Here is a 144,179-nt window from a genome sequence, read left to right on the forward strand (position 1 = left end):
TCCCATGTTCCCACCCCCCACTACCCCCACAACCCCCAGAACTGCCGGTCCCATGGTTTTCTCCTTGGGATTGTTCGTCCTGCCTATCTTATATAGATATAGGGAAAAATAAAAAGAAACTAACAAAAAACAACCCCAGGAAAATAAATAAATAGTTTCCGGTCTGTCTGCTGACCCTTATGTATATTTTCCAATCAAGTCTGAAGAGGTGCTAAGCCCTGTCCCCCGAGTCAGACATCTATTTTCAGTATTCCTTGGAGACTTGGTTACTTTGCTCACCTTGTTGTCCCGTTGCACTCCCTTCATGCTTCACCCCGCTGTGCGTGGGGTAGACTTTCTGCACAGTGTGTCCAGTGCTGTCCCCCGTAGCGCTATGGGTCACCAAGGGAATGTCATATCTCATGGTGGGGTTGGCCCTAAGGTCCTCTCTATGCATTGGATGCTCTGAGCAGGGATGTCATCCCGGGTTTGGTGGACCATGATAAGATTCTCTCTCCCCACCTCACCCCCCCCACATACCCCTTCTCTTAGTTCACTCCCATATGTCTGGACAGACCCGTCTCTATATCTTCAGTTCTGTCCTCGGCATTACCTTCTTCTTCTGACGGGTCAACATAGTTCAACTTGGGCCCAGCTCTTTCATCCTCTCTTTTACTTCACGGCCCCACCCCAGTATGTTGCCCACAAGGCTTGGCGCTCTGACTACATTTTTTGTTCTCTTGAGTGCTGCTTCCATGAGATTTGATTGTGGATCCAAGCAAGACAAAATCCTTGCCAACTTCAATCTTTTCTCCATTTATCGTGATGTTACCTATGGGTCTAGTTGTGAGGATTTGTGTCTTCTTGATGTTGCATTGAAATCCATACTGCATCCTGGATCTTCCTCAGCAAGTGCTTCACGTCCTCCTCACTTTCGGAAAGCTGATATATAGTAGGAGCTTAGAAATATTTTGGGAATAAGTGGATAAATAAATAAGTGAAAGACTGTTGAGCTTGAAAATAAAACTGAAGACAGTGGGTTTAGTTCCATGTTCCAAACAGATAGGCAGTTAGTTCTTGAAAATTCAATTGGCTTATGAGTTGGGCTGATAACTGCAAGACTAGCAGTTCAAAACCACCAGCCATTCTGTAGGCTAAATATGGGGCTTTAAACTCCTGTAAAGTTTTATAATCTCGGAAATCCACAGTGGCCATTCTTTTTCTATAGGGTCTCTATGAGTTGGCATTGACTTAATGGCAGTGAGTTTGGTTTTCTGGAGCTTAAGACTATAAAAACTCATTAGCCAAGGGATCAGGGTTTAGTGGTTTTGAGTAGTCTAACTTTGACCTTGGGTTGGGAGTGAACCGAAGCCTAGGGCTAATTAGAGATGGAAGGGGTAGTGGAGAGCTGGGTCACACGTCACCAGAGACCTGGAATGCTGGAAGCCAGTTCTTTCTGCATTTTAGAATGGAGTGTAAGATATGCTAATTGAGAAAAGTCAGCCCCAGGGTAAGACCAGAGATGGTACCCATAAATGGAATGGCAATAACACAAAGATTTGGGAGATGTGACAAGCAATTGTTTCACATTTGTTGAACGACCTGTCTGTGCAGTTGACTACACAGTGTAGTCACACATACATATGAACACACACACACAAGGGTGAAGTAAAATTATTTGGTGTAGCTCTTTTATCCATGCCTTTGTAACTTCAACTAAATGATTCGGTGGAACCATGCAATGAAGGATTGAACAGTTTTGTCATTCTGCTGGGTGTGTGAGAGAATACTGTGATCATAAAGAAAGAAGATCTACCAGTGAAGCGCATGTGAGATTCCTGCCCAAAGTGGCAGAGGCAGCAGAGGTACCAGAAGCTGCAGCACCAAGACTGTGAGACAGAACAGAGGAGACTATTAGGCAGCATGCTGGACTTCCAAGCCCATGGAACAAGACGGCAGCCAAGGGACCACATGGCTGAAAAAGACATGCATGTCCACATAGAGGCTTTGCAGGCAAAAGAACCATATCCTTCACATTTTGTAACCTGTTAGCTTCCCTAGAAAGCCCCATAATCCTGAGTATTGTCTGTGAGTTCTGTAAGATCATTGCAAAGAATTAATGAACCCCAAGGAAGAGAGGTAGCGTTCCAACAAAGGGATGGTTGACGTCAGAATATAGCAAAGAAGGATGGATGGTGGTAGCATGTCTGACCTCTGCCTGTGGCAATTGACTCTGGGCTGGTCTCACGCACTCACTCACTCCCTCATCCACTCACCACCAGAACAGTGGTGGCTCAGTGGTACTATGGACAACCAAATATGTCTTGGAAGAAATATTTCCAGAATGCTCCTTAGAGGCAAGGATGGAGAGATGTATCTCGGGTGTTTTGGACATGTTGTCAGAAGGGACCAGTTCCTGGAGAAGAACATCATGCTTGGTGACGTGGCGGGGCATCAAAAAGGAGGAGGAAAGCCTTCAATGAGATGGGACACAGTGGCTGCAACAATGGCTCAAACAAAGGAGCAACTGTGAGGATGGCAAAGGACCAGGTGGCCTTTGTGCCTATAGGGCCACTATGAGTCGAAACTAATGGGGTGACACCTAACAGCATCAGAGAAGGGGCGAGGGGAGACGTCGGGCAGTGTAAGATATGACAAAATAATACTAATTTTTGAATTATGAAGGGTTCATGAGGGAGGGGAGAGTGGGGAGGAAGGGGGAAATGAGGAACTGATATTAGGGGCTCAAGTAGAAGGCAAATGTTTTGAGAATGATGATGGCAACAGGTGTACAAATGTGCTTGACACAATGGATGTATGTATGGATTGTGATAAGGATTGTACAAGCCCCTAATAAAATGATTTTTTAAAAACCCACTAGTTTTCTTTATTTTTTCTTGCAAATATGGTTTCTTTCTTTACCTACTTATTTTAAATAATTCACTTTTTAAATTGTCATAAACTGTCATAAAAGTTAAACATACCTTGTCAAAGAAAACTTCTTCTCACCTGAACAATTTTAGAATAAGTTGCTGACCTGGTTTCCTATCTTCTCCAAGGAGGTGCTCTTACATACTCACAACACAGTCACCCAAATTAGGAAATTAAATGTGATGCATTCGTAACCTTCAGACTCCATTCACGTTTTGCCCATTGTCCCTGAGAGCCCCAAAGATCCCGTGTTCAAAGTCCTGCAACGGAGCCGATCCCTGAGACCGGAACAACACCTCCATGACTTGGACTTTCTTAACTTGGGCAGTTTTTTTTTTAATTAAAAGATCATTTTATTGGGGGCTCTTACAACAATCCACACGTCCATTGTCTCAAGCACATTTGCACCTATGTTTCCATCACCATTTTCTAAACATTTACTTTCTTTTTGAGCCCTTGATATCAGCTCTTCTTTTTTCCCTTCCTCCCTCACTCCCTCTCTTACAACTCCTTGATAAATTATAAATTATTATTATTTTCATATCGTACACCAACTGTTGTCTCCCTTCACCCAAGTTTCTGTTGTTCATTCCCCTGGAGTGGGGGTTAAATGTCAATCATTGTGATTGGTTCTCCCCTTCTCCCCCTACCCTCATGGTATTGCTACTCTCATTATTGTTCCTGAGGGATTTATCTGTCCCGGATTCCATGCATTGAGAGCTCTTATCTCTACTACTGTACACACTCTGGTCTAGCCCAGTTTGTAAGGTAGAACTGGGGTCATGATTGTGACGGGGAGGAAGCATTAAAGAACTAGAGGATTGTTGTGTGCTTTGCCAGTGCTATGCTGTAGCCTGGTTGGTTTGTCGCTTCCTGTGACCATATGGGGATCTAGAGAACAGCTCAAACCCTCTCTGGGACATCCAAAGTTAAGCTGCCATCCTGAATCTAGGGTCCGTCCATCTTGTCACATGTATACCCCCAACCCTTCCTCTTCCTATTGCGTGTATGTCCCTAGATTGCCCCCCTCTCATTGCTATGTAACCGATAGGGCAACCCCTTCCTGTGATGTATGTCTTCACCTGTAATAGGTTAACAATAGAGGCCTCTCTCTGCTCCTCCCTTGATCTCTGGTCGGCTCCCTCTCCTCCCCTGTTCCCTTTCCCCTTGCCCTCCTTCCCTTCCCCTTCTCCCCACGTGGACCACCAAGCAGGGCTGAGGTGAGCATGCTACCTTTGAATGTGTCTGACTCCATTATTGCAAGATCTCTTTTATCTCTCATGCTCTCGATGAGTTTAATATAATATTTATATATCTCAACCGTACAATTATGCCTATTGAACCCGTGATTAGTGGTAATTGGGGCTGACATCCCCCCCTCATACCACACATACACAGTGCACAGCACATATGTTTTTAAAATGACTTATCTTTTGACAACTATGATTTCCTACAGATAAAGCAGGTCCAAGTAAGCATCAGAGGTTCCTTCTAATTGTCTCCCTTTCCCAATGTTATCTCCCTTCTCTAACAGTGAGAAACCAAGCCTGGGTCTTGTGAAGTTCATTGGCCCTGTCCACGCTTATCCTATGTGCTTATCCAATCAACCTTTCCATCCTTGCCATCACTTCAGCCCACTGAAGAACCTATAACACCTGCCAGGCTGACCTTGTGAACACCCTCTTCACTCTTGCTGGCTCCTGACATCCCACCTGGAGCACCTGCTCTCCTTCCTGTAATCTGGCCCTCACAGCCAGATGGGACACCAATTTGATTTGCTTCACCTAACAGTATTTGGAATTGTTCAAGAGGTGAAGTAGAAGACATGTTTCTGGTTCTACTTTCACCTGAACCGTGTAGTGTCACTTCTCTTACTCCCTTAACGAGAAAGTACTGGAAGTCTTCATAGCCTGTAGCACATGGTGAGGAAACCATGACTTAGCTTTTAAGTCAGCGGTTTTCAACCTGTAGGTCATGACCCCTTTGGGGGTTGAACAACCCTTTCACAGGGGTTGCCCAATTCATAACAGCAAAATTAATTATGAAGTAGCAACAAAAATAATTTTTGATTGGGGTCACCACAACACGAGGAACTGTATTAAAGGGTCAGGACATTAGGAAGGTGGGAACCACTGTTTTAGATGCATTGCCCTGAATATAGGGAATCAAATGTTTGCTGGATTTTGGTACTGGGGAAAGTATGACATAGACTTTCTTCTTAATTGAATGAGAACTACTCAATTTTTAAAAGACCTTAACAATACTAACATTGTAGTTATGTTTTAGTATACTTTTTATTTGCTTACCTTGCTTCCTTGTATATTTGAATAACTATATTTAGGTGTTTAAAGAACCAGTAGCATTAATTTGGTTCCCTTCTATGTGCCAAAAGAGGGGTTTTAAGTTGCTATTAAGACCTAATTACTTGAATCCCATTTTCATCCTTGAACCCCAGACCTGAATACAGATCATGGAAGGAAAACTTTACTGAATGTTGAATTGGTGGCTCATTTCCATGGAAACAATCCTAAAATTAATTTTGATATTTGAACTCATAGGATCACATTTTAGTATGCTAGGCTGTTTAGCTACCACTTCATTAACCTTCAACCTCCATTTACATACCTATAATAGTCGGTCTATTATTTCCATACTACCTACTATGCTCAAATGGATTTTGACCATTTTCTCTAAAGCAGCATTAAAGTGCAGCTTCCCTTTATTTATTGGTTTTGATTTACTGAGTGTGTATGGGTTGGTGGCATGGATTGAGCTGTTTTCACGAGGCCAGTAGTTCTAAGAAACCATATATTCCTCAGAAGAAAGATGAAGTTTTCTACTCCCCAAATTATATTCCGATTTGAAAACCCACAGAGGCAGTTCTAGTCTGTCCTGCAGGGTCGTTATGAGTCAAAATTGACTCGAAGGCAGTGAGTTTGGGGTTTTTGGTTTTGTTGTGTTTATATTCACTCAGTTCTAACCACGTTGTTTCCTCTCTGTTTGTAGCACACTCCGTATTCGTTGGTACCCCAAAGCCTTGGCATTCTCTTTGCTCCTTGAATTGTACATCTTTGCTGACTCTTCTTTTATCATTAAATTTGCACTTATGCAGAGGACCTAACTACAGAAAATTTTCCACATCCCGGGTGAAGTGCACCAGGTATTTTCAACTTGAGGATGGGCTGCATCGCATTAAATGCCGCCTCCTCAAGAGGAACGCAAGTTCCTAGCACTGGAAAGAAGGGTGTCGATTTGTTTACCACAACCCTACTTGACCACAATAATTGGCCTAGAAAGTGCTCTTGAAACGAACCAATGAATGAGCAGTCACATCCCCGTAGAGGCCTGAGGAGCAGTTGTGACTTGAGGATTATGAGGGGTGAGAAATAGAATTAGAAAACAAGGATCCAAACATGGACTCTTTACTGATCTTTTTCAGAGAACTGCGTTCTCATCGAAGGTACATTTCATACATGAATTTATAAGCTAACTCCCACCTTCCAGAGCAGTTCCCTTCATAAGATCACTGCGTGTCATAACATTAGTTTACAATTAAGTCCATTTAAAATTAGCTAACTGTTCTAATTTTAAAGATTTACATTCAACAAATTACAAATCAATTTTATAGAAAGAAAGGGGCTCTGGTGCGTTGCCCCACTGCCTGCTCTTCCAGCATGTTTACAGCTCACATCCAGTTTTAAGAACATATCAAGCATATATTAAGTGAAGTATAAAAAGGGAAATCCAAACTTAATTTTCAAAGCTGGTGGGTCAGCAGTTTGAAATGACCAGCCTCTCTATGGGGGAAACATGGGGCTTCCTACTCCCATAAAGAGTTTTGAAAACCCACGAGTCAGTTCAACCCTGTCCTGTAGGGCCGATATGAGCCAGAATTGACTTAATGGTAGCAAGTTTGTTTGGTTATTTTGTTTTGTTTTTTTTAGAGAACTTGGATTTTTCCATCTGTTTTTATTAGCTACTGCATGGTAACAATGCCATGCAGTGGTTGTATGTGCACATTGCACTTCTTCGGGAACAACGTTACTGTCAGATCAAAGACTTCTATAGCAAAAGCAGGCCTGGGAGAAGCATCAGCTCATTGCCTCGGACCTATAAGAAAGCAACACAAACTCAGCAGTCTTTGTTTCAGTTATCTACTGAAGACATGCCCCAACTACCAGGCAAAGCTGAGTGCTCCAAATGACGCCTTTGCGGGACTGGAGCCATTTTGAGGTCAAGAAGCCATCCAGAAGGTGCTAGACAATCTATCCTGTTTAACTCTAGAGATAGACCAGTTCATGTATCTAGAATCTACGGGAGCAAAACTACCTTAATGCAGACCACCTGAGGACGACCACCTGAGGACAAACTGACCTCCTGAGGACGACCACCTGAGGACGAACTGACCACCTGAGGACGACCACCTGAGGATGAACTGACCACCTTAGGACGACCACCTGAGGACGAACTGACCACCTGAGGATGACCACCTGAGGACGAACTGACCTCCTGAGGACAAACACCTGAGGACGAACTGGGGTCCCTGTCAGCTGGAATTCCGAACAACCAGGGAAGAAGGAAGGGCGACCCAGGGCTAATTAAGGGAAAGTCTTAACTAAAGAATAAAAGCAAAACAAAACCCACGGCCCCAGGGTCATTGGAGCAGCTTGTGGGTCTAACCATTGACCTTGCAGTTGGCGGTTCAGTGCTTACACAACAGCGCCACCATGGCTAACTTAGGAGTACTTTATGGAACCAAAATATTATTGTACTTAAGCACACTGAATAACTTAATCTAATATGGGGAAGGGCCTTCTACTACAAGAAGGAGGCGTGGTGGCGTAGTGGGTAAAAATAAAAAATTTTACCTTTAACCTTTCAAAGAAGTGTGACCAATGCATCCTCAAGTTTCTTGCCTGCTGCTTTCATGAGTACGGATAGAGGATGACAACTTTCATCTTTCCTGTTTGCCCTGATGCTGTCTACTAGTCCTTTTGTGAGGCTTTCTGTTTTCTTTACACGGAGTTGTAATCCATCTCGGAGGACTTGATCTTCATCAGTAAGTGCTTCAAGTTGTCCTCACTTGTAGCAAGACTGCATCATCTGTATATTACAGGCTGATAATGAGCCTTTTTCCAGTCCTGATGCTGCATTCGCCTTGATGTCATCCAGTTTCCTATAGGCCAGCTTCACACATACAGACTGGGTATCATGAAAGGATATGACTCTGACACACACACACCTTTACTGAGTTTAAACCACGAGGACCCATTTCCACCAGGACGCTCTTTAGAGGTAAGGATGGCGAGACTCCCCCTCGTGTACTTTGAACACGTTCTTAGGCGAGATCATTCCTGGAGGAGGACGTTGTGAGGTACCATAAAGTTGGTTCCGACCCACAGTGACCCTACACACAGCAGCACCAACCATTGCTGGGTCCTGCGCCGTCCTCACCACCATCCCCCTGGTTGAGCCCATTATAGCAGTCGCTGCGTCCGCCCATCTTGCTGAGGGCCGTCCTCTTTCTCACGGCCCCTCGCCTTTACCAAGCACGAGGTCCTTCTCCCGGGGTTAGTCTCTTCTGACCACATGAGACCCAGGCTCGCCATTCTTGCTTCCAAGGAGCACTCTGGCCATACTTCTTCCAAGACAGGTGGGTTGTCCTTTCTGCAGTCCATGTACTTTCCTTCTTCTTCTCCAACACCACAGTTCGAATTCATCGATCCGCCTTCAGTCTTCCCTATTGAATGTCTGACTTCCACATGCCTGTGGCTTGGCTCAGGTGTGCATTCGTCTTCCAAGTCACATCCTTGCTCTTCAATATTCTAAAGAGGTCTTGCGCTTCAGGTTTTCCTAATGAAGCTTGTCTGTTGGTCTTTTGACTGCTGCTTGCATGAGCCTTGACGGTGGCTCCAAGCAAGGCAAACTCCTAGACAACGTCTGGCGTTTCTTCCTTTAGCCTCATTCTGCCCACTGATGCAGGCGCGAGGCTTTTGTTCTTCTTTATATTGAGTTGCAGTCCGTACGGGAAGCTGCAATCCCTGATCTTCATCCACAAGGGCCTCACACCCTCCTCGCTTTCAGCAAGCAAGGTTACGTCATCTGCATATTGCAGATCGCTCAACCTTTCTCCCATCCTGAGGTCACATGCTTCTTCATATAAACCAGCTTCTCTGATTATATTATGCTCATCTTACCGATTGAATAAGTATGGTAAGAGACTACAACCCTGATACATACCTTTCCTTATTTTAAAGCATGCAGTGTTCCCTTGTTCTGTTCACACAACTGCCTCTTTGCTCATGTAGGGCTTTCTGATGAGCACAATGGGATATTCTAGAATTCTCCTTCTAAAGACTGGACAAAGAGTGATATGGCCCCCCCACACAGTCGATTGCTTTTTTCATAGTCAATGAAACACAAGTAAACATCTTTTTGGTGTGTTCTGCTTTCAGCCAAGATCCATCTGACATCAGCAATGATATCCCTTGTTCCACATCCTCTTCTGAATCCAGCCTGAATCTCTGGTAGTTCCCTGTCAGTGTACTTTGGCAACCCTTGTTGGATGTTGTAAAGGAAAGTTTTACTTGCATGTGATGCTAATGATACTGTTCTATACGGCCGTGAGTCTATCCCACCTGGATTAAGATAACATCCCAAGAACGGATTTGATGTATTGAACACTATGGACAGAAGACATGACGAGCCGTGGGATGACATCCAGAACATCATCCATGAAGAAAGCATTCAAAGCCTTAGCCCTGAGGAGAAGGCAACTCCGCTTCCAGCCGGCAGGTGGCGGTGTGTAGCTCTCAGGCGCCCTGGGCTGGAGTTTCCGCTAGAGGGCGCGATGCTCCGTCTGGCGGGCCTCCCTTGCCCACAAGCGGAACTCGTTAGCTGGCCTGGTTTCCGTGGGGCCTATATTCGGAGGGCACCCGGCCTTCCGGCGCTTCCGTGCGGGCAAGGAGCCGGGTCTTGTAAGAAAGGTGCCGGCTGGGCGCAGGCGGAGGACAGCTACCTGGGTGGGCTGTCGTTTCCTCCGTGCGTCTCCGCCCCGCTGGCCCTCCATCCGGGAACTGGGACCGAACTCGGCCGCGCCGGGACCCCCAGCGAGGTGGGGGCGGCGGTGCCGATGGAGACCCAACTGCAGAGCATTTTTGAGGAAGTCGTGGTGAGTGGCGCTGCGCGGGGTGCGCTCGGCCCGGGCACCTCCTGCCCCTGGGCTGGCATCTAGGGGGGCGCCGGGGGGCGCCAAGCCCGCGACTCCCGGGGGATCCACGGCCGGCCGGGCAGGCGTTGACCGTTTCTGCGAGTTGCTAAGTAAAGACGACTGGTAAGCTAGCGACAGAGGTACGGCCCCCCCACCCTGCTTCTTTGTTTGTTTACGTGTTTTGTGTTTTCCTTTTACAGAAAACAGAAATTATAGAAGAAGCGTTTCCTGGGTGAGTATCCTGCACAGCAGACTTGCGTGTATTTGTCACGTTGAGGGGAAAGGCTTTACTACCTGAGCGTTTCTTGGGGCGCAGGCTTCTGAAATCGATTGTTCTGTTTATGTCACTTGGCCTTTTGAAAGCTAGTGGCAAATAATTTAATTATGGTTTTGTTTTGTTTGCCAGCATGTTTATGGATACCCCTGAAGATGAAAAAACAAAACTTATCAGCTGTTTGGGGGCCTTCAGGCAGTTTTGGGTCGGCCTTTCGCAGGTGAGCACAACGTTTTTGAATTACATTCACCTAAGAGTTTGGGGCCTTATTAAAGCCAACATGGTCAGCATGTCATTTTTTAAAAAAACTCATTCGCCTATTCTAATACAGTCTCGGGAACCTCCTCTGCCCTACAGGGTGATATGGCTCAGAACTGACTTGATGGCAGTGTGTTTGGTCAGTTCTGGTTTCCATTTGTTGTCATTTGCATACTTAATAACTCGGCTTGGAATGTCTTTATTTTTTTTAAAGAAGTCCCCATGCTGCTTATCTAAGACATTTTATCCAATTTTTTGAATTCATTTGGATTGTAAAAGATAAGTTTTCATTCACTTACTCAACAGGTAAGGAAACTGGCACAGTGTTAAGCCAAAGATTCTAGAATAATGCTTAATGCTAGGTTTGTATTGATATGCAGTTATATTAAATGCAGTTATGTTAGATGCAGTAGTAAAGATACAAAAATATTACAACATGTCTACAAAGAAATTATAATCAGCATACAAACCTACTTATTACAAAATGAGGAAAAGAACATAAAAACCTATTCACAGTCTGACCCTACCTAACCGGGGTGAATCGCTGAGGGCATACAGTGGAGCAACAAGGGGAGTAAAGCAGTGAAGTCCCCAAGGAATGCCCAAGGGAGACTTTAGGGTCAAAGTGTCGCATGCACTAAAGTCAACGGACAGATCTGGAACTATGTGGGGGCTTTTCAGTTTTTGCTGTTGGTTATTTATTTATTGGGTTTGGTGTATTCGCTATTGTTGATTTTTTGTGTGCGTCTTATTTTTTGTTATGTTTTGCTTTGTTTTGCTTCGATTTTTGTAAGTATTAAATTGACTATGCAGGTCTGTCTGGACATGCTAGGCAGGATAAACAATCCGCAAGAGAAAACAGTGAGCCCAATGGTTCTGGGGGGGACACAGGAGAGAGGGGGGTGGGGGAAAAGGAGGGGAGGGCCAACAAATCCAGAGATAAGGGAAGAATAAGTGACCTAAAAGTGATGGTGAAGAGGGTGTAAGATGCTTGTGGGGGCTCGATCAAGGGCATTGTAGCCAAGAGAAACGACCCAAACCCAAAAGAAGACCCAACATGATAGTGAGACAGGAGGAAAGTAAAAGGAAATTGAGGAAATGACTGAGAGGCAAAGGACATTTATAGAGGTCTAAATACAAGCATGTATGTAAGTAAATACATTTATATATAATGATAGGGGAATATATCTATGTACATATATATATTTATAAATTATTACAGCAGCAGAGGGACCTTGGGCCTCCACTCATGTACTCCCTCAATGCAAGAACAATTTGTTCTACTAACAAAGCATTCTGTGATGTTCACCTTCCCTGACACGATTGCTGAAGACAAATGGGTGCATACGCAAATGTGGTGAAGAAAGCTGATGGTGCCCGCCTATCAAAAGATAGGCTCTTAAAGGCTTGAAGGTGAACAAACAGCCATCTAGCTGAGAAGCAACAAAGCCCACATGGAACAAGCACACCAGCCTGTGTGATCATAAGATGTCGAGGGCATCAGGTATCAGGCATCAAAGATCCAAAACAAAACAAACAAACAAACAAAAATCATATCAATGGAAATGGGGGGGGGGGGCAGAGTGGAGACCCAAAGCCCATCAGTTGTCAGTTGGACACCCCCTATCAGAAGGGCCACATGGAAGAGACAAGCTTGTCAGGGTGCAGTATAACACCAACTAAACAGACAACCTTCCTCTAGTTCAGCGGGTCTCAACCTAAGGGTTGAAACCCCTTGGGAGGGGGGTGTCAAACGACCCTTTCATAGGGTCACCCAATTCATAACAGTAGCAAAATTAGTTATGAAGTAGCAACAAAAATAATTTTGTGGATGGGTCATCACAACCTGAGGAACTGTATTAAAGGGTCTCGTGGCATTTGGAAGGTCGAGAGCCACTGCTCTAGTTCTTTAAGGCTTCTTTCCCCTCGCTACCTTGACCCCAAGTCCATTCTTACAAATCAGGCTAGACCAGAACATTTATACTGGTACAGATACGAACTCGCAACACTGGAAATCCAGACAGATAACCCTCCCACTCCCAGGACCAATAAGGGAAGCAGTGAAACTAGGAGGGGAAGGGAAGGGGGGGAGCAAGGGGGAACGGATCACAATAATCGACATATGTCCCTCCCCCCTCCCAGGAGGACGGACAGCAGAAAAGTGGGTGAAAGGAGGTCGGTATAAGACGTGGAAATAATGATTTATAAATTATCAAGGAGACAAGGGGGAGGGAGGAAAACATTTAAAATGAGCTGATGCCAGGGTTTCTCAAGTAGAAGATGTTTTGTGCTTCAGATTCCTTATCCCTCAAACCTAATTAGTGGTCTGAAATGGACTTGGAGTCTTTAGTTATTAGTAAACAAGTTCATCTCCAACAAACAAAAGACAAACCCACTGCTCTGTAGTTGATTCAGACTCAGAGCCCCTACATGACAGGGCAGAACTTCATCTGTGAGATTCGTGCACTGTAACTCTGTATCGGAGGTTAAGACTCAGTAACTTATACTTCTCTTTAGCTCACTTTTAATTTGTTCTAGTTGTTATTTTCTGCTTCCTTTTGGACTGAGGGTTCGTTTTGCCATTGTTGGGTTTCTCTTTGTGTGTGTGATTTTTACAGGGAATCCAGGCTAGGTAAAGCTGTCAAGATAGTAACTAGAGAGCCGCTACATCTTGGGTGATGGCAGTGGAGGTTGGGGGACATGGGGGGCGAATAACAGTGAATACAAAAAAGAGTACACGCAAAAACAAATGCTCTCACAGCAAGTGGTGATGATCGCAAAATCCTTTATTTAAACCATTCAGGTGTAAGGGTTTGTGAATTATATGTCAATAAAACTATTAAAATAAATGTTAAAACTTAAACAAAACATTTTGAAAAAGATGATGGCAGCATATTACAGATGTGTTTGACACAATGGATATATGTATGGATTGTGATAAGAGCTTGTAAGAGCCCCAATAAAATAAAAATATTTTTTAAAAAACTGGTCATAAAAGAGCACTGGTGGCCAGAGAGTTAAGCGTTGGGCTGAAGTTCAAAAGCACCAGCTGCTCTGCAGGAGAGAGGTGAGAGGTCTCTACTGTCTAGGGAACCCACAGGGGCAGTTCTTCCCTGTCCGATGGGGTCATTATGAGTCAGAATTGATTTGATGCCAATGAGTGAGTGAGTGAGGCAGTGAGTGAGTGAGTGAGGCAGTGAGTGAGTGAGTGAGGCAGTGAGTGAGTGAGTGAGGCAGTGAGTGAGTGAGTGAGGCAGTGAGTGAGTGAGGCAGTGAGTGAGTGAAAAGTGTCCCCAGAAAAGGTACTCGTTATTAAGGCAAAGTGTGTGCTGCTTTAAGAGCTGGTGTTGAAGTAGTTCGTGATAGGGAGGGGCAGGGATGCGGTTGAGCTGTGGTGGGTGGTAAAACAGTGTAGCCGACAAAGCTGTACGTGATGCAGACAAAGATCATATTGTGACAGTGCAGTTATTTAAAATATTTCTGGATTTAATTATCTTTCAAAAAGAAGCATTTGTGTGGTAAAAAATACAAAAGCATGGACTGGTTTCTTCCCGTCAGTCTTAGTGAAATGAAAATATGACCTCAGCTCCAGGGAAGTTTCCCTATTAGTCTCTCCAGGGGAGATTCTTGTCTCCTTTCAACATCTGTGGGCGGGGCATTCCTTAGTGATCCACATGTCTTGGCATTTGTTTTTCTCTGGGCTGTCAGAGGGACCCCAGGTCCAGAGGACATGCTCTCCTCCTGACTCTTTTTTCCTGGCAATACTGAGATGTTTCCTTCCCTTGTGAGATAAAAAACCGCCAGTTAAAGCACTCAGCTTTAACCAGTTAGTCAGGTCAATGATTCAGACCTGCTAGCTGCTCCACCTGAGAGTGATGTGGCCGTTAGCTTCTGTAATGGTGTATGGCTTTTTGGAAACTCTGTAAGGTAGTTCTCGTCTCCCCTGTAGTGTTGCTCACTGGAATCAACCTGATGGCAGGAGGTTTAAGGTAACAGGTGATGTAGGCCATACCATATTGGACCACAGCCTTGACCTAGGTAAATGGGTTTCATCCCACCCTGATCCTCTTACACCTACCTGCCTGGGTGATTGTATCAGATCACATTGTGGGGAATGATTACATGACAAGCAAATTACTGACAATCAAGACCTGGTCAAGTTGACATGTACTTTGGGTGAGGGGGTGGGGGGATACATTCCAAACCATGTCTTTTAGATGAATCTGTTCTTTTTCCTATTGGATCAGTTTATAGCACAGGCACACACTGCACCCACCCACTTGCTGTTGAACCAATTCCAACTTTTCGTGACCCTGTAGGATGTAGTAGAATGGCCCCATAAGGTTTGCAGGGCTACAAATGTTGATGGAAGCTGGCCACTTCCTCTTTCCTGTACAGAATAACTGTGGGGTTCAACTCGCCCACCTTTCACTTAGCTGCCAAGTGCCATCCTGTTACATACCGTAGACACTGATAATTGCCATCTGGCTTCTTCCCTTCTTTATGATAATTAATATTTATTAGTATTTGATAAGTAATAACTTAGCAAACAATGCCATAGACGGGAACAACTGGGGAATTAAAAACAACAACAAGGGGGACGTAGAGATCCCAGTGCTGTTGGAGCAACAGCAATCTAGCTGAGAGGAATTACGAAGAGGCAGAAGAAGGGAGAGTGTGATGGTAGGGCAGGAGGAAGGGAAAAGGAAACAGGAAAGATCTAGGAAGTGCTCTTATGTAGATATATTGTTCATAGAAGTAGAGGTGTTTGCCTATGTACATATATGGCAGTGCATTGAGGAAGTGGACAGACTTTGGGCCTCTGCTCAAGCCCTCCCTCAATGCAAGGACACTTTGTTCTAACAACCTGGTGTTTCTGAGACGCTCACCCTTTTGACACATCGCTGAAGACAAACGGGAGCATAAGCAAATGTGGTGAAGACGGCTGATGGTGCCCGGCTATCAAAAAGTATAACAACTGGGGTCTTAAAGGCTTGACGTTAAACAAGTGGCCATCTAGCAGAGAAACAACAAGCCCACATGGAAAAAGCACACCAGCCTATGTGATAGTGAGGTGTCAACAGAATCAGGTAACAGGCACCAGAAAACCCAAAACAAACAAAAACATTGGATTGGAACAGAGACCCCCAAGTCCATCTGTATACAATAGGACATCCCCTCACAAGGAAGGGGTGAGTCAACCCAGGCACAGTAGAGCACCGCTGAAATATAGGATATTCCTCTGGTTCTTTGAGGCTTCCTCATCCCCCGCTATCATGGCCCCAAGTCCTGTCTTTCAGTTGTAGCTATATCGGAGCATGTACACTGCCACAGATAATTGCTCACGACACAGGGCTTCCAGGTCAGATAAACCTCTTGGGAACAGAAATGGGAGTAAGGATACCAGGAGGTAGGAGGAAGATGGGGTAAAGCGGGGAGGAAAGGGGAACCGATCCCAGTTATCAATACATACCCCTCCCCAAGGGGGATGAACAACAGAAACATGGGTGAAGGGAGACAGCGGACCGTGTAAGAGGTGAGATTTATAATTTTTCAAGGGGTCATGAGGGTGGGAGTGGGGGAAGGAGGGAAAGAAGAGGAGCTAATACAAAGGGCTCAAATAGAAAGTAAATTTTTAGAAAACGATGAAGACAACATATATATACAAATATGCTTGATACAATTTATGTACGGAATGTTGTAAGAGCCCCAATAAAATGATTTAAAATAAATAATAAATTTTAAAGTAATAATTTAACACTAGTAATAGTGAATTCTGTTCTAAGAGCAGTATAATGTTCTCTTGTATGCCTGCATATTCCTTTAATTCAGTGGTTGTCAGCCTTCCTAATGCCACGACCCTTTAATACAGTTCCTCATGTTGTGGTGACCCCCAACCAAACATAATCATGTTCTCATTTTCAGGAGTCGCATGAACAGTGCATCCAGTGGATAGTTAAATTCATTCATGGCCAGCATAGTCCTAAAAGGATTTCTTTTCTTTATGATTGCTTAGCAATGGCAGTTGAGACGGGACTTCTCCCACCCAGGTAGGTGTCATGGTGGATAGCAACAACTTGGGGAATTTTCCTTGATGCTGTTATTTAACAATTGGCAATAAGGGGTTGTTGTGAAAGGGTAATGTTGAAGCTAAAAGAAAGCTAGGCTCATCAGGAAATTCTTCAGAACAGTTCAGGTCTTAGTTTCTTAGAATTGTATACAAACATGTGTCGCTTAACGTCCATGATATGATCTGTGAAATGGTACAGTCCGTGGCTTGAATGTTATACAAATACCATATCTAAACCTATGGGAGCCCACTTCCTGTTGCCTGTGTCGCTGCGGCTGGAGCCAGAGGAGAGACCAGGGAGGGAACAGTGCGCACCCTGTCCCTGCTGTTGTGTCTGCCTGAGTGACAGGAGTGGCCTGGCCTGCCCGGCAGCCACTACTCTCACTGCCAGCCTGCCAGATACAGCCCCGAGAGCCCACACCTAGAGCCTTATCTTCTGCCTCACCTGTATGCATCCTGTTTGTGGTCTGGTGCTGCTGGCTTTAGGGTCTTTAAAACTATTAGGGTTTGAATATGCTAAAAATTGCTGTTTTGTCTTTAAAGGAAAAAAAAATTGTATAGGTCCATGTATGCAGATGTAGCCTAAAGGGATGTTGAGTGGTTGGGATGGTTGACTGAACTTAGTAGCTAGCTTCTTGTGAGGCAGGTTCTCTTAATGATTCAGTCAGCTAGTGCTACTGGAGTCATGACGACTAACACATCTGGTGCTTGATGCCTAGTTGTCATCTGGGATGGTAAACGAGCTTCTCCCTGTGGACTGGGAGATCTCAAGAGCCAGTGTGCAGTAGAGGCCTCTGGAGAAGTTGTGTCAATGTTCAGTAACTTGCCTGGAAGTCTTAGCATCATTGTTTCCAAAGTCTTGGGCCTACCCAGGTTTAAGAGGAAAGAACACACATTCCTGATTAACCTTGTGTGAGCAGGGCTTGTATCCGATTTCAGAAAAGCCAGTGGGAAAATCTTAGAAATATCTAATCTGCCCCAGTCTGATACCTGGTAAACATTTGTTCAAGTGTTCAGCCTGTGGTGGGTTTCACTCTAGTACAAGTAAAACCTAATGAATATTACATAAAGTAGAAGAAAGGTATTATGAATATTAACATAGTTCTTTGTGTTTCACCTTTCATATAGGTAAAGAATGTAAAAGGCTGTGCATATGATTTATAAGTTATTTTTGCACAATATACTTTCATGGAAAGTACTTGCTATGAGAAGTATAGTACCCAGAGTATTCAAATACTCCTCTGGTTCCTTGGGGCTTCCTCACCCCCCACTATCATGACCCCAGTGCTGCCTCTCACTGCAGGCTAGACCAGAGCATGTGGACTGCTACAGATAAGAGATAAGCGCTCACAAGGAACAGAAATGGGAGTAGCGATACAAGGAACAGGAATGGGAGTAGCAATACAAGGAACAGGAATGGGAGTAGCGATACCAGGAGAAGGAAGGTGGAGAGAGGAGGGGAGGAAGGGGGAACCAACCGCAGTAATTGACACATAACCACCCATCACCAGTCCCCCAGGGGGACAAACAACAGAAACCATGGGGGAAGGCATACAGGGGTCAATGTAAGATAAGAAAATAATAATAATTTATAATTTATCAAGGAGTCCCAAGGGGGGGAGGGAGGGGAGATAAACAAGGAGCTGATACTAAAGGTTCAAATACAAAGTAAATGTTTAGAAAATAATGATGGCAACAGATGTACAAATGTGCTTGATATAATTGATGTATGGATTGTTGTAAGAATTGTAAGAGCTCCCCATAAAATCTTTTAATTAAAAAGAAGGAGGGAAATCTGTTTGTAATTAGATTGGGTGTTCCTTTCTTACAGGCTGGTTTGTGAATCCCTGATAAACTCCGATACTCTTGAATGGGAAAGAACACAGCTTTGGGCACTAACATTTAAACTGGTTCGGAAAATCATTGGGGGAGTGGATTACAAGGTAATTTTCTCTAATTATTTCCGTATATGTGCCTTATTTTCAGACAAGAAATGAAGTGGAAGCATTTTAAAAATGTTTTTCGTTGTGTATTTCTGCCTCTGAAAAATGCAGGTGATTAATAGATTTTTCTGAGTAGGGAAAAGGCCCGAGCACAGTCTGTCCCTTCGTGCACTGGCATGGGTCCCATCACACGAGAGGGAGGGCACAGAGCAGGGCTTTGTGGGAATAGAAAGGATGAAGGCATCGTCCCGCCCTGAAGGAACAGGTCCTGCTTCACACCGACCTTGGTCTTCGCTAACTGCCCTCAGCACTCACCCCCAGAAGCAGCCGCCTCCACCCTCCCCCGTGCAGCAGAGCCTCCCTGCTGCGCTCCAGCCGCTCTCCCGAGCCGTCCCCTCCCCTCTGATGGGCTCACCACCCGACTGCTCCATGTCTTTCGCAGTGTCTCTCATCTGAAATAACTGAGCAATCATGGCTTGACACAAAGTGAACTCGCTTCCTCTAATATCTTAGCAATTTTGCTGTCTCATTTGCTTGTATAGTGGTTTGTAATAGATTCTGCGTATGTGCTTTTTCTTTTTTTTACAAAACTTGTCATAATTTATAGTCAGTAATTGCATGTTGAGTGAAATATGTCTTTTTATATCAGATTTCTGAAGTACTGCAACTAGCAGTTAATATGTGGAGATAGAATCAATAGCTTTGTTGGGGTCACTTGAGGGGTTAAGGTATGTGATGGATAAAAAGGGGGAATAAAGTTGGGATGCCAGAGAGAGAGAGCATAAAAAATCATCTGCCAGGAAGTTGTTAGATGCACGTTTTCAAGCCCTGCTCTGGTGTAAGGGGTCTTCAATGGTTCCTGGAGAAATCCAGGAGCTTTTCAGTCCATTCTTTCCAGTTTTTTTAGTCATCTTCTTATTTCTGTCCATCATGAGTTCAGCTTTTTGACCTTTGTAACATTAGAAAAGTAGAGAAAGTTGGATTTTCATTTTTAAGTGACGGTGCTCGTTCATATTACGTAACCTTTATAGCACTCTCTTTGGAGCACCGCTCTTTCTTGAATTAGTGCTAGAGACCTACGTGTTCACTGATTCAGAAAAGTGAAAGGTGAGATCTTGAAGTTTTTCCGTGAGCACATTATCCTGCAACCTTGGAATGAGGCCTAATTTACAAGTGAGTGGCATTGGTGACTCAGTCAGTGGTAGGAGTCTCACCTCTCCTGTTGCATTGGGTTCACGGCCAGTCACCATCTCTGCCCTTGGCAAAGTGCACGCTGCTGCATACACAACAAGGTGCAGCACGGCTGCTAGACTAGGACGGAGTAGGAAGGAAAACCCAGCAATCACTTCCTAAAACCAACCAGTGAAAACCCGATGGATCCCCAAAATCCGATCTGCAACTGACCGTGGGAATGGTTCCATGCATTGGGTCTCCCGGATTCTTTGCCAACTTGACAGCCGCTAACAGCCAGAGGAAACGTCATATTTCAGAATTGGGGCATGTTTTAATGTTAGCTAGCCCAGGGAATGCTACTTACTTTTAACCTTTGTCTGCCTGTCTTATTCCAGGGGGTTCGAGATCTTTTAAAAGTGATTTTGGAGAAAATCTTGACAATTCCTAACACAGTGAGCTCAGCTGTTGTGCAGCAGCTCCTGGCAGCCAGAGAGGTAATCTAAACACAGCTGATGTTCATTGAGTGTCACCTCCCAAAGCCCAGCTTTATTGAGTTCTGTTATTAAACTTTCGATTGTTTGTAAAATGTCCTATTTGTTTATTTCTACAAGAGTCTCATATATGCTCAAAGATTCGATTTCACACCGATCGGGAATGTTTGACTTATTTGTGACTTTCCTGATGAAACCGTGATGCAGATATTTGAAACCTTCAAAGGAGAGCATCTCGTGGGCCCATGAACGATCTGCGTGCTTTGTAGCACGTGGCGCAGGACAGTTAACTCTGGTCTGTTCTTGTCCTCGCAAGTGTACCCACTTTTAAAGCATAAATATATTGACAGTGTTTGAATAACCATCAACAATCCATTCCATTGTTTATTATTCTTTGTTTTTAGGGGTTCTTTACTTCTATTGCAATTTAAGACCAGTGCATCCATATAGTTTTTGCTAGTCTTTTTGCTGTTGTTGCTACTGTTGTATTTAAAAGGCTAACAGACAGCTAATAAAAGTGGTAACATTCCATATGTGAAAGCCAAGATAGATAACCCTTCAGAAACAGTCACAGGAGTAATGTTCCTTGAGGGTACAGGAAGGGGTTGGGGAGGGAGCTGATAGCTTTGATGTCTGTATTACCCCACTTGATGGGATGAACAGAAGAATTGTATATGAATGGATAAATTGGATTGTGTAAAATATGACACACATGCCCCAAAATAGCTATTATAGGGGTAGAAATAAATATGGGTTCCTGAGGGATAGGGCGGGGGAAGGGAGGGGAGAAAGGGGAGCTCATATCAACGAGCTCAAGAAGAAAGAAAATATTTTGAAATTGATTGTGATAGCAATGTTATGATACCTGTAAGAGCGCCCATTAGATTCATTGGAACTTAAAATTAACATTGCCCTTTTATTTCCTCCTAGGTTATAGCATATATCTTGGAAAGAAATGCCTGTTTACTGCCAGCCTATTTTGCAGTTACTGAGATCAGAAAACTGTATCCTGAGGGAAAACTTCCACACTGGGTACATTTGGTATTTTCTAAAATTTTAAGTTGAAGTTCAACTTTTAAAATTTGTAATAATTTTATTTTTTTTTAAAGATTTTAAAGAAGTGGTCACTACTTTCCTTAAATCATGTACATATATTTTAATCCTTATGATGTATTGCTTTGATTTCCCTGCTGTCTCATTGAGGCAGTTCATCTAAGTGATAAAAATGCACACAGCTTCATTGCATAGCTAAGAATATAGTGATGTGACCTGGCTTACTGAGGGAAAGCTAAGCTGGTAGATAATTGTTTGAAAGCAAAAGGGAATGATCTCCGAGTAATTTAGGAAGTGCCAGGCAACACTAAATATACGATCTCATTTTATATAGTAATTGTTACGTTCAGGGAAAGCTTACCTTTATTTTTATATTTATTTGTGTGCTATCTTTTTTTTTTTTAGTTACTTGGAAACCTGGTGTCAGATTTTGTGGATACCTTCAGGCCCACAGCAAGAATAAACTCCATTTGTGGTAGGAAAATTTAAACTATATTAAATGGCACGTGATTTTTAGAATCTAACTATTAAACAAAGGAACAGAATGATATCTCAGTTATGTCTCAGTGGCTTATCATTGTAGTAACTTTCTAGGAGAATAGAGAGAAAAACAGATAAAAAGACTGGGTCTGAGCTTCAGGCACAAAGTTCTAGTAGGTGCTGTTCTGTTTAATACAGCTAGTAAAGCACCATAGAGTCTAGATAACTAAAATTCTAACAAACCACACAGTGGTCATGTTCAGGAGAATATTAGGCTCCTTTACTTTGTTTTCATTCTTAACCTTTGTTCTTTATTTCATTTATTTTGTTTTCCATTTGTCATGATTTGTTAGTCTGAAATTTCTTGACAAAAATGAACATATAATTTGGCAGTTTTTGTAGGGCCCACATAGCCCCATGAATTATTTCTAAAAGTCTCGATGGCCTCAGAGCCATCTGGGAATTAGACCATTATTTATTCATTAATCATATAGTAAGAACTGTCTGAAGTAGCTACTGTTCTAGATACTGGAAGTATAAAATAGACATTAGAGCACCTGGGGGATATTTCTAAAATCCTCAGACTGTTAGCTCTATTAACTGGGCTAGTCATGCCATTTGAAGGGCTGTGGAAGTGGTCCACGTTTGAAAAGAAAGATGATTTCCGTTTGAGACATCATGAATTTCAGATGCGTATGGGACATAGAGGAGTCGTGGTAGCCCTGTTGCATAAATGTTGCACTGCTACCTGCAAATTTGGCAGTTTAAGCCCACCACATGCTCTTCAGGAGAACAACGAGGCTCTCTGCTCCCATAAAGATTCTCAGCCTTGGAAACTATTGGCATTTACTACGAGTTGCACTTCACTTGGTGGCAGTGAGTGGACAGGACATCCAAGAAGCAGTTACTTGTTAGACAGTTGAATATATAAGCTGAACCTCATCTGCTGTATCTGAGTCCTCAGGCATCCTGCCTGACCCTGGACCAGGGCTCTACACACTCTTTCTGTCAAGGGACATGAATTTTTTTTGACTTTGTGGTTACACAGCCTGTTGCAACTACTCAGCTCTGATAGTGCAAACACACCTGTGTTCCCCTACAACTGGGGCAACCCGGTGTTTGTCTGGATTTGACTCGTGGGTTGTAGTTCACTAACCCCTGGCGTAAACAATTGGACCTGATGGATACATTTTTGAGTTTGAAAGGCCTGTATTAATTGGGTCCTAACCACGTAGAGTAAATATAATTAAATAGAATTCCCAAATTTCTGTCTTGTGTTTACTTAATCCTTTATTCACTTAAATATTTAAAGACTTGCTACAAATACCTAAAGTTAGGATCCAGCTTCACATTTACTTGAAAACACTTTTTCTTTTTTTTTTTTGCATACGCAGGTCGCTGCAGTCTCCTGCCAGTTGTAAACAACTCCGGCGCCATTTGTAATTCCTGGAAATTGGATCCTGCCACTCTTCGTTTTCCCCTGAAGGGCCTTTTGCCATATGATAAGGTATGTTGTTAAACATTATGGGACCTTCAGTTTATCTGACTGTTTCAGCCCAAAATATAAGCTATGTGATGCTTAGTTAAATCCTCGTAGTCTCAGGGAGTAGTTTTCTGGGTCGTTAGTCCAGTTTGAATTTGTTTTTCAGATTAATGTTGTTATTGTTGGTATATAGCAAAACATGTTCTAATTGAGTGATCTCTGCAAGTACAATTCAGTGACACTGAGCACAGCTTGGAGTTGTGCAGCCATTCTGTCCCTTCCACCAGTAACGGACGCAGTGCCCCCTAAGGCCTCTGTTTACCCTTTCAAATTACTGCTGTCACGTAGATTGTTCTTAAAAGAGCATCGCGTTCAAAGTAGACTTTCTTTTAACTAGACTAACAAAAGTACTGCTTAGTTTTAAGATGACTTCAGGGAGTATTTTTGGTGTCAGTTTTCCAGATTTTTCTCAGGGCAGTAGATTCAGGGGTTCTATCCATTCCCCAATGCCTCCAGAAAGTTTGAGTTCATCAGAATTTGAAATTCTGTTCTGCATTCCCTCTCTCTTTATCAAAATTCTTTTCTAGAATCTTTGCTCAAAATGATCAGTAACAGTCGCTGGACACCACCCAGTTCCTCTGACCTCCTGGCAAAGGAGGCAGTTGTCCACGGAGAGAATTAGCCACACGTTCCACATGCTCCTCCTAGGCTTTGCTCTCCTCTCTTCCTTTGTTGCCCCATCGAATAGATACCAATTGGATGGTCACTTGCAATAAAGTAGGAGGTAGGATAGAAACATTAAACATTTATTAGGCTAATGAATTCCCTGAAACCATCCATGATCCTGAGCCTCCAAACCAAGGAACAAATCCCATGAAGTTTTTGGTTGTACATCAATAGTCTCGGCAGTTTTTTCTCTTTTTCTTTCTTTTTTTGGCCATTGTTGTAAATACCTCCTTCACACATATTTTGCCAATTCTTTTTTTCACGGTATGCAATTTGTTGACAGCATTTACAGTGTTTGGCTGCAGATATTTACTATGTATACATATAGCCTGTTAAGTGGTTTTTCGTGTTATTCCAGTATTCAGCTATTCCTAGTGGTTTGTGATAGTGCCGATGTTTATGCTTTATTGCTCCAGATTTGGCAAAGTACTTGGAGATAGAAAACTGAATTTTTAAATTGACTCCTGACAATACATATGCAGTGTCCTTATAATTGAAGAAAGAAGGGGTCTCCTATGTTTTAGTTTGACAAAAGGGGGAGAGAATGTAATACTGAAATAGAAAAGTCTCAAAGAAAAAGCCCTCAGATATCAGGAAAATATGTGAGAATTAACCATATCTATGAGAAAATTTGATAGACTTATTATATTCTCTTGGAGATGGGCTGGTAAGCAAAATAAGATGTGGGATGCGGAGGTGGGTGGTGGTCATAAATGTTTTTTAAAAAGTAAAAAAAGGATAGTAATTTTGTAACTCACTGAAAATGAGAAAGTGACAGGTCTAGACTTTTAGAGTCCAAAGGGGCAAGACTTTAGGATGGGAAAAAGTGGTAAACTGAGTAGAATTTGCTATTATTGTCATGGAATTGACAGGAGTCCTGGTGGGATAGCGGTTGCTCATTGGCGCGGCGATTCACTGGTCAGCAGGTCAACATCACCAGCCCTTTGCACTGGGCTCTCTACTTCGAGGCAGTGAGAGTGAGCCATCGTATTAACACTGAAAAGGGCTAACTCACTACGTGTCAAGCACGAGTCTAAGCACTTTGTCTTTTAAATTAAGTGTTCTTAGTCTTACTGTCTCTGTGACAAGATGGCGGTTCTGACACGCGGGGTAGTAGCTATGGTCCCACATTTAGGAAGCAGTAGGTAGAGCCAGGGTTTGAATCTAGAATGTGGAAATTGTGTTTATGTTTACAATGATTAAGAGATTGGAAAGTACCTCCACTCCTCTTGAATTAGAATTCTGAGTAGAAAAATGTTCTTTACTTAGTGTGATGCTTAAGACTTTAATGTGATGATAGCGTTGATAGTCATTTCTAATCAATTGTAAAGGAAAGAGAGCTTACTTTATCAGATAACTGAAATTCTGATATGCCTTTGAAGGCGCACCACTCAAACTTATAGTAGGCTTGCAGATTTAACTGATCCTTTTTTTAGGTGGTTCTTGTTGCAACTGCAACTATGTTAAGTCCGCTCTCTACAATTTTCTGCATAAAACCAGGCATTTGGTTACTGTTTTCACATGTTCCCAAGGAGTCCTTTCAAACTATACCTTGACATGGATGCTTGTATAACCACATTTATGTTACAGGGGCAATGCATAGAGACTTGGTGACTGGGATGAATTGAGAGATGGTGGCACAGCTGTTAAAGATTCCGGTGCTGTAACAGAAGGTGGCAGTTTGAGCCTAGCAGCCAGTACTCTGTGGAGAAAAGATGTACAGTCTGCTCCCATAAGGATTTTGGCCTCAGAAACCCTCTGGAGGCAATTCTTATCCTATCGTGTCACCAAGAGCTATAATAGACCCAAGGGCAAGGGAGTCTAAATGGAGCCAGTTAGGAATCAAGTATTCTGTTGTGTTCTTTATAAAACTAAGAACAATATAACACAATTAGTATTTATTTTTAAGTCCTTTACCTTTCAGTTGGACAGTCTTATAGATTATTTTGAGAGTTGTGATTATGTGCATATTTTTGTTTCATATATAATGTATGCATATATGTGCATATGAAATATGTGCATAGGTATGCATGCATAAGTATGAGAGATCTGCAAAAAGTTCTTGGAAAAATGCCATTATCTTTTATGTCTGTTTTTCCAAGAACTTCCTGAAGCCCCTCATGGACGTGTGAAGGACAGTGGAGAAATGGGGTCGGAGGTCTGGGTTTGAGTTCATCTTCACTATCACTCTCTGGCTTTGGGCACGTCCCTTCCTTTCACCTTCATCTCTGTCCATTGAGGTGTGTGAAAAGGTTAACTGAGCACGGAAATTCCGTTATTTTTCCCACTACCTAACAGATCATTCCACACACACACACACACACACACACATCTAATATTACTCAAATGCAATTTGAGATAAACTTTGCGGTGACAACTTCAAAATGCTATGATTAGCAGTATAAATGGAAGTGGAGTGACATGTCTTGGAAAATTTCAGATGACTTAAAAGCTATCGAGTGTGCGTAGAAGAGTTAGAGTGAACTAAAAGCAATTATTTCTAAGTTAACATGTTTTTGTATTGATCTGTATTGAGTGAATTAGCAAGCATAAACACACATGACTCATTAACATCTCTAAAAGTGTATGAAAGTGTATGTATTTGAGAGCAAAAAACAACTTTTGAGACTCTTACCAAGAAAATATGAGCTCTTTTCAATCTTGGATTGGAGATACTTGATAGCTTTTCAAGTTGTCATTTGGAAAAAGGCTACACATTCTAAAAGATTTTGGTTTTCAATATAGCTTTCTACTCCGATGTTCATTATAAACTTAGTTTTGTGATGTGAAATTGTCCTCTTCTAGAAAAATTGCTATTAAGCTTCAACAGAATGAAAGCAAGGGTCTTCTTGAGGAGACTTCTGAGCCATATCACATGGGATAAATCTGTATGAACTGACGTTGTGAGGTTCTGCAATTCGAGCGTTAAACTTTGCATTTCCAGCATCGTAGAATGGAAGGAGCACTGGAGATGGAGGAGGGGCTGGAAGATGGCTAGTTTCATCTTCCCTGGTACAGCCTGTGTGTGTCTGTCACCGCACTGTAGCCACTCGTCAATTGAGGGGTTTTAACCAGTTAACTGTAAGCACTAAAACCCTGTGATTTTTCTTTGTCCTGCTAGATACTGCCCACTGTGTGACAGTAACAAGTGCCTTTAGAAGGGTTCTAAATCCCATTTTCAAATGCGTTGAATTCACAATTAACCTTGATCTTGAAGCAATAATTGTCTTTATTCTCTTTAAAGGATCTGTTTGAGCCACAGACTGCTTTGTTGAGATATGTGTTGGAGCAACCTTATTCCAGGGATATGGTCTGCAATATGCTAGGTTTAAACAAGCAGGTACTGTACTGTGCTGGACACCCAGTCAATTCTCCATAGAATCTGCACTTCGCTTTTCTCCTTTCTGTGCTATAGCTAACTGAGCAAAACAGTTCAGAACTAGTTGGTGATGATTTTTTTTAATATATGATTTATAAACACTATTGTTCCTATCATATATGTATTGCTTTAAAAACTGTTTAAATTAAAAATGAGATATTTAAAAAGTTGGTTTATTTTGCATTGCTTTTTTTTCTATAAGGCCAGTTTCAAGTATACCTTTTGCCAGAGAAACCTACACATGACATAACCATAATTTTTTTGGACTTTTTAATTTTTATTTTTGCTTGTTTGTTTGGGTGTCTATTTTTGTAACCCCTGGTATCTTCAGCGTGGCCTCACTGCTGGTTGCTGTTTGGTGTTTGGTCTTCAGGGTTTAACATGTGGGTGGGTTTGTGCTGACTCTGGGTTCCTTGAGGCTGGCCTCATAGTCACTGTTTTGTCTTTTCTTTTTTTCTTCCTTTATTTTTGTTCTGTCCTGTCTTGTCCTGCCCATCCTCCAATGCTCTAGACCTTGAACATTGCTCAGGTATGTTCACAACCTTACTGTTGTATTGTGACTAACGATACGCTGGCCGCTTTGTAGCCACTGATTCCATTTAGAGAATACGTGTATGGTCGGGGCTTGAAATTGGCAGGACCATGCTGAGACCAAGGCCACTAAAACAAATTTCTTCTTGGGATATGAGAGTTATTTTTGCTGGATTGTTTTTGTTTTTATTTTTTTGGTGTTTGTTTTTTTAATTTTTTTTTTTTTAATCAGAGACAACACCTGGCACTCACAAAAAGCCTGTCACTTTTTGATGGGGTTTTTTTTTTTTCTTCCCACTCCATTTTATTGTTTTTCATTCTTTAGGGCTAAAGTTAGCCTGGTGAAATTTTCAGACATGGAAAGATTGGTGGTGGCCTCTATCTTTCCAGACTATTAAAACAAATCAATCAACCAGAATGACAACCACAAAAAAAAAACTTACGTTGCTTTGCCTTAAAATAAAACAAATAAGAAATAAAACCATAACAAAACCAAAAAGAAAGAAAAACCCACTTACTAGAGATATGCTGCTTTTAAAAGTTGGAGTGGTAAACTTTATACAAGGAAATGCTTTTTTGTATACCTGGGGATTGACTAAAAAATGTCACACTCTTAGGTGGCCCCACACCTGTTGGACAAACACCCTTCTTTGTCTGTCTTTGCCAGCAGCGTCTTCCTGGAGTGGGCTCCTCGCAGTGGAAACTCGCTCAGGGTGGGAGCGAAGCACTGTGGCCACACTTTGTAAGCCGAATTCTTGTGCAGCCCCAAGTCTCTCTCCAAGACTGCCCCTGTGAGCAAAATAGTGGTCCCAATTCTTTTTGTTAAAAATTTTTTGAGCCCAACATATTGAAACCCACCAGCTTTTCTTCTTAAAAAGCCGCTCCTGTGTAGGTGCTCTAAAGTAGCGTTGCTGTTTGCAATACTATAGTGAAGGTTGTGCCAGCGCTTCCATTTATAAAGCCCTATTTTTAAGGACATACAGCTTGGCCATAAAACTTGCTCAGTGTTGAAACTTTGCATGCCAAACCTCACCCGAGTAGCAGTATCTCTTATTATTTTTAAGTTTTTTTTCTTCTGAAAAATTGACCAAGTTTCCTTGTTTGGACAAGCTTTTGTACATGTGAAATCAAACCGCTTCATGCTGCGGTATGACAGTGACCTCCGATGGTCTGTCAGTTTAACGTCTTAAAACACCAGCTCATTTCATTCCGATCAACTTTTCACTTGAATTAGAGGTAAGTATTCCGTTTGCGGGGGGGGGGAAATCCTTCCTGCTGTCTTAAAAGTCATTTATGCAGTAGCTTTGAACTTTGGATTATTTCGGTTGAAAAATGTCCTAGTTCCTCGAGCAGCAGCCCCTTTCCCCCACAGAACTTTAGTTTCTTTCTTTGCGCAGCAGCTTGATTCAGAGTAGAGACTGATAATTCAGAGAAAAGTGTTTCTGATTTGATCACTTCAATACAAGTTTCAACCTAAAAAAAGTTTATGACTAAGACATAATTCCATAAAAAAATAAAGTTTATAATGGAAATGCTGACAGAACATTATTAGTATTGGTCCCACTGTAGTGTAAACATTGTCAAAAAATTCACAATCCATCAGTAATTGTTTGATAGAAGACTCTGTAGTGAGAGAATTTGTAAATGGAAGGTAGTGTGCTGAACTGACTTGATATGGTTTTTAGTTGTTAATTTTTTCTCCTGGAAAGTAAGTGTACAAAATGTACACCCAGTACAAGATGCATGTGATTAAAATTAACTAAGTTATCTTCTTGCAACTTTGATCATTACAGAGCTATGCCTGCACCCATCCTTTGTTGTCCTTTCTCCAGCAGTGCGATACTTTACTTGAAGTCTGACACTTTCTAAGATCTGTGCATATGGCATTTTCCAGCAGGAATTGGGCTGTATTTTGTCCTAAAATCGGTTTCATTCAGAATGTCGTAATAGCCCAGTTTTGTGACCAGCAAGGTGGAGTGTTGGACTTAGATGCACAGTAGAAACACTTTATTATATTTGGTTACACAAGACTTTGCGTTCTTGGTCCTGAATAAATGTATTACAAAACAGATACATCCTGTAGCTCTTGCGATGTATGAACTCTGGTTACCCCTGGACAGGCAAGTACTGGGCTAATTATTCAATTTATTATGGACAGGTTATCTTTGAAAGTGGTGTTAAGTGGCTTAGCATTTCAGATCTCACCGCAGCCTTCTTGATTAAAGAGAAACTAGAATAACTGACAGAGCCTTTTTCTGCCCCACGTGTCTTGAGTTTTAAAATTAACATTGCTTTAAAATTGATTTCTAGCATTAAAATAAAAATGTTAAATTAATGTAAACCCACCTAAGTGCAGTATAAGGAGCCCTTGTGGCACAGGGGTTAAGTGCTTAACCACTAAGCCAAAAGGTCAGCAGTTCAAATCCACCACCATGCCATGGGAGAGAGATGTGGCGGTCCCTTCCATGAAAGAGTACAGCCTTGGAAACCCCGTGGGGCGGCTCTACTCTGCCCCACAGGGCCACTGCGTTGGGAACTGACTTGACTGCAGTGAGTTTAGGTCCAGTAGGCTAAAATGCCGCTGCAGATGTCAGACCAGAACTAGTAGATGAAAAGTTGCCGCTTAACGTAGGGTATTAGGAATGAAAAGATTATCATTTGCCTTTTGAAATGCGGGTGCGAAGAAGCTAAGCACGCACCGGGTTAGTGCTGATGTTTCTCGCAATGACTTGCAACTGCTTTTTAACTTGTATCAAAGTGGAAACACTGAGGTAGGATTCCAGTGCCATTGTGTAGAAATTGAATTATTAAAATGTCAAATTTAGATATTATCAAAGTGCATTTTAACTAATGACACATCTACACGTGATGTAACAAATTCAACTATATTTGCCTAACTAAAGATGCATTTACATATGATACAAACTAGCAGATTTCACAATCGGTGCCTGTATTTTGTAGCCTTAACTTTACTAAATCTCTCAAAACACACAATGAGAAGAGCCATAGACATAAATCCCACTGGCTATGGATGTCCTTGGTCTAGTGATTTCTCATTAACCTTTATTCATTGATCATTAAACTGCTTTGCAAATTTTCATTTCTTCCCATTTGTAAAATAGCCTTTTATGTGTAGGAGAATGTTAATTTTAATGTTCCTGTCTGTGAGTAATTGAAAACTGAGTCAGAACTACTTCTAAAATAGCATCAAAGGTCACTTCTTACAAGAAGATGTTTCTTTCTCTCTTGGTATGTGGATGATTGGCAAACAGCAACACATTGAGGCTCTCTCTAAAGATGGCTAAGACTTGGTCGTTGACTTTAGCCAGAAGCACCTGGGGAATGTGGAGCTGCTCCTGATAGATGTTCTGTCATGTCACCCTCAGCCATGAAGGCATGAGGCACCACAGAGATCTCTGGCAGAGTTCAGACTTTACAGACTATTTGGAAGTAATTTGAAGCACTACATACGTTGAAAGTCTTATCAGTTTGAACTGAACTTCCTAGTACTTGCTTTGTAAATCTCGCCATGTTTTGACTTCCCTCTTCAAATTACTTGCTGTGTGATTGTCACTACACCCCTGAATATATGTAGGTGAAAATCGATGCAAATAAATAAATAACTAAATAAATATTAAAAAAGAAAACTCCACAGTAACTGAGGTGCTAAAGACCCACTTTATTAGCTTTGCTCCTTTTGTTCCTGTTTCCCTGAAGCAGATTGAAGACCATCATGGACGGAGGAAGAGATGTCAAATCAGTTAGTTTTCCAAACTAGAGGCAACTACCCAGCATTAGTGGAAAATTCCTACTGGAAATCCTGGCTTTACTTCTTTTCACCAATTTTTCTGGCTATTGTATACTTTGAATGATCTCCCTCTAAATTTGTGTTGTCTGACACATTCCTTAGGTTGTTGGTGGTTGGCAGAACAGTGAATTTCAAGCCCTGTACACAGTAGTTTTGCATGCTGGTTTAAGAAATAGTCTGTAGTGTTGTCTGTTGCACTTTGCTCTGCTTCATAATGATAATTACATTTGGAGGGAAAGTACTGTAGTCTCTACTGGTGGTGTTAATATTGCTCTCTGTAAACCTGTAATGTGGTTGAACTGTGATCATGGCATTGTGTTTTGGGGGAAAATCTGTGGAACCAACCGTTGATGCTTCCTGTTTGGGTCAGATGTTTGTTTGATCTGCATGCTTTTAAGAGAGTGCAGCTGAGTAGAGCTTTACAGGTTTGAAGCTGGCAAAGAGCATGCAAAAAAGGGGATACTGTTCATTATGTTTTATTTTTCCCAAATCCGTCCCCATCTTGCATTTTCCCCCCAAATTTGGAGAAATCATATCCCTTTTTATGGCAAAAGATTAAATAATCACATCCAAAGTTGAGGAGGAAAGCATCTATATTAGTAATTATATTCACTAGAAAGACCTCCAACTGCCTGACTACTAAGTCATACAGCATATTTATAAAGCAAATATGAAGGTGGCTTAAATATGGCTTGACATACTTCTTTTGGCAAAATATTATTTTTTAAAAACGACTTTATAAAGCACAGATCTTTTTGCCTCTAGAAAGGGACGTTGCATTTTCATGTCTTAGTGTTTAAACTCAATTCTTTTTCTTATTTTAGATTTGAAAATAGTCTAATTTTAATTAAAGCTGCATTGTGTTTGGCTTCTAAGAGGGGAAAGTCAGAGGTTAACTGTGACATCAGTGTTTTAAGTTTTTATTTGCCGAGCAAGTGTCCATTTCAGGACTGGGGGATTGTGGTCATTTCCACAGATGGAACAAGAGAGTTTGAATAATCTCATGGCCTTCTAAGGAATACGTTTGCACACGAAGTTAGTATAAATTCGGGCTTACTTTGAAATGAACACACTTACATACTGCTTTATTTGCTCTCCCATCACAGAACTTGCTCCCTGGGAACCCAGGGTTTTTGTATATTTTAGTTAGATTGCAAAGTGAATGCTGCTGTACTTGTTCCATGTCTCTTCCAATGTTTCTCTTTTTCAAGGACAGAGCAAAGAATGTTCTGTCTACTGCCCTTTGTTGAATTGAAACAATAATATGTTGGTGGGAGTCAAAAGTTAATGGAACTGATGTATTGTGGGAGCCCTGAAAGTAAAAGCTTGTGTTGAAACCCATCCTCTGTGACCATGTAACATGATGCAGCTTTGATTGACTAGCCTAACTCTAACTTCTGCAATTCAACTTCATCCCATGCTTCCCAGCCTCTTGTTACAATTAATGCGCATTAACTGGTAACTTGCGAAACTAACCGGGAGGCTTTTGGAATACTGTATGTGATCTCTGCCCTGCAGCACAAGCAGCGCTGCCCTGTGCTGGAGGACCAGCTGGTGGATCTGGTGGTGTATGCGATGGAGCGTTCGGAGACGGAAGAGAAGTTTGACGACGGGGGGACAAGCCAGCTCCTGTGGCAGCATCTCTCAAGTCAGCTCATTTTCTTTGTGCTTTTCCAGTTTGCAAGTTTTCCACATATGGTTCTTTCTCTTCACCAGAAGGTACGTACTAAAGCTTGCTCTTGAACCTTCTGTTAGTATGTTTTAGACGGTGTGGGCATTGCCTAGTGGTTTTATCTGGGTAGTACTAAAGGTTCGGAGCCAGTATTTCTGTTTTGGTAAGTGTTTTTATGGTTTCTTAACTTTCACTCTCTTGTCACTGTGAGAGCAAGATTCGTTCGTTCATCCTGGGTGATCCTAGTGCAAGGACCAGCGGATACCAGATGAAAAGGCACTTGCTACGTGGACCTTCACGGCGTCTCCCCTAAGGGGCAGATACATATGTCAGTCAAGGCTTCAAGCCAGTTCATTCACAACCCATAAACACCACTGGACAAGCCCACATTTTCCACTTTCAGGTGATGTGGGACATTAACTGAAATGGGAGAAATTGTGGGTCCAAACCCTCAGACGGGAGACGTGGAAGAGGTGTGAAGCCCGTTCAGGAGCCTGATGTGGCATTGGATTATCACCAGCTCTCTGGGTAGCAGCACACATTCAAAGCAATGAAATTGGCCACACTGCCTTTGAGCCTCTGATTGCTGTATGTCGTGTATGTTGCTCTTGTTTTCTACGAGGGAGATTCTGGCAGGCCTTCTACCAGTCAGTTTTCCTGTTCCAGGAAGCATTTTAGTTCACCCATAATTTAAAATTTTGGTTCCATCAGAGGAGTCCTTGGTTAAGTACTTGGAAACTAGGCAGAAGTTGGCAATGTGAACCTCCCTGGAGGTACCTCGAAAGCAGCTCTAGTTCTCTGCCCTCAAAAGCCTTGCAGACTAAGTGGCTCTGTGTGTGCGCCTCTGCCACTAGAAATGGAAATCAACTCGATGGCAGCTGCCAACAGCAGCAGCAACAAAGAAATTGGAAGTGAGTTTAACTTGAAGATCTTTAGCGACAAGGGGAAACAGTAGTCATGTGTTTACCTAGCAGCAGGACCATTGGGAAAGGGATAGAGCCCTGAGAACTAGGATGAAAATGTGAAGGGAAAAGTCTTTGAGAGTCAGGGAAGGTAAGGAAGTGTGAAGATAGTCATAGAGAACCTGCAGGTGTGTGTTCTAAAGAGTTTAGCTTTTCCTCCAGAGCCAATGAGGAAAGTGAGGGCATCATTATGTGCAGTTGAAAATTTCACTGTAAGTGGTCATATGTAGGAAGACGATGTGACAGGGATGGAGACAAAACCACAGACAAGGATATTAGTAAGGGAGATAGATACTCCAAGGATCCAGGTCAAAGATGCTGAAGACCTAAGTGAGGGTCAAGAAGAGAAACCAGGTACCAAGTGTGCCAAAGATGTAAATGGGCCTTGGTAACTGACAAATAACAGAAGAAACGACAAATCTAAGATCACTCACAGTGTTCTGCTTGGGCAGCGGGTGTATCCAGTCGGTTCCAACTCAGATTGACCCTCAAGGACAAAGTAGACCTGCCACTGTGGGTTCCAAAGCTATAAATGTTCACAGCAGTAGAAAGCCTCGTCTTTCTCCAGCATAGTGGTGGCTCCAAATTGCTGACCTTGCAGTTCAAAGATCATACTGGAATTCAGACAAAGGAAATAAAAATGGAAGCTACAATAAGCAATTGTTCATTTGTTTTAATTTTCAAATTAAAACAAAAATTCCTTTTGGTATCATGCAATATTCTGCGTTTTGATCTATTTTAAGAAGAATTAATCTTAATTCTCATGTACATACATGATCAATTATGTTCTAAAACATTTAATTACATATATGTAGTTGTGTAGGGCTACAAGGAACAAATCTATGTACATGTGATATGAAAAATAATGAAGAAACTGGCTGGTCTGTCTTGCAATGAAATGCCAAAATTAGATGTTGACATTGTAAGAGCTTCAATGTGTGCGTGTGTACGTGTGTGCGTGTCTTCATTCGTATATATTTAAACATCCTCTACAGTTAGCAGGGCGAGGACTTATTAAAGGCAGAGATCATCTGATGTGGGTTCTCCTGCAATTCATATCCGGAAGTATTCAGAAAAATGCACTTGCTGATTTTCTTCCTGTTATGAAGCTCTTTGACCTTCTGTACCCAGAGAAAGAAGTAAGTTTCACTGAATAGTTAGATAAAATAATGGTAGAACTGTGTCTGATTTGTGTGTAAGGGTTTTAGTGTGGTTTTGTGAGAAGAGCATTAACAACAGTGTCTTTTCTTACCTTTGTTTGTTATTTGTCATTTGGGTCTCAGCATATACTCCGCAGGCACAGGCATGCGCAGCCATGGAGGTCCCTCTAGGAGTCTCATAGGTTTTGTCTAATGTACTGTGATGACGGCTATTATTTTATTTTTTTGGAAAAATTTTACAGTAATATGAAAAATTGACAAGAATAGCAAACTCCATTTACCCATCACCAAGAAATATTCTTGATCTTTCCTTCCTTGCTACTTACTTTATTAATGATGGACTATGCCAATTCTGTGTTCTATTTCATTTTACCCATCAGTATTCCGTATGCATAATGGTATACTTATTTAGAGTGTATATTTCTTTACTGTTTATATATTGTAGAAAAGCATATGAGTCTTAGAAATCCCATGTATTTTCACTTTTCACGTGGAGAAAGATTTCTCAGACTGTTTAAGTTTAAACCAATAGCAAATAAATATGAAGGAAGCTGAACATTTTTCTTTTTTAACTGAAGAGTTAAAGCCATAATTTATATATTAGAAAGTTTTATTGTGTTGGCTTTTTTTCCCCCTAAACTCAATCTAGGTTGCTTTAGATTCTTAATCAGTAGAAAAGAGATAAGTGAGTTTTGTTTTTTTACATCGGAAGAGTCTTTTGAAGGTGTTGAATTAAGGAATTTAAAATGTTACTAATTTTTTTCTAAGAGATTTAAAAGAAAAAACATCTAGTATAAATATTTCATAGAGTTCAATGAAGTATTTCCCTTCAAAATAAGTCACGTATCCTTTAATATGATGGATATTTGTATTGCCTTACTGTGTTTTTATAAAAGGTAATGTGTTTTTCAAAATCTATTGCTGATTTTGGAAAGACTTAGCCATTTAAAAATTATTTTTGTTAGAAAATAATCTGATATTCATCAGGAAAAGCTTAACTCAGCATTTGTGTATTTCTTGTAGTCTCTTTGCATATTAAAAACATAGCCTTGTAATCTTATCAATATTTTATGGTGTAAGTCTTCATACATAGTCTGTTAAATATTCAAAGAACCACTCAAAGAAATTAATATAGGGTATTTTTGAAGTTAAACATATCAATTGGATTAGTTTCTTTCTTCTATATCTTATCATATGTACCTTGTTATTTTTCAGTGTATCCCAGTTCCTGACATTAACAAACCTCAGTCAACTCACGCCTTTGCGATGACTTGTATTTGGATCCATCTCAATAGAAAAGCTCAAAATGACAACTCCAAGCTGCATATTCCAATACCTCATTCCCTAAATCTTCACCATGAGTGAGTTATTTGTAGCTTGGCAGTCAATTTCTTCATTCATGAAATAGTAGAACTGCAATGTAATATTGATCATATTGTTCATGTGAAGATGAGGGCGAATATTTACACACTGTAGCAATGTAAATTTGACTAATCCCTGCATCAGAAAACACCTGTGACTAAGGAATGATGTATCTGAATTAGCTCCCCAAAAAAAGGTTTTGAGAAAGAAGAAAAAAAGAAACCACCTGGAAGATGAATCGTGTGTGTATTTAATTTTCAAGGCTGATCTTGATTTTTACAGGTTGTACTTTAAAGTTATTAATTACCATGAGTATGTGAAATGTTTGGAAGGATCTTGAGTGCCAGGGACTTGACTGTGGTTTTACTGGGATAGGTTTCACTCTGTGGGCCGCCAGGATCTGACCTGGCTGCCTTATTTCCTCTCATCTCTTCTGAAGTTGTGACTCCTCAAAGCAGGTGCCCTTCTCAGACTTGGGCCACAGGCAAAGGTGTGGGAACTAGCTGAACCTCTCGCCTAGACTTTTACGAAGGATGACTAACTCTAGTCACAGCAGACTGTAGTACATATTTCATGCCTACATGCGTTTTTAAATAATCTCGTATATATTATTATAAGAGTAAGCATTGCTTATTGTATGATTGCTAGAATATACAGATAAACCCAAAGGAAATGATGACTTCACGTGTCATTTGACCTGCATTGTATGAGGCGCTGACGATATCTTTTCACAGTGACTCCTATAAAGGTGTATTGTTGTGCACAAGTAATTAGAAACCTAGTTCATGGATTTGTGAAAAGTGTCTTCGTTCTCTGAGCAGCAGCCTGATGCATACTGCATATGTAGCATTACCAGCAGCTACTGTTCATTTGAAATTATGTTCCTCTGAAATGTTACCCAGTCTTAATTTTCACTCGACATTTTGGGAAAAAACAACAATCACTATAGGACTAAAGATAGTATCAGCATAATTATATCATGTTTTGGGGTTTTTAAGACAAGTTGACTTTATGGAAATAACTTATATTTTTCTGTTTAATGGAACTGGAATTTTAGGTTCTTACAGCAGAGTCTGAGAAATAAGAGTTTGCAGATGACTGATTATAAGATCGCCCTGTTATGTAACGCGTACTCTACAAATTCAGAATGCTTTACGCTACCCATGGGGGCTCTGGTAGAAACGATTTATGGAAATGGAATTATGAAGATCTCTCTCCCTGGAACAAGCTGCTTGGCTTCAGGATCGATTACTCCCTTACCAATGAACCTCCTAGATTCACTCACAGTTCATGCCAAAATGAGGTAATTTTATTAAACATTGATTGTGATTTCATGACTTTGTGGTGTTTTATGGTAGGCACATATTGTTAATAGTTACATTTGTTTTGTTACAAAAATGAGTTTGGTTTATGTAGGAATTCTAGAATTTACAAATAAAACTAAAGAAAGATGAAAATTGCCATCATCACACCGCTTGCACAGACTATAAAGTTTGTCCGTATTTAGCTTAGATATCTTTTCCTTGGAATAAATATATGCTTTTTTGCTTTGTTTGGTTTGGTTAATTTTACAAGAATGTGCTTATATGTGATGCTGTACTGCTTAAGCATGGAGGCATCTTTAAATGTAAGCAGTGTGGCTTTTTAAAAAGACCAAAAAGGCTTACTGGAGTATGAGTCTACGTGAGGCTTTCTGCTCGAGGCCAGAGGTGAAGAGCGCCTGGGACACGGACAAGGGCTGTCCACCCCGTCCTGCAGGGTTGCTGTCAATCAGAGTCCACCTGATGGCAGTGGGAAGGCTCGTGCTAATTAAAGTTTTGGGAAGTCAAGATTATATATGGGTTTTTAAAGCACTAATCCTTACACTGGATTTGTTTTTCTTGAGATGGCAGACAACCGCAGCTGCACATTTCAGTCTGGGGTACATAGCAAGCAATTCAATTTTTTATAGGAACTCCATAACTTTCTTTGCTTCTCAAGAGCACTGTCAGCATCGCTAATGGTAATTTGTTCAGGTTCCATGATGTTATTCCAGGTTTGCCGTATTGCATTGAACATGATGAGCAGATGTGAGAACCACGACCTATCCCATTCTTTACTGCAATGCACCATTTACTTGAGAATTGACGTGCTCACACAAAAATAATTAGCATCCTATAGTTCTTTTTTGGGGTTTTGTTAATCCCCAAAAATATATAAATGGGCCTGCAGAGTTCAAACCCAGTTGTTCTGGGGTCAACGGAACCATGAAAACCAGATTTAGTCCCAGGTCGAGTAGTGCATTGTGAGCAAGTTTCCTACACTCCTTAAACATACCAAGTGCCTCAATTTAATTTTTCCTATTTAAGTGTAGATATATACCGAATAAGTTCCTCATTAAGTAGAGGAGCCCATGCACTTATGCTAAAATTATATGTGTTTACTTTCTTCTCTTTTGTTTCCCTTCAGCCTTATTCACAGTATTGCTACCCGGGTGATAAAACTTGCTCACGCAAAGTCCAGTGTGGCCTTAGCTCCAGCCCTCGTAGAAACTTACAGTCGTTTGTTGGTCTACATGGAAATAGAGTCTTTGGGCATCAAAGGATTTATCAGTAAGACCAATTTTATGGTGTTTATAACCATTTACCCATTCTCTCATTACAGGCTAACGAGAACAGGCAATAAATAAAGTAAACTATGTAGCATATCTTTCATAAGGGTCTAAATGTTATCGTAAAAAATAAGGCAAAAAAGAAACTAAGAAATGGGAGAACTTACCCAGAAGAGTGAGTTCTTTAAGTAGACTGGGCCCAGGATCTGGGAAATGCAGTGAGCAGGGCACAGACAGACATAGTTACAGCCCCCACTCCCATGTTCTTTGTGTGCGTGTGTCTGCTGTTGGCTCACCCCAGGACAGCAGTGCCCGGCTCTGAGGGCCAGTGGCCTGGCTGGCAGCAGGGAATCTGTACTTCTTCACTGCAGAAGACACATAATAATGTCTTCTGGGCTCTGTGTGGCTTTAAACAATGAATTTATATATATAAGCGTTTTGATTTATAATAAGTTTTCACCAGTGCAGGATAATTTTCATTTTAACCGCCATTATCCTCTTCCTCCCAGATAACTGGGGAGGCAAGTCAAGTCGACTTTCTTGGAAGGGAGAAGAGAACAAGGGCAGGTGTTATGCAGGTTCTATATTTTTTATTTAAAAAGGAATTTTCTTGTTTCAAACACTTGGGCGCATTCACACTGTCACAGTAATTTAAAGAGAGAGCTGAAGGAGTGAAGAAAGAGAATTTTCTTCTTTTTTTTTTCTCGCCCTTTTTGTTTTTCCAGATGAACTTGTGGTTCATTTTGTCAAATTTCAGGAAAACCAAAAACAAACTTGGTATTCCAATTAAGATCTGTATCCCCCCCCCCCCCCAATGTAAACTAAAATCATCACATACATTTTACTCATTGTGACTTTTCTTCAAAAACCTTTCAGTGCATGTTTTTTGTTTGTTTTTGTTTTTTACTAATTTGAGCTTTCAAATGACCTTGTTCCTCAAGGTCAGCTTTTGCCGACTGTCTTCAAGTCTCATGCTTGGGGGATCTTGCACACACTTCTGGAGATGTTCAGCTACCGGATGCACCACATCCAGCCTCATTATAGAGTACAGCTCCTGAGTCATCTGCATACGTTGGCTGCGGTTGCACAAACGAACCAGAACCAGCTTCATCTCTGGTAAGCTCCTTGGCAACCGTCTGTCCTTAAGGGTCATTTGGAAGTTTGCTGGCATGATGGGACTTAACCTTTGACCTCCTAGTCGTCTGTACTTACTTGTCAAAGCCCTGGTTCTGGCATTTGTCTTTTCCTCGTTTCCTGGGTAGAAGAAACTGAATCCAAGATTTTGAAGTAGAAACCGCTTAAGATACCTGGGTCCTTCCTTCAAGATATTTAGACTGAGAACGAGAACTCCCAAGCCTTTGTCATTAATTAGCCTTTAGAATTCTGCTAGCTTTCAATATAGTTCAGATTATGAATAGAGCATCCTCACATTTTAATTTTACTCAAATGAAAATGTAGTTCTGACATAAAAAGATGTAATTTTTGAGATGCTTTATTTCCAGGTAAAAGTTTTGAGTCCTGCAGACTACATATATAGAAAAGTCGGATCTCGATGAAATTCAGCATCTCGGGTTTTAAAAGCAAGTTTCCAAGTCTCATTCTCACACAAAAGAACAATTTTAAAATGTTTTTAATTAAAGAAGGTAGAATTTGTTGTTTACATTTTTTTATTGTAGTGAACTTGGGATTGAATTTTTTTCCGTGCTTCTGGCATTTTATATGCAGCTGTACTTTCCCACGTTTCTTTGTTCTTCCACTTTGCAGTGTGGAGAGCACCGCTCTGAGGCTTATCACGGCGCTCGGCAGCTCTGAGGTGCAGCCACAATTCACACGCTTTCTTAGCGATCCCAAAACGGTGCTGTCTGCTGAATCTGAAGAACTGAACCGAGCTTTGATACTGACCTTAGCTAGAGCAACTCATGTAACAGGTGAGTGAGTATGGACAGAACCTAAGACGGAGGATTGAAGCTTGCTGTAATACTCCTGAGAAACTTGAGTGAGAAATCACTGAAAAGATACTTTGTACTTGTTAAAAACAAACAAACAAACAAACAAAAACCAGCAGTTTTGATCTCCTCACTACTTCCATCTTTAATGTAAGTTCTAGTTAGCTCAGCATTCCATTTTCAGCTTTCTTCTATAATTTTAAAACTGGTTTTCTTTCTACCTTTGGTCTTAAGTGCTGCTTAAAGGAAGTAAATTTGAGATTTGCAGAAAATTTCTGTTTTGGTTATACCTATCAGTATTTATTGTACCAGCAGTTATAAAGAGATGCTTTATGAAAATGTACTAATCAGTTTAAGAGTAAGACTGCAGCCATTGCATGTTCAACATCAATTTTAGGGGGTGTGGAGAAGAAACCTTTACTTTCCAGAACACAGCATCAGTGAGAAGATGTGCCATTGCTTTTGTGTTTGCATCTGGCTTTGTAGATGATGATTGACTTCTCATCTCTGTCTCTGCACTTAGTCTGTTTGCAATGTATTGTTCTAGTTGAAGGAAATAAAGCAAACATAGCTTTACACAGATAGGATGTTGGAAAGAGACTGTGTTAGTCGTCTTTTCATATAATTGTAGTTTTGATATTGTACCCAAATTAGAAAAGTCATAGTTTCTTAAAGATTATTGACAATGTGGAATCTGAAACCCTCACAATGAACTGTTTGGGCTGTTACATTAAATCCCACCAGGCTGTCTTACGTTCAGTGGGTTTGTTTATATCTGTGTGCGATGACTCCACATCACAGGTGGGACGACTGGGGCATATGTCTTCTGTGAGTTAGATAACTTGGCAAATGTTTACATATTTCATTGTGTAAGAAACTTGGATTTTTAAATATCGCTACAAATTTCAGTTAGAAAGCCTCTTAAGTTTTGAAAACTGTTAATCTCATGGGTACCAATTTTCCAGACTTCTAATTTTCACATGAAAGTTCAAATTTGATCATTGGTAACAGATGCCGTCCTTTGTTTTCTTTGAAGTAACAGACTGACTTGGTTAATTTTCACAAACGCTTTCCCTATTCCCTAACTAAGCAAGTCTATGCAAAAACTACTTTTCTGTCAGGTGTCTTTTCAAGTACAATTGTATTCCGTGAGAAAAGTAGTCAGTTCACTGTACAACTTAAAGAAGTACACACGTGCATAGGTACACTGGAATGTTCTATGCCTGCTTCTCATTGGATCGCACCAATAATGCAAAGACTTGTGCTCAAGGGTTGAGAATTGATCGTTTTTACTACCTCAGCAAAGACATTCTTTAAGTGAAACTTCCTCTCAGCCCCCGCAACATACAGTGACTCTGCATGTAGTACAGTGCTGGGGCCAGCAGCTTAACCCACCAATGCTTCTGTGCACTCACGGCACATCAGTGCAGTGAAAATTCTGATAATACCTGAGTATTATTATTTAAATAGCTTTGATCTGATTGTCATCTTTCTTAGAGGAATCCTGGGGACACCCGCAAGTTCTTAGACCATCCATTGAGAGCTCTTTTTAAAATCGATTGTTGAATTTAGTAACTTCCGATACATTTGTGTTAACTATTTGGTTGCACCTCCATAAATTTACAGAGCTACCTGCATGCACGAATTCCGAATCACATTTTTGCTGGAGTCTATTGTTGTGTGATGACTGTGGTACTTTTGAACACCAGAAAAGACATTGCCTCTCTTAATTCTATTCCCTTGACTCAGTCAAGTCTTAGTAAATGATGTAAATGAGCAATCCTGGTAGGCCTATATCAGCCACACACACACACACACACACACACACACACACACACACACACACACACAAAAGAGTAAGACTCGAAATGTCTTTTATCACCTTTTCATTAATTGTGTACGTGTTTACACCTATGATCATTCAAATCACTCATAAACCTAGAAAAGTTAGGGGTCTCAAGGGGTACTGAACTATGAAGCACACACCAGCCAGATTCCTTTGAGTGTATAATTTGTTTTGTGATTTTTGCTCCAATAGCTTTTACAAATTGTAGGTACCATCACTTACATCTAAAGTTTTTCTGTTTGTCTGTTTTTATAGATTTTTTTACAGGCTCTGATTCAATTCAGGGGACTTGGTGTAAAGACATACTTCAGACCATCATGAGTTTTACTCCCCATAATTGGGCTTCACATACCCTTAGCTGTTTTCCAGCCCCACTACAGGTAATTTGATCTTGAATGGTTTCTAGAATGCAGATGAATTCTTCCTTCCATTCTACAGAATTCGTTTTAGTGATATCTAAAACAAAAGTAGCATTGGTTTCCTTTGTTTTAAATATATAGGTACTTTATCTTTTGAGTTATTTCTTGCCCAACCTTGTTTCTGAATATTTAATTATTACAGTTCCATCTAGTGGAAAATAACTTTCTGATATTGAGAGCCTTACACGTTGCCTGAAAAGCTTTGTTCTGTGAGAACTGAGATGGGAAGAAAACCAATTCATCATATTATCCATAAATTATGTGCCTCTGCAAATAATGTGTCCTTACATATAACAGGTGTAAATAACGAAGGAGATCATTTCTGGCATAATCTGTGTTAAATTGCTTAGAGATAAAGACCATATAAATTTGGTTATTTGTAACATGGGTAAAGAATAATATTTCTTACTGCCTAAGGAAGAATATCAAACAAAGTACAGAAAGACTAGACAACTCCAATCCCTAATAAAATCTTTATCACAGTCACCTACACTGCATGTGCAGCTTTTAAATCAATGACAAGTCTTTAGCCATTTCTTGCACTAAAGTAGGCTAAGTAAGAACTGAACACACCTGTTCCGATTACCTACAAATTCAGCTTACAGAAACACTTGGGAGCAGGTCTGTTCATAAGCTGAGGACTCTGTATGTAATCCACAAATCCAATAGTTTACCAAGAAAAGAACAAGTAGCCCAGTCACAAAGTGACCAGAGGACTTGAACAGACATTTCAACAAAGAGAACGTTCAGGCTACCAAACATGAAGAAATTCTTACTGCCATCAGCCAGACACATCAAAGCAGTATAGGATTCCATTTCTTCCCACAAGGGTGGAGAAAGAAACTCTCATGCTGTGTAGTAGGCTGTGCATTCATTTGCTACTGCAAGGTCTGCTGTTAGAAACAATTAGCTTCTCCACAGGAGAAAGATGAGGCTTTCCGCTCTTACAAAGGTTTATGATCTCAACCCTACAGGGAGGAGGGGCACTTTTACCCTGCCCTGGGGAGTAGCTCTGCACCAGGCTGACTTCGTGACTGAGTTGAGGACGGCTAAGATCAAAAGGTTACAAACAAGAAATGTTGGCAAGGATGTGGAAAAATTGGAGCACTTTTCATTGTTGGTGGGAATGGCACGGCCATTGTGATGAGCATTGTGACCCTGAGAATGGCTGGTGGGTCAGGTGTTCACTTGTGGTTCAACCCCATCTGTAGCTCTGCGGGAGAAAGGTGATACTTTCTGCTCCTGTGAAGATTTCCAGTTCAAAGCCCGGTTAGTCGGAATCCACTCAGTGGCAGTGAGTTTGAGTTTGGGTTTGCTGTTGTTCAACCGTATGACCCAGCAGCTCCACATATAAGTATGTACTCCCAAATACTTGAAGGCAGAGATTTGTACTCTAATGTTGATTGCAGCTCTTTTGGATTCGCAAAAGCCAAGGGTGGAAGCCACCGCAATTCACAGCAGATGAGTAGGTAGACAAAATTTGTTACATATGAGGGATTTCCAAAAGTTTGTGGGAAAATGAAATTAAACAGTAGTGGATTTTTTCTTGCTAAGCCCCCTCATGCACAATGAAATACTCGGCTCATAGGAGAAATGAAGTATTGATACATGCTTCAATAAGGATGAGTTTGCAGACATCGTGCTGAGCTAATTCAATCCCCGAAGGACCAATATTGCCCAAAGAACAAAGACTGCATGGCCTCACTTACAAAGACAAGAAAGGGCAAATGTGAGATATCTAAGCTCAGTAATGGTTAGGGGGAGGCAGGGCGGAGATTTGAAGGGATTATCCCTGATGGCTTAATGATTATACCTTGAGCTGCTGACAGCAAGACCAGCAGTTCAAAACCACCAGCTGCTCCTGGGAGAAAGGTGGGCTTTCTACTTCCATAAAGAGTTACAGTCTAGGAAACCCCTGGGAGCAATTCTACCCTGTCCGCTGTGGTCATTCTGAGTTAGAATGGATTTGACAGCAGCACGTTTGGGTGTTTCCTAAGACAAGGGAAGGGAATCACGTTGATTTAGGAGCAGGGATGCACATCTTATCATTGTGGTTGCTGTTAATAAGCCAGCACTTGTAAGAAGTTGACTTGACAAAAGTTGTGTGATCCATTGGCGGCGGTGGCCAGAAAAAAGAAAAAGAGTTGCTGCGAAAGCTTCCTATTTAACAACCCAATAAGGACATTTCTTGCCTGGAAGCTTAGGGTCGGTCGTGATTTCATGAGATACCCTTGTAAATTGGCCAGATAACAGGCTTAAGGCTTCTGTTGAACCCCTAATTCAATGAGTCTTCAAAGCTTTCAAGTAAGCGGCCGCCAAAGTCACAAGCACCGGCCTCCCCTAGTCATTGGAGCACTGGGGGAAGTGCAGTCGGGAAAAGGAGGAGGGTTTGGAAGGTGTGAATAATTGGCTCCATGAACAACTCCTCCCTTGCAATGGAACCGGAACTAGATGGTGTACAACTGCTGTCGGGACATTTTGATCCGATCCACAAGTAAGAGCCTGATCATAAAGGAGGAAAGGCAGAACAGGATTTCAAGTGTCCATGTACTTCAGACTTTGGGGAGATGTTGAAGTCGGTGTAATTCTGAAACTGGCCCAGCAATAATTTTTAACCCTTAAACCAAAAATATCCCAAGTCTTCTTAAGAATGAAGGATAGTTTGGCTTAAATAATAAAAAAGATTTTCCTTGAGCATTATGCTTTTGTAAGAGCTATATGGGATCAAAAGGGGCCCTGGTGGTGCAGTGCTTACGTTTTGAGCTGCTAATCACCAGGCTGGCAGTTCAACAGCACAGCTTCTCTGGGAGAAAGATCACGCTTTCTACTCCCTTACAGAGTTAGTCTCAGAAGCCCAGAGGGCAGCTCTACCTGTCAGAATTGACTCGATGACAGTGCTGTTACTACAATGGAGCCCCTGGGCCATTGTCAGCTGGCCAGAGGCAGAAACCCTAGTAAGCACACGTCGTGTGTTTAGTTTGGGATTGGTTATTACTTTAAAAAAAAAAATCTCTGCACATCAGAATTGCCTGGACAATTTGTTGAAGTACAGGCTGCTGTACTTCTTAGCGCTACTGCTGCTTTGGGTCAGGGGTGCGGTTTGATCATTTGCACTTTTAACAAATGCCAGGTAGCATTGATACCACTGGACTAGGGACCAGGGAACTACTGATCATGGATTTCCCCGTATCCCACTGCCGTCCAGGTGGCTCCTATTCAGAGTGACTACGATTTTGGTGGCTTTGTAAATGTTTAGAGGGCCAGCCTCGTCTGTTCCAGAGGACCTGGTGGGTTTCACCTGCTCACCTTGCTGATAGCAAGTGCAGTGCTATCTGATAGCTCCAGCGGTGTTCCTTTCCTAAAGAGCTGGTTACATTGGCAAACGTCCGGCAGTTTAATAGGAGAGCTTTGGATGCCAGTTACTGGGAACTTCTCTTTAGGTCAGGTGGGGAAAGGAATCTTGGAAGTAATTTAGCCAGATCTATGAAGAAATACAGGCCTTGATTTTTGAGACGACTGACTTTTCATGGTGACACAGAGTTTATGAGTGGCCGAGCCAAGAATGGAACTGTGTCCTAATTCCATGTGTAGTGCACTTAAAAAAAAAATAAAACCATTGAAATAAGCGGCTGGTCTTCCTTTCAGGCTTTCTTCAAACAGAATAATGTACCTCAGGAAAGCCGTTTCAACCTGAAAAAGAACGTGGAGGAGGAGTACAGGAAGTGGAAGTCCATGAGCACCGAAAATGACATCATTACGCACTTTTCTGTAAAAGTCTCTCCTCCTCTCTTTCTGTGCCTTCTCTGGAAAATGCTTTTGGAAACAGACCACATCAATCAGATCGGCTACAGGTGCGTCCGAAGTGCAAATCGGCTTCTTTCTGGTGAACTCTTTTGTCCGTGCAGCAATTAAACCTCTTCCCTTCGTTTTTCTTTTCTTCTGCCGTTCAGAGTGTTAGAGAGGATTGGAGCTAGGGCCTTGGTAGCTCATGTGAGAACATTTGCAGATTTCCTGGTCTATGAGTTCTCTACATCAGCTGGGGGTCAACAACTCAACAAGTGCATTGAAATTCTTAATGACATGGTGTGGAAGTACAACATTGTTACGTTGGACAGGTTGATTCTCTGCCTGGTAAGAAGAAATGCCTTTCACGGCTCATTCTCTTTCTGATAGGCCTTGTGCTGATGTAGGAACAGTGCTTATAAAGATTTAATGCATTGTTCGGGGGCCCTGGTGGCATGGTGGGTTGTGTGTTGGGCTGCTGCCCTCAACATCAGCATTTCAAAACCACCAGTCACTCAGCAGGAGAACGATGGGACTTTCTAGTCCGTGAGAGCTTACAGACTAAGGAACCCACAGGAGCAGTTGGACTCTGCCCTCGTAGGTCATTATGAATCAATGTCAGTGAGAAGTATTGCTATCTGAGAAGCTAGAGAATCCCCCATGTCTTTGTGCCTTTATTCAGTGAATACCAAATATCTACTATGTTCTCTGCCACAGGTAAGACAGACTTTGAAAGTTGAGCAATTAGGCTTTTGAAGTGATTCTGGATGGCTCTTGGCAGGCAGTAGTACCAACATAACCATTTTTGTTTTCTTTGGAAACCCCAGTCTTAAACTGACCATTTCTCATAGGCTCCTGATCTCCCTCAAGTCTTTCCTGCCTCACGCTGATGTCTATTTTAGACCTCATTTTAACACACTGACCTGGGGGCGGATATTCTGCACATTTTTTTTAACTATTGTGGTGATAGATGGAGTGACTTTATCAGTTAATGTCTTAGCTGTGCTGCATAAATATAAAAATGATTATAATCCAGGAGAGGAAATAAACCCATAAGCCCCAACAATGAAATAATAAGATAAAGCAGTGAGGAAAACACTACCAGGTGTCTGTGAGAGCGCACATCTTTCTGGGTAATGAATGGAAGGTGAAGGACAGGTTACATTTCAAAACAAGAAAGATGAACATTCCAGGCAGAAGGAATGGTGAGGGCCAAAAACAAGCAAGAAATGTTTGGGGAAAGCCACACGGTGGGTTTGGGGTAGACTAGACACACAGGAGCGTGGCAGTGGGATTGTACCATATTAAAGTTTAGTCTGGAGAGTGGTGGAGAAGAACCTGCGCTGTGCTTTGGCAAAGGTTGGCCGTTTCATAGATTTTCTTTCCTTCCAAGGCCATGCGTAGTCATGAAGGAAACGAAGCCCAGGTGTGTTACTTCATCATTCAGCTGCTGTTACTCAAGCCAAATGATTTTAGAAACCGAGTCAGTGACTTTGTGAAGGAGAATTCCCCAGAGCACTGGCTGCAGAGTGACTGGCACACAAAGCACATGAATTACCACAAGGTACGTTCCGGTTTATGCTTCACCTGATCTGGGTGACGGCACACTACACTTTTTACCTCATTGATTGAGGTGTGTTTTCTGTGGTTCCCTACTTTCTCTCTGGTCTGTGTATGAGGGGACTTCAAAAAGTTGGTGGGAAAATGGAATTAAACGTTAATGGAATGTTTCCACCACATAGAAAGAAGTGAACAAGCTCACCGACTTCCTGAAGGTTCCAGTTTCTCCGATATTAAGAGTAAACGAAACTGCAGTTTCATTAAACAGGGGTGCTTGTAGCACACAGTGAATTAAAGTCTAACAAAGCATCATTTAAAGTGTTCCCTTAGAGAAAACAAATTTATAAACAGTATTTTCAGGTTTATTTTGCTCATGCAGAAAAAAGTAAAGCATGCCTTAAACGTTTGTCATCTCTTCATTTCCACAGAAGTATCCGGAGAAGCTGTACTTTGAGGGCCTGGCAGAGCAGGTTGACCCTCCGGTACAGATCCAGTCCCCCTATCTGCCCATCTATTTTGGAAATGTGTGTCTCCGGTTCCTGCCGGTATTTGATATAGTAATCCACAGATTTTTAGAGTTGCTTCCAGTATCCAAATCACTGGAAACGCTACTGGATCACTTAGGAGGCTTGTATAAATTTCATGGTGAGTTATTTTGTATGTTTTAACTTAATCTAACAACTTAATAATTACTGAAAGGATGCTGGACATAAACAGGAGGCAGTAGTGGTGCTAAAGGTCTGACTTTTTTTTTTAATCCAAGTATTTTGAAGGTAAGTGATGGGGATGATGCCATGAAGTATAAAATATTGTTGTTACTTGCTACCTAATAGATTATGACTCACAAGAAAGTGTAAAAGTCATAACATAAGCTTGAATAGATAGAGCACAGCAAAAAATATTTAATAGCCAAGGGAAGTGATATGTACGCGATGCCTTCATTCACATGATGCTGTTGTTGGGTGCCATGAAGTCTAGTTCAACTCACAGCTACCCAGGTGGCAGAATTGAAGTGCCCTATAGAGTTTTCTGGGCTCTCTTTACAAGGCAGATTTCCCTTCCGTGAAACCAGTGCATTGGTTCAAACCTTGAACCAACTAAGTTAAGCTCTTTGAACCATGAATAGCTCAGCTCTTTGAACTGTGGTACCCCTAGGACTTGTCCTTGTGAGGTGCCCCCCAGTCAGTTTTGACTCGTAGCAACCTTACACAGCAATGAGAAGCACTGCCCAGGGATGCACCACATTATCAATTGCTGCTGTGTTTGAGCCCGTTGGTGCAGGTAACTGTGTCCGTCTAGTTCATCAAAGATTTCCTAGTTTTTAATGACCCTTCACTTTCCCAAGCAAGATGTACTACTTCACGGTCTGATCTCTTCCTGGTAATCTCTCCAAACATGAGACGAGGTCTTGCCATGGTTGGAGTGCGGTTACTTCCCATATGAATAAAGGAGAAAGGCTGTGTCTGGAACAGAGTAGTGGTACTGAGAACAACATGGGGCTGGACGAGCACCCTGGTGGGTAGATTTCAACTGTGGTGTGTGTCATTTTGTTTAAGCAAAGAGAATAAATCTTAGTGGCAGATTAAGTCATTTAGAAAAATCGTGGAAGTCAAAAAAGAAGACACATTTAAAGAGTCATTACCTTGATGGGCTGAATTAAAATTTTGTGACAGTTCTAGAAATAAGTCTGAAAAAGGGATAATGTATTTGACTGTAGATCACCTTGGAGGCTAAGTTGGAAAGCTTTTATTTGATAACCTGTAGATAATGAGAAGTCAACTGGAAGTTATCAAATAAGGTAATTAGAAATGAAAATGGAAGGACTACTTTAGGGTACAATTGAGACCCCAAATCTTAAATATAATTTGTTAAGTCTCAGAGAGGAAAAGACAAGACAAACAGACATGTCATGCAGATGAGGGAAACCATCAACACAACCTCATAATGGCCTCTGGGGCTTTGCAGAGATTCAGAGACTTAAAAAGGACATGGGGTGTGGGGGGGGGGGGTGGGAGAAACAAAAGTGACTTCACAAGTATAAGTGGGACCCTGATTCGCACATGTATGTCATGTTAGCCAGAAGAGCCTTCAGGATTGGTTCAGACCTGCTGACCAAAGCAGTAAAGGAGCCCTGGTGGCGGTTACATGGTGGGCTGATAACTGCAAGGTCAGCAGTTTGAATCCACCATTCACTATTCACTCCGCAGGAGGAAGACAGGACTTTCTACATCCATAATGCTACTTTGCTTTTGGAAACCCACAGGGGCAGGTGTATCTCTCTGTAAGGTCACTGTGAGTTAGAATCTACTCAGTGCCAGTGGGTGTGATTTTAAGTTGGGACCAAGGCCGTCAAGAAGTGAACTTAGGATCATAAGATCTAGCACCCCGCTCTCCACTGTGACTGTGCTGCTGCTCCCCAAACCTGCTAGCGGAGTGACAGAAAATCCACTCTCGGAAAATGCTCTCTGCTAATAGAACAAATCCGGGGAGAGCTACAATTATGTGGAAACTCACAAATAGATTTTGAGTGTCCACAGTAAATTAAAACCTTCAAACTCAGTGCTCAGAATTTTAAGGTCTCATACAGAACAAATGGACAAGGAATGAGGGATGACTTCATTGACTAGTCATGGGGGGATGTTCACAAGAAAGAAATCCTGGACAACGTTTAATCAAAGACATGGCAACTGGGAGAAGGAAGGAAAATGGATGGAAGTCATGAAGCCGCCACCAGGGGGACAAAGATAGTGTGTGCCCGTCCCTTATCTGCAGTTTTGACTTCCTAGATAAGGAATGGGTTTTTTGTATTTTATTTTTCAATAGGTTTCAATTTTAGAGAAGTTTAGGTTTACAGAAAAAATGAGCAGAAAGTAGAGTTCCCATAACCTCTTCTCCCCAATGCAGTTTCACCTGTCATTAACTTCATGCTTTCGTATGTATATTTGTTATAGTCGATAAACCAAAGTCTCTGCATGAGGCCCCCCCCCCCCGCTCCTTGGTATGCAGTTCTTTGCATATTAAACATGACAGCATCACATGAAATAACTTTACCATCCTAAAAATCCCATCCTCTACCTATGTTGCCTTTTTCTCAAATATTTCCTATGGTTGATTTTTTTCTTATTGTCTCTATAATTTTGCCTTTTCTAAAATGTCCTACAATGTATAGCATTTTCAGACTGCCTTCTGTCACATAAAAAACTCAACAGCCAATAAGTTGATTCCAACGTATTGATTTATGATTCCTCCATGTCTTTTCATTGTTTGATTGAAGGGTTGTTTTTTCTTTAATCACTGCATAACACTCCTTACCTCCTTACTCCTTTATATAAATGGAGCACACACTGTCCTTTCACTTACCGAAGAGCATTTTGGTTGCTTCCAATTTTGGCCAGTTAGGAACAAAGGTGCTATAAACATCTTTGTTAGGTTTTTGTGTGGACTTAGTTTTCAACCAGTATGGTAAATAGCTATGCCATGAATAGGGTTTTGATACTTGATACTATTGAGCAGATAAGAAGTTTAAATGGGCTTTCTGATTTAAAAAATTTTAAATCCTCTTTTGGATTAAATAAAATACATCCCCAGTGCAAAGGAACCTGGTCCCATTCCTGTCCTCCTGCTATCCACTATCTGCAGACAAGTCGTGTCACCAGTTTTTCCGATGTCCTTCCTGAGATCATCTTAATTTGGTTTTTGGTGGGGGTTTTTTTTGCAAATAGAAGATTCATACTTTACAAAAGAGCTTCAAATGCTTTACGAAAAAGTGGAATTAAAAGGTAACAGAATTTTTCCACAAACTTTTAAAACCCCCTTCGTTTTCTGTTCCTGGGATTTTATACTTTAATAATGTGTTGCACTTTATCCCTTTCATATGCATGCCTACAGAGCTGCCTCATTCATACTGTAATTTGTTGAACCAATCCTAGCTTTGATCATTGTATTTGCTTATAATCTTTTGCATGTTTAAACAAAGGTGCAGCGACATTCCTTGCACAAGCGTCTTTTGTATTAGGTGGCATTCCAGAATGGAGTTGCTAGTTCAAAGGATGATGGCCATCCTTTTTAAAATCATTTTATTAGGGGATCATACAATCCTTATCACAATCCATACATACATCAATTGTGTAAAGCACATTTGTACATTCATTGCCATCATCATTCTCAAAACATTTGCTCTCCACTTAAGCCCCTGGCATCAAATCCTCATTTTTCCCCTCCCTCCCCGCTCCTCCCTCCCTTATGATCTTCCATGTGGTCTTTGTTGCTTCTGAGCTGGATGACTGCTTTTTTACCTTCAAGCCTTTAAGACCCCAAACACTATATCTTTTTTTTTAATTTATTGGGGCTCATACAATTCTTTTCACAGTTCATACATATACATACATCAATTGTATAAAGCACATCTGTACAGTCTTTGCCCTAATCATTTTTTTCTCCTCTTTTCTTTTTTTACATTTTTTTTAATTTTAACAATTTATTGGGGCTCATACAATTCTTTTCACAGTTCATACATATACATGCATCAATTGTATAAAGCACATCCGCACAGTCCTTGCCCTAATCATTTTTTTCTCTTTTCTTCTTTTACATTTTATTAGGGCCTCATACAACTCTTACCACAATCCATACATATACATACATCAATTGTATAAAGCACATCCATACATTCCCTGCCCCAATCATTCTCAAGGCATTTGCTTTCCACTTAAGCCCCTTGCATCAGGTCCTCTTTTTTTTTTTCCCCTCCCTCCCCATTCCCCCCTCCCCCATATGCCCTTGGTAATTTATACATCGTTATTTTGTCATATCTTGCCCTATCCGGAGTCTCCCTTCCCCCCTTCTCTGCTGTCCCTCTCCCAGGGAAGAGGTCACATGTGGATCCTTGTAATCAGTTCCCCCTTTCCAACCCACTCACCCTCCACTCTCCCAGCATCGTCCCTCACACCCTTGGTCCTGAAGGTATCATCCACCCTGGATTCCCTGTACCTCCAACCCTCATATGCACCAGTGTACAGCCTCTGTCCTATCCAGCCCTGCAAGGTAGAATTCGGATCATGGTAGTTGGGGGGAGGAAGCAATCAGGATCTGGGGGAAAGCTGTGTTCTTCATCGATACTACCTCACACCCTAATTAACCCATTTCCTCTCCTAAACCCCTCTATGAGGGGATCTCCATTGGTCGACACTTGGGCCTTGGGTCTCCACTCTGCACTTCCCCCTTCATTTAATATGATATATATATATACACATATATACACACACATATATACATATACACATATATACACATACATACACACACATATCTTTTTTTTTTTTGCATGATGCCTTATACCTGGTCCCTTGGGCACCTCGTGATCGCACTGGCCGGTGTGCTTCGTCCATGTGGGCTTATTTGCTTCTGGGCTAGATGGCCGCTTGTTCACCTTCAAGCCTTTAAGACCCCAGACACTATCTCTTTTGATAGCCGGGCACCATCAGCTTTCTTCACCACATTTGCTTATGTACCCATTTGTCTTCAGCGATCCTATCATGGAGGTGTGCAGTCAATGATATGATTTTTTGTTCTTTGATGCCTGGTAACTGATCCCTTTGGGACCACTCGATCACACAGGCTGGTGTGTTCTTCCATGTGGACTTTGTTGCTTCTGAGCTAGATGGCCGCTTGTTTATCTTCAAGCCTTTAAGACCCCAGTCACTATCTCTTTTGATAGCCGGGCACCATCAGCTTTCTTCACCACATTTGCTTATTAACCCATTTTGTCTTCAACAGTTGTCAGGAAGGTCAGCATCATAGAATGCCAATTTAATAGAAGAAAGTATTCTTGCATTGAGGGAGTACTTGAGTGGAGGCCCAATGTCCTTCTGCTACCTGAATACTAAACCTATAAAGATATGCACATTGATCTATTTACCCATCCTCATATATAAATATATTTGCATATATACATGTCTTTATCTAGACCTCTATAAATGCCTTTTTGCCTCCCAGCTCTTTCCTCTATTTCCCTTGACTTGCCTCCTGTCCCACTATCAGGCTCAGTCCCCACCAGGGTTTCAACCCTTGACCTTGCCCTACCAGGCCTCCCGCACCCTCCTCATCACCAATTTGGATCACTTGCTCCCTTGTCCCTGGACATATTAAGACCACTTCCTTTCCCCCCACCTTCCCCTCTACCATGTACCCCCGGAACTGTCAGTCCCATTGTTTTCTCCTCCAGATTGTTCATCCAGCCTATCTTATTTAGATAGACCTTTGGTGATAATAACATGTACCAAAATAAGACATAGAAAAACCAAGCAACAATATATAACAAAACAACAACAAACCAATGACCAAAAACCCCCCACAACACAGCAAGAAAGAAAAGCTTGTAGTTAGTTCAAGGATCGTTTGTTGGCCTTTAGGAGTGTTAGGAGGCCTTTAGTACAGTCTGTTGGGGTACCATGCCCTGGCCCCAAAGTATACTTGCAGCATTCCCTGGGGACCTCGCCACTCCATTCCCTTGCTGTTCTGTTGTACCCCCTTAGTGTTTTGCCTCCGTGTGGCTGGATCAGATCGGGTGCTAGTTCCACATTGTGTCTCCGGGGTTCTCTGTAGAGCTATAGGTCAGTGAGGGGCGTGATGTCCCATAGTGGGGCCGGCCATGTGGTCCTCTCTGGGCTGGCTGCTCGAATTTGGGTCATCGTCCTCAAGGTCTGATGGGCGGCCAGGATGTGCTCCACTCTCTCTTATTCCCCTTTATCTGCTCCCATGAGCTCCGATCAGATATGTCCCTCTCCTGGAGCTGCAGATTCTATGCCGGCTTCTGAAATAAGTTCTTCTGGGGGGAGGGGCAGGTGTCCACTTAGTAGTTGGGATTGGGGCCAGCCCACCAGACTTCACTGGTTCCCTACTCCACGCCGGCATGTTGCATTCACATCTTGGAGCACTGAGTTGAAGTCTGGTCCCTCTTTCCCTGTGGAGATATAAACAATACCCGCCCCTTGGGTGGGTTAGTGCCCTGTGCCCCCACTACCCATTTCTTTTTTATTATTTTTTTCCTTTCCCCACCTCCTCTTTCATTGTCTACCATGTGTATCCCTGTATTTGATCTGGTCCCTGCCATATTACCTGGTCCTCACCCCAGGAATGTTTGTATATAGTACCTTTTTCCCTATGCCCCTTTTGCATTTTCTTTTTTAAAGCTACCTCAGCAGACTCATGTTGTACTTGTCCTTTTGTGTTTGACTTACTTCGCTAATTTGTTCCCACCTTTCTTTGGTTAGGTTTGCCAGTGGTCTGTCGATTCTGTTTATCCTTTCAAAGAACCAACTTTTAGCAGCATTAATTTTTTCCATAGTTTTCTTGATGGCCATCCTTTTGAAATGTGAACTGCACCTCTATGTGCACTGTGAGAAGCGTTCAGCCTTGTCCAAAGATAAAAATAGTTAAGTTTCACAATTGTTGGACTAGTTTTGTTACCTTCTGAGCACTCTGTGGCAACCTTTCAAAGGAGGATTTGTTTTTTCACAGTTGTCAGTACTGGGATAAACTTGGTGATGAGTTGTTTTCTTCTTGGCAGATCGCCCAGTGACTTATCTCTATAATACGCTGCACTATTATGAAATGCACCTGAGAGATCGCGCCTTTCTCAAACGGAAGCTGGTCCATGCGATCATCGGCTCCCTCAAGGATAACCGACCACAGGGCTGGTGCCTAAGTGATACTTACCTCAAGAGTGCAATGAATGCCCGAGAAGACAACCCTTGGATCCCAGACGACTCTTACTATTGCAGATTGATTGGCAGACTAGTAGATAATATCCTTTTCCCTTGTACTTGCCAGAAGTTCTGTATTTTTATTTTTGAGAACAGGTATCTTTATAAAGTAATAATATTTTTATAGATTCGAAGACTTCACTTTTTTAAAAAGATTATTCTTACTTTTACTTCTGTAAAGGTGTTGAAACATCCTGCCATATAGACTAAAATTCACTCCATTAAAATTTATATGTAAAAAATTAACTTCTTGGAGATAATTTATCACATTGTAAATATCTTACTGATTTAAACTCATTTTGATTGTTTTAAATAAATTCCCCCTTTTTTGTTTCTCTTTTTAATATTAGTATTAGGGCCCATGGTGGCATAGTGGTTTATGTATTGGGCTGCTAACTGCAAGGTCACCAGTTTGAAACCACCAGCTGCTCTGCTTTTGAAAGATGAGGCTTTCTACTCCATAAAGAGTTACAGCCTTAGAAACCCACAGGAGTTTCTGTCTTATAGGATCTCTGAATCGGAATGACTCACTGGCAATGAGTTTGGTTTTTTTGTTTATATTTGAGATAGTAAGAAACTTCATTTTCACTCCTTTTCACAAAAAATGCTACTATAAAGACATAAATGTTTCTTCATTTTTTACTTCATGTTTCATGTTATAAACACTTGCTTATTTACCATACTATTATTTACTAGATAAAGAAATTTATTTCTTGAGCTGTAAAGATTGCTCATTAAGTAATTTTCTTATTAACTTCCTATAACTATTAAGAGAAAAAGTTTTAGGAAGCATATGTCAATATAATGGCATGGTTATCAAGGACCCCTTTGATACCAATCATTTTTAACCTGTGATTGATCATGAAGTTGCCATCAAAACATTTCAGTCACCTCAAGCTTAGTTAGATTTGAATTATATTAATCCATCTCTTATAGTCTCTGCCCATAGGTAAATCACTTCTTTGGTGATCATGACAGACAAATCTATAATCTTATCAGATACTTACAAGTGAAGTATTTGGGAAACTATGACACACCCTACTCATGAATCCTTAATCTCAAAATAGTTATTCCTTTAACTGTCTGCACCTATGGCTGGCAAATCTCCTGGCCCATTTCCAAACTGTGACTGGAGATTCAATGAGTTTCCCAACCCAGCTGCCCATGCTCTGCATGTTACTTGTGTGGAGCTCATGGCCTTGGCTGTTTCAGGCAATGACGTTGGGAATGCCCTACTAAATGTCGTCCTGAAGAGGTATGTATCTAGTTTCATGAAATAAAGATTCATTGGTTGGTTGTACAGAGAATGATCATTTTATGTAGACCTGCTCTCCCAGGCTGATGTGCATTGCAAAGTTGCTGTCCTCTGGTTCTAGACTTGGTGAGACCGGTTTAATGGAATGAGCCCCGGACAGTCAGGAGACTTGGACTTGTTCCCGTCTCTGTTCTTTGTTAGTTGTCTGATACAACATTTTAAAATGTTTACTTATCCCTGTTGTTCCTAGCTGCAGTTGAGTTGGATCTGACTTATAGCAACCCTATGTACAACAGAATGAAATATTGCCCAATCCTGTGTCATCCTCACAGTTACGCTGTTGGCTTCCACTGTTAGAGCCACGATGTCAGTGCATCTCATTTCAGGCCTTCTCTTTTTCACTCACCCTCTACTAAGTTGAAGTTCTTTGCCAAGTTATTTCCTGATAATATGCCAAAAGTATGTAAGACACAGGCTCACTCTTCATACTTCTACAGAACATTCTGGATGTCTTTACTCAAGACAAATTTGTTCTTTGGGCAGTCCTTGGTTCTTTGAATTGTCTTGCCACCAGTGTAAATCAAGAACATCAGTTCTTCTGCAGTCTTCCTTGTTCATTGTCCAGTAGTCACAGGCATATGTAAGGTGATGAAAATATCACAGCCAGGGGTAGGCAGGCCTTAGTCTTTAACACTTTAAAGAGGGTTTATGCAACAGATTTGTCCATTGCAACACGTCCTTTGATTCTTGACTACTGCTTTCAGGAATATTGATTGTGGATCCAAGGAAATTTAGATTCTGATCACTTCAGTCTTGTATCTGCTTATCATGATGGGTACTGATCCAGTTTTGTGAGCATTTTTGTCTTTACAGTGAAGTGTAATCCAGGCTGAAGACTCTAGACCAGTGGTTCTCAACCTTCCTAATGCCATGACCCTTTAATACAGTTCCTCATGTTATGGTGAACCCCCCCATCATAAAATTTTTTTTTGCTACTTCATAACTAATTTTTCTACTGTTATGAATTGGGCGGCCCCTGTGAAAGGGTTGTTTGACACCTAAAGGGGTCGTGACCCACACGTTGAGAACCACTGCTCTGGTCTTTGATCTTCTGTCAGCAAGTGCTTTAAGTCTTCTCTTTTCAACAGAGTTGTGTCATTTGTGTGTTACAAGTCGTTAGAGAACTTTCCTCCATACCTGATAAAGGCATTCTTCAGCCAGCCCAGCGTCTAGGATTATGTTCTCAGTGTACAGAGTAGTTACAAGGAAAGGGGACAATGACCCAAGCATTCATGATTTTACGCCCTGCAGTAGTTCCTGTCCTGTTCAAACGACTCCTGGTCTGTGTACAAGCTCTGCATGAGCACAATGAAGTATTCTGGAATTCCATTTCTTCTCAGTGTTATCCATAGATTTTTTATGATGTGCATAGTCCAATGCTTTTGTGTAGTCAGTAAAACACAAGTGAAGATCTTTATCTTTCTGGTATTCTCTACTTCCAGCTGAGAGCCAACTGAAATCAGTATTGATTTCTCTAGTTCCAAGTCCTCATCTGAATCTAATCTGAATTTCTGACAGCCCTCTATTGATTGACTGTTGCAACTATTTTTAATTACCTTCAGCAAAATTTTATTTGCATGTGATATTATATTCATATTGTTCAATAATTTACCCATTCTATTGGGTCATCTTTCTTTGGAATGGTCAAAAAATATGGATCTCTTGAAGTTGAGTAGCCAGGTACCTGTCTTCCAAATATCTCTGCCTTGACTAGTGAGTGCTTCCTAGATTCATGCATTTTGCATTTCACACTGTTTATTAATGAGTTTTCAACCTTTTCTACTCATTTTGAATTGTGCTCCTTCAACCAGTGAAGTTCCTGAGAGCTTTCTGCTGTCTTCATCATTAAGGTCATTTCTACTTTGAGGAATTAGCTCTTCCTCAGTTGTATTTTGATTGCTTTTCCACGTAGGGACTCAAATTCCAGCACTAATCTGCTGTGGATTCCCTGCTATGCTTAAGGTTTCAGAAACTAATCCCTCAGAAGTGAACCACCTCTTCCTTCTTCCTAGTCTGCCCTTAGTCCAGAAGCTCCGCTGAAACCTCTTCACTGGGAATGACTGTGTTGAGTTTGAAACATGCCTGGCATAGCTTTCAGTGTAATTTATCACTGAACACAAGCTCCTCTTGTAAAGATCAACAGAACGTAGGAGTCAATGCTTGAGGAAGTGAAAATAGTCATCTCAGCCTGGCAACTCTTGTGAAAGACTACAACCAGAGTATAGAATGTACATGTACGTATGTAGAGGAACCCTGACTGCACCAATTAGACTGTCAGCTGCTAACTGAAAGGTTGACAGTTCAGAAACCTGCGCTCTGCTGCCATCAAAATTACAGCCTAGGAAACCCAGTAGAGTCCTGTCCTCCCTGTGAGTCAATCGAGCGTCAACACCACCTAACAACACATATGTATGCATAAGTATACACAACCATACCATGCTGACCTTGGTATATTGACTTTATTTAACATAAATCCAATTTTTTAAACTAAAGTAGATCAATTGTCAAACCCCTAAATTATGTAAGATCAAAATAAAATCCATTGGGAACCATATATAATGTCTTAACAATGTTATATTTTATTCTTTTTTCTTGAACTGTAGTCAGCCTTTAGTACCTCGAGAGAACATTACCGCGTGGATGAATGCAATTGGATTGATCATTACTGCGCTACCAGTGAGTTAGCAATGTTAGCAATTGTAATCTGTACTTAGATATCAAATGCAGATGTGTTCTATAGGCAAAAAGAACAAGATGCAAATAGCATACCTTTTTATAAGTCATATAGCTTAATGAATGTTTCATATTTTTTAAAGCCTTTCATGTTATGTCAAAATCTACAGTGCTTATTGCCGTTCTGCATTAAATATAAACACGCCTGCCTGCCTTCTAGGTTCCTACATCATCTGGTCCCACCTTTCCTCTCTAACAATAGCTTTCACATCATAATCTGATGAAATCTTTGGCCATTTAGAGCCCTTGCGCATGCACATGCCTTCTGAGACATGTTTCCAGTACTTCTGATGTACTTAAGAAGAAGACAAATTGCTAGAATGGTTTCTGTTCTATCCGTAGCTGTAGATCTACATTACCAGCATATGGCCTGCCTAACTCCTCCTCCTCCTGTGTCATGGGCACCATCTAATTTAGTGCACTCCTGAGCATCTGTGGTTTGATGTAGGAAAACCATCTCTCCTTAGTGGCAGGTCAATTCTGCACCCATCAAGCTGGTTTTGGTCCAATGTTAATTTCCCCTGAGGGGGGGAAAAAAAGAAATTTAATTTGTTGGTTTTATCTTCTGAAATATCTTGTAGTTTCAGTACTGTTCTCCCTAAACTTGTTTGATTATTCAGCCGTGTGAATGACTGTTATTTTACATACCTCTAAAATATGTATTTGTAAATTATATATGTGTATATAAGGCCATCTATCTACCAAACATTAGTGAAGCTGATGTATAGTAAATGTCAACCACTTGGCCAAACTCGATGTATGCAAGTGCAGGGTCTCGTACTCACAGATACTTCTCCCTAGCTTGTTAGTGACTTCACACCTGCTCTGCCCACCAAGTCACAAGCTGGATTCGTAGGAAACTTGAATGACAGAGAAAGTGCTAAGTTTTTAGGTTGTGGGGTGGATTACTGGGTCAGTAATACTTGTCAGCAGGCTTTCCTCTGCTTTTCCAGGAGCCATATTGGATTGTCCTTCACGATCGCATTGTCAGTGTTCTCAGCAGCCCCAGCTTGACCTCGGAATCAGAGTGGGTGGGCTATCCATTCCGCCTCTTCGATTTCACTGCGTGCCATCAGTCCTACTCAGAGATGAACTGCAGCTATACGCTAGCCCTGGCACATGCTGTGTGGCACCACTCCAGCATTGGGCAACTTTCTCTCATCCCAAAGCAAGTAGCACGGTTTCTTTAAGATATTTGACTTATTTTTGTTTCTTAAATCACACATACGTGTGAAGCAATGTATCTCATTTCATTAAAACAATTTTCATTAAAACAATTATGAATACTTTAGTGGATGTTTAGTAGGTAAATCAATAAACCTTATATCTCAGAATTATTTATTTAGAGGAAAAATATTTTTATGTACAAGATGTAATCTGTATCTAATTTTCTATTACAGTGTCAGGTAGTTAAATTCATGCTTTTTCCAGAATGTATCCCAAAGGCTGCCTTTTGTTGTTGTTGTTGTTGTTGTTGTTGTTGTTGTTGTTGCCTTTTGAGTAACTGGTACTAGCCTATTTTCTGATAATATTTTGGTATTAACCTGATTCAAATGTCCTGATACTGGCATTTATATCCTGTTAGTTATTTTCTGTTTACTTAAGATATTTTACTTTATTTCATTTAGTAGTGATAGAAATGGCTTCCAAATGTCAAGTAACGTACTTCAATAATCAGATGAAAGTACATAGTAAAAGATGACACTGTACTAACTTTAAAAAGGTGCTTTTTTTCTAACACATTTTGTTAGTAACATTAAAGGGAATTTTTTTTAATTTTACAAGTACTTAAAGCAGGCTATATTAACAAAATTCAGGTAACTGATTTTGAAGTCACAAGCAATTTTTTAAAATACATATTTTCAAATTTTAGATTTCTCACCGAAGTACTTCTTCCTATAGTGAAGACTGAATTCCAGTTACTGTATGTGTACCATCTCGTGGGACCTTTTTTACAAAGATTTCAGCAAGAGAGAACTCGGTGTATGATAGAGGTAAACTGTAATTTAGGTCTTTAGTGATGATTAAGTTCTAAACAGTCTACTTAGGTTTCTAGCCTGGTACTGTTCAAACTACAGCTCTCAGATATTAGTAGCAAAGTTAGTATGATCTAAGAGAAAATGTCGAGAAGGGAGCAAGGCTATAATAATATGTTTACTAGTTACCATGTCAGTGTATGAGAAAATCGCTTGTGAAGGTTGACTTTCATTGTAGACCGTTATGATGCATTTGCAATACTACAGTGCAGAACAATTCATTACTGTCTCGAGAGTAGATGAAGTCAGTCATCCTTCACATGGTTATTGAAAAAGAGAAACTGAAGCAGACATAGCATTGAGCTATCAAGTAGAAGTGTTAGCGTGGTTAGCTGCTGAGAGCAACATGCCAGCTGCCAGTTTGGGAAACTGAGAGTGGTCTCTGGATCACACAGAACTAAGGAGCTGCAAATCCTAAGGGTCCTTGAGACCGCACTTACTCTCTGGTTTCTAGGAAAAGGGGATGTGTCGGCCCTGGATTTTAAAAGAAAGTTAGTTTTGAAGGGAAATTATATTTTAGCCCTATTCAGCTCTATATCGCACTATGGATTTAATTATAAATTCAGGGCATATCAAATCTTCCATTTAAATGATTTTTTTACCATTTCATACTCATTTGTTATTTGACAGATTGGTGTAGCATTTTATGACATGCTGCTGAATGTCGACCAGTGTAGTGCCTACTTAAAATACATGGATCCCATCTGTGACTTCTTATATCATATGAAGTACATGTTTACTGGTGACAGTGTAAAAGAGCAGGTAAGCTCAGTTTATTTGATTATTTTAAAGTTTTATTTAATTTAGAAACTAGGAACACATGATGATGGATTTTTAGTGTGTTGGGTTTTTTTTCTGATTTGGTTCACTGGGAGAGGACTGTTGATATCAGACTCTTTTAGAACTGCCTCGACATAACTATCCTGGATATGATATTAAAGCATAATACCTGTTAAAAATTTTAACACAGATTCTTTTATATTTCTAGCAGAACTTTTGATAAAGACCCATGGAGTTTGACATGTGGTCCCATTAGGAAGAAACAGTGGTGTGATCACTAAAAAGTGGGCTTTGAATGAAAAAAAATCTTGATCTTCCCTCTCGGTGGTTAAGACACACTGAGAACATTGGATAAATCATGACATGAGGAGGACAGAAGCCCAAGAATAACTCAGAGTTTGGGGGAGCAGTTCATGCCCTCACTCTTTGCAGGGTTACCATATGGAGATGAGATTCAGTCTGTGCCACCTCCAGGTTCAAGTTAAAGGGAGACACACTCTGACTCGACCTGTGAAGAGACTTCCTAGAGCTGATGAAAGGGGAACAGCTCTTCTTGAAGCCTACCTGGTCTTCCCACCTGTGGGCTGTTAGGGAGACGGAGGTGTGTGCAAAAGAGAGAACGTTTAGCGCCCTCTTCCATTGATATTTTAAACTCTCCCTTTCTGTAATGGAAAAGGCAGATCAATTGACACACCCAACCTCAGCAGAAGTGGGTTCTTTCCTTGGAGATGGGGAGTTGGGAGGGGAGGCTGTTGACTGCTGTAGGCTTCAACAAGATTGCCAGAGAGTGGACATGAACCAATGAATGTTGTATTTAGCATATTATTTATATTTGGGCCTAAGAAAATTTGACCCCAAATTCTTTTTAAAGTAAAACAATGCATAAAGTCAGAATATTTTAGTAAAAGAATATGGTTGATGTATTTATTTCCTTAAAGTACTACTTTAAGTAAAATATCAGCATTTTGTTTTAATTTCAAGTATAATTCAAAGCAAAAAAGAAAGCTTAGTAGATAAATATTTCTGATGTGAATTACTCAAAGAACTTTATGATAGATGGCATTTTTAAAAGATTGTCAACTAGTTGGATGTGTGAACTTTTTGGCATATGATAGCTGTTGCTAGTGGGGTAGCTGGCTAAGAGTGTGTGTATTTCTGTTAGTGTGCACATCCATATTTAGACACACATGTATACATGTGAGAGCATATGCAAAGGTATTGCTACTAGGGTTCCAGTTCCTACATGCACACGTTTGTTCCCAAAACCCTGTGGTTAAATATGTCCTGATCAGTGGATATTTAAAGACAAGTTCTCAGTACCACACTTGACTCTGTCTCATTTGAGTGCCTTCAAATCACAGTAGCTTTGAGAGGATCTGCTTGGTCAGTTACATTCAAGACAGAAGTCAGCCTAGAAGGCGATGGCAGTTGTTTTAGGGGATTCCTAAGGCCATATATAGAAATTTCTCTCCCCCTGCCCTCCACTCGCCAGTTCATTATCTCTGCATATGTGTAAACTACTTATTTAAATGGTAAGTTGAAATCGTTTGGTGTAAATATTATTTAATATGCTTTTATTCCTTAGGTTGAGAAAATTATCTGTAATTTAAAACCAGCTTTAAAGCTTCGTCTTCGCTTCATCACACACATTACCAAGATGGAACCAGCTTCAGTGCCTCCACAAGCCATCAGTAGTGGGTCTCCAGCGCCACAGTCCAACCAGGTGCCAGGATCTCTCCCTGTTAGCCAATGAGGCCAGGGCATCTGAGGTGGTGAAGCAAGATGGACAATATGGACTTACATCTATTAATCTGAGCATGGCCGTACTACAGAGTGACACAGTAGACGAAGCAATGATGTTCAGGTTGTTTTATTTTGATTCAGCTGGTGAATCCCCTTAGCTGTATTTTTGTCTCTAAGAGATCAAGTCAACTGCAGGTGCTTTCTCCCCATAACAGTGGATTAGAGCTACTAGGACCACGGGGATTTGTGATCAAATCCTAGGTATTCTCAATCTTTCCTACTCTAGCTATTTTTTCTGGTTTTTATTTTACTTGTTAAAAAAAACAACAACACCGTAACACATAAAACAGATAATTACTACAAAACCTTTTATACACTAATCCCCTTGGGTGTGTCTGGGATTTGAACCAGATAGAGAAAGTTAAGCCTCTGTCTACTGCAGCAGCACCAGCCCCGTGTTCCCTTTAGAATGGCTGCATTTTTATCGTGGCCTCCCTGTCAATGGTCTGATGCTGCTGCTGAGATGGATTGGCGATTTCTTGCTTTACTGTGAACTTGAACTCACTGTGTAAGGTAAGTGGAAGCCATATAAGAAAGGAACTTCTGGAAATGTAAATAAAATCAGGCTTCGGTGGTTGCTTCTCTAATCTGTTTTTTAGAAATAAATTCACTGCTCTTCTAGGTTGACAACTTCCCCTGTCATATGATGTAATTATTTGTATGTTTACAAGCTGAGGTAATTTTTAATAATGTATTTTTAAATGTAGTAACACACCTTAGTTCCTTAAGGTTTATTAGATTTTAAGAGGCATACTGTTGATTTTGGAAGAAATGAATGCCAGTAAGATTGCAGACCTTCGAAAAAGTTGAAATCTGTTCAATAAACTAGCTGACTTCCTTACCGCTTACCTGGAGTATGTGTCTGCTGACTGGGTCTCGAATCGGAGCACTGCTGCTTTGGGGGCGATGGGCATGCCTCAGGGGCCTATGACGTGACCTTGGAGTTAAGAGTTACTAGGGTTTTTTTCATTTACTAGAATATTTGAACAGCTATCGTTCAGAATCTTGTTTCCAAGCACATTCTCCCTGGGCCTTTGTCTCCTTCATTGGTCATGTTCTTGCAGTCACGTGTGCAGACTCTGTGTCATCCAACCCCTCCTTGACATTTCCATAATCTCCTTGGTGAGGTTTTTTCCAGCTCAGAATATTTTGAAATTCTTCAGGAGCTTTATGCTAAAAATTATTTCCAAACATACTGTCAATATTTGTTGTAAGGTGCCCTCCAGTTGGTCCTACTCACAGGTACCCACCCACAGCAGAAGGGACACCCCCAGGCCTGTGCCATCCTGACGGGAGAGGTGCCTTTGAGCCCATCAGTGCCGCGCTGCGGTCAGCCATCTCGTTCAGGGCCAACTCTATTCTCAATGTATTACTTCGCATTCAAAGAATATATTGGTTAAGATCCTGGAATGGAAATAATTAGAACACTGACGATAGGCAAGCAGAAAGTTTACCTTCTCACATCCGTGTAACTACAGGAAAAACATAACACACAAACCCATTGCCACCAAGTCAATTCAGACTCACGAACTGGTAAACTGTTAATATCTTTCTCCGAACGAGCTACAGCCTGTTGTTGTTGTTGTTGTTAGCAGCCAAACACTTTAACAATTGAGTCACTGAGACTCTTACCTTTATTCCGAGTAATAAAATATGTGGGTTTCTTATAATAGGCTTTATAGAGTTATGATTAATCAGATAAATTCATAGAAGACAAGAAACTTGACTTGGTCTTAGGATAAAGCTGAAAGGAGGAGGACCTTTATATTTATTTCATCCTAAAAAAATTCCTTTTCTTATTAAAAATATTTTTTAAGAAGGTAGTGACTTTGAAGTAGTTCCGTTCAATCAAACTTGCTGCAATTATGGAAATGCATACCTGTGCTGTTCGAGCCTTGTACAGTAGTTGAGCACTCGAGCGTGACCAGTGGCCTAGTAGAGCACTCATTCGTGTGCTCACCAAAAGGTCAGCAGTTCCAAACCACCAGATGCTCCATGGAAGAAAGTTGAGGCTTTCTACTCCAGTAACGAGTTAGTCTCTGAAACCCACAGGGGCCATTCTGAGTCCACATTGACTTCTGTCAACTTTCCAAACAGATGAAAATGCTGACAAAATCCGTTCACTGTGCTTGAAGACCCACAGTGACTATGATGCCGGACCTTTGAAGAGACGGGGAAGTTACCTGGACTATCTTGGAGCTTGGTTCAGCGAATTTTATTGGAAGATTTGGGAATGAGAAGGGTTGCTGCAAAATGTGTGCCTTGGGCTCTGACCAGGAAAAAGAGCTTCAAGTGGAAACATACTGTGCTTTGAAAGAACAGCTCCTAACAAAGAACAGCTCTGAAACCCTGACTTTTGTTCCAAGGTCATCACATGGTGCTGTTCTTATGACCCTGAAAGCAAACATCAGTCAAGCCAGTGGAAGATGCCATCGTCACCTCACCCAAAAAAAAGCTCTTCAAGGGAAATCAGATCAAGATGGCGCTCATTTGGTTTTTTGACGTGAGGGGGGACAGTGCATTTGGCGTTCATTCCATCAGGTCAAAGTGTTGATCAGGCTCTCTATTTAGAGCAGTGGTTCTCACCCTTCCTGATGCCGTGACCCTTTAATACAGTTCCTCATGTTGTGGTGACCCTCCCCCCAACCATGAAGTTATTTTTGTTGCTACTTCATCACTGTAATTTTGCTACTGTCATGAACCGGGCTACCTCTGAGAAAGAGTTGTTCGACCCCCAAGGGGGGTCATGACCCACAGAATGAGAACCACTGATTTAGAGGTTCTGAAAAGATTACATAACAGTGTGCAACAAAAGAGGCCTGATTTGTGCCAGGCAGACTGGTTTTTCCACCATGACAATTCACCTGCACTTGCATCTCATTGTGCCAGTTTTGGGCACAACCCCTCCCCCCCAGCATGCCTCTCTTGCCCTATGCACCTTACTCACCTGACCTCACTCCCTGCGACTTTTGTTTCTGAGAATGAAGAGGGACATGAAAAACAGCGATTTGACAATAAAGAAGATGTGAAGAATAAAATGAGGGGAGGTGCTGTCAGCCATCCAAATAGATGTGTTTGAAAAATGTTTCCAAGAATGGAATCGCAGATGGGACAAATGTATTACGTGTAATGAAGAGTACTTTGAAGGTGATAGGGTTGTTTTGTTAAAAAAAAAATGTTTTTAAATACATAGCTTTAGGGGGGAAAATTCCAGGGTTTTTTTTTGGGGGGGGGGTTGTGCCCCCTCATATACCTGCTCCAGTCATGGCCCTGATCCTGCTCCGGGAATCTCACTGGAAAATATGTTATATTGATCTGCCACCGAACATGGTTACGTGACGGTCCTCTTTGACCTCTTGTGTCTTGTTTAAAAGCTTTGTATTGAAGCAAACCCTTGGGCAGCAGTATGACCCAGTGCTAATGCTCTCCCTTAACCAGACGCTATGTCTCTGCTGTGGTCTTGTCCTAGTCCTAGAAAGACTTGGTCATGTTCTTTTATTAAAAAAATAACTACAAGTGATGGAAATTATTTTTTCTCCTCAAAGACTTTAGAGGCAGGCAACAGGCATCAAACTCTAGGTTCCTAGGGAACAATCCGATGGTAGTATTTTCTTATACTTATTAAGCAATAGCAACACGATTTTCTCAGGGAGGCTGCTTAATGAGGCTACCTAGGATTCTTATATGGCAGACTTCAAGAAGTCTGGTAAAATAATGAAAAGATGAATTTTTCCTAAAATGTTTGAGAGCTCCCTTGCATAGGTTAGTCATTCATTGGTGGAGGTGAGAAGGGGGAAGGAAGAATTTTGGCTCCCATGTTTTTATTTGGTTCCCATGAAATTTGCTGTATTGGTTGTTGTTTTTCATTTTCTTCACTATCCCAAATCTAAAATTAATTTTTCAGGATATTAAAGGTTGTAAGCTGAAGGAAGTGGAACATTTGGAAGTCACTGATATTTTAGTTTGCCGTTCTAATGTGCATAGGAACCCTGGTGGCATAGTGGCTGCGAGTTAGACTGCTAACCACATGGTTTGCAGTTCAAAACCACCAGCTGCACTGTAGGAGAAAGACAAGGCTTTCTACCCCCATGATGATTTACAGACTCTGAACCCCACAGGAACAGTTCTACTCTGTCCTATAGGGTTGCTCTGAGTTGGAATCGACTCTATGGCATTGAATTGATCCTAATCTGAATTAGTATATCTTGGAGTCAAAATGGCAGCTTGATTTTCCTGGCTCCTGAGTATGTTTTTTTTAGGATATCTTCAACCTCCCAAGAGGCTCTGAGTATCAGTCATGTTTAAAATAACCAGTATCATGTCTGAGCTTTAAAAATGCTAAAATATGACCGTATAGCATTCACAATGTATAGCCAGAGTGTTCCTTACAGGCAAGGATGACAACACTTCATCTTACATCCTTCGAACATGTCAGGAAAGAACAGTCCCTAGAGAAGGATATTGTGCTAGGTAAAGTGGAGGGGCACCAGGAAACGAGGAAGACCCTTGAGATGGCTTGACACAGTGACTGTACCAATGGGCTCCAGCAGAGAACGATTGTGAGGGTGACGCAGGACCAGGCCATGTTTCCTTCTGTTGTGCATGGGATCGCGATGAACTGGAACTGTCAATGGCACCTAACAACAACACTCACAAATTTTGATATTACCCAAATATTACACATTTTACAGGTGAAGAAATCAGAGCCAGACAATTCAAATGGTTTTCAAGTGATCTTCCAATGTTTTGAGAATGATTTCATTGCAGGTTATTAAATCTTTAAGGTCATTTTAAGTAGTATATGCATGTGTATAATGTGCACCTGTTTGGGGACATATAAACACAATAGAATCTAACAAAGAATTTATTATAAAATTCACATCTTGCGAACAACATGAACATAATATTTTTAAGATGCTATAGCTTTGTCTGCAGGTACTGGGAATCCCATTCTGTGTGGGAGTGTATAAGTATCAGCACATTTGCAAATGAAAATTAATGGGTATTTTTCTTTCCAAACCCTTCGGCCAAAATAGGAAATAGGACCTTTTTAAATTTCACAAAATTAGAATGTCCAAATCTTGAATTTCACATCAAGGGAAAGTCAGATTTTGCAGTTTACACTATTTGTATAACATTTACTAAGGCAAATCATTTTTCTGAAAGAACAACTTTGGGGAGAATAGCTATAGGGCTGAAGTCAATTATTGGCTTTGCTAGTTCTGTCATTAGCAGTGAGGTCGTAAATAAGGTGTCTCCACATCTACTTAGGTGGGCCCAGGTAGTTGATATCCTTGTGATTCCCTTCCCGGGCAACTCCAAAGCAGCCCAAGGTGATTGCTATTGCAGTGTTCACTGTGCGCGTGACCTCTTCTGGTGTCTTCCCCAGAGATGGGTTCACTTCCATGATGTCTAATCCCGAAAGGAGCCCTGCAAGAACAAGTGATCAAAGCGTTTATAAAGAGCTAACGTCTTAAGCTCCAGTACAGTCTGGAAAGATTACACAGGAATGTCGGGAAGTGGTAGCCCATCAGAAAAGCACTCTTTCTGCACTCGCGTAACTGCATCACCCGAGGGCTGCTTTCGAAGTGGCATTAGGCACTTGGTCTTCAGGAAGGTAGAAATACAAGGTGGGCTCACAAAATTCAAAAGTGGAATTAAAAGACAACGAAAAATTTGAAGCCCCTTGATAAAAATGGCCAGGTTCCTGCTGCTGCTGCTTCCACCAGAGTCTTGCCTACCTGTTTTGTAGATTTCCTCTGTGATGTAGATGCCTTCCCTGTAAGTCAGACCTCCCTGCACTGGTGTGCCCGTAGCTGGTGTGAAAGAGGGGTCCAGTCCGTCAACGTCAAAACTCAGGTGAATCGGCCTTTTCTTTCTTTTGAGCAAGGGGGAAGGAATTCGGATTAAGGGAGACTTAATGTTTCGTAGGTTAAGTATAGTTCTTAGCCTGCTGTATAAAAAGCAGCAGCCCGGTAAAGTGTCATGATTTTACAGAAAGGCTTTCTCAAGCATTTACATTGATTAGTGTCAGCAGCTAGCAAGTTTTTTTATAAGATTTAGGCTACACACACCCCCCTGCACACAAGCATCATACCTTCCTAGGAGGTAGCTGAATGTTTCTTCCATCACCTTACCAATGCCAAGTTTATCCACTTCACTCATCGAAAAATATTTAATTCCAAAGGTCTTCAAAATATAGCTATGAAAGAAGAAACATTAAGATAATATGCAGTTATAATGAGATTGATTTGAAAGGTTCATCCGTGTTGTAGCACATATCAAAGCATGACTTCTTTCTATGACAATATATTCATTGTATGTATATAGCATGTTCTCTCTTATCCAAACCTAACTAGACTAGTCTTTTCAGCCATCTGCACCTGTGCAGCTCAGTGACGTTCATGACCTTGCCCAAGCCGTGCTGCCATCATTGTTTTTCAGTTTTCTTCAGCATCCTTGGCGAGACTCGAGGAGGCCTGGTGAGGTGCTGGGCTGCAAACTGCAAGGTCAGCATTTCAAAGCCACCAGCTACTCCAAGAGAGAACGAGAAGGCTGTCGCTTCTTGGAAAGTTTGATGGTCTCTGAAACCCACAGGAGCAGTTCTGCCCTGCTCTATATTGTTGCTGTGGGTCAGAATCAACTAGATGGCAGTAAGTTTGTTGAGAACAGAAACTCAGGACCTTTAAGCAACAATTTCCCCCTTCTCCCTCTCCCCGTCTCACAACTCCTGGTAGGTAGCCACTAATACATTTTTGTCTCTGCATTTTCCAATTTTCGATATTGTGGGGCGCCATCCTATTTGCCCTTTTGTGACTGGCTTATTTTACTGAGCATACTATTTGTAAGGTTCATCTGTATTGTACGTATTAAGAAATGATTTCTTTTTATGACAGTGATATTCCATTGTATGTCTGTACCACAGTTTTTAATCCAGTCATCCTTCGATGGGCATTTAGTTCGTTGCTTCTACATTCCAGCTGTTGCGAAGTTCACCGCTGCAAGCATTGTTCTGCAACTTGCTTGGCGTGGTTCTGCTTCCATTTCTTTGGGCCATACAGTAATTCTATCTGACTTTTTAAGGAACTGCCAAACTCTTTTCCTTAGGGGTTGTACCATTCTACAATCCTACCAGTAATGCACGCCGTTCCAATTTGTCCACATCCTCATGCATTTGTGATTTTCCCCTTTTTCTGTTAATAGCCATCCTAATCTGGGGGGGGGGGGGCAGAGTGGTATCGTGAGCTACACAATGGGCTACGACCATAAGGTCAACTGTTTGAGCTTACTAGCCACTCCATGGGAGCAAGGCTTTGGGCTCCTGTAAAGACATAGCAGCTTCGAAAACCCACAGGGACAATTCTGCTCTGTCCATGAGGTTACCATGAGTCAGACTTGAGTCCGTAGCAGGGAATTTGTTGGGGAGGGGGTTTGTTTAGTTACTAATGAAGGTACACATCAGTTCATGGGCTTATTGGTCATTCATCTGTCATCTTTGGAGAGATGGCTATTCAAATCCTTTGCCAATTGTTTTTTCTTTGGCTGTTAAGTAATAGGCCATTTTGATCATTTTTAAGAGTATAAAGTAGGATCATCATTATATTCCTCATGTTGTGTACTGTTGCTACTATTCATTTCTAAAAGTGTCTGTGACCCCAAACAGAAACTAAGTATTCCTTCATCAGTGATTCCCTAACCCCCTACACCAACCCTACTCCCCAATCAAAATCTTTTGATCCTGTGGCTTTTAAAGAAAAGGACACTATGGTCAATATCTGAAGTATTGACATTTGTGAATTGTGTCACAGAGGGAGAGCATAAGCAATTCTTGTAGGCGTGGACAGTAAAGCATTCCTAACACACGAAAGGAATAAAGAAAGAGACATGAAGACATGAACTCACTGTTCGCCAGGGTCCACATCTCTCAGACCAATGTATACAATGTCTTTAGCAGAGATACAGGGAGTCACCCAAGAGAATCCTGGCACGTCAGGGATCTGCAATCACAATGTTTCCACTTGGTTATATATGCGCCTCTAAGAATTGACTTTATGGCAGTGAGTTTGGTTTTGGGGGGTTTGGAGATTCATAGTAAATCTTTGGGAGTCCTGATAGGCACAATTGGTGAAGTACTTGACTACCAGCCAAAAGGTTGGTGGTTCAAATACATCTGAAGGCTCCTCAGAAGACAGCAATCACAGTTTGGACAATCTTCCTGGAGCAGCTCACTTCCACCTACATGGGGTTGCTGTGAGTTGACAGCAGCCAACCACAACAGCAGTAAACCTTTCATTGAAAAGTAGGCAAGCAGGTTGCATTGCATACATCTTATATTTAGGATATAAGAATTTACATATACCTTGAATTTAGAGAAAATCGTTAAGATTGAAAAAACACAAAATTAAGAAGCAGCCTGCCCCCCACCTACACCCACCCGGCTCAGGAAACCTTAGATTGTCTTCACCTGGCATAGCCTCACCCTTGGGTCCCAATGTAACCTGAACCATTTTTTATGGTTTGCCTGCTCTGTGCCCCACTGAGCCTTGCTAACCCAGACTCTTCTATGAGAAATCAATGTGCTTCCCCTACTTTGATAAGTGACTTCCTTCCTTCTCTTCCTCTATAATGGACTTCATCCACAGGGTGGTCAGGGTGACTTGAGGGAAGTTTTCGGCCAGACAGACTTGGGCTGCCCGTCCCATTATAATGTGTCTGCTCAGTCCTGAAGCTGAGCTTGGTCGTTCTCATTGCTAGATAGACTTTCTCCAACTTTGTAAATCTATGCTGGGTCACCAATTCAGAAAATATTATGCATGAATAACATGAAATTTGAATCCTTATCGGGACCAATAGTTGGCAGCCATCACACATAATAAAAGTTTAGAATGATAATGTTTTGATCTAGAATTTTACTTGCTTTAGAACAGAAATAGGTAGGGAACAAGGAGATAGATCTTCCCCCCTACCATTTTGGTATGTTTATTTTATAGTAAAAATGTTAATGCAAATCATTATAAACCTGCATTTTGAAAACCCATTAAAAAAAAAACTTGTAACGTGTGATCAATGAATTTGTAAGAGGAGGAGGCTGTGTGGCATAATGCAAAGAATTGGGAGTTAGGAGTCCTGCTCCTGGACCTTCCCCTGATATATGCTTGGGATTTCAGCATGGCCTTTTAAACTGAGCTGATAACTTGTTTATAAAAATGTAATCACTGGGAGTGCCTGCAGGGCACACATAGTTCATGTGCTTGGTTTCAGTCCACCCAGTGGCAACTCAGAAGAAATAACATGCTGTCTGTTTCCCAAAATAACTGTCCATTGACAATGTAGCACGCTTTTCCTGGGCCACACATGGGATCGCCGTGACTCAGCGCTGACTGCACAGCAAGTGACAGCCCTCTGTGTACCTAAAAGGGTGATGCTGAGGCTCAGGGGGAAGATGTGTGCAATGTCAGTTTGCAGACTGACAAGTCGGGTACAAGACAGAGCTTTACCCAGTTCCACCAACTAATCCTATCTTGTTGACTGAGAGGAAATGGCTTGAGGTTGCACCAAGAATAAGATGCCATAGCATTCTCCCTTCCTTCCCACCACCTGAACTTCTGCTAAAGGTTACTCGTATGAAACACATTGTCAGCCAGCCTTTTTACCTTTCCCTTTAGTTCCTTCAGGAGAAAGGACACAGGTTGTCCATGCAAGTTCCCACTTGTGGTTGTCTGTGGAGTGTTGATATCAGTGTGAGCATCCACCCAAATGACGCAGAGATCTGGGTGGACCTTCGCATGACCAGAAATGCTTCCAATCGCTAAACTAAGGAGGAAGAAAGGTTTGTATAAGCATCAAGTTTGGAGTGTCTCGACACAGATCATTACAGCAACTCAACGGGTTTTCCTTGGAATCAAAGTGACTGCTATTCTATTTGAAAAAGTATAGTATGCTTATCACATATCCTTATTAGTAGGTTATAACCAAAGACCAGCCAGTTGTTGAATGACATCAAGGACGTCATACACAAAGAAAGCAAGAGATCAATTAAAAGATAAGAAAGAGAGAAAAGACCAAAATGGATGTCTGAAGAGACTAAAGCTTTCTGTTAAATGTAGAGTAGCTAAAGTGAATGTAGAAGATAAAGAGGTGAACCAAAGAATTCAAAGGATGAGTCAAGAAGACAAAATATTCTAGTCTAGCAGTTCTCAACCTGTGGGTCGCGACCCCTTTAAGTGTTGAACGGCCCTTTCACAAGGGCTGCCTGATTCATAACAGTAGCAAAATTACAGTTATGAAGTAGCAACGAAATAATTTTATGGTTGGGGGGGGGGGTCACCACAACATGAAGCATGGTATGAAAGGGCCGTGGCCTTAGGCACAGATCTCTGCACCTTGTGGAATCATGAAATCAAAGGAAGACCACGGTTAGCATTTCTCAAGCTGAAAGACTGAATAAAACAAATCTAGACTCAAGTTGTAATTTTGAAAGTGGAGAGCAAATGGTTTGAGAATGATGAGGGCAATGAATGAACAAATGTGCTTTACACAATTGATGTATGTATGGATTGTGATAAGAGTTGTATGAGCCCCTAATAAAACGATTAAAAAGAAAGAAAAACGTTTCGATGGGCAAAAAATTGAAATTCTGCAGGAAGCATTAAAATAGTGGTCAACACTTAACCATTTCAGGAGGTAGCATATGATCAGTGTTTGATGTAAATGATAGAAATTCAAGTTGAATGGAATGCATTGGCAAAAAGTAAGGCTTGGTAATTGATGCAATATGAAAGCACTCCATGCCAAGAAATGTTGTATTTAGCAATTTGTCCAACCACCAGGAAGACATCCATACTCATATCCATTCTATAGAAGGCTAATCCAACAAAATGCAGAAATTACCCAACAGTACCATTAACATTACACAAGAGTACAATTTTGCTGAGGGCAATTTGAAATGGTTGCAGCAGAACATTGATAGAGAACCGCCATGAACTCGAACTGAATTCAGAAGAGGATATGGAACAAAGGATGTCATTGCTGATATCTGGTGCCTCTTGGCTGAAAACAGAGCAGACAGTACCAAAGTTATTTCTTGTGTTTAGAAAATTGGTTCACAAACTTGGGCCTACTGCACCATTTGCAGAAAAAAATTATTCAGCACTCCCCTGGCAATTACATGTTTGCATTATTGCCTGTAATTCAGGAAAGTATCTGATTTTGCAGCCTTCACCCCCACCCCCTTCACCCCCGGCCCCTTGTAATATTCCAGAACCCCCTGGGAGGCAATATCACCCACTTTGGGAAATATTGGACTAGACAAAGGCATTTGACTGTGTAGATTGATTCCAGTTTGGGATAACATGAAGAAAGGGGATTCCAGAATCCTTAATCATGTTCATGCAGAACCTTTACATAGACCAAGAGGTAGTCATTCAAACACGAGGATATTGCATGGCTTGAAATCAGAAAAGTCAATTTATAGACTGCAAATAAACAGCATTTGGGCTGTCTAAGGAAGGACGCAGCCTTAGGATTGGAAGATAACTCATGAACCACCGACTGTATGCAGGTGACGTAGTCTACCTTGCTGAAAGTGAAGAGGGCTTACTAATGGAGAGGAAGACTACACTTCCACAGGAAGACACGCCAGCGTGAGATTTGTACCACAGGGTTCGAACAAAACATGGGATATAACATACTCAGACATTTTAAACAAATGTATACATCGAGGGGGAAAGGTCCTGGCAAGGGTTGTTAAGAAAGTACCTTTTATAGAGAGAGATGATGCCTATGAGGGTGCCTCTAAAAACTGGGAAAATGGAGCTGAAAGATCATGGAATTTCCCAGGAACTTTCTGACACTTTGTATATCTTCACACCAGTGCCAAATGTTTCTTAAATCAATCAAGGTAGGCTATACACAAGCATGCAACTCTCACAAACTTCTGAAGACTAAACACATGAATGAAAAAATGTTTGTACTACAATTATTTTATGGTGAAAAACATTCTAAAGATACTGCAAGACTTCAAATACAAGATGACTACAAAAAGTTCATGGAAAAATTCCATTCTCTCAAAATTCCATTTTCCATGAACTTTTGGAAGGTTCACAGGACAAAGTATACCTCCATAATATCCAATAAAATTAAAATTATAGAAAATTTGATTTTAAAAAAATCATGTCATTTGGCACTAAAGTGTAAGGGGGAACATATTCCTCAGTTCTCTCCCATCTGTTTTCTCTTTCCACCCGGCCTTGGCTATCCTTCCCTTAGATCAGCGGTTCTCAACCTGTGGGTCATGACCCCTTTGTGGTGGTCCAACGACCCTTTCACAGGGGTTGCCCAATTCATAACAGTGGCAAAATTAAGGTTATGAAGTAGCAAAAAAAATAATTTTATGGTAGGGGGTCACCACAACATTAGAAACTGTATTAAAGGATCATGGCATTAGGAAGGTTGAGAACCACTGCCTTAGGTGGTTTGTGCCCACCTCCCACAATCACTCAACAAGACCTGTGATCTCCACCGAGGACCAAGCTGGTTCGCCCACTCTTCTGGACCTCTGCCACCATACCAGCCAGCTTCTCGTTGGCTTTCCCCACCGACCTTGGATTCTTCACAATTTGAAAGGGACTGTCATTGGGGACATCAGCAAAGGGCAGGTCGCCATAGTCTTTCACATCGCATGCTGAAATGAAACGTTTTTAAAATGCAGATTACAAAGCAATATGCAGAGGATGATTCCAAATTTAGAAAGATTTAAATGGTATAAGAAAAAAATTCTGGAAGGTCCATTGGACAGGGCAACATTGACAAAATAATGATTTATGAATTATCAAGGGCTCATGAGGGAGGGGGGGTTAAAAAAGAGGACCCGATGCAAAGGGCTTAAGTGGAAAGCAGGTGCTTTGAAGATGATGAGGGCAATGAATGTATAAATGTGCTTTACACAACTGATGTATATATGGAATGTGATAAGAGTTGTATCAGTTCCTAATAAAACGTTTTTTGGATTTTTTTTTTAAGGCTTCTGCCTAGCAGCATCGCCCAGGGCCCCACACAGTACCTGATCCTTATTGAATTGAGCCAGTTAGGCTAGACACCAAGACCTAACATTTTTAACCAGTTGATTTGGACCTGATATCTATCTCTCTCTCTCAGTACCTACCTACCTATCTAAAACAACCTAGCTCTGAATTTTCCTTATGTGCTTTTAAATTTTCTATGGAAAGAATATTAAGAAAACAGTATTTATACCTAGAGGAAAATACGGATGTGTTTTCTAAGATTTCCAACGCTGTGGTTGTGTTCTAATGCACCCTGTCATCTGCTGAGGCAGCCCAGCTCTCTCCCTCTGGGCACTGCCCACTGGACCTGCCTTTTAGTGTTGGGGTCAGGTGTAACGAATATAGGTTGAATGCTGAGCCTGACACTCCAGGACTCAGGCGATGAAGGCTTGATCATCGCACATCTTTTCAATAAGGGAAAGCAAAAAGAGCAGGCACCCACATTTCTGACGTACTTCCTTAAAAGGAAGCTCTGCCTCAAAAGCGCACAGCGCCACAGAAAACTAGCGTGGGTGGCTCCATGTTCCATAGGTAATTGAAACTTCATTGTGTGTTACGTTCACGTATATACAAGTCAGTAACGCTCCAGACAATTAGTCAGCATAAAATGTTGCCAAGTTATGTTTGCTGAGGGCATTTGTCCACTTGTGCAAACAAGCTTTCTGTTCTCTGTTGGGTGTTTTGTTGTTTCCTTTAGTAAGGTCCACTTTTCAGGCACTGAAAGTCCCCCATAGTAAGGGAACAGGTCAATGAGTTTGGGGAATATGCAGAGACTTGCAGCCACCACCACAACCGAGTTGTGGAACACTCCATTAACACCCCCCAGCCCCCAGTGTCCCCCTGCCCCACTGCAACCATCCTCACCTCGAGCCCAGGCATCAGCTATTGCTGTCGTCTTCTAGACTTCACTAAATGGAGGCCGACAGTACCCAGTCTTTGGGGCCTGGCCTCTTTCACACAGGGTGATGGAGTTGAAAATTATCCACACCCTTGCCTGTGGCACCTGTTGGTCCCTTTATATAGTTGAGTCCTACCCAGTCTTATGGGTGGACCACGTCTTGTCATCTAATTACCAGCTGCTGAACATTTGGTTCTTTTGTTTTCTTGCTACTGAAAATTTACTATTATAAATAATTCTGCTACCAGTCTAAGTATCAGTGTTGGCAGGAACATATATTTTCACTTCTCTTGGGTAAATTCCTAGGAATTTAACTCCGGGTCAAAAGGTCAGCATTATTTTAGAAACTGGCAAACTTTTCCAGAGTAGCTTTCACGTTTTGACATGCTATCACTAATATGGGCGGTTCCACGGGTTCCACTTCATTGACACGTCATTCGTGTTTTTCATGTAAGATCCCATGTGCCTAAACCTATGCTTTTAAAATACATACAATTTTGCATTTGCTTCAGAATGTTCATGAAAGGGAAATCCATTACCTTTTCACTACATTTGTCCACAAAGTTGTTGAAGCCGTGTGTGTGTGCGTGTGTGTGTTTAAACACATATATGCACTATGCAAACACCTGGCATTGTTACTATTATTACTGTTATTCATTTTCTTTTTAAAAAGGGGGCGTGTCTTCTTACTGGTAAAGGAGAGTGGGTGACATGAATGGCCTTGCTTGACTAACCAACATTTGGTGGTTGGAACCCACCCAGAGGCACAGAGGCTTCTCAAAGGGGACAGCCTTGGAAACCTAGTGGAGCAGTGTGGCGCCTCTAACAGCCCCTAACTACAACTCACTTGTTTTCCACACACGTCCCCTCCCGCAATTGTCCTGCCCTCTAGCCGCCCCCGTCCCCTCCCCGCCGAGATTTGCTTGTAGAATAGTCTGGCTGCAAAGACTAAATATGAGAAGGCTTCACGAAGTCATGGGAAAGGGAGTGGCATTTCCCCACACGCTTTTGAAGCCCCCTTGTCTCTGGGATGGGACTACGTGTTCTTCTAGGGAATACTCATCCAGCACTGACTTCTGACTTTCTCCCCATTGGGGAGGCTCCTTTTATAACATACATGTCTAAGGTGGCAAACCATCTGCATTCTGTGCTATAAATACCATTTCCGACCCACCCAGCTTAACCAGCCCCCTGCTCCTTCCATCAGAGTAGGGGGTGGGGGTTGGGGAAACAAAAGGATTCTTTCAACTGAAAATGTACCTTGTTCTTTAAGTTTCTCAAGAAGACCAGCCTTTCTCAATGCAATGGGGCCTTCTTCTACCCCTCCTCGTGGCTGAACAATTAAAGAACAGACAAAACAGACATGATCATCACTTTCAGATGTCCACAAAAGGAACACATCACCATTTAAACAGTTGGAGTGTCACTATCCTATCTTGAGGTCCTACAGTGCTAGGAATTTACGTATTCTCATGTGGGCCTCAAAGCAAGGTCAATTGCATTACTCGGGTGTCTTGCAGAAAGAGCTGGAATCAAAAGGATTAAATCACATGGCTAGAAAGTGGCAGAGCCTGTGTTAGGGGAAACTAGAGAAACAAATCTATGGACACACATATGTGTATAAGAAAGAGATTTATATACAAGAGCAATTGAACATTGAGAAAACAACCCAGTCCAGTCCAAGGCCCTAAGTCTGATATTAGCCCATATGTCCCATACCAATCTATAAAGTCCTCTTCAGACTCACAAAACATGCAACAAAGCCAAATGCAGGATGATCAAAAGCCAGTGGGTAGAAAGTTTTTGGGTCCAGTGGTGGTGTAAGCATCTCAGTGCTGACAGGGGTCTCTCTGTGGCTTCTCCAGCTTCCGAGGTCTGGTTGCGTCCATGTGGCTTATCTTCTGCAATGTCTCCCAGGGAGTAGCAGAGAGAGAGATGTCTTCCGCCTCCAAGGAGGAAGTACCAGATTTCCCAGAATTCTCAGGAGAAGGCCATGCCCACAGAAGTCTCATTGGCGATCTCCAGATTGACAGCCTAGACTCCACCCCTACACTCTTAATCCTTAAACTGACACCAGATTAGGTGACTACCACAGAGCCTATGCTCCCATTCAGACCCTTCAGATGCTGAAGCCCGCCTCCCTTCTTCGCACCACGCCCTGCTGTCAGCATGCTGTTGGGTGAGATGCTGGCTTGCCCATATGAACACAGAGCTACCCCAGGTGGCAGAACAGAGCTTCCCCTTAGGGTTTTCTAGGCTATAATCCTGATGGGCATATGTCACCACATCTTTCTCTGGTTGACCTGCAGGCTAGGCGTGAACCATCAACCTTTTGGTTCACAGCCGGTGGCTTAATCATTTTGTGCCACTGGAGATTCTTGTTATGAATACAGTAAACATATATTCTGTGCAAACAAACCTAATCCCCTGCCATTGAGTTAATTTCTAGTCATAGAGACCCTCTGTAGGGATGCAAAGACTAAATCTGTATAAGAGCAGACAGCCACACCTTTCTCTCATGCAGTTGTTAGGTTTGAAACAGTAACCTTGTGGTAAGCTGTCCAATGCTTAATACACAGCATCAAAAGGATTTCTTACTTTGTGCAAAGGCATAATGTAAGTTGGGATACAAAAATGAAAAGGGGGTGGATTTCTGTATTTGGTTAATGTATAAGTTATAAGGGGATTGGGGCCTTTAAACAAAATGAGTGCGTATCATGGAAGGCTACATGGAGGGGGTGGCATGTAAGCTGAGTCTTGTAACATTAGCTGAGTCTTGTAACATGAGTAGGTTTTCACCAGGAAAATAGAAGAGCATGATGGGAAAAGCTTGCAAGCCAAGGAAGAGTTTGGGCATGATGAAAGGGGGGCATGGGCACCAGTCATCAGGCGAGTACCTCCTGGGCCCTGGAGAGAAATGGGCTGAAAACAAGGCCATAGACCAACCCAATAAATTAAAAGCACCATCAAAGAGAAACGGCTGCCTTTACTATCTTTCTATCAAGTCAATGAACACTTCTTGCTGGCAGGAGGTGGGTTCCAGTCTCCTGGCTGACGGAAGCGCTCAAGATGCACGTCTTCTAGGGGTTTTTCATCTTTCTTCTCAAATGGTCAGCAGCCAGGCAAATCCTTGGCATCAAAGTTCCATCCTTGACAGCAAGGGACGCCCCGCTTTGTCCTGACACATGTGCTGCGCTCTTTGAGTCCCTTTTGCATTAACACACCAAATAGTGTATGTTAAGCCCCAGCAAGGTTCAGCATTGGCTCATGTTCTGCCATCCATTTTATTTCCCATGGCTAGACTATATTCCTAAATCCTATAAGTGTGTAGTTGTTCTTGTTAGTTATCCTGTGTCAGTTTCCAATTTAGAGCAGCTGGGCGCACAAGGAGGTGAATCCCTGTCCAGGCCTTTGCCATCAGCACGAGCAGTCACAGAGTGGATCATTTGTGATCCGTGTGGTTCCCTTGGCTGGTTTTCAGAAGGGAATTTCCAGACTGTTATTTCTAGTCCGTTATAACCGGGAGGATCCTCTAAACCTGTTCAGTATCGTTGCTACGTGCAAGCCTCCATGAACAAACTGGCGGTGCCATGAGAATCCACTGCCTAGAATCAATTTCGCTCTTAGGGGTTCTCTTTATGGTAGTGGAGGGCTAGCCTTTAGTATATGTCCTAAAACTGCCAGTTGGTTAAAACTCCGTAACCTTCCGCCCAGCTCCTTTTCACACGTTGGGAGAAATCTTACAGACTCCTCGTTGGCGCTCCATCTGTCCCAATGTAGCCCTGAACGTTCTCCCAGGGACGTTTTCTGCAGCGCTTTCAGACTTGGGTGCAGACCAATTGTCCTGAGGGTGTTCTTTGACGGCCTGGTTTGCCCACTTTGGGAATTGCTTTGTCAGCACAATGAACGTTTTAAACTAGATCTCAAATACTTGCTCGGCTCTGCTGCTCACAAGTGCGAGCTCCAATCTGGCGTGTCCAAGTAGGTAGCTTAGGAGCATAGGCTTTGACATCCGGTAGCTCTGGCTCTGCCACTGGCTGTGTGATGCGGAGCAAATGATTCTGTCTCTGAGCTTTCGTTAATTATAAAATAATGATGCCCTACTCAGCGCTGGCTGCCACCTCCTTCTGCCACCACCACCCCACGCCCGCCTTGCAAGGGAAGGAGGAACGGGCTAGAGTGCTTTCTCAGGAACCCCCCAGCACCCACCTTCCGGCATTCTCTCCTGCCTATCCCCTCCCCCGCCCCACTTATCAAATTCTTATCTCATTCTAGGTGGGGAGAACTGCTTATATGCTAGCATTTTCCCCTCGGCCACAGTGCCGACAGCCCTGGTGGTTCCATGGTTAAGTGCTCATCTGCTGGTAACCAAAGGATTCCTGGGGCAAACTTGCCCGGCAGCTCCCCGGGAGAAACGCCTGCGCTGATCTGCTCCCATAAAGAAAGACCTTTTCCCGATAAAGGTCAACTGAGTATGGCTCAGAGACTTCAGACAGAAAGGACTATGTCTGTGTGGAGTGACCACAAGGATATAGTCAACATGAAATTCAACTTCACTGGTATCAGAAAGGGGACAAAAAGAGACTACAGTCTGATAAACATCCCCTGGCGCAGTTCTACTTGACTCTGTCACATGGGGCTGCTAGGTGTGAAAAATGGAATCAATGGACCCCACAATCACCATGGCTGAATGTAGAAAAACCTTTTTTCAATTCTTGCTATGCTGGACCATTATGCTTAAGTCTCATGGCCAAGTTTTAATTGAGGAGGGGTGTGTGCTGTATGAAGGAAAAGCAAACAATGTTACTGAGGATGGAAAATGCGCATCCGGTGATATTTCTAAAATGTTATTCCTTACAGGGGCTATTCGACATCCCTGAGCTCAATTACTAACCAGAAGACAGCCCGGCTGTGTATTTCTGAAACACACAGCCAGTGGTAACTCTCTACAGAAACACACGGGTCCCTGTGAGTCAGAATCAACTCTACAGCAACTGGTTTATTACAGTGGCTGCAGGAGGACGATGGTGTTCTGTGTTAGAATTCTCACCTTGCACTTGGGGAACTTGGCTGCAAGCGGCAGACAATGCAGCTCACGCACAGCCGCCAGCCATCTCTCAGAGGAGGCTTTGGATTGTACAAAGCTACCAGATATAGCAGAGCTTCTAGACGAAGCTGGGCCAAGGAAGCACAGCCGTGCGATCAACTTCCCCAAACCAGTCCATGAAAAGCGTGAGAGGCCACCATCACAATGGCCTGATCCGATACCAACCCTGGGCAGCACGTTGTCCGCTGTGCGTGGGGGCTGCCGCTCACGACGCTGTCTGAGTCTCGTGCTAACGTCCAGGGGCCGGCGCCTGCCCAGTCTACTTCCTCACTCTCTCTCTTCCTGTCTTCTTCTTGTCAGTTATTTCTTTGCCTTCTTTTTGGACAATTGGGGTCATTGTGGGTTTCTCAGTAAACTGTAGCATTGACAGAAACATGACCATGTCAGCACAATGTCCTTGCGCTCTCTCTGGGAGGGACCATGGGAGGCATGGAGCACTATTTACTGAGTCCAAATGCAGTCCAGGTCTCTGACCTCCGGCCTCTACCAATTTGTTTTGCAATAAAAAGCCAGAGTGCGAACTAAGAGGGAGGAAGCGCTGCCCAGGTGGACAGAGAGATTCCTGCGATCCCCGGAGAACGCTCGCCCCGGACGCAACAGCAGCAGCCGTCCAGCTGAGGAGTTCCGCCCACACCCGGTCTTCTGCTGGGGTAGTTTTTTACTTTTATTTGTAGCACCGGCTCATACTGACGTCCGAGGTTCCCTGAAATCTCTTTACATTCACTCTGACGAGTGTGTTCCGGCAGAAAGAAAAGGCTTTGCTTGTCAATGTCACGGGCATGGTTTTAATTGGCAGGCAGGTGAATCTGTGAGTTTCATAAATCTAGCAGTCCTCTCGGTGTTGGCGTTTTGTAGGCTGGTTTTCTTTTCTGCTCTTCTTCCCCTCAGAAAGGCACCTAGAGAGCTCCAACAGACCTCCAACGACCAGCTTTATCACGACACGGAAGTCTTAAAATAACCCCAGGGGGCTTCAACAGGTTCACAGAACTGTGGAGGGGAAAGCTCGTGGAATTTCCCCTACAAACTCGTGGAAGCCCCCTCAGTGAATAATTTACAAGGTTGTGTGGAGCAGTGCTATTGAGGTTACCCAAGCTCCAAGGAGTCTGGAATTACCTCCGATGCACGTAATTTTCCCGGGTATGAATTGCCCAACTGATGACGAGGTTTTCTTAAAAAGCCTCCCTCCTCCCACCACACGCAGGACCATCAGGGCGACAATATCTGCATGATTATCTGCAGCATGGAAACCGTCCATTTCAGTTCAAACAAAAATGCTTCCTCTTAAAAGATAGCAGGAACTATTTGGAAGATTCAAATAAAAGTGACTTTCGTGGGGATGAGACGCTACAGAAACAAACAGATTTATGATCATAACGATACAATGTTGAGACATGGTAAAAAGGACTTCCCTAACCCCCAGGACCAGATTATGTCATGGGGCTAAACTACCAAGACCCAAATAACAACTTAGTCATGTTTAACTCAAATTTGTCAAGGCAATTCCATTTCCAGCCCAGTGTTTCCTCACCTGTCCCTTTGAGAAGGGAGCTCCGATGAGCCCTATGGGTTTTGCGTTGGAACTCATGCTCCGGCCGGCTCTGCCCTGTGCCCAGCTTCTCCAGCCGTCACCCTCTGGCCCGCAGTGACAGAGGACACACATTTCACCCCCCCATTTATAATTGGGCTGAGTCTGTTTACCTTTATTTTAATGAGGGAGAGGGGCTCCACCCACAGAAGAAATCGCCCAAGCCAAAAGGAAACTATGCAAAGTGTCTCAGGAGTGAACTGCTCCTGTATCCTCTCAGTCTCAGGGCTGCATTCGTTGAACATTATTCACTATGCCAAGTCACGCCCTTTTCCAAAAGCCGGCTAGCTGGGTGGCATTCATCTCTTAGGCAATGGCCAATTGCATGCAGTTTCACAAGGCAGCTGTGGTTCCGCGCCACCTCAGGGCGGCTCCTCGTCCTCTCAGAGCCTCTGAGTTCGGTTTAAAATGCAGACCCGAGAGTGGCGAGATGTGCCCGAGTCCCTGCGGTCTCCAGTGCCCTGAGTGACTGCTGTGCACACCTGCATAGACGTTTAATCCACGAGAGAGACTTGCTACACCAGCAGGGGAGTGTCGCCGAGAAAGAGTATGACTGATGATTACTGGATTATTGTTCTGATTATTACTGGAAGGGGAACAATTGCCTAATGATAGACCTAGAAGCGTTGTCACGCCAATTTTGAAATACGGTGTGTGGAAGAATTCCCGTTTGGGAACTTGCCATCAAGGTATAGGAATAAAAATAGCTAATGTGGGGGGATTTTTCATACGCCAGGCGCTGTTCTATGCTCGTGACCTCATTGCACTGATTTCCTGATGTCTCCTCTTAATGCCATTTCACTGAGGAAGACATTGAAGCTCCGGGAGGCTGTCACATGGCACTCGTAGGCTGCAGGCGACACACATGATTCAGTCTTGGGCGTTCTGGATCCACTTAATGACTGTGCTTGACACCCAAAGCACCTGAAGGCAACACTCCGTGTGCTCCTGCAGGCTGTTTACCAGCGCGTTCACCGCAATAGGAGTTTAGACAAAGGACAGCTTAAGGACACGTACATCTTTAAAATGTGATGTAGTCGTAATTATAAGGGAGAATTCACTTAGTAGAAGCTGATTTCTTTTTCCTGCCCCTGGGAGACACTGTGGGGAAATAAATGAATCCCATAAGGACAGAGAATCTTGTCTGTAAGATTCCTAGTGCTCAGAACAGTGCCTCAGATGTGGACGGCTTTGAATGAACGAGTGAGGAGCCCAAGACTCCACAGGTCCACTTCCAGACCCGTTTTCCAAAGAGGCTTCCTTCCTTTGACCTATGGATTGACTTGTACTACCTTCACAGTTTCCCAGGGCGTACCTACTGCCCCTCGATGTGCACATCCACCAACATTCTCCCCAAATGGTCAGTAATCTGATAACATGGTGGATGTTATCATTCAAAACCCCCACTTCTGTGTTTTGAATGCTTTATTTAAGTCCTTGCCCCCTTCAAATCACCAAAGTATATTTCTACATTTTCAATATATTGCTACGCTGCTTAAGGGCATATCTTTAAACATGTAGGTCTTTAATCCATCTCTAGGCCATCTTCGAATGTTGGTGAGTAACTTTACCAACTTTGTTTTTCTCTGTGTAGTTCATGAGCTTGCCCATAAACATCCTTTGAGTCATTTATTCGAGGCGTGTTGTTGCAGAGTCTAGTCTGTCCCAGGTCACAGTGACCCTGTGTGTCCAGGGTAGGATTGCTCAAGAGGGTTCTTCATACCATGACTTTTGGAACCATGATTTCCAGGCTTGTTTTCTGTGGTGATTCTGGGTGTTTTCAAATTGCTGACCTTTCTGCTAGTAGTTCAGTGCTTACCTGTTTGCATCAGGTGCATTGAGGTGCTACCATTATCAGATACCAAGTTATCCCACTTAGTGAGCCTGTGGCTGGGCTCTTCCTTCTAATGCATTGGCTTGTTTTCCTGTGGCTACATCAGGACCACACGCGTTGATTCTGATGACCTTATAGGAGCCCCGATGATACAGTGAACTAAGCATTGGGCTGCTAAGAGCAGGGTTGGCAGTTTAAACCCACAGCTGATCCACAGGTTCTTGACTACCATGAGAATGTGCTGCCGTGGAAACCTGAAGGAACACTTCTGCTTTGTTACTCTAAGCTGGCAGCAACTCAGTGGCTCTGGGTCATGGCACAGCACGGTCATCAGTGTTTTGACCAGAGTGGTGTTTTCTGTTCTTCTGTTTGAAAAATTCGTTTAGCCCACAGGGACAGTTCTACCAGGGTTCTGTAGGGTTGTCATGAATCAGAATCAGCTTGATGGCAGTGAGTATATTGTATTCAGAAGGGAAGTGTCATCATGTTTACCATTTATTTTTAAAGGATTTATCAAAAATTCTTATATATGTGTGTATCTGTATACATATATACATGCACACACTGACACATAGATATACAAGCACTTGCTATGCACACACATTGAGGGATATAAAGCATATACGGTGTAGCAAAATGTTCTCAATTGTTGTATCTAAGTTGATTCTACTGTAAAGCTCTCAGTTTTTCTACTCCATTAAAACTACTGTGACTGGGCTCCTTCTTCTACTGCATTGGCTTGTTTACCTGTGGCTACATCAGGACCACACAGTTTGATTATTATGACCGTATAGGAGCCCCAATGGAAAAAAAAACTACTAAAACCTGTTTATTAAAGCAATGGGGCGGGGGGGGGGGGGAATTGGTTTTGCTATTCACAGGTTTCTATTCTCTGTAATAGATTTTAGAATAAGTTGTTGAATTCTTAAAATAAAAAGAATCCTGTTAGAATGCTTACTAAATGTATAGATTAATCTGTAGATAGTTGCCATTTTCTCTTTGAGAAAAGAGAATGTCCTGAATGTCTAACATCTCGGAAGTTCTTCTTAAACCAAGCTTAGTTTGCCTTCCTATCATTTGACCAAAAAAACACACACACTAATTTTTGGCTGTCTGGGAATCTCTGGGCTGCCCAAACAGTTAAGCACTTGGCTGTTACCAAAAAGTTTAGAAGTGCCTCAGAAGAAAGGCCTGGCAACAGACTTCTGAAAAATCATTGTCATAGAAAACCTTAAGGAGCAGAGTTCTGCTCTGAAACATGGTGTCAACATGAGTAGAAATCTACTCTTCACAGAGGCAACTGGTTTGAGTTCTTGGCTGTCCTGTGTTTCTTGGGTCATCTGTTGTTTAGGCTGGCAGTCCCCAAGGATCTCCTCAGTTTCTTTCTTGCTTGCTTTTTTAATGCCTTACTGTGAATTAGGTGAAGATTCACATAACACATGAGCAATTTTACATTCAACAGTTAGTTCACATTTGTTTGAACTCATCTAATACAACTCCATTGCTTATCCCACTTCCTCCCTGTGTTTCCATTCCCATTCTTCCTTCTTTCCTAACCCTCTGAACTTTGTCCTTGGGTAAATATTGCTCTTTTGATCTCAAATGGTTAATGATTCTAACGTGGAGGTGAGTGAGTTCAGTTCCAGACCTAAAGCACACTAAGGGCCATGGTTGTCGAGGTCCCGCCAGTCTCTGGTAGACCAGTAAGCCTGGTCTTCTTCATGACTTGGAGTTCCTGCCCCACAATTTTCCCACTCTATTCAAGGCCTTGTATTACAATTACTACTTCCTGTTCCTGTCACCACCTGTCAGTTTTTCATACGTTGGTAGCTTACATGTTGCTTTGATGCTAGATGCTCTGCCACCCCAATTTCAAATACCCACAGAGTCACCCATTAAAGACAGGTTTCAACAGGGCTTCCAGACTAAGATAAAGTAGGAAGAAAGGACTGGTAACCTACTTCTGATAATCATCCCACAGAAACTCTTTAGCTCAGTACAGAATATTTTCCAATGTAATGTGGAAAGAAGAGTCCCCTAGAGCAAGGCATTCACATGCACAGAGTTTACTTCAATGGATTCACAAGCACCAATGATTATAATTATGACGCAGGGCTGGGCGACATTTCCTTCTGTTGCACATAAGGTTATCATGAGTCTGAACCAACTCAATGACAACTAACAATCGCAATACCTCTCCGTCAGGCCACTATCCTGGTCATCTTCCATCTGGCTTGTGCTTCCTTTCAGCAGTCCATCCAGAAGCACAAGTCTACCCCCAGAAACAGACAGTTATCTGCTCCACCCAAAACAAATTTGGGCATGCTTGACTTTTCCAGGTCACTGAAAATGTTTAAAGGGGCGGCACTTACAAAAGAGCTTCTTGGCAACACACTGGAAATCTCAACCCTGACTGACAAAGCACCGTTATTTAATCATCAACCTCCTGCTCAAGCAATTGCCAACTCAATACCATGGCTTTATGGAAATCTACTTAGTCTCTCCATCAAATCTTTCTACACTTTGCCAACTTTTATCTTCAACCAACCCAACATCCTTGTCAGAGGTGATGGAACGAACAGGTCTGATTCTTACAGAACTCAAAGTTATTCTGGCTATTACTGCTTCTTTTGTGCTTCCATCTTTTCAATTTCCTAAACTGTCATCTCAGAACTTCTTCTTTTTTTTAATCTCAGAACTTCTAAAGAAAGAGTATGTATATTACCTATGCTTTCCTACCAAAGAAAGGACTTTTTTTTTTCTCCTTTTTTCCAGCTCAGTTCTCTAATTCAGAGGCCTTAGAGTGGGCTTACAGGAACCCTGGTGTAATGGGTTACAAGCTGAGGGAGGTAAAAAAAAAACAAACGAGACTTTCTGCTACCCTAAAGATTTACTGTTTTGGAAATCCATAGGGATAGTTACACTGTTTTTTGTAGGGGTTGCGATGACTCAGAATCTAAGACTATAGTAGAGTATTCAGAGGCAGAGTCATGAAAATCTCTTAGCCCAAACCAAATGCCTTGAAAGAATGAGTCCTTCAGCCTGGGTACTGAGGACCATAGTCACAGGGGGCGCGAAGGTCAATTCACATAGCACAGTCCCCAGAGACAATGTTTTACATCCTAATTTGGTGACCAGCAACTGGGGTCATAAAAAAAAAAACTTGTGAGTGGCTAATTAAAATCTAACTCTTGGTCTCTCCCTGTCTAAAGCAAAGAAGAGTGAAGAAAACTAAAGCCATCTGGAAACCATCCAATGGACTGATGAACCTTTGAACTTAGCACCCATGACTCAGACCAGAGGAATTACATGGTACCCAACTACCACTACTGAGAGCATCACATTAAAAAATCCTGCATAGAATGGAAGAAAAATGTCGGGGGCAGGGGCAGACGACTGGCGGGGTATGCGGTAGGCTGCTAATAGCAAGGTTAGTTGTGGGTAACTTCCAGTCACTGTGCACGAGAAAGACAAGGCCTTCAACTGCCCTAAGAAGTCTCAGAATCCCACAAGGGCAGTTCTACCCTGCCCATTAGGGTCATTAACAGTCGGAATTGCTGCAGTCGCAGTGGGTTTGAATTACTTTTACTGACTGAGTAGAGACTGCTGGAACTCTGAGACTGTGGCCTGCAGTCCTCCTTGGGTTGACCTGTTCTGGCCTTGAACTGAACTCCTCCCCATGGCTCAATTTTCAACCAAGCAATATGTCTTTTAGGTGAACGTAGCACTAGGGAGATAGGCATGTTTCAGAATAACCAGTCATTTGAGAGAAAAGAAAAAAAGTAGCATTTGTCCAAGAATAAAGTTCAGGAGGAGGAGGAAAGGGTGGGAAAGAAAGATACACAGAAACGAAGCACAGGGAGGAATGTGGAGAAGTGTTACCTTCTGGGGATTACAATCGATGACATGAAAGCATGTGTGTATGACTTGCTGAAGGGAGAAAAGATTTGTCCTGAACACCTTCACCCAATTCACAAGAAAAAGTTGAAAGTAAAATCAAGTCTTTATAAAGAGATATGGCCCACCAAAAGAAGTCTAAAAGTAGGAAAGAAGTTATAAAGTTTAGATCACAGGGTAGGTTCCTAAGAAAATATTGGTGACTTCTGGGTCTTTATAGAAATAATTGTGGACATACTGTCATACACTAGCGGGTAAGGCAGGAGTCAGAGAAATACTAGAGATTGTCCTTGTACGCCCAGCAAAAGGTGACATGGAATGTGAGATTATAAGCATGCAGCCCTCAGAGTACAGTGGCTTGTTCAAGCCGTATGTCTTATTGAGCCCGGAACTGGGAATGAAATCCACATTTGCTGGCTCTTCTGATGTTATTCCCATTTCCTTGGGTCATGTCTCTAAGACAGCAAGGCATCCACATTCCTGTATATCAGCCAGCCTTCAGCTTCTCAAAGATGAGGCAGCTTTTCAAGATCTTTCCAAAATAACCTGTTGAGTAGTAAATTCACTCCAGGAAATGTCAAAGAGTCCACAGAAAAGTCAGACCAAGTTTACATTTTACTTTTCAGATTTTTTCTTTCTTGATTGTTATCTTCTGTCTTTCCATTCCCCTTTCCTTCCTTCCTACCTTCCTCCTTTCTTTGGTGCTTTATTTCTGTTGATTAACCTATTAACTAATGAATGACCTCAAAATCTAACTTACTCTTTCAGTTATAATTTATTGCTATCATTATGTTGTGGCTCAGATTGTCTTGGGGTTGGTCAGGTGCTCCAGTTAACTATGTGTGTTTTCCATGACCTTTACCAGGCACTTCCCTACGTCTCGGCACCACAGCATATCCTTATCTAGTGCTTTCTTCTCCTACAGTGCCTGCTCCAGTCCTGGAGCTAGCCCTTTCTCGTATCTGGAAACCAAGCTCTATATGGCAGGTATGCTCATTGGTACTGGGACGTCAATGCCTTCAGGCTCTGCCAGCAAACAGGGAATGTACTGAATCTAAATCAACTCAACAACACGTAGCAACAATCACAACAACAACATGCCCATACACACTCATTCCTAGTTCAGCATCTTTCCATTGGAAAATATGCTAAAGCCACATGTTCCTACTGACCCACCACTCTAATATCACAGGATTCATTCTAGCTTTTCACCTGCCTTTTTTGGGAACACCTTTCTCTAATAGTGAGAAATCTAGCTCTAATCCACAATTCACTTACTTGCCATACAGGTTTCTTTTGTAAGGAGTCCTGATGGCATAGTGATTAAGTGCTTGGGTGCTAACCAGAAGATCAATGGTTCAATCTCACCAGCTGCTCTGAAGAAGAAGATGTGGCAGTCTGTTTCCATTAACATCACCTCCTTGGAAATCCCATGGAGCGGCTATATTCTATGCATTGGAATCAACTTGACAGCAGTGAGGGTTGGAGGATTTTATTTTCTTCTATGATGTCTTCATCAGGACTTTCTCCTTCTTAATTTTTAAAACATACTTTTAAATCCTTATGCATTACAGATATTAGTCTTTGTGCTCAAATGTATTGAAAATAATTTTCTTTACCTAATCTTTGTTTTTGCTTTACAATATTTAACGTTTATTTTAGTTTTGATTTTGAAATTAAATTCACCAATGGAATTTACTCTCATAAAAGCAATTTCACCTTAATGTCTCCTGCATGTAGGTAACTGAGTTTCACATTTAAGTAAGTGGATTTCACTTTCCACCTAAATCCAATCCTTCCCTTTGATTCAGTAGGAGAACTGTCATACAAATAGAAAGAGGAAAAAAGCAACAACAACACTTGTAAGAAAAGCTCACCATCCATGATAACATGGTGAAAAAGGCTACTCTGAATGAAAAGGATTAAATTATTAAAATATTCAAGGAGAAAAATCAGATAAAACAGGTAAAACCATATGTTTCATGTATGTGGGTAAGATGTTAAGCTTAAGGATATCTTGACTTACATAGCTGGCAGAACTGGCAAACCAGAACCTGGAAGGAGGAAGATCACAGACTGGTGGAGGTAGAAGTGAATGAATCCATCCAAGATTAGCAGGTCAGGTTCATGGCTGCCATTTCAGATGACTCTAAGGTAGCAGGCACTACGGCAGGCAGCTGATAACTCCTAGGGTCCATGGGCAATATAATATTGGCTCAAATCCAAGGAACCAAAGGTGGAATTGACAATTGCAAAATTCAGTGCAGCAAGAATCAAGGAAATTCTCCACAATGTCCACTTATTTAGGAGTAGGCTATAACCAGAAGAGAACTTCTTTTTTAGAGAACTTCTCTTTAGTTACATTTACCCCAGTCTTGGTTACTCATAGCAAATTGCATCATGGAGTTGATTACATTAGGTTAGATCTTATCATGAGGGAGGCCTCAACTGACAAGTTACCAAGACTCCTACCGCAACCAAGTTGACATAAAATCTAACACAAGTACCCTTGAGTTTTTGTCAATGAGATAGAAATATTGGCAATGAATATTGGTATTGGTTCTTTGACACAATGTAATTGGCTTTACTGATTGTCAAAAACAAACAAACTCATTACCATTCAGTCAATTCTGACTCATAGTGACCCTACAGGGGGAGTAGAAATGCCCCCTGAGAGCTTCCAATGCTGTAATTGATGGGAGCATAAAGCTTCTTCTTTCTCTGATGAAGCAGCTGGTGGTTTTGAACTGCTGACTTTGTGTTTAGCCATCCAATATGTACTCCACTATAATCCCAGGGCTCCATGAGAGATGTTGAAATTTCAAATGTCATGCTACCTATATTTTTGTAACAATATATATTTTTTAAAACTAGACTCAAAGGAGAAAATAGCTTAAAGAATTACCGTATATGCTCGTGTATAAGCCGAGTTTTTCAGCACAAAAAAATGTGCTGAAAAACTGGTGTTCAACTTATACACGGGTCAGTGGTACCCCAGCGAGGTGTAACATCTTGCCGCCCCCCACCCCCAGGTAACAGGATGAGCGCCCGTTATATCATGGGTGATTGCCGTTTCTCCACTGTTCATTCAAAGCCCCGCTGACACTGCAGTGCTTTCAATGTTTGTTTACTCCCATCTAACCAATCAGAGCCATCCTATGATGTGTATCTTTGAATAAGCCTTTTAAAGACCGTGTGCAAAGGATGTGGCATGAATGGATGTCATCTGGTCAAGCCCAACTGACAAAAAGAGGAAATCTCATGAAGCCTGACATAGAGTTAATAGCAAAGTGGGTTCGAGATGCATGGGAAGACATTCCAGAAGACATGGTAAGACGTGCCTTCCAGAAATGTAGTATTAGTAATGCTATGGATGGCAGTGAAGACCGCGCTTTGTATGAAAATGACAGCAGTGATGGTGATGACGGCGGTCTCAGCAAGGACAGCGTCTATGATGACCTCACATCAGCTGAAGCTCTGCATTGGGATACGGGTGATGATGAGGAATCCAGTTAGTTTTGAAGGATTTTAACGCTTTACATTTTAGCTTGGTTGCTGATTGAGCTCAGGGAATAGTACTCTTAAGGTATCATTGTTGATACCTTATTGTTTTTGTTGAACCTCTTTTCCACTTACCATGCTGGTTTACTAATGTTAAATGACTTGTCCTTTTATTTATGTTTTTCATTTAAAATAAATATTTAAATACATTACCCCACTGATGTCTCAATTTTTAGTAATATTATTTTCATTTGTTTTGATTATTGAAACTCACCAATAGCTTCTACATTTTCCACCCTAGGCTTATACTCGAGTCAATGAGTTTTTCTGGTTTCCCAGGTAATAATTAGGTACCTCGGCTTATACTCAGGTCGGCTTATATTCGAGTATATATGGTAATTGCCTACACAAACTAAGGCATCTATTCAGAGGCCAAAACATCTGTATGGTGCCTGACTATCACTGCCAACCATTTTTGGCATGAAATCTGAGTCTAAAATATAAACTATAATAATCTCATAATAATAATCTTTTAAAAATTATTTATTGGGAACCCTTACAGATACAATTCGTAATTCAATTATATCTGGCATAATTGTACAATTACTGCCACCATCATTTTCAAAACATTTTCTTTCTTCTTGAACTCTTTGATATCAGGTTCCTATCCCCTTAACCCCCCCCACCATGTCCCCCAGAAACCCTGATTCTCATATTACAGTTATTATATTGTTGCCATGTCTTGCACCATCCAATGTATGTGTTCCCCTACAATTCTGTAATCCATTCCCCTCGAGTGGGGTTATATAGTCATTTTTGCTATCAGTTCCCCCTTTCCCCGCTTCCACCCTCTCTATATGAGGTATCAATGGAAATAGGTATCAGATGTTCAAACACAAGCAATCAAATTGGCGTGAAGAAGCGTAGACAAAGTGGAGACCCAAAACCCATCTGTAAGATAATCATTCCTGCCTGTTATTTTATAGATACAGAATGGGATTTTCAAACAGAATTGGCTTTATTTCAACTGGTTTGAGCAATAAATAGGCTTTTTATTAGTTGGGATGGCTTTGCCTATTTTTAGATAATCTCATTTTCCATTGAATTTCAGAACCCAGTTTTGTCTTTTTGATCCACGTTTCAGAAGTAATTTCTCTCTCCATCAATGCACAAATTGAATAGAAGCAGAAAAATTGTCCAAATCTTTATACATGGTTATATACTACCTTGATTGATTTGACTTGTAGCTGTCATAAACAGTTCTTCTGAATCTAGAAGGAAAATTAAGTTCAGATATTAATTGTATGATACAGAATTAACATGTTGAGTATTTCAAACCTTATTATCCTTTAAAGCCTGTGTTCAGGCAGTAAAATTTAGACTCACATGAAAACTGGCACATATCTATCAATTCTCAATTTAAAAAATTCTTTTTTGAATGTGTACACATTAAATACTTATTAATGACAATATATGTCAAGTTCACAGAGGACTTCACTCCGGTGTCTTCTGCTTCAGAAAACTTCCCAGTCAGTCCTTAATGCCCGCAACTCTGATTGCTCTAAACTTGTAGAGCCATTGTTTTTGGAAACAATTACTTCATTGCTTAACACATTTTTCGAGAATTCATTCCAATTCTCTTTGTATTAAGGGCCCATTAGTTTGTATCTTTACTCCCACCAAGAGCATTTGGTAGATACTCAAATGAATTCGTGTCCAACTGAAAGGATTTAATATAACAATTTAGGAGGAAATTATTAAAGTCATATTCAGAGACTTTAGCCCACGCAAAGGTCTGGTGGTCCTTTATAAAGCTTTAACAAATGTAGTAATAGCCTCTGGCATTTGCTTGGTGTTTGGCTCTGTGTAAAGCACTGCCAAATTCTCTATGTTATTTAAACTTTGATCACATCCTCCCACTTTAAAAAAAAAATGGAAATGAGTTCAGAAAGACTGTGCTACCAAAATCTGATTATAACTGGTGATACTAAATTTTACCAGTTATTATTTCACTTAATAATGTAAAAACATGTTGCCCTATTTGCTTAAAAGTTTACCCTTACAAATGTTACAAGCTGAAATGTTTTTAAAGCATGCATGTACTAGTGGTGTGAGTGGTGATACTGGGAGGGTGCAGGGAGGGTGTGTTGGAAAGGGGGAACTGATTACAAGGATCTACATATAACCTCCTCCTTGGGGTACAGAAAAGTGGGTGATGGGAGATGTTGGACAGTGTAAGATATGACAAAATAATAATTTATAAATTATCAAGGGTTCATGAGGGAATGGGGAGCAGGGAGGGAGGGGGAAATGAGGAGCTGATGCTAGGGGCTTAGGTGAAGAGCAAATGTTTTGAGAATGATGAGGGCAATGAATGTACAAATGTGCTTTACACAATTGATGTATGTATAGATTGTGATGAGTTGCATGAGCCCCTAATAAAACAATATAAAAAAAGAAAGAGAAAAAAAAAGAATAAAAGTCTGCATGTATGAAAAAAACCCCTAAAAAACAATTTGGTCCAAAAATAGTCGGCAAGATTGCTGTTTGGACAGCACTCTAACTTTGTGCAAGAGTCTTTGTCAACCAAAGTAGAATGGCCCACTAGGCTGAATTCTTGATTTACCCTTGCGAATGGTCAACTTTGTGTTCAACCGTTTAAACTACTAAGTAAAACCCTACACTAGTGTCCCCTTCATGGGCTCCTTGATTTCGCCCTCCTGTGGACTCTCACATCTCACGCGTTCACATCTGTCTGCAGCCTCGTCGTTGCGCTATTTTCCCTCCCATGCCCTTCCCTACTTGGCAATCTCCAAAGTCTATTAGTTTGGGTTTTAGAAGTGTTTATCTTATTTCATTTTCCATCCATTATATCAATGGTATCCTATAATATTTGTCCTGTTGTGATTGGCAAATTTCACTCAGCATAATTTTCTCCAGGTTCATCCATGTCATGAGTTGTTCTGTGTTTTCAATTGTTGTTTTTAACTATGTGTGGTATTCCATTGTGTGTATGCACAGTCTCTTTATCCACTCATCTACTGGTGGGCATGTAGGTTGTTTCCATCTTCTTGTTATTTTGAAATGTGGAGCAATGAATATGGATATATGGGTGTGTGTATGGGTGGGTGTTCCTGGTTATGTATTTGTCTGTTTGTTTGTTTGGTCTGTTCTTGTTAGGGTTCTTACTTCTTTAGGATATACAAGGGATACCCCCTCCCCCATCCCGCCACACAAAAAGGATTCTTTTTACCAAAGTTATGTATTTAAGTTTGTTTGTTGTTGTTGTTTTTTTTACAAAAAACCTTATAACCATCCAAGAACTCTCCATTACATTTAATACATTTGTCAAATCTGTGATTCCATTCTTGGAAACACTTTTCAAACTCACCTGTTTGGATGGCTGAGAGCACCTCCCTTGTTTTTTTCTTCACCTCCTCTGTCATGAAATCGCTGTCCTTTCATGTCCCTCTTCATTTGAAGAAACAAAAAGAATTCGCATGGAACGAGATCAGGTGAGTAAGGTGCGTGGGCAAAAGGGACATGCTGCTTTTTGCCCCAAACTGGTGCACTCAGACAGTGCATGAGCAGGTACAATGCCATGGTAGCAAAACCAGTCCCCCACCAACACAAATCAGGCCTTTTTTGTTGCACAGTTACGCAATCTTTTCAGAACCTCTGAATCAGTGCTTCTCAACCTTCCTAATGCTGAGAACTTTTAATACAATTCCTCATGTTGTGGTGACTCCCCAACCATAAAATTATTTTCATTGCTATTTCATCACTGTGATTTTGTTACTGTGATGAATTGAGCGACCCCTATGAAAGGGTCGTTTGACCACCAAAGCCATCGCGACCCTCAGGTTGAGGACCGCGGCTCTAAATAGAAAGCTTGACTAACAGTCTGACCTGGTGGAACATATTCCAAATGCACTATCCTCCTCACATCAAAAAAACAAATGAGCATCATCTTGATCTTTGATTTCCCTTGATGAGCTGTTTTTGGGCAAGGTGACAATCACATCTTTCACTGGCTTGATGGATGTTTGCTTCCAGGGTCAAAAGAATAACACCAAGTGGAGAGCAAATGCCTTGAGAATGATTGGGGCAGGGAATGTATGGATGTGCTTTATACAATTGATGTATGTATATGTATGGATGGTGATAAGAGTTGTATGAGTCCCTAATAAAATGTAAAAAAAGAAAAGAGGAGAGAAAAACGATTAGGGCAAAGACTGTACAGATGTGCTTTATACAATTGATGTATGTATATGTATGAACTGTGATAAGAATTGTATGAGCCCCAATAAATTGTTAAAAAATAAAAAGAATAACACCATGTCTCATCACCAGTAATGCCTTGGGTAAAAACTCTGGCTTCAGAGCTGTTCTTTCAAAGCACAGCATGTTTCCACTCTAAGCTACTCATCCTGGTCAGTCAGAACCCAAGGCACAAAATTTCCAGCTACCCTTATTATTCCCAAATCTTCCATTAAAACTTGCTGAACTGAGCTTCAAGATGGTCCAGATAACTTCCGCATCTTCTCAATGGTCCCTGGTTGGTCTTTGAGCACAAGTGCATGAATTTTGTTGACATTTTCCTCCATTCAGGAAGTTGACAGATGTTCAGAATGAGATTTGTCATCGATATTGCACCTTTTTTGAAACGAGAACCCCACTTATACACTTGAGGTTTTCCCCATAGTGCTGTCCTTGTAAGTTGTGTTCCACATCACACCAGTTTCTGCATTTTCACAGCAGGAAACAAAATTTCATAGCCTCATGCTATTCTCTTAAATCAGCCATCACATAAAACTGTGTTCAAGCAGAACTGCTTTGATGAAGAAAATTCACTGTGACCAGAGAGAACCTTCCCAAGCAACACCACTGGGTGCACTATCTTAGAGTGAGTTACTCAATGCTTACCTTGAGGGGAAAATGCATACTGTGAAAGCTCAGCCCAATAGAGATTTTCCCCATTTTTTGTGGGTTTATTCCCTCATATATCCAGCAGAGAGATTGTTGAATCATATGCAATTTCTATTCCCAGTTGTTTGAGGTAACACCATATCACTTCCCACAGTGGTTGTACAGAAATGGATGATAGTTCTAATCTCTCCCCACGTACTCCAGATTTTGTTATTTTCTGGTTTTTGTACTTGAAAGACATTGTCAATGTAAGGTGATACTTGCTCATTTTGACTTGTGTTTCCCGAAAGAACTCGTGGATTGTGAGCATTTCTTCATATGCTTGTCATCTGTTTGGATGTAACCTTTGGTAAACTATCTGTTCATATACTTGGTCTACTTTTAATCTGGATTATTCATTTTTTAACTTTTTTAATGACTTCTTTATTGTGAATTAGACGGGTAAGATCAATCTTTTTCTTATTGAGGTATTGCAGTTGTCTGTAGATTTTAGAACTGTAAAGTCATCAGTTCAAGACCACAGGATACTCCTTGGGAGAAAGATGGGGCTGTCTACTCATTTAAGGAGCTGCAGTCTCATAAACTCAAAAGGGCAGTTCTATCCTGTCTTGTAGGGTGGTGGTGAATCCGTATGGACTTGATGACAATTATTTTTTTGTATAGGGTCATTATGAGTCAGAACTGACTTGATGGTAGTGGATTTGTTGTTGTTGTTGTGGGTTTTTTTTTTCAAATCATTTTATTAGGGGCTCATACAACTCTTTTCACAATACATACATACATCACTTGTGTAAAACACATTTGTACATTCATTGCCCTCATCATTCTCAAAACATTTGCTCTCCACCTAAGCCCCTGGAATCACCTTCTCATATTTCCCCTCCCTCCCTCTTACTCCTCCCTTAGGAACCCTTGATAATTTGTAAATTATTATTTTGTCATATCTTGCTCTGTCCAACGTCTCCCTTCACCCACTTTTCTGTTGTCTATCCCCCAGGGAGGAGGTCACATGTAGATCCTTGTAATCGGTTCCCCCTTTCTAACCCATCCTCCTTCTACCCTTCCAGTATCACCACTCACATCACTTGTCCTGAAGGGATCATCCACCCTGGGTTCCCTGCATTTCCAGTTTCTATCTGTACCAGTGTACATCCTCTGGTCTAGCCAGGTTTGTAAGGTAGAATTGGGATTATGATAGTGGGGGAGGAGGAAGCATTTAGGAACTAGAGGAAAGATGTGTTTTATCATTGCTACATGGCACCCTGACTGGCTCATCTCCTCCCCAAGACCCTTCTGTGAGGGGCTGGCCAGTGGCTTACAAATGGGATTTGGGTCTTCATTCTGCACTCCCCACCTCATTCACTATGATAATATTTTTTGTCCTGATGATGCCTGATACCTGACCCCTTCGATACCTCGTGATCGCACAGGCTGGTGTGCTTCTTCCATGTGTTTTTCTGAGCTAGATGACTGCTTGTTTATCTTCAATCCTTTAAGACCCCAGACGCTATATCTTTTGATAGCCGGGCACCATCAGCTTTCTTCGCCACATTTGCTTATGCACCCATTTTTCTTCAGCAATCGTATCATGGAGGTGAGCACACAATGATATGATTTTTTGTTCTTTGATGCCTGATAACTGATCCCTTCAGCACCTCATGATCACACAGGCTGGTGTGCTTCTTCCATGTGGGCTTTGTTTCTTCTGAGCTAGATGGCCGCTTGTTTATCTTCAAACCTTTAAGACCCCAGATGCTATATCTTTTGATAGCCGGGCACCACCCGCTTTCTTCAACACATTTGCTTATTCCCCTGCTTTGTCTTCATTGGTTGTGTCGAGAAGGTGAGCATCATAAAATGCCAAATTAATAAAAGAAAGTATTCTTGCATTGAGGGAGTACTTGAGTGGAGGCCCAATGTCCTTCTGTTATCTTAATACTAAACCTATAAATATAGGCACAGAGATCTATTTCCCCATCCTCATATATAAATATATTTACATATGTACATGCTTTTATTTAGACCTCTAGAAATACCCTTTGCCTCCTAACTCTTTCCTCTATTTCCTTTGATTTTCATCTTGTCCCTGTCCCACTATCATGCTTGGTCCTCATTTGGGTTTCAGTAATTTCTCTTGGTTACATTACCCTTGATCACGCCCTACAAGGCCTCCTACACCCTCCTCACCATTGATTTAGATCACTTGTTGTCCCTTGTCCCTGGGTTTGTTAACACCTCTACCTTTCCCCACACCTCCCTGTCTCCCATGTCCCCCTAGAACTGTTGGTCCCGTTGTTTTTTCCTCCAGGTTGTTCATCCAGCTTATCTTATCTAGACAGACCTGTGCAGGTAATAACATGCACAAAAACAAGACAGAGCAAAACCAAGCAATAATATACAACAAAACAGCATTAACAAACCAATGACAAAAACAAAACACAATAAGAAAGAAAAGCTTGTAAGTAGTTCAAGGACTGTTTGTTAGCCTTTAGGAGTGTTTTCCAGTCCAGTCCGTTGAGGCACCAAGCCCTGGCTGCAAATTCCACCTTTGGCATTCCCTGGAGACCTCACTGCTCTGCTCCCTTGCTGTTCTGTTGCACTCCCTTAGAGTTTTGCCTCTGTGTGGCGGGATCAGATTGGGCGCAATTCCCACACTTTCTTCAGTGATGTCCGCCGTAGGGCTGTGGGTCAGTGAGGGACGTCATGACTCATATGGGTCCGGTCATGTGGCCTTCTCTGTGGAGAGGCTGCTCTGAACCAGAACATCGTCCTCAAGGACTGGTGGGCCAGGATGTGCTCCACTCTCTCCTCCTCCCCCTTCATCTGCTCCCATGTGCTCCAATCAGATATGTCCCTCTCCCAGAGCTGCAGATTCAGTGCCGTCCTGTGAAATAAATTATGGGGGAAGGGACAGCTGTTCATGTAGTTGGGCTTGGGGCCGGCCCCTCAGACCTCTCCACTAGTTCCCTACTCCACGCAGGCATATTGCTTCACATCTTGGAGCACTGGGCTGAAATCTTAACCCTCTTTCCCTGTGGAGATATAAACAATACCCTTCCCTTAGGTGGGTTAGTGCCCTGTGCCCCCACTACCCATTCCTTTCTAATTATTTATTTATTTTCTTCCCTTTACCCACCTCCTACCTCCTTTTTGCTTGGCTACCATGTGTATTCCTGTATTTGGTCTGCTCCCTGCCATACTACCTGGTCCTCACCCCAGGAATGTTTGCTTACAGTAGCTTTTTCCCTGTGCCCCTTTTGCATTTTTTTTAAAGCTTACCTCAGTGAACTCATGTTGTATTTGTTCTTTTGTGCTTGGCTTACTTTGCTTCGCATGATTTCCTCCAGTTCTTCTCATGCAGTGATGTGCTTCATACGTTTATCACTGCTTTCTAGCAGTGCATAGTAGTCCATTGCATGTATGTACCACAGCTTTTTAATCCAATAGTCAGTTGATGGAAATTTGGGTTGTTTCCAACTCCTTGCATTGTGAACTGTGCCGCAATGAACATTGGAGCACAGATGTCTGGCCGTGGTTTGTTTCTTGCCTCTTCTGGGTATATGCCCAGTAGGGGGATTGCTGGGTCATACGGTAACTCTATTTCCATCTGTTTTAGGTATCGCCAGATTGATTTCCATGGTGGCTGTACATACTTACAGGCCCACCAGAAGTGGATAAGAGTTCCTGTCTCCCCACAGCCGCTCTAACACTTGTTGCTTTCTGATTTTTTGAATTGGGCTACCTTTGAGGGTGTCAGGTGGTACCTCATTGTTGTTTTAATTTGCATTTCTCTTATGGCCAAAGATCGGGAACATTTTCTCATATGTTTGTTGGCCATTCGGATTTCTGCCCCTGTGAAACGTCTGTTTAGGTCTTTTGCCCACCTCCTCAGTGGGCAATTAGGTTTTTTTTTTCCTCTTTGGAAGCTAGCCGGGCATTGTAGATTTTAGTAATAAGGCCTTTGTCTGATGTGTCATTGCTAAAGTTGTTTTCCAAGTCCGTGGACTCTCTTGGTAAATTCTTTCAATGTGCACAGGTGTTTTATCTTCAGTATACCCCACTGGTCAATTTGTGCCTCCTCTTTGTTTGTGTCCTTCCCTATTTCTGATAGCCTGTGTATTCCCTGTGCCAAAGTTCTCAAGTTGGTCCCAATTCCCTCATTGGTGGTTCTAATAGTGGGGGGGGGGGGCTTACTTCAAGGTCTGTGATCCACCTTGAGTTTATTCTTGTGCATGGAGTGAAATAAGGGTCTTGCTTCATTTTTCTGCAGGTAAATATCAATTTTTTCAGCACCACTTTTTAAAGAGGGCATCTGCTTCCCATTGGATATTTCTGTCGCCCTTATCAAAGATCAGTTGTCTGTATACTGATGATTTTATTTCTGGGTTTTCAGCTCTTTTCCATTGGTCTGAGTATCTGTCATTGTACCAATACCATGCGGTTTTGACAACTGTGGCTGTATAGTATGTGCTAAAGTCAGGTAAAGCAAGCCCTCCCATGGTGTCCTTCTTCTTGAGGAGTTCTCTGCTAATTCTGGGCTTCTTCCCTCTCCACATGAAGTTGGTAATCAGTTTTCCCATTTCTTTGAAGAAAGATGAGGGTAAATGTATTGGGATTGCATTAAACTTATATAGTGCCTTTGGCAGAACTGACATCTTTACTATATTGGGTCTTCCATGAGCATTGGGTATTCTTTCATTTGTTGAAGTTGCTCTTGGTTTCTTGAAATAGTGTCCTGTAGTTTTCCCCATATAGATCTGTTGTTTTATTAGTCAGGTATATCCCCAGATATTTCAACTTGGGTTTGGCTATTGTGGAGGGTACTACCATTTTGATCTCCTCTTCTGTGGTCTTATTCGATGTGTATAGCAGTCCGATGGACTACTGTTTTTTGATCTTATATGCTGCCACTCTGCCAAACTCCTCTATTGCTTCCAGTGGAACTTTTTGGATTTTCCATATATAAAATCATGTCATATGCAAATAACGATAGTTTCACCTCTTCCTTGCCCAGGCATGTACCTTTGATGTCTTTTCTTTGCTTTATGCTGTTAGTTAAAACGTCCAGAATGATATTAAAGAAGAGTGGGGACAAGGGACATCATTGTCTGGTCCCCTTTTTCATTGGGATTGTGCTAGTCATTTCTCCATTGACTACTACATTTGCAGTTGGTTTTTCATATATAGCTTCTATTATCTTGAGGAATTTTCCTTGCATTCCTATCTTCTCAAGTGTCTTAAACAGGAATTGGTATTGGATGTTGTCAAATGCTTTTTCTGCATCTATCAATATTATCATGTGGGTCTTCTAGTTTTTCATGTCAATGTGGTGAATGATATTAATGGTATCCCTGCATCCCTGGTATGAATCCCACTTGGTCATGGTGAATTATTTGTTTTATATACTTTTGTATTGTGTCGGCTAGTATTTTGTTAAGGATTTTTGCATTGATGTTCATTAGGGATATTGGTCTGTAGTTCTCAATTCTTATGGGATCCTTTCCCGGTTTTTGGTATCAGAGTTATACTAGCTTCATAGAAGGAGTTTAGGAGTTTGCCATCTTTTTCTATGCTCTAGAAGAGTTCGTATAGGATTGGTGTTAGTTCTTCCCTAAATGCTTGGTAGACTTCTCCTGTGAAGCCATCTGATCCAGGTTATTTTTTGTTGGTAATCCCGTGATAACCTTGTCTATTTCTTCTATTGCTATGGGTATGTTGAGATTCTTGACATCCTCTGGGGACAGTCTAGGGAAGGATTGTTTTTCCTAGAATTTATGCATGTCTTCCAAGTTGTTGAATTCATTGGAGTACAATCCTTTGGAGTACTGTATAAGTGTCCTTTTGATTTCATTAGGGTCTGTTGTAATATCGCCTCTCTAATTCCCTCATTCTTGCTATTGAAATTTGTTCCCTCCTTTCTTTGGTTAGATTTGCCAGTTGTCTGTCGATTCTGTTTATCCTTTCAAATAACCAACTTTTAGCAACATTACTTTTTCCCATACTTTTTTTATTTTCCCTCTCCTGAATCTCAGCCCTGATTTTTATAATTTCTTTTCTATTGCTATTAGTGGGATTGTCCTGCTGACTCTGCTCTAGTTGTTGTAAATTTTGTGCCAGCATATCAGTTACGAGTCTCCCTTCCTTGCTCAGGTGTGCATGTATTGCTATGAAACTTCCTCTGATGGCTGAATTTGCTGTGTCCCATAAGTTTTGGTACATCGTGTTCTCATTCTCATTGGTTTCTACAAATTTCCTAATTTCATCTCTGATCTGTGCCAGTAAGCACTCCTTTTTCAATAGAGAGCTATTCATCCTCCAATTGTTTGCTCTTATTTTTGTCTTCCCTTTGTTGATTTCCAGCCTTTATGGCACAGTGGTCAGAGAGAGAGGTCTGTATGATATCAACGTGCTTAAATTTATGTCGATTTGCCTTATGTCCCAGCATGTGGTCTATCTTTGGATAGGTGCTATGCGGGCTTGAAAAGAATGTGAATTTATTTGTATTTTGATGAAATCTCTGTAAATATCTATCAGGTCAAATTGTCTAATTTTAGTGTTTAGATCTCTAGCCTCCTTGTTGAGTTTCTTTCCTTGTGATCTGTCTTTATCAGAGAGCGGTGTATTGAAGTCACCCCCTATAATTGTTGAGGCTGTGATTTCCTTTTTCATCTTTTTGAGTGTTTGGTTGAAGTATTCAGTGGGTCTCTCATTTGGGGAATATAGGTTTACAATGCTTAATGGTTCTTTGTCTACTATCCCCTTTAGCATTATGTAGTGCCCCTTCTTATCTCTTTTAAGATTTTCACTTTGAGGCGAATTTTATCTGAGATTAGGATCACAACCCCTGCTTTTTTTTTTTTTTTTTTTTTTTGCGTTGCTCTTTGCTTGGTATTCCTTTCTTCAGCCTTTGATTCTCGGCCAATTTTTGCCTGTAACCTTTAGATATTTCTCCTGTAGGCAGCAGATTGCTGGGTTGTGTGTTCTAAGCCAGTCTGCTAGCCTCAGTCTTTTAATGCCTGAGTTCAGGCCATTGATATTCAGTGTTATTATCTCAATCTGCAGACTCTGTAATGTCATCTTATACCTTGTGTGTTGGGCGTTTTCCTACCTTCCTTTCTTATTAGTGCGTTGTGCGTGCATGTATGTGTATCATTCTTGACTTCGTTCCATCCTTAAGCCAATTCTATCTTGGGGTCTGTTTCTCTTTTGCTGCCCTCTGGGTGAGAATTCTATGTGGCAGTCTCTTATTTATGCTTGATGAGTGTTGTTCTTCTGCCCATACTGGGTCGGCAAGGATTTTTTGTAGGGATGGGTTTTCTTAACCTATTCTCTGAGTTTTTCCTTGTCTGGGAAGGCTCTTTTTTTTTTTTTTTTTAGGAATAAAAATCATTTATTCGGAAATGGTTAATAGAGTCTTCCCCCTCACTTGATGCCTCTTCTCTTTCTGAACAAAAAGAGGTGGGTAATGTACTAGGTCTGGGAGGTGGAGAGGGAGACATGACAGACCCACCACCTCCCTTCTCTGTTCCGCAAGTCTGGGAAGGCTCTTAATCATCTATCTTGATCGATAATTTGGCTGGGTAGAGTCTTCATGTGTTTTTATTGTTTTCTTTAAACTTTTGGTGTATGTTACTCCACTCTCTCCTCTTCTTCATAGTTTCTGCTATGGGGCTACAAGGGTTTAATCCCTACCCCAAGGCAGGTGGCAGCAAACTGTGACTGTGTTGAGATTAAGCCCCTGCGCTGGCTCCAAATGATACTGGCTCCATCCGAGACAGTGGCATGGCTAAGGTCAAGCCATAGCCGGACCCCACTGTGTTAAGCCAAAATCCCCAGCCCCTCAAAACCTTGTGGATCTATGACTTCTTATATTTATGATGCTCCTCCTGTGATCCAGCAGTGTTGAATTTCCCTCTCAGTAGCTCTCCTGGGCTGATTTCTGCAGAGTCCCTCTGGTATGTATTACTCAGTCACCATCTTCCCGGACATTCTCCTTTCCTAATTTTAAACCATGCAGTATTCCCTTGTTCCATTTGTACAACCACCTCTTGATCAATGCACAAGTTCCACGTGATCATAATGAAGTGTTCTGGAATTCCCTTTCTTAATACGATCCATATTTTGTTATGATGCACACAATCAAATGCCTTTGCCTAGTAAATGAATGACAAGTAAACTTCTTTCTGGTACTCTCTGCTTTCAGCCAAGATCCATCTGACAACAATAATGATACTTCTTGTTCCATGTCCTCTTCTGAATCCACTGTGAACCTCTGTCAGTTCCTTGTCAATATGCTGCAGCAACTGTTGTTGGATGGATGACCTTCAGAAAAAAATGTACTTGCCTGTGATATAAATGATATTGTTCTATAATTTGAAAATTCTAAAATTTGAAAATTCCTTTGAGTCACCTTTCTTTGGAATGGGTAAAATTATATATCTATTCCACTCAGTGATCCAATTAATTATCTTCCAAATTTCTGGCATACATGAGTGAGTACTTCATTTCCCTCATCAGTTTGTTGAAACATTTCAATTGGTATTGCAACTGGACCCTTGTTTTTGTGAAGCTTGGACTTCTTCCTTCAGTAGGTTTAGTTCTTGCTCTTGAATGGTGATTCTTGAAATGGTTGAATGTTAACGATTTCTTTTGGGTACATTCTCTTCTTTTTGATGCTTCCTGAATCATTCGATATTTTGCCCATATATTGAAACTTGAGGCCTACATTTTTCTTTAGTTCTTTAGTTCATAAATGCTGAAATTAGACAGAGACAGGTATGACTTCTAGGTATGGGCCTTTGGAAATTAACTATAAAATAGGGATAGTAATTGCCAATTTGAATGTTTTTTGAAAAGACAAATGCATGCCATGTATCTTCTACAGTGGCTAACTGTAGTAAACACACCATGAAATGATGATTAACTTAAAAAGATTCTTTTAAAAATAACAGATACATGTGCAATTATTTAAAAGAAATCATTCTATTGTGCTATCAATGCCTTCTATCTAACTTAAATGATCCCATGAAAATATTCCAGAGGGCAGTGACTTGCAAAAAAAAATTGCGTCTCGTGTGAATTGAAGCTAAAAACTCTTCAAAGGACTTGTTTCTCCATTTGTTGTGAAACAGATAGGTCTTTCAGAAACTGTTAGCAGAGTGGCTGATCATTAACGAAAATTGATCTATTGTGACCAAGGACAGCAATTGGCAAAGTAAAGCCTCCACCCCAAGAATGGATTGCCTATCTGTGGTTTCATACTAACCATTCGGAGATTTTAAGTTTATGTTTCATATATTCAAAAATACTCCAAGATAAGTGATCATTAATTAAGTAGCAGATATTTAGCCCTCTGCTCCTGAGCAGTAACTTCACTGTTAGTACACCAGGGCTGTTGGAAGATAGTTCCCAAAGTAAGGGCTCTCTCCTCACTCCAGATGCCTTTAAAGCTCATAGTCCGGTGCCACTAAGCATCCAGGGAGCTGTAGATGCATATGTAACTGGTTTTCTTCCGTTCAATGGGTCCCAACTATAGTGCCATACAAAAGTTTCCTAGAGAGTTTTTGAAAACAGCGATTAGGCCCCCACATGACCAAATCAATAGGAGCCTCTGGCATATAATTTTGGCATGGTATTTAAAAGGTCATTAAAAATGATTATCCTATGTACCCATGGGTAAGGAACTTTGGTGGTGTCATGGGTTACACATTGGACTGTTAACTGCAAAGTCAGCAATTTGAACCCACCAGCAACTCCTTGGGAAAAAGAGGAGGCTTTCTGCTCCTGTAAATAGTTCCACAGTTTGAAACCCTATGCAGCATTACTATGAGTTTAACTAGACTAACCAAAAGTTGGTGGTTTGAACTCACCAACTGCTCCATGGGAAAGATGTGGCAGTCCCCTTCCATAATGATTTACTGCCTTGCCACAGATTTTAAGCACTGAGCCCTGGGGCTCCTTTGCCTAGTATACCCATAAAACACTCAAACCCACTGGCACTGAGTCTGTTGCTGCTTTCGGCAACACTTCATTATGGTTTCCAAGGTTTTGTAAATATTAATGGGAGCATGTTTGCTAGTCTCAACTTTCTCCTGCAAAGTATCTGGTGGGTTTGAACCACTGACCTTGGGTTTAGTAGTCCAACTGCACCACCAAATTTCTTATTGCATTGCATAGGTGCTTTAAGATCATTTGTTAAATAAATGATTCCAGATTTGCACTCCAGAAAAATGAACTTTTGTTATTAATAATTTTATTGGGGGAATCTTCAAAATCTTATGACAATCCATCATTCAATTGTATTAAACACACTTGCACATATGTTGCCTAAACATTTCCAAAACATTTTCTTTCTACTTGAGCCCTTGATATCAGCTTTTCTTTTTTCCCCTCCTTCCCCCACCCTTTGATCCTCATGAATCCTTGATCAATGTGTTAGTCTGAGTAGACTGAATAAACAAATCCATAGACACTCATATGTGTATAAGAAAGAACTTTATATACAAGAGTAAGTATATAAGTCTGATAGTAGCCCATATATCCAATACCAAGCTATAAAGTTCTCTTGAAATTCATGAAACTCTTTTTGAATGCAGGAAGATCACAGCCCAGTTGGTGGAAAGTCTTGTGGATCTAGTGGTATTGTAAGCATTTCAGCACTGGCAGGGTGTCCAGGTGGCTTCTCTGACGCCAGAGGTCTGGCTTCATCAGCCTCTCTCCATGTGTCTTCTCCACAGGGATGTCTCACAGGGAGTGAGCCGAGAGACTGTGTCTCTTGCCCCCAAGGAGGAATACAGGAGTTTCCAGAATTCTCAGGAGAAGGCCATGTCGATACAGAGGCCTCATTGATAGCCTGGATTCCACCCCTTCACTCTGAATCCTCAAATTGACACCAGATTATGTAAACACCACAATCAATTATATATTATTGTTATTTCATGTCTTATACTGCCCATTATCTTCCTTCACCCACATTTCTGTTATTCATTCCCCTGGGGGTGAGCTTTATATCCAACCATCACCCACCTCCCCACCATCCCTCTGCCCTCATGATATCTCTACTCCCACTACTGTTCTAAAGGGTTTTATCTGTCCCGAATTCCACATGTCAAGAGCTCTTATATGTAGAACTGGGTCTTGATAGTGGGGAGAAGGAAGCATTCAGGAACAAGAGGAATGATGTGTGTTTCCTCAGTGCTATACTACAAACTTGTTGAATTGTACCTTCCTTATGGCCCTATTGTGAGGGCATATCCAGTTGTCTACAGACGAGCTTTGGGTCTTCACTCCAACCCCACTCATTCACATATAATTAGGGTTTTAAAAATCATTTTGTTGGAGGCTCCTCCAACTCATCACAATTCATGCATATATCCTTTGTGTCAAGCACATTTGTACATTTGTTGCCATCATCATTCTCAAAGTATTTGCTTTCTACTTGAGCCCTTGATATCAGTTTCTCATTTTTCCCCTCCATCCCTGTTCCCCCTCCCTGATGAACCCTTGATAATTTATAAATTATTATTATTTTGTCATATCTTACATGTCCGACGTCTCCCTTCACCCACTTTTCTGTTATCCATCCCCCAGGGAGGAGGTTATATGCAGATCCTTGTAATCGGTTCCCTCTTTCTACCCCACCCTCCCTCCACCCTTCCGGTATTGCCACTCTCACCACTGGTCCTGAAGGGATCATCTGTCCTGAATTCCCTGTGTTTCCAGTTCTTATCTGTACCAGTGTGCATCCTCTGGTTTAGCCAGATTTGTAAGGTAGAATTGAGATCATGATAGTGGGAAGGGAGGAAGCATTTAGGAACTAGAGGAAAGTTGTATGTTTCATCATTGCTATGGTGCACCCTGACTGACTCATCTCCTCCCTGCGACCCTTTTGTAAGGAGATGTCCGGTTGCCTACAGATGGATCTTGGGCCCCTAATCTGCACTCTCCTTATTCACAATGATTTGATTTTTTTGTTCTTTGATGCCTGGTACCCGATCCTTTTGACACCTTGTGATCACACAGGCTGGTGTGCTTCTTCCATGTGGGCTTTGTTGCTTCTCAGCTAGATGGCTGCTTGTTTACCTTCAAGCCTTTAAGACCCCAGATGCTATATCTTTTGATAGCTTGGCACCATCCACTTCCTGACCACATTTGCTTATGCACCCATTTTGTCTTCAGTGATTGTATCAGGAAGGTGAGTGTCAGAGTGACAGGTTATCAGAACAAAGTGTTCTTGTGTTTAGAGATGCCTTTAGTAGAGGCCCAAAGTCCGTCTGCTAGGAATAAACTTCTTGAGTGGAGTTTATTAACTAGTGCCTATGGATGGTCTTTGGTGGTCCTTGATTCCCCACTTTGTCAAAAGCAGTTCATAGTACAAGCATGTATTCCTTGTCAAGGGACAGTCATTCACTTTTATCAGATTCTACAGGGCATTCGTACTTTAAAATGTTACCAAACCGCTTGCATAGGAATCAAATAGGTATTTTTCTCTAGGCTCACTTTTGTTGATGAAGTTAGTTGCCATTAAGTCAACTCTGACTCATAGTTATCCCATCCACACAGAGTAGAACTGCTCCAAAGAGTTTCCAAGGCTGTGACCTTGGAATCAGAGGTCCTATTGATTGCTGTTGGTCCAGTAGCACCTGCCGCAAGTAAAACAGTGACAATCTGTGCCCCTCAGGATTCTATTTATCATTCTGTCTCTGTTGCTGTAAGCAAATAAATGGCCTTTCTGAGATTTGAATTCATGTGTAAATTTCCCCCACAAAAGAGATCATAGAATTCCATGGCTTGTCTTATTTTTGACTTGACAATACACATAAACATTTTCCGTGTTTCTAGGTGCACATATAGAACAATTGCATTCTTCTTTCAAAAGACTAATGAGTATTCTATAGGATGTAGCACAGTTATTGTGCAATCTCTTCCAGCAGCCCCCTCCTGGTGGCCATCTAGCTTTCTTCCAGTCTTTCCCTGTGATAACCACAGCAGTCCTCAGCCTTGAGTTTATAGCTTTATACCTGTGATAATCATAGCAGTCCTCAGCCTTGAGTTTATAGCTTTATACCTGTGATAACCACAGCAGTCCTCAGCCTTGAGTTTATAGCTTTATACCTGTGGCTTTCAAAGGGGTGGCATACCTATCATTATGATTTTTCTACTCCTGGCTCCAGCAGTTCTAGGTGTTATCCCTTTCTGTCATCTAGTAGCCATAGAAAATTGGGGAAATTACTGAGCGTCTGTTCTTTGTTGAAGCAGAAACCATGACCCTGCCCCTGTGACCCAGCTGCTGTCACCCAGATAGGAAGCGACGAAAGTGGATGTGCTTTGAAAACTGTCAGCAACACACAAATGGGAGAAGCAGTTCTTCCCTCGGTGTTTTGCATTTTCTTTCCCAGACACAATATGCATTGGTTTTTATTCATCCTTTAAGTGAGTCTTCCATAATGCCTAATTCTGCTCTGTGTGCTCAGTAAATTCTCAGTGAATGCCAGGTCAAGCATGGACGCTACAAGTTCTCTTGGATGAAAGTCAGTGGGCTACCTGGATCCATGTCACCTGGGCACACTAGATGAAAATGCAGATTCTGGAACATCCCCCTCCTTTGACTGAGTGAATTAGAATTTGTGTGTACATAGAGGAGTAACCTTGGCTTCTGTTTTTGAATTCCATTTTCCAAGTGTTTTGAATGAAATGGAAATTTGAGAAGCACTGGACTAGGTTGATAGTGGCATTCTTCATTCTCATTTAAAGCTCTCCGATAGGAAAAGAGGAGTCCCTGGTTGATGCAAGCAGTGGTGAAGTGAAACTGCTGAAGTATGGCTCTTCTGTCTATTTGTCAGTCACTCCCACCAAATGATTGAGTGGGTCCAGACAAATAGGGTGTTTGAATCACTAATAGAGTGGATTGGTCAGTTTTGCCATTCCTCTGAGTATAAAAGAATGAGTTATCTCAGAACATGAACTGAGAGAATCCCAGGACCACAAAGAAAGAATAGCCACCAATGCATCAAGTATAAGATTCCTGACTGAAGTGGCAGAGGCACCAGAGCCTCCAGCACCGAGACAAGAGACCATGAGACTGTGAGACAGAGCAGTGGATGGTCTTCTCTGCCCATAGAACAAGGCAGAGGCTAAAAGGCCCCATGGTTAAGAGGTGGAGAACCAGAGAGACAAGTGGCTGCCGATGGAGAATAGATGCTACCATGGAACAAAGACTGTGTCCTTAATGTTTTCTGATCCTGACTTGTGGTAACCTATTAACTTCCCGAATAATGCCCTCTAATTGTGGCTGCTGCCTGTGAGTTCGGTGTGGGCATTGCACTGGCTTATTGAACCCGGCACAGAAGTAGAGTGCCATGGGAGGGAGGCACAGTTCATGTCAGAATAGGGGAAAGATTAAAGATGGAAGGCAGAAGCGGGTTTGACCTCTGCCTTGTGGATTTGGTGTGGATGTGGGCTCTTCTAGTGCCAGATGCGATCCCCATGCCATTTCTTCAACTGTTACCCAAAAGGTTGGAGGTACAAGTTTACCTGGAGGCCCCCCCCGAAAAACCACCCACTTCTGCAAAGTCAATCACGGAAAACTAGGGCACGTAGTTCTGTCTGCATGCAGAGTTGGGATTGATGACGTGGTTGATTTTCTGGGTGGATAAGAAAAGGTAACCCTCTTTCCTTTGCTGGAAGATAAGCAAGTTTAATGTCCACTTCTTACTGCCTTAAATTCCTCCACAGGCGCTTTGGAGCTCCATCACATAATAGAATGGGCATACTACTCAAATAGACAGTACATTTCTTGGAACTCTGTTTCCCAAGGTGGAATTGGCTTCCTTGCCAGTTTAGGGTCTCATGTGTCTAGATCTGACTAAGTAAAAGGTTATCTGCCACAATGGTTAACAGTCAGACTGAGTCTGGGCTGTGCAAAGTGCGCCTGTGGAACTAGGCAACTAGGCCAGGCCTTCTGGCAATGAATAATGCACAAAAATAAATTCTCTTTCCAGTACTTCTTCCTGTGCCGATATTTGCAGTTGCTGTAGGAAGTAGAAAATGCAGGGAAAACAAAAGAGGGCAGACCTTAAAAAATGAGTGAAAATATGACGCATGGCCTTTTTAACAACCTAGACATCCTTTCGTGTGTTTTATGATTACACTAGGGAATGAAAAGTATTTCGCCAAAGATCAGGTGATTTGGGTAAGAAGAGCCCACTTTGAAAGCTTGTGCCAAGTGGTGGCCTGAGGCTGTCTGCCCTCCTCTTCTAACTTCAGAATTATCAGCAGCATGTGCAGTCCATGGCTAATTGCTATGAGGCAGCAGTCAGATGTACTTCTCCCCTTTAATCTTTGTACCAATTCTGACATCAGCCAACCCTCCCCCTGGCACTCTCTACTTCTCTGCTAAATTCAATAACTCATTGCAATGGCCATGCCTAACTCACAGGCAAGATTCACCATGTTTATTAGGGAAGTAACAGGTTACAATTCAGGATCGGGAGCACCTCTAGACACAGTTCTTTGATCAGGACAGTCGCTTCTCAGCCATGACTGCAGGCAAGCTTTCCTCGGGGTCTTGGCCCTTTGGCTCCTCAGTGTGACCTTTGTGCTGCATCACAAAGTACGACAGTACATGCCCAGAAGTACCCCCATTCCACCCGGAAGCCTAAGCACAAAGACACTCCCCTCCATGAGTCTGCACACTCACTGTCACTGCTCTGCCACATGAACTGGGAAGCCCACTGCATCATCTCACGCGGGTCTTTTGGTTCAGTGGCCATCATTTCTCTACCACTGCTTCTCACCATCTTGTACCATCTCTGGTGTTAGGATACTCTCTAGCTCCTGTGACTAGGAGGTTCTCAGCACAGGGGAGTCTGGATCCAAAGGGCTCACTCCACTTGCATCTCTTCTTTTCAGTAGTTAGGTCCCCTCTCCCCACCTCTGGGAGCGCTCATTTTAATGCTGTCTGGATGGCAAAACTGACTAATCCCTTGGTAAAGGGGTTATACAGCTTATTTCATGGTATTATCCCTATAAGGGTGTATGAGCCTTATTTGTATTATTAGCAAGTTGTCTTGGTGGCACAGTGGGTTACAGAGTTGGCTGCTAACCAAAACATCAGCAGTTCAAACCCATCAACAGCTCTATGGGAGAAATATGAGGCTCTCTCCTTCTGTAAAGATTTAAAGATTCAGAAACCCAAGGAGCAGTTCTATTCTATCCAACAGTGTCTCTATGACTAAGAATTGACTTCATGGCTGTTGTTTTTGTCTTTGTTTTATTGTTGTTGTTATTGTTATTTTTTTTGTTTGTTTAACCTTTTGGTGAAATACCTTTGGTGAATTGTAACCTTGCTTGCCTAGTTCCACTCAATCATTTGGAGTTTCAAAGGCATGACTGTAAGAAAAGTCATATAAAAATGATCCATCTTAACACTGTATTTTGCCCTGTTGAATCCTTTACCCTTATCATCACATTAATCCTCAATGTTTTGCCTTTTAATTTTTTAAGTGTTTAATTAAATGTGTAACTGTTAAAAAAACAAGAAAACATGAGAACTCTATTCTCTAGCCAACAGGTAAAGTCAGAAGCTCTAGTCTAGATTGTCCGAAAGGTTATCAGCTTTAGCCCCATGACGTCGCTTGCCAGATGTTATCGAATAATGTTACAGCGTGATGAGACAAGAGATGAAATTGCTTAGGGAAGTGCACGGTATTCCTCTTGGGAAACATAAGCAAACAAATCTGGAACATGTAGTGCTATTTCATGATTTCACCTGTGACTCTGAGAACAGAGTTGCAAACATCTCCATTAGAGTCAAAGAGAATAATATCATTCAGTTACCACTGCAAAATTCTCTCCAGTTTGTAAAGGTATTTGGAGCCTGGCAGGCAGGGTTTAATAAACCAGGTGTTTCAATCACCATGAAGGTGCAGGGAACCAAGCTCTCCCCATGAACTTTGTGAAGAGCTGAGAATGCAGAGCGCAGTGTCTGCTGAAGAAATGGAATAAGATGAGCTAAGGATGACAATAACTATTTGCTACTAAGTCAACTCCAACACATGGGGATATCATGAATGTTAGAAGAGAATTGTTCTCCTTAAAAGAAAAAAATATCTTCCCAGTTTGCATAATATATCTTGTAGAATTTGGACTTATATATTTACAATATATTGTTGGGGAGAGGAGTATGCATCTCCATATGTGTTCAGCTAGAGTAAATATGTACATAAAGCATTAAAAGCAACTGTGTCCTGCCGATTGGTAGGTCAGCATCAAGAGATGAACCCCAAAGAAAACTAGGCAAATTGAGCTTGTCACGGGGCCCTAAACGTGGAGTGTGATAGGCTAGAATACGGTCCCCGGGACTACTAGCGAAATGAGAAATAGGAGATGAAGAACAAGGGGACACCAAGTGCCAGGTTACTTGCCTAGTCCAGGCCGTGTTATCTAGATTGTCTCTGCAGTTTGGTGATTTCTGAAGACTCATCTCTCTCTCTGTGTATCACAAACCTCTTATGAATATTCCCTTCTACTCCCTCCTTCTAAATCTACCCGTCCGAACTGCAGCTCCTTCAATAAGGAGAGTTAAGGAGGAGTCCTTAGTGAGACCCATGGCTCCCCCGTCTCCCAGAACACAACGTTCCACATTCTTCCCAACTCTGGCACCCTGGAAGTGAGTCTGATGCAGAGCTGTGGATTCGTCCACTGGGCCACTCACTGGCTCTTTTCAGTGGTCTCTGTTAAGCTGACAAGTGCTTTCTTACAGAGGTGGCCTAGGAGCATGCTTCTCCTTTATAATGGTGTTGTGAACAAGAAGAACTTTATTTCCAAGCTGCCACGTTCCCAGCAGGGTGTCGAGTGATGCATAATAAGGATCGTGATATCAAGAGTCGCAGGGTCTATCATGTGGTCACTTCTCTGCTGAAACTTTCTGTGGCTGAGAATTGTTCCTTTGAGCCTCTGTTGACCGCTTCTTCTGTGTCCTTCCGTCCTTGGTGGCCAGATTCACAAAGTTCTCTCTGCCTTCTCCTGTCTCATGAGAAGGATTCCTCAGATCCACGAGTTCAATGTTCAGGGCGTGTCCTCTAGAAGTGAGTAGAAAACCCCATATCTTTTCTTATGACATGCATTCATCTCCTCAGCACCGTGGATTTGTGGTAGAAACTGTAGGCTCTGAGTTCTACAGGCTTTCCTTGAGATGGTCTAAGTAAACCGCTTTGGGCTTCTAAAACCCAATACGCTGGGAATCCAGAGCAAAAGGGCAGCATGAACAAGTGCATGCTTTTGCCATCTACAAAAATACCAAATAAGCCCTAGCAGAAGGTGGCAGAAAAATACATAATTTATAATGCAACAGGGGTGAGGGAAGGAAGTGAGATAGACACAGACTTTTTCTATGTAGTTAAAGTTGGTATTATTTTAAACCAATAGTTTTAAACCTAGAATGTTACATATAATCCCATTATAACCACAGAGAACCTAAAAATATGTACACAAAAGGAAACAAGAAGAGAATCAACATGATTCACTACAAAAATTAAAAGTAAACCAACCCAAGAGTCGGTAGTATTGGAAGAAATAAGGAACATAAAAGGCATAAGATGGCAAAGGAACACATAAAAGATGCTCACCATCATTGGTTATTAGGTAAATCAAACCACAATGAGACACCGATTGACGCCCCTAGCATAGCTGCTGTCAGTTTCCACCGAACTGACTCCCTCTGACCCCATGTACGTCAGAGAACCCCTGTGCTCCACTGCGTTGGCAAGACTCTGACCTTTTGAAAACAGATTGCCAGGCCTTGCACAACTCTGCTTCCTGAAAGCAAAGAGAACTTGAAACACTTCCTGATGAAGAACAAAGACTACAGCTTTCAGTATGGATTATAAATCAAGGTGAATAAAACAAAAATCCCCACAAAGGGGTAAATGGAGAAAAGTTTGAAGTTATTCAGGATTTCATTTTATTTGTATCCACAATCAATGCTCCCAGAAACAGCAGGTAAGAAAACAATCTACCGTATATACTCATGTATAAGCCGAGTTTTTCAGCACAAAAAAAAAATGTGCTGAAAAGCTGGGTTTCGGCTTATACACAGGTCAGTGGTACCCCAGCAACCCAGCGAGGTGGAACATCTCGCTGCCCCCCACCCAGGTAACAGGACGAGTGCCCGTTATCTCGCGGGTGGTTGCCATTTCCCCGCTGACACTGCAGGGCTTTGAATGTTTGCTTACTCTCATCTAACCAATCAGAGCCTCCTATGACATGTATCTTTGAATAAGCCTTTTAAAGATCGTGTGCGAAGGATGTGGCATGAATGGATGTCATCTGGTCAAACCCAACTAACAAAAGGAGGAAATCTCATGAAGCCTGACATAGAGTTAATAGCAAAGTGGGTTTGAGATGCATTGGAAGACATTCCAGAAGACATGGTGCGACGTGCCTTCCAGAAATGTAGTGTTAGTAATGCTATGGATGGCAGTGAAGACTGCGCTTTGTATGAAAATGACAGCAGTGATGGTGATGACGGCGATCTCAGTGAGGACAGCGTCTATGATGACCTCACACCAGCTGAAGCTCTGCATTGGGATACGGATGATGATGAATAATTCAGTTTGGAAGGATTTTAACTCTTTCCATTTTAGCTTGGTTGCTGATTGAGCTCAGGGAATAGTACTCTTAAGGTATCATTGTTGATACCTTATTGTTTTTGTTGAACCTCTTTTCCACTTACTGCGCTGGTTTACTTATGTTAAATGACCTGTCCTTTTATTTATGTTTTTTATTTAAAATAAATATTTAAATACATTGCCTCACCGATGTCTCAATTTTTAGTAATTTTATTTTCATTTGTTTTGATTATTGAAACTCACCAATAGCTTCTGCATTTTCCACCCTAGGCTTATACTCAAGTCAATCAGTTTTTCTGGTTTTCCAGAAAACAATTAGGTACTTTGGTTTATACTTGGGCCGGCTTATATTCAAGTACATACGGTATGTATTGTCCTGAGCGAATCTGCTGTCCAAGATCGCTTTAGAGAGTTCCAGAGCAAAGCTATATCACCTGGGAGGCTAAGGTGTACCTGATTAGAGCCACGGCCTTCTAAAGCACCTTACATCTGTAGGAAAGCTGGACCATCAAAAAGGAAGATTCGCAAAGAATTAACGCATTTGAATGACGGTGCTGACCAACAATATTGAAAGGACCGTGGGCTGCCGAAAGAACTAATAGATTTGTCTTGGAAGAAGTATAGCCAGATGCTCCTTAGAAGCGAAGATGGCAAGACTTCATCTCAGGTACTTTGGACATGTTATCAGGAGAGACCAATTCTTGGAAAAGGACATCAAGTTTGGTAGACTAGAGGGTCACTGAAAAAGAGGAAGCCCTCAAGGAGAAAGACTGACAGTGTGACTGTAACAATGTGCTCAAACGTAATCATGGTGAGGCGAGCGAAGGACTGGGCAGCCTTTCCTTCTTTTGTACATGGGGTCTTTATGAGTTGGAACCAACTTGAAGGCACCTGTCAACAACAAGTTCCAAGGTGCTTCTGGATGGTTTCAACGTTCAACCTTTCCATCGGTAGTCCAGAGACTCTGCTAGGATGGCAGTTATAGGAAAAGTAGAAACTGCAAGCATTGTTGAATACATGGACAATCGTTGTTGTTAGGGCCCATCACAACCTTATGCACAACATTGCTCAGTCCTGTGACATCCTTGCAATTATTCCTATGCCTGAGCCCATTGTCACAGCCACAGCGCCAAATACACTTCCTTGTCACATATATCTCCTTGAGGGCCTTCCTTTCCTCTAGTTTATCAGACATGGTCCCTCCTCCCGGGACCAGGCCTTCCTGACAGCATGTCCAGAGTTGGTAAGACAAAGATTAGTGCCTTAGTGGAGCACTCTGGCAATACTTCTTCCAAGAGAGATGTTTGTCCTTTTAGTAGGCCTTGTTACTTTTAATATTCTTCTCCAGCACCACAATTCAAATACATCAGTTCTTCTTCAGTCTTCTGTATTCAGTGTCCAACTTTCACTTTCATATGAGGCCACTGAAAACACAATGCCTTAGGTCAGGTCATCTCAGTACTCAAAGTAACATCCTTCCTTTTCCATAATCTAAAGTGGTCTTGTGCAGCAAATTTACCTAATGGGCCTAAGGGATCCTTTGATCTCTTGACCACTACTTCCGTGAGCATTGATTGTGGATCGAAGCAGGGCAATATCCTTGACAACTTCAATCTTTTCTCGACTTATCATGATGTTCCTATTGGTCCAGTTGTGAGGAGTTTTGCCTTCTTTGCATTGAGTTGTAATCCATACAGAAGGTTACAATCCTTGATCTTCATCAGCAAGTTCCTCAAGTTTTCCTCCTTTTGAGAAAGCAAGGCTGTATCATCTGCATCTCTCATGTTGTTAATAAGCCTTCCTGATGCCACATACGTCTTCCTAAAAGCCAGGTTCTCTAATGATTTCCTCAGCATACAGATTGACTAAAAAATGGTGAGAGGATACAACCCTGTCACACACTTTTCCTGATTTTAAACCATGCAGTAGTCCTTTGTTCCATTTGTACAACTGCCTCTTGATCCATGCACAGGTTCCACATGGGCCCATGAGCATAATATTTGGAATTCCCATTCTTCTCAAGGTCATCCATAGTTTGTTATGACCCACACATTGATTGCCTTTGCCTAGTAAATTAAATACAAGTGAACATCTTTCTGGTCTTCTCTGCTTTCAGCCGAGATCCTTCTGACATCAGCAATGATATCCCTTGTTCCACATCCTCTTTTGAATCTAGCCTGAACCTCTTGCCTCTCTCTGTTAATGTACTTCTGCAACCATTGTTGGATGATCTTCACCAAAATATTCAGGCTCTACCCACAGGCTTTACCCAATTTATGTACTGTGGTTGACTCCACCCCAAAAAACCAGCTCCTCCTCAGTCGTATTTAGAGTGCCCTCTGACCCAAGGGCCCACCCTCCACCATTATCTCTGAAAGTGTTCTGCTTCCATTCATTGGGCCTTCAGTATCTGGCAATGTTCGAAGCTATGCATAAAGTTCTCAATGGCTCCGTCCTCCTTAATGGGGAGCAAAGTCCTTCTCTGCTGTCTATTCTTGGTCTGGAAGCTCCACTAAAACCTGTTCCCTTTGGGTGACCCTGCTGGTAGGTGAAATATCACTGGCAAAGACTGAATAGAATTGCCACTTTGCAAGACTGAAAAGCTTTAAGGGAGCAGAGGGGCTGGCGGGTTCCGTCTGGTGACCCACCACGTGACCCATGCTGCTGTCTAAGTCTATCGCTGTGCCTTTGACGAGACAGGCCTAAGGTCACTCGTTTGCATACTGGTTTCTTACATGTGATTTGCTTTAAAAAGGAAAATGTGTCCAAGAACTGCTTCATATGAAACACGAACAGTGTCCTTTAGCCTAGTGGACCCCCTGCTCAGGGTCAACAACAGTACATACACTAAACAAACAACAGACCCTCCCATCACTCGGTAGCTCTCCATGTTTTCTTGCCATGAAATTCCATGAATCTGTAAAAGCCAAGTGTCATGTTTGGCAACGTTGTGGGTTTTTTTTTAACCCCACCTGGGAGTGAATCTTATTTTCTTAATAAATGCCCTAATTCACAAAAGTGATTTTTGTTCACTGACAATTATACATGTGAAACTTGCAAGCTTTGGACTTTCCCCTCTCTCTATTTTAAAGTGATGTACATGTTTGAAAATGCCAAAAAGAAAGAAAACTGAAAATTCCCATAATGAGTGACTATATTAGCTAGAAATTAGAAGTCAAAATATATGAAGGAGCTTCAGAAAGTTCATGGGGAAAAATGCTGTTATAGTTTCATTCTGTTTATGAAGCCCCCTTAGAGTACTCACTCACAGACTTGATCGTATTAAAAGCTATTTCACAAGAGGGCACTAGATTAACATATAACAAAATAACTACCCCCCCAACCACTACCACCACTCCCCTCAGAAATTGTCATTTAAATTAGATTTATTATAACATTTCACCTGGAATAAATTTTAGCCAGTCTTTTATAAGAGCTGAGGACTGGTAATATTCACTAATTGGAGAGGGTTTTTACATTCCGCATAAGGCTTAACATCTTTTCACATATGAGATTCCAAAAACTCCTTTGAGACACTGCTACACACACACACACACACACACACACACACACACACACACACACATAAAAGCGCTGTGTGCTCGCAAACAACAGTTAGGTCGTATTCCATTCCTAAGTGTTTTTCTTTCTCATGTGATGGGTAATTAGAAGCAGTTGTCAAAATAAATCAAGTAAATTCTATTGGTGATGTAGCGTGTCCTTAAAAAGGTGACTCGTTTACACGGCTGCTTCATTAAAATCCGTAAGGGAACTCTCTGGTGCCATTAGTACACAGCTCCTCCTGACAAGCGCGTTCCTCCCGATTTTGCACTTCTCCATGCCACAGCTATTTTTAGAAACTACCAGGCTAAATCAGCATAATTTTCAAGAATGGGAAGAAGTCTCAGGAAATGTTCATGTCCTCATTTCAAATTTACCCAGAGCAAATGCCTAAAGTGCCAGCATTTGAATTTATGTAGGAAAAAAGCATTAGAGAAAGTTCATGGTGGTAATTTAAATCGAAGGTCTTTTAATGGATATAGTAAACTCAGTAAAGAACAACAAAAATTGTATTAAGTCTCCCAACACTCATTCCATTACACTAAGAACAATGTGGGTTCTGGTGATAGATGATCTTGAGTTTAAGTTCCAGCCTCTGGAGCTTGGTGTTCTCACCTCTAAGCTCAGATCGTGAGTCACTGTTGTTTGAATCATGTGTTATTATGCTCTGTGGCGTCAACAGGGGCTCAGGGTGACCCAGTAGGACAGAGCTGCCCTGTAGGGTGTCTTCAACGGCGATCTTTCCTGTAGCTGATCTGGTTTTTCCTTCTGTGGAACTGATGGTGGGTTTGAAGTGCCACACTTCCATATCAACCAAGCTCTTAACCATTGCTCCACCAGGCCTCCTCGACAGATTATGATGACATTTTAAAGAAGGAAATGTGTGTACATGGTGCAGATCAGATGATGTGTAGAAAACACGGAGTATTCCTCTTTTCCTACCCTCCCCTTCTTCCTACTCCCCTCTCTCTTCCATGTTTCCTACTGACTTCAAAAGATAACAGGCTTCAAAGAGTAGCAGGTTTTAGATATTGTAGCCATATTTGATATTTGCTTTTGTTTTTATTTTAAAGTTTTCCTTTCTCTTCTCTTACTGCCCTGTTCCCCACCCTTACCCATGACACTCACACACGCGTGCACACACACACGTATTTACAAAGTCTTTTGCTGAGTTCCTTGGGGCTATATTTGAAGGTGTTGGCAAAACATCTGGTGCAGAGTAAGGAGACCAACTGTTCTTTCGTGTACTCCTATATTCCTTTACTGTTGCTGTTAGTTTCAGCTCTGCTGAGGATGCAGTGTTATACTATAATCCATGATCTTATCCAGGCTTTTACATGGCAGGTCACACAATCCATTCTACTAGTACAAACCAAGATATTTCTACAGGGGACATGGTCAGAATTGTTGGTATGACTGCAGAAATAGCTGAACTTCAGGAGGTGTTGCTCTGCACAATAGGATGCTATTAAATCAGAAAGCCAACATCACAGCTGCTGACACCCGCATCCCACCTCTGCCATGATCTGTCAACAAATGAATGCCTCTGACCCTGCTTCTTCTACACATCACTTAATTATGAATCAAAATCTCATGTCAATACCTCTGCCACAGAGGAACCTGACGTACACCTGGACCTATAAGAAAGCCTGGAAAATGTCATCGTTCTACAGTGTGCGAACACAATTGAATGGTTTGGCCATAGGCGCTAAATGAGCCAGCTCACAGTATCGTTTTTGTTTGCTTTGTAGTTATAGTTCTCTTATTTTTATATAGCTATGAACACCCACGCTCAAAGTAGCAACAACAATAGTTGCCACTAGATTGATTCCAACTCATGGCTACCCCCCGTGTGTCATAGTAGGACTGTACTTCATCGATTTTGTCCTTGTTGTTGAGAATACGCACAGCAAAATATGCATGGATTCCGCTGTGTCTGTGCATCCAGTTCAGGTACATGGATTGCTTTCTCCGAATGACGCAACTATTCTCACTTCTCTTTTCTGTGTGGTTCTCCCCGCCATTGATATGAATCCCCTAACTCCTCAGGGTCCTATCTAATCTTTTCAACTGTTGCTGTCGATTTGATCCTGTATGGAAAGATTTTAAATGAGCATAATATTCAAGACTGACATTCCTTGGTTAAGGAAAACATTGCTTGGTTTTAAGATTTCAGGAGATAATTTTGTTTTATGGTTTAAAGATTAACTCCAGGTAATACATCTGAGGATTTTTCCAGCCTCCACCACTCAAGAAAGACTGGTTCCATGAGAATTTGAAATACTGTTTTGCATGTCTCCTCTTTTGATCCAGATTATCCTATAGACCCTTCTATCAAAATGACCAGTAATGGTCAGGAAATATTCCGTTCTTCTGGTGCCATGACAGAGCAGGTGTTGTTCCTAGCCATACATTCATTTCTCCCTCCTTCTATTCTGATTTTCTTTCTTCCGCTGCTTGTCAAGGTGAACAGAGAGTAATACCTGTGCTTTGGGTGAACACTTGTCAGCTTTTAAGATTTGAGTCACCACACAGCCAAGTAAGAGGCCGGACAGAAGCACTAAACATATTATTAGACCAATTAACTGGATTGCCCATGAAATCATATCTTTAAATGCCCGGATCAAAGGGCAGAAAATCTCTTGAGATGTTTTGTTGTAGATAAGCAGGCTCAGTAGGTATTCTTTATTTTTTGATAGTTGTTAATATATCTACATCACGTTTGCCATTTCCACTCTGGAACTAATTGACAGAAATTAAAATATGAAGCAGTGCTACCCCTCTCTTAATGCACCTTTTCCATCACCATATCCTTTCACCTCTGGTCACCAACAATAAACTTTGGTCTCTGTATATTTCCTTCGTCTCATCTTTTAAGGTGAAGCCAGATGATATTTTTCATGAGGTGATTGACTTACCTTACTCAGCATAATGTCTTTAAATGAAGACATTATTCCTTCTACTGGCTGAGCAATATTCCAGTGTATGCATGTAGCACACTTTGTTTATCCATTCAGTTGTTGATGAGCATTTAGATGCTTCTATTTGGGGGCTATTGTGAATAATGTGCTGCGATGAACATTGGTATACAATTCTCTTTGTCAATCTCTGTTTTCAAGTCTTTTGATTTAGGATTGGATTTGCTGGGTCATATGGTAGTTCTCCTACAGGACCATTTTAAGTGGTAAAAGGCAGATATATATTCTTCCAAGACAGATTTATTTGTCCTTTTAGCAGCCCATGTTACTTTAAACATATGAAGCAATAAATTATCCTCCTTTTTGTGTTGCCTAGGCAAAATAATCCAAGCTCAATATGAAAGATGGTATACTGACAACTCCCAAGTTCAGAAATGACGTGGCAGGCCACTGACTAGGGTGTGCCTGCCCCCGGTAATGTTTTTTTTTTTTTACTTACCATATTACATGTTAAAGATGGACAATAAATAAGAAAGACTGAAGAAGAACTGGTGCCTGAAATTATGTTGTCACGGATTATTGAATATACCCTGGACTGCAAGAAAACCAAACAAATCTCTCCTGGGAAAAGTACAGCCAGAATTCTTTTTAGCAGTGAGGATGGAAAGACTTCACGACACTTACTTTGGATATATTTTCAGGAAGGCTGAGTCCCTACAGAAGGGTATGATTTTGGGTAAAATTCTGTGAAAAAGAGGAAGATCCTCCATGCAGTGGACTGCTACAGTGGCTGGAACAACGGACTCCAACACAGTGACAATTGTGAGAGGATCCAGCACCAGATAGTGTTTCATTCTGTTGAACAAGAGGTGGCTGTTAGTTTGAACTGAGTGGCATCTAAGACCACCCCAACATGGTAGTTATATTTTGGAGCTGTTTGTGAATCCACCACAGTGCTTTCCGCTATGGCTGTGCCATTTTGAGTTTCCATTTTGTGGCAATAAATAAGAGTTGTGATTTATCCACATGCTTGCCAACATTTGGTATTGTCTGTTTAGTTTTATCCTAGCCATTTTGTTGTTATTGATAGATCCCATCAAGTCAGTTCTCACTCATAGAAATCCCATGTAAAACAGAACAACAGAATACCTGCTCTTGGGCCATCCTCACAATTATGTTTGAGTCTGTCATTACAGCCCCTATGCCAATCCATCTCATTGAGAGTCTTCCTCTTTTTTTTTTTCATTGCCCCTCTATTTTACCAAGCACGATATACTTTTCCAGGCACTGGTCTCTCCTGACAGCATGGCCAAAGCACATGAGATGAAGTTTCACTATCCTCACTCTCAAGGAGCTTTCTGATTGTTCTTCTTCCAAGACAGATGTGTTTGTTCTTTGGATAGTCCACGGTACTGTTAGGTAGCTAAGTTTAGGGATGGGAGGGTTGGGCAACCATTCGATGCCTGTAAAGACCCTAAACTGAGTATGCTCCTACTCAAAGCCACCACGTCAGGTGGGAGGCACACCTGGGTGATCCAAACTAGGCCCAAACTCTTGAAATCACCCAGGTGGGCTCAACTCAGCCAATGGGGTCAACCAATACCTTCAACCATGCCTTCCTCCAGCCAGCGTGTGGACCAGCATAAAGGCAGGGAACACGTTCTGGCATGCTCTCTGACTCTCTGGTACCTGCTCGTGCTACAGCCTCTCTGGCCCCCTTACTTTCTGGCCCCCATTCCACACGCGGGTTGCTCTTTTCCACGAGGTTGCTTGTGCCCATTTGTAAACCTCAGCATGGCCTTCACATGGCTGGACAGGCTTCCCAGAAATAGTGTGTACCCCAATGAGACTCTAAAACCTGAAACTTGTCCTGTACTTTGTAAAAACCCACTTGGATTACAAAACAGGCTTTGGCATGAATTCTTTCATCACACAAAGCCAATAACTGAGGCATTACTCACACATGAAACCTTACAGTATTTTCAATATATGAAGCAACAAATTCTCCTCCTTCTCCTTGCTGCATAGGCAAAGAATCCAAGTTCAGAAGGTCAGATAGTTGGCTGGATCAGAAGACAGGATCAGAAGACAATATGACAGGCCTATCTCAAGTCCAAAGAACTGGATGTCAGATGACAAGCCAGATACAGGATCCAAAGCCAGTAAAGAGCAAGCAAAATTTCCCACAGCATCCACATGTAGTGGAAGCAAGTGACATCCATGAGAAAACTTCCTTTCAATTGATTGGATGCTCATGGCAGGTCTCATCAGCGAAATGTTTACAGTATATTAGATCTCATAGTGGACAATGACTGTGTCTTAATGACCAAACCTTTAGGAATCTTGGCTCAGCCATGTTGAGGCAAAATCTGGACTCTCGTAGTTACTATTACTGGGTATTCTTTATTGAAGATTCTATAGAAGAATCTTGATCTAAGGGCAAAAATTATAGAAGAGAATTTCAAATTCTCGTGGCCTCCAGACTTCTGTAATCATGAAGTTTGGAGAAACCCTTGAAACTATTTTCCTATAAGATATTCTTTAAACCTTAAACCAAAAAATACCTGCTTAAGTCTTCTTAAAGATAAACAGTAGTTTGAGATAACTAATAAAAATGTTTGCCTTGACCATTATGCTCTTATAGGACTATGTCTGAGGGGGCTGCATAAAGCTTATGGAAAATTTTATTATCTTTAATTTCACAATTCCATGAACATTTGATTGTATATGGGGCCAAATTGGTTACATCGACTTGTGAGTTTAAATTGAATTTATGTTAATGGTGGAGGGACAACTCGGAAAAGGAGAGTGAGGAGGGTTGGACAATTCAAAGAATGTAATGAATTCCCTTAAATGGTACCTGGAAAAGCTGTTCAATTGGTCTACATTTTGCTCTGCATATTCTCAACAACACAGTTTTAAATAAATTAATATACCATGAATAGAAGTAGTGAGAATAGGCACTCTTGACCAGTTCCTGATTTCAAGGAAAAAACTTTCCATCTTTTTCCATAAAGTACAATGTCCATCGGTTTTTAATATACAGTAAGTCCTGGGGTTATGAATATACAAATAATTGACAACTGGTACTTCTCTTGAATGCTATATGAGTATGATCTCACTTCCAAATGATTGAACCAACATCTACCGTAACAAATTCTTCATCGCAATAACTTTCACTTGCTGGACATGCAGTTTTTAAATAATTGAAAAGCTTCCACCCTTTTCTTGTCCTGAAGTCAGATTAAATACGACCCATGTACACCTGTTCCAACTAACTTTCAAATTAAAGATATACATAGTAAGGGATCTTGTTCATTACCCGAGAACTGCTTATACACCTTAAATATCCTTAAAGGTTCTCTCAATGGATTTTTAATAGCTGATTTTCCAGAAGTGGATTGCCAAGACTTTCTTCCATGTGCTCCTTCCAGGAAGTCATATGATTAATAGAGCTACTATATAATTCACTAAAGAGAACTTAGTGTTACTTTCTGTATTATTGGTGAGAAAGATGGGATATGAAATAGACAAAAATGTGACTGCTTATTATGAAATTATGTATCTTGAATATTTTTACAGATAAACAAAATATTTAATATACCATATATACTCGTGTATAAGCCGAGTTTTCAGCACAAAAACTGTGTGCTGAAAAACTGGGGTTCGGCTTATACATGGGTCAGTGGTACCCCAGTGAGGTGTAACATCTCACTGCCCTCCTCCCCACACACATGCACCAGGTAACAGGAAGAACATCCGTTATCTCGCAGGCGATTGCCATTTCTCTGCTGTTCATTCAAAGCCCCGCTGACACTTCAGGGCTTTGAATATTTGTTTACTCACATCTAACCAATCAGAGCCATCCTATGATGTAGACGGCTCCAATTCGCAGAAGCACCTGTAGTGATTCACTTACATCGGCAGCTGAACTGGTAAGGATGTGTCTGTGGCTGCGTTCCGTCTCTCCCCTCTGGCCTCTGTGTTAATTCACATCCTGCATCCCCCGCCCGCACAGACTCCCCGCCCTCCTCCCAGTTAACGTGTCATGGCGTGGGGAGGTGGGGGGAGCATTAATATGAAAGCTCTTTTTCAAAGTCTTGTTTTTTTATCCTATTAGAAATGGATACTCTTGAACCAAAACAAAAACACCGGTCATATGCGGCTAAAGGTTTCAAAATGAAGGTTGTGTCAAGAGCAGAAGAGAGCAATAACAGTATTGCAAGTAGAGAATTCTGTGTTGACGAAAAGCAAGTGAGGGAGTGGCGGAAAATGAAGGCTAACTTGAAACAGATTCCAAAAGCTAAAAAAAGCTCATCATGCTTTAACGTCTTTTTATAGAGATCTAGAGAGTGAATTCCACACATGAGTTATGGAGTGTCGTCAAAATGGTTACTGCCTAACACGCATGGGAATCCACATACATCCTCTACAAATGACTAAGGATGACAAACATAAAGCACCACAATTGAAAAATTTGCTGCATCAGCAGGATGGTGTACCCACTTCATGAATAGGTTTGGCCTATGTTTGAGACTAAGAATGAAGATTTCCCAGAAATTGCCACAAGACCTTGAAAAAAAATTATGTCATTCCAGTCATTTATTATAAAATAAAGAAGGATTTATAATTTTGACCTGGCAGATATTGGGAATATGGATGAAACTGCCATGGCTTTTGATCTTCCAAGCAACAGAACTGTGGCAAGTTTAGGAGAAAATAATTTTTCTCAAAACCACAGGAAATGAAAAAAAAACACTTTAGAATTGTTCTATCATGTTTGGCTAATGGAACTAAGCTGTGTCCTGTCATTATTTCTAAAAGAAAGACCTTGCTTAAAAATATAAATTTCCCACCAAGAATTACTGTGCGTTCACATGTTAAAGGCTGGATGGATGAAGATGGAACAAAAAGATGGCTGGAAGAAATTTGGAACCGATGACCAGGAGCAGCCTTAAAGAAAAAACCATCGTTACTTGTTTGGGATATGTTCAGAGCCTACCTATCAGATAACATTTAAAAAATATCTAGTAAAGTTACTTTAGCCATTATTCCAGGTGGGCTTACATCTGTACTGCAGCCTCTGGATGTATCTATGAATAAACCTTTTAAAGACCATGTACGAAGGATGTGGCATGAATGGATGTCATCTGGTCAAGACCGACTAACCAAAGGAGGAAATCTCATGAAGCATGACATAGAGTTAAAAGCAAAGTGGGTTCGAGATGCATGGGAAGACATTCCAGAAGACATGGTGTGGCGTGCCTTCCAGAAATATAGTATTAGTAATACTATGGATGGCAGTGAAGACTGCGCTTTATATGAAAATGACAGCAGTGATTGTGATGACGTCAATCTCAATGAGGACAGCATCTATGATGACCTCACACCAGCTGAAGCTCTGCATTGGGATTCGGATGATGATGAGGAATCCAGTTTTGAAGGATTTTAACTCTTTACAGTTTAGCTTGGTTGCTGATTGATCTCAGGGAATAGTACTCTTAAGGTAGCATTGTTGATACCTAATTTGTTTTTGTTGAACCTATTTTCCACTTACTGTGCTGGTTTACTAATGCTAAATGACTTGTCCTTTTATTTATGTTTTTTTATTTAAATACATTACCTCACTGATGTCTCAATTTTTAGTAATTTTATTTTCATTTGTTTTGATTATTGAAACTCACCAATAGTTTCTACATTTTCCACCCTAGGCTTATACTCGTGTCAATCAGTTTTTCTGGTTTCCCAGGTAATTAGGTACCTCGGCCTATACTCGGGTCGGCTTATATTCGAGTATATATGGTATTTTTCCTCAGATAAGATTCTACGTTGTATCCCATGAGGATTAAATACAAATTTTTTCAGGAGATATTGACCTCCAGGTTATTGTCTCAACTGTTTTTTTGTTTTTTCCTAAGTTATTTGTTTTAACACTCAAGACAGATCTGGGAAACAGTAGGCTTTGGTTCTTCAGACTTTAAAATTCAACTGAAATTTCTTTTCATCATAAATAATTGAAAATATACTATAAGCATGAACGTAACCAAGTTATTGATTGCCACAGTCCTATCACTGGTCTGCTTATTTCACAACCCCCCAGGTCCAGCTTAACATCTACTAGGCCCAATTTGTCTGTTTATAACCTTTTACAAACATGTAGAAGACACTTAAAATGAGAAAAATGGTCAAAGTACCCAAGAGGAAAGTTGGTTCATTTTCATGTGTTAAGTCACTTCTAATATCTTTGCTTGCCAGGTCCAACTTCTGGTCTATAATTCACATTTTAATATCAAAAGATTTGGGTAATATTAGGTTTGCCAAGCACAGTGAACTTGAAAATCCTTGCAATACTTCAGATTTCTAGTCTTACTTGAAAAGCTTTCCTAATCTTCACTTATTGTCAAACAAAACAAAATTTACAAAGCTTTTATAATGCTTCAAAGCATGGAACTAGTCTTTATATATATACCTATTTATTTAAACTCGTTATCTTTCTTATTCTACTCTGATTTGAAAATTATAAGTTTTCCAAATCAATGACAAGAGAAATTGTTTCATTAGCAGCTGACAGAATACTTAACCAATCCTGTAAATCACTCAGAACTATGAGTAGATGTTCTATTAAGTAGAAATACCTGGGTTTAAAGTTGTCCACCTCCATATACAGGTTACAGTTGGAGGGCATGAATAATTTGGCATAGTGGTTACATGTTGGGCTACAAACACAAGGTCAGCAGTTTGAAACCACAAGATTCTCCACAGGAGAAAAGGGAGGCTTTATACTCCTATGAACATTTAGTCTCAAAAGCCCACAAGAGCAGTTCTACTCTATCCTATAGGGTCACTACTAGTTGGAATTGACTCCGTGCAGTGAGTTTGAGTTCTCTGGGTTAGTCAGAGACCTAGCCCTGATAATGCATGCACTAGCCCTTAATGAATCACTGAGACTAAACATAAAATTAAAGCATGCAAAGTGAACCACACAAGGCTGTGTGTAGGACCCATGAGTTTTTCAGGGGCTAATTCCTCAGAAGTGGACTGCCTACTCATCCTTCACAATGTTTTCAATCTCGAAGCCCTGCTGAACCCTCTTCACTTTGAGTGGCTCTTCTGAGACTTGAAATACTAGTGACATATCTTCCAGCTCACAAACCACCAAAGTACAACAAACTCACTGAAAATTGAAACTTTACAAACAGCAACATTGTCTGGTACTGAAAACCCCATAAATAGCAGCAGAACATTTCAGAGATAGTTCCAGAAGATGAGCCCCTCAGGTCAGAAGGAACTCAGAGTGTGACTGACAAAGAGCTGCCTTCTCAAAGTAGAGTCCACCATGCAGACATGGAGAGCGTAAAACTACAAGAGTAACACCTGTGGGGTCTTCTTTGCTGACGGGGCATGACTTAATATGAGAAGAAGCAGCTGCAAACATCTATTAATAATTATAACCTTGAATGTATGAATAATGAATCTAGGAAAATTACAAGTCAGCAAATTGACCATTTGAATCAGGCAGCCATATGGTTTACTATGTTGGGGATGAAAAATTCCAGAGGAATAGCATTGCATTCATCCTCAAAAAGGACATTTTCAGCTCCATCTTGAAGTACAATGCTGTCTGTGATAGGATTATGTCTATCCATACCCAAGGAAGTCCAGTCAGTACACCTGTGATTCAAATTTATCCACTAACCACAAAAGCTAGCAGTGAATAAATTGGAGAATTTTGCCAACATCTTCAGTCTGGAATTGATCAAATAGTCAATCAAGATGCATTGATAATTATTGGCAAAGAGGAAGAAACAAACAGTTGGTAGAAAATATGGTCTTGGTGATACAAACAAAGCTGGATATATAATATTTTGAAAGACCAATGACTTCATCATACAAATATCTTTTTCAACAATACAAAAGTGACTAGGCATGTGGATTTCCTCATATGGAATGCACGGAATAAAATTTGGCTACAGCTGTGGGAAGAGATGATGGAAAAACTCAGTACCAGCAGCTAAAACCAGTCCAGGGCCAGACTGTGGAATGGATCATAAATTGCATATATTTAATTCCAGGTTGAAACTGCAGAAAATTAAAACAAGTCTGTGACAGCCAAAATATGATCAGGAGGCTATCCCATCTGAACTTTGGGAACATCTCAAGAACAGATTTGATGCATTGAAGAGTCATGACAGAAAAACTGATAAAAATATGGGTTGACATCAAGAGCATCATTCATGAAGAAAGCAAACAGTTATGAAAAAATCAGGAAAGAAATTATTAAACAAGAATGTCAGAAGATACCCTGAAATTTGCTTTAGATAATAGAGTAGCTAAGGCAAATAGAGAACATGATGAAGTAAAAGAGCTGAACAGAAAATTTGAAAAGGTATCTCGAGAAGAAAAAGTAAAGTATTATAATGAAATGTGCAATGACCTAGAATTTCAAAATGAAATAGGAAGAACACACTCAGCATAACTTAAATGGAAAGAACTCAAGAATAATTTAAGCCTTTAGTTGAATATTGAAAGATTCGTTGGGCAAAATATTCAACAATGCAGGAAGTATCAAGAGAAGATGGAAAGAATGCAGAGTCCCTGTACCACCCCCCACCAAACTAGCCAATATACAATTATTTCAATAGGGAATATATGATCAAGAACCAATCGTACCAAAGGAAGAAGTCCAAACTTCACTTAAAGCAATAGTGAAAAACAAAACTCCCTGGTGGGTTATCAATTTAAAGGCTCAACAAACTGATAAATCAATGAACAGACTCATTCATCTATGGCAGGGAATTTGGAAATTCAGACATGTCATTCCTATTTATACCCATTTCAAAGAAAGGTGACAAAATGTACAAATTATAGAACAATATCATTGATATTCCTTGCAAGTTAAAATTCCTGAAGAACGTTCAATAATGATTGCAGCAGTGTTTTGACCAGGAACTGCCAGAGGATCAGGCTGGCTTCAGAAGAGGCTGTGCATCAGACCCAATCAGAAAACATTCATAAGGGTCTTGCAGACAGACCTGGAACTATTCATAGCCTACTTTTTCGTTTTCTTCTTCTTTTTTTTTGCTATGTCTTTCTGTATAAGCTAGACAGGATAAACAATCCCGAGGAGAAAACAATAGGACTGCCAGTTCTGGGAGGACAGGGGAGCTAAGGAAGTGGGGGAAAGGGATGGGGGAGCCAACAATCCCAGGGACAAGGGAAAAAGAAGAGATGTAAAATCAATGGCTTGGAGGGCATAGAGGGCCTGGTGGGGTTTTAATCAAGTGCCAAGCAGCCGAGAAGAAGTACAGAGAACTGAATGAAGGTCGAACATGATAGAGGGACAGGAGGAAAGGAAAGGAAAGAACTAGGAGACAAAAGACATTTAACGAGGTATAAATATAGGCATGTATATATGTAAATATATTAATATATAATTATAGGTTAAGGTACATATATGTGTAGGATAAGTATTAAGGTAGCAGACAGACATTGGGTCTACACAAGTCCTCCTTTAATGCATGAACGCCTTGTTCTAAGAAGCTGGCATTCTGTGATGCTCACCTTCCCGGCACGATGGCTAAAGACAAAATGGGTGAATAAGCAAATGTGATAAAGAAAGATGATGGTGCCTGGCTATTAGAAGATATAGAGTCTGGGATCTTATAGGCTTGAAGTTAAACAAGCAGCCATCTAGCTCAGAAGCAACAAAGCCCACATGGAAGAAGAACACCAGCCCATATGATCACGAAGTATTGACAGTATCAGATATCAGGCATCAGAAGACCCAAAACAAACAACCAATTTGAGGCAAATGAGGTGAATCAGAGTGGAGAAACACAGTCCATCTGTAGACCATTGGACATCACCTCACAGAAGGGTCACAAGGAAGGGATGAACCAGCCAGGATGCAGTATAGCACCGATGAAACACATGTTATTCTGGTTCTTTAATACTTCCTCCCACCACTATCATGACCCCAGTTCTACCTTACAAATCTGGCTAGACCAGAGCATGCACAATGGCACAGATAAGAACTCTTGACACACAGAATCCAGAACAGTTAAACTCCTTAGGAACAATACTGAGAGTAGCAATACCATGAGGATAGGGAGAAGGTTGGGGGAGAAAGGGGAAATCAATTTCCTTATTGGCATAACCACCCCCCCATCCGCAGGAGGACCAACAACAGAAACATGGGTAAAGAGAGATAGCGGACAGTGTAAAATATGAAAATAAAAATAACATAAATCATCAAGGGTTTATGAGGGTGGGAGGATGTGGAGAGAGGTGGGGAAAAGAGGAGTTGATACCAAAGGCTCAAGTAGAAAAAAATGTTTGGGTAATGATGATGGTAACATATGTAAAAATGTGCTTGATACACTGATGGATTGTTGTAAGAGCTGTAAGAACCCCTAAAAAGGATTTATTAAAATAAAACATAAAAAAGAAGAGACTATGGAAAAATATATGTATCATTGCTAATGTGAGATGGATCTTGGTTCAAAGCAGAGAATACCAGAAAGATATTAACTTGTGTTTCATTGACTGTGCAAAGGCCTTCGACTGTGTGGATCATAACACACTATGCAAAGCCTTGCAAAGACTGGGAATTCCAGAACAGTTCGTTGTGCTCATAGGGAAGCTGTGTACGGATCAAGAGGAAGCTGTCAGAACAAAACAAGGGAATGCCGCATAGTTCAAAATCAGGAAAGATGTGTGCCAGGGTTGTATCTTCTCACCATCCTTGTTCAAGCTGTATACTGAGCATATAGTCAGAGAAGCCGGACTATTTGAAGAAGAATTCTGCATGCCTGTTGGAGGAAGTCTTCGTAACAATCTGCTATGTGCAGATGACACAACCCTTGCTTGCTGAAATTTAGGAGGACTTGAAGCCCTTGCTGATAAAGATCAAGGGTTGCAGTCTTCACTCAATGGGAAGAAACAAAAATCCTCACAACTGGACCTAGACATTAGCTGAACATGAACTGAGCAAGCACTGAAGTTAGAGAGTTCGTCTTGCTTGGATCCACAATCAATGCTCATGGAAGCAACAGTCAGGAGGTCAAACACATGGCACTGCGCATATCTGCTGTACAAGACCTCTTCAAAGAGCTGCAAAGCAAGGATGTTCCTTTGAGAGCTAAAATGAGGTTGATCCAAACCTTAGTATTTTCAATGGCTGCATAGGAATGTGGAAGATCTAAGAAGAATCAGGGTATTTGAATTATAGAACTGGTGACTAATAACAAAAGTTCCATGGACTGCCAAAAGAACAGCCAAATCTGTCTTGGAAGAAGCACAGCCAGCATGTTTCTTAGACACAAAGATGGCGAGACTTTGTCTCACGTACTTTGGACATGTTACCAGTAGAAACCAGTCCCTGGAAAAGACTTCCTGCTTGGTAGAAGGGTGGCAAAAAAGAGGAAGACCCTTGACCAGATGGATTCACACAAAGACTGCAACAATGGACTCACATATAACAACAATTTTGAAGACGGCACAGGACCAAGAAGGGTTTGTTCTGTTGTCCATAGTGTTGCTATATGTTAGAACCAACTAAATGACACCTAACAACAACATGTAGTATGGAATATTAAAAAGTTTAAAAGCTTGCACTCATTGCCATCAAGTTGATTCTGACTTATAGCAATCCTGCAGGACAGGGTAGGGTTGTCCCTGTTCGTTTCCAAGATTGTAACTCATTATGGAAGAAGAGATCCTCATCTTCTCCCACTGGAGTGACTAGTAGCTTCTAAGTGATGACCTTGGGGTTAGCATTCCAACACATAACCACTATGCCATGAGGGCTTCTATCGCTTGCACCACACTCTTTATATTTCAGGGTACATACATGTACATGTAGTAAAGGAGTAAAAATATGCATGGGAAAAATACATTCCACATTTAGGAGACTAATTTCCTCTATTGTATGGCTTGGAGGAGAGAACTGGGATCAGAGAGCCCTCTCTATTGGTAGCATTCAATTTTCTCAAATTGGATGATGAATGTATGGGCATCCATTAGTCTCAAAATCTTTATGTATATATGAAATATTTCATTACTAGAAATCACAGAATCAAACAGAAACAAAGGATGGGATAATAGAGAGTCAGAATAACCGAGTGGTTAAGAAACACAGATTTGAAAATACAAACATCTGATCATGAATCCCATCTTCCCCACTCTTCAATTGCTGGTCTTGGCTAAGTGACTTAACATCACACACCTTCACACATTATATAGGGGAATAGCAGTACCTGTTACATGCCATCTTGCTAAAAGACTCCTTAACATGCTTTTTAGCATGTGGTAGGTAGAGTTACATTCATGGTTTAACAACACGGATCATTCAGAATACCCCATTCTTTCTCTGATCACAGTAGCTATGGTGGCAGTGTTCCTTTGTTCTACTCACAGAACTGCTTCTTGATCCATAAGCCTTAGGGGAACAACAATGGTGCCTTTCATAATTATACTGCCAGTTCTTCCCATGAAACCAGAGATTGGAATGTTTTAGCTCATTATTGTATTGCTAGGAAGTTCTGGTTGTGTAATGATTAAGACTTGGCTGCTAACTGAAATGTTGACCTTTTGGACTCAGCAGCCATTCCTGAGGAGAAAACACCCCCTAGTGATCAATTCCAGTGAATATTAACCTATTGAATATCAATTCTGATTCATAACGACCCCATGGGACAGAGAAGAACTGCCTATACATAGGATTTTCAAGGCTGTAAATCTTTAGGGGGAGCAGCCCACCACCTATGACTGACACATTGCCTGGGAGATTTGAATGACTGACCTTTGCGTTGGGAACTGAGCCCCTTTACCACTGCACAACCACAGCTCCTTCTTCTAAAGATTAGCACCTTGGAAACTCCAGGGGCGGCTCTGTGTTTGCAGCAACAACATTATATCATTATAGCTTAGTATTCTTCTGGATCTTTTGTCACATATTCTCTTAATACACAGATGAATAAATAAAAATAGTAACCACTGATCTTATTGTTGTGTAGTTTGAAGAAAGTCACACAACCATAGTGTGACAGCTAGGTTTATTGTGCCAACCTGGCCCATGAACACATGTGGGATTAACTGAAGGGCAGTTTAATTGAAGGGTGGAGATATAAATGGCTTGGCGAACCTCACCTTTCTTATCTCTTGCTTTTTGATGATCAGACTAGTATAGGGCTACCTTAGCTGGTTCTCTGCCTCAACTTGTGAGCTACACTACCTGTGGGACACCCAATCCATGGACTGTGTCACAGTAGTTTGAGGTTCCTTCAAGACCTGCTTCACCACACACTGGTGTATACATCGCTTGAGCTGGGGACTGTCGGACCCTGTCATCTGGCTGACTGTTGGTGACCTGCCTTGCTGTTTGCTGCCTGTGGCCAGATTGCCAGAATTGCTCTACAGAGGACTCCGCTGTCTGCTTCCTTGACTTGCACCTGGCAGCCCCCGTGACTTGAAGGCTTGCCAGTGTATTAGCTGTCTCACAGAAGTGAGTTGCACTGAGCTATTTGTACTGCTTTATAGACTAATTTGCTGTTTATTTCTTATTTTCTATCTATCTATCTATCTAATCATAAGTGTCCTGGTCTTGTTTCTCTAGAGAACCCTGTCTAACACATAGCTTAAAAGATGGGACTCAAAGTCATTTGCAGAAGCTTAAAAGTTCTTATGTCTGTTCCAAAGTGGCTGACCTACCCAATATTATAGCTAGCTCTTCTGAAGAAAGTTGAGTTGTGCCAGTGGCCACCAAGGCAGTTTGAAAGAGAAATGTGTAAGCCACTAATTCTCAACCAGGATGGGTTTTGCCTTCCCCCTGGAGACATTTGCAATGTCTATTTGGCAATGTTTTTTATTGTTATGACTATGGAGTCGGGGGACATTTTCAGTGTCTAGTGAGAGCAGTCAGGATGCTGTTAAGCCTTCTACAATGTGCAGTGAAGAATTACTCAGCCCCAAATTCCAATATTATTGAGTTTGAAACCCCCTCTCTGGGCCATTAAACTGTGTGCCCTGGAGGTCGGACAGTGCTTCTACTCACCCCTGGAAAACTAGAACTTTCCCAACCAAGCCCATTTCCCCACATCATCATAAATTTGAATAATTGGGCTCTCTCAAACAAAGACTCAAATTTCTGGGTGTTCATCCAAGACCTTTTCTAGCAGCCAGAATTCTAAAATTCTAAAGGCCTTTGCTTTCTCCTTCCCCAATCCCCTCCCCACCACTTGTTTTTGGCCCATTTACAGAATACTGAGTGAAAACCTAAATCTTTCCATCCATGCTCAAGCTTTAGCTTCAGTCTTTAAAAAAACCCTTCTACTGTTTTCTACATTAATATATATATATATATCAGTCATGTAAAGACGATAATAAAACATTTTAATGAGCCTTTTCCAGCATGAGGTCCCTAAGGAACAATAATGGTGCCTTTCATGATTACAATCTCAATTCTCCCTGTGGCTTTAGAATACAGTGTACATTTTGCTTTCACCCCAAACTGGGAGTTGTTTTCCCTTCCATCCAAAGCACTGCTGACTGCTAATGGGTTTATTAACCAGAACCTATTACAACTTGCCACACGAAGCCATTAGCAGGCACGGGGGAGACAGAGGATGCAGAACAGAGTTCCTGGAGAAGAAAGGAGAGGTCAGAAAAGAAGCATCAATGTTGTCAAGACCACAGCATAGTTCTCTGGCTTCCAGAGGCTGGCGGGAGAGATGCTGGTGTTACATCACAACCGAGGGAAGTTAATAACTGAAGAAATATAGCAAAAGATTAGAAATACTTTTATTTAATAAAATACTCACTTGTAGTACAAATTTTGCTCCAGTGGCCTATCTGATCATTACTTTAAGAACAACAACAATAGAAGACCAAATACATGAAGATCCAGGATTCCCTTGACGGTCCCCTCACCATAAGCAGGAGCCGACAAGTCACTGAATAGCTTTATGCTGGTGTTGTCACTACAGTGGACATCGCACAGTGCAGTCACCCCAACCCTGTCCCCATGAGCCTTTTCCTGTAGCAAGCCTTTCAGAACCCCTGTTAATGACTTTTGTACCGATGCTACTCATGGACTGTAATTCCCACATATCACTGGATGTAATGGCAGCAGTAGTGACATAAACACCTGGCATAATTTAAGTGAAACTTTAAGTAAGTTACAATTGTGTTAATAGACAAAGCCACAGGATTTGAAGTGCCACTGGAATTCAGTAATAATGACAGCTCGATGGGAGCACACTGTTGTTATTGTTGTCAGGCGCCTTCTAGTTGGTTCGAACTCATAGTGACCCCATGCACAACCGAACAAACACTGCCTAGTCCCGCACCAGCCTCACAATTGTTTACTTGAACCCATTATTGCAGCAACTGTGTCAATCCAGCTCCTCGATGGTCTTTCTCTTTTCCACGGACCCAGAATGATGTCCTTTTTAAAGGATTTGTTTGTCTGATAATGTGTCCAAAGTCCAAAAGGCAATGTGTTTGTCCAGGTACACTAGAGAAATCCAGGGAGACACTCATATGTGTATAAGAAAGAGCTTTATATCAAAGAATATTGTATATTAAGAAAACATCTCAGTGTAGTCCAGATAAAGTTCATAAGTCTGATGTCAGTCCAAATGTCTGATACCTGTCTATAAGTTCCTCTTCAGACTCATGCATCACATGCAATGACACTGGATGCAGGAAGATCACACAGACCAGTGGGTGGAAAGTCTTGTGGATCCAGTAGTGGCAGAAGCATCTCAGTGTTGGCGTGGGTCTCCACGTGGCTCCTACAGCTCCAGGGCTCTGGCTCCATCAGTGCAGCTCCATGTGGCTTGTCAACAGGAATGTCTCACAGGGAGAAGAAGCAGGAAGTGTGAGTATATCTGGCTTCCAGTGAGCTATTTATTTCTGTGGTGCCTCCAAATGAGGCCATCAAGCTGTGACATGATTAACAAGCGAGACTCCACCCCTTCACAAGTTAACAGGAGATTATGTAACTGCCACAGGCAATGTCTCATCTTCCTTGCTTCTACAGAGCATTCAGGCCATACTTCTTCCAAAGCAGATTTGTTTGCCCGTGGTAGGCTCCATATTCCTCACCAGTACCATACTTCAAATGCTTCACTTCAACGATCTTCCTTATCCATTGTCCAACTTTCACATGCATAGGAGGCTATTGAAAACATCACTGTTAGGGTACGGGAACCTCCATCTTTAAGGTGACATACCTGCTCTTCTATATTTTAACGCGGTCTTGCGCAGCATTAAAAGGTTCAAAGAGTAAGCCAGCATAAATGTTTAGCCTTTTAAGTGCATTTGTACATCTGACAAAATTTTGGGGGGGTGGGTGTTATAACTTCCTACAGGAATAATTTTTAAAAAATAATACATTTCTGCTGAAACACTGTACACAAATTTTAAAGACAGCCATTTTGGCTTTATGAGACTCATGTTACCGTGGCTGACTCCGTGGTGAGTGCCCTCAAGCGGAGGGCCCCGTCCTCCAGCACGATCTCCCACAAAGTTCTGCTTCCTTTCTTCGGGCATTCACTATCTGGCAGTGTTTCAAAGCTATGCATAACGTTTCAATGGCTCCTTCCTCTGCAGTGGGCAGCCAAGGCCTTCTTGGCTGTCTGTATTTAGTCTGGAAGCCCTGCTGAAACCGGTTCCCTCCGGGTGACCTGGCTAGCATTTGAGATACCAGTGACCTAACGTACAGAATCACAGCAACACATAAGCCACCATACTAGGACAAACTGGCAGACAGGTGGTGGGTTGTAAATGAACAAATGCACGTGAGCATGAAGACTACCGTGCCTAGTGTAACGTAAGTGCTCAAGAAATAACTATTATCATTATTATTTTGAGGGCTAAGGTGTTACTTAGGAGTCATGTTAGCATCATGGGTGTTGGGCTGCTAACCACGAGGTCAGCAGTTTGAAATCAACAGCCACTCTGCAGGAGAAGGATGAGGCTTTCGACTCCTGTAGTGATTTACCATTGCGGAAACCCACTGGGGCTGTTCTACTCTGTTCCTTTAGAGTCTCTGGCAGTCAGAATTGACTCCACAGCGGTGAGTTTGGTTTGGAAGATGTTGCTTTGAGCACTGAGCTACCCCTGACTCAAGTCATGGTGTTTCCAATCGCTTCTTCTGCATGAGAAAGCTGGACAATGACTAAGGAAGACTGGATAAGAATTGATGCATTTGAATTAGGGTGTTGGCAAGGAGTAATGGCAATGCCATGGACTACTAGAAGAACCAACACGTTTGTAAATTTGTCTTGGAGTATGTACAGCAAGGACGCTCCTTAGGAGAGGCGAAGGCTAGACGCTGTCTTGTGTACTGTAGGCCTGTTAGCAGCAGGGACCAGTCCCTGGAACAGGATATCCTGCTTGGTGGAGGGTCAGTGAGAAAGAGAAGGACCTCAACAAAGCATAGTGGCTGTAACAACGGATTTAAACATAACACCTAGTATGAAGGCGCCACAGGATGGTCTATGGGGTCGCTATGAGGTGAAACCAACTTGACTGTACCTAATAACAACATTGTTATTATTATGATTAACACCGGTCAAGTCTGCATACCCTTCATATCCCCAGAAGTGCCTGGTTGGAGAGATTTAAAATATGATCATAAAGATCTAGTATAAAATACAATAAAATAAGGTAGCATTTTTTATTCTCAGAAATTTTTCCAGAACATACATAATTTAATGCATGAAGTGAGAGATGCT

General features: G+C 41.5%; 2 protein-coding genes across 5 annotated transcripts; one reads left to right on the top strand and one right to left on the bottom strand.

Annotated features, from left to right (window-relative positions):
• Positions 1–9,903: 9,903 nt before the first annotated feature.
• On the top strand, positions 9,904–66,329 carry MED23 (mediator complex subunit 23). Of its 3 annotated transcripts, XM_075554539.1 has the most exons (30): positions 9,904–10,081; positions 10,321–10,352; positions 10,527–10,614; positions 16,578–16,702; positions 18,554–18,665; positions 20,234–20,332; positions 21,260–21,361; positions 21,788–21,857; positions 23,257–23,369; positions 27,316–27,411; positions 27,962–27,979; positions 33,308–33,508; positions 35,419–35,562; positions 36,799–36,944; positions 38,003–38,248; positions 39,394–39,536; positions 40,477–40,651; positions 41,300–41,463; positions 43,583–43,707; positions 47,392–47,597; positions 47,697–47,877; positions 48,923–49,093; positions 49,518–49,734; positions 56,657–56,893; positions 57,942–58,107; positions 60,771–60,843; positions 61,854–62,068; positions 62,774–62,894; positions 63,567–63,698; positions 65,302–66,329. In XM_075554539.1, exons 1-30 carry the CDS (start codon positions 10,043–10,045, stop codon positions 65,467–65,469), a joined length of 4,125 nt encoding a protein of 1,374 aa, XP_075410654.1. In that variant the 5' UTR covers positions 9,904–10,042; the 3' UTR covers positions 65,470–66,329. The 3 variants fall into 3 exon arrangements, with proteins under 3 accessions (XP_075410654.1, XP_075410655.1, XP_075410656.1); XM_075554540.1 differs by lacking the exon at positions 27,962–27,979; XM_075554541.1 differs by lacking the exon at positions 16,578–16,702 and having other exon boundaries at positions 9,974–10,081.
• Positions 66,330–70,782: 4,453 nt separating this feature from the next.
• Positions 70,783–86,170, bottom strand: ARG1 (arginase 1). Of its 2 annotated transcripts, XM_075553936.1 has the most exons (8): positions 86,114–86,170; positions 80,739–80,811; positions 78,027–78,201; positions 75,173–75,332; positions 73,422–73,516; positions 71,617–71,721; positions 71,261–71,397; positions 70,783–70,949 (listed from the first exon to the last, which is right to left on the bottom strand). In XM_075553936.1, exons 1-8 carry the CDS (start codon positions 86,168–86,170, stop codon positions 70,783–70,785), a joined length of 969 nt encoding a protein of 322 aa, XP_075410051.1. The 2 variants fall into 2 exon arrangements, with proteins under 2 accessions (XP_075410051.1, XP_075410052.1); XM_075553937.1 differs by lacking the exons at positions 73,422–73,516; positions 75,173–75,332.
• Between the last annotated feature and the right edge of the window lie 58,009 nt (positions 86,171–144,179).

Source organism: Tenrec ecaudatus, chromosome 7, assembly GCF_050624435.1.
Source record: "Tenrec ecaudatus isolate mTenEca1 chromosome 7, mTenEca1.hap1, whole genome shotgun sequence".
Lineage (NCBI taxonomy): Eukaryota > Metazoa > Chordata > Mammalia > Afrosoricida > Tenrecidae > Tenrec > Tenrec ecaudatus.

Excerpts from the sequence above, each read along its gene's own strand:
- ARG1 (XM_075553936.1), bottom strand. The coding sequence starts at position 86,170 with ATGAGTTCCAACGCAAAACCCATAGGGCTCATCGGAGCTCCCTTCTCA. Across the intron at positions 71,722-73,421 it reads GATGTGGACCCTGGCGAACA|CTATATTTTGAAGACCTTTG; the intron begins GTGAGTTCATGT and ends CTTCTTTCATAG. Across the intron at positions 71,398-71,616 it reads TTCAGCTACCTCCTAGGAAG|AAAGAAAAGGCCGATTCACC; the intron begins GTATGATGCTTG and ends CTTGCTCAAAAG.
- MED23 (XM_075554539.1), top strand. The coding sequence starts at position 10,043 with ATGGAGACCCAACTGCAGAGCATTTTTGAGGAAGTCGTG. Across the intron at positions 10,353-10,526 it reads ATAGAAGAAGCGTTTCCTGG|CATGTTTATGGATACCCCTG; the intron begins GTGAGTATCCTG and ends TTTGTTTGCCAG. Across the intron at positions 49,094-49,517 it reads AGCACATGAATTACCACAAG|AAGTATCCGGAGAAGCTGTA; the intron begins GTACGTTCCGGT and ends TCATTTCCACAG.